We start from the raw sequence: 144,179 nt of genomic DNA, 5'->3' as shown, positions 1-144,179 counted from the left end.
TCCTTCTCATAACACAAGAACTAGAGGCCACCAAAATTAAAATAATAGGCAGCAGATTTAAAACAAACAAAAGGAAGTATTTCTTCACACAACACACAGTCAACCTGGGGCTTGCCTACATAGGGAAATTGACTGATGCAGCTATGTTCTAGGTCTGCAGGTCAAATTTCCAGTGTAGACAAGACCCCCCCCCCCCCCCCCCCGTCTAGATAGGGCCATAGAAGAGTAGCAGGTTCTACTCATACAGCATGGAAAGAACTATAGAAAGAAATTAAATAAGAGTTCACTGCAAGCAGGTTTTTAAAATAGCAAATAAAGAGTCTCCTTATTCTTAGATTAACAATATATATCATCCCCAAATGCAAAGGGGAAATATTTCTTTATAAACAATCAATAAGAAGATGGGAGGTTTCAAGGGTGCAGTAGGTTTGTAAATAAAAGGCTAGTTTAATGACTATAAGAAAAGCTTTCATCAGGGTTTTCATTGCTTTCATCCATTGTTCTTAGCGTTTGTTCTTAGCATATTACCAGCAATAATCACACTTTGAAAAAATGATGCAGGAGGGAGGGACCCTTTTTCCAACAAAGCAAACATGCCCTGACAAATATGAAGCTTTGCAAATTCATCTCTATTTCTAGAAAAGCCAGACACTCCTAGAGAGTATAGTTGCTTCTCCCAACATCCAGCTTTTCTAAATAGTTATGGCATAGGGACCCACATGAGTATTTGCATGTGTGTGTTAGCATGAGCAACTGAATAACTGGGCTAAATAAATAGTTGTCAAAACCACTCATATTTTGCAGACACACCTATAAAAAATTTACATGCATTCACTCTATTCTTTCAGTTATTCAATACTGCATTTAGCAAAAGGTTAGCGTGGGTGTGGTAAGTACTTTATAATCTTGCAGGGTGACCTAGTAACTTTGTTAAAAGGTACGTGTCTTCTCTCCCCCTCCCTTCCCTTTTCAATTACAATGGGTAAAAAAATACTTTATGTAGGTGATTACAATTTAAGTGGTCTCATGCATTTTAGAACTGTTTACCTGTGATTTAAAACCAGTATCTGTTGATCAAAGAGATAAGCTGTCTCCATTCTGTCTGGTGATTAGTACTTTCATAGGCCCTTCTCCACCTTCAGTTAATTTCTTTTAGTTTTACCTGAGTAAGAATGAATGGATGAATACAAGTTTGAAGTTTGCTATTATAAGTTGACATATTATTTTGCCTAGCTCTACATTATGTCTGATGTAATAGTTCTGCAGTTTAAGTTTTAACAGCTGTTGCAGAGAATTGCAATTGGATAATCACAACCACACAATTACTTTGAAGTTGCCATGTCACAATAAAATCTGCAATTTCTTGCTAATGCTGCACTTGGGGTTATTAACAGCCAGTTGGGGGAGAAGATTTTTGACATGTTCTCAAAAACTTGTTAGCTGTTCTGCTAACTTCATCTTGAGAATTGCAGAGCAGATAAATTAATACTGTATTCTTCTTAATGGAAGTTTCACATGTAAAAGAAACTGAAATAAAGTTTGGCCTGATTTCCTTTAGCATTTGTTTATAACATCAGAGCCGAAAGAATCTTACTGCTTGGCAGTCCATTTTCTGAATTAAGAAAAAAAAGTAGTGCAAATTTCATTCAGATTGTGACACTTTGATAACATTAATAATTGACCTGGTTGAATATTAAGGATAGAAGAGAGACTGTCCATTTACCAGCTCCATCACAGAGAAAAAGTCATCAGCTTTTTCTTTACTATCAAAATATTTTATACCTACTGAAGGGTAGTAAATGTTACACTTCACCCCACCCCTTGTCAGAAACTGCAATGATTAACTTGTTAGACAGAAAACTCTTGTATCCCAGCCTCTCTCTGGGATGATGGGACACATCAATGATTATAAATATTTACTTGAAAATAATGTCAGAGTTGGACTTAATTGAAATGCTAAGTCTTTGTTTGCTTCTCCTAGTTCAGTACAGCTGAAACAACAAAACCAGTTAGACAACTTTTTTTTGGTCAGGTATGTACTGAATTACTGGCAATAAGCTTCAGGGTTCTTGAAAAAGTTTTTTTACAGCCAGTTGATTTCTTCTTCCGAATCCTTACAGTGTGGTTTCATTTGACTATCTTCATTGCTTTTTTTATGGGATGTTTGTTGCTGGTTCAGATCATTACAGTATCCCATTTTGGAGCCAGACACAGGATTTAGTAAAAAAAAAAAAAAAAATTGCTGTAGCTTCCTTTTATCAAAACATCAATGGGCAACAATACAGGCTTTTTCATGATTAAAGTTATTATATATAGGCCATGTATACATGTGTGTGGGGGGGACTGGGTTTTGTTTTTGTTTGTTTACTAGAAAAGGTAAGGAATACTTGGAACATGAAGATAAAGGGAATTTCCTTCATGCTTAAGTTTTTCATATATGTTTGTCTGGAATACAATGCCTGATAACAAATTTCATGAGAGTTTTTCCTGAGTAGGAATTTCAAGATTAACCAATTCAGTCTAAGAGAGTTTATCTAGATTAGGGAAATTTGCTCTATCTATCTAATCTATCCAGGTACTTTTATGCCCCCCACTGCCATAGCATCTGAGGGTATACCTACAATACATTGGGAACGGTGGCAGCTGTAGCACTGTAATATAGACGTTTCCGACGTTGATGGAAAGGGTTTTTCTGTTGATACAAGTAATCAACCTACTCGAGGTGATAGCTAGGCTAAAGGAAGGAGGAGGAGTTTATGTAAGGTAAGTGCTGTTATCCCCCATTTTATATCTGGGAAACTGAGGCCCAGCTCCCCAAAGGTATTTAGGCACTTAAGTCCCACTGACAGACTAAGGGCCAGATTTTGAAAGGTATGCATAAAGACAAATAGACACCCAGTAAGATTTTCCAAACCATCTAGGTGCCTAACTCCTGTTGAGTCAATAGAAGTTAGGCATCTAGGTACTTTTGAAAATCCTATCTGCATCTTTATGCACTTTAAAAATCTGGCACTAAGTGACATGGCGAAGGTCACACAGGAAGTCTGTGGTGGAGCAGGCAATTGAACCCAGGTTTTTGAAGTCCCTGACTAAGGCCCTACCACTGGACCTTCCTTCTTCTCAGTCCTAGTGTGTTGATGTTATTATTGTATCACAGGGTATATTGCACTAATGGAAGCGGAGATTCTCTTGTAATCTCTTGACTCCAGCAGCTGAGTTTTTAAGTACACCAAATAAATACTACGAAATGCATCAAATATGGAAGACTCATGATACAATCATGAGAGTTGTCAACACTGCAAACTATTTACAATCCTGGTGCAGAAGGGGAAAAGTAGCATAGCATTGTCTACATCTGGTCATTTTCCAGGTGTAGACAAAGCCACAGAGGTCTGAAGATGATTTCTATATCATTTACACTGACTGAGAAACAGACAAAACTGGGACAATGTTCAGTCTTTTTTTTTTTTTTAAAAGCAGGCATTGTAAATTGCATACCATAAAGACAAAAATGGCTTTTGAAGGGCATATCAATTTCTGTTCTATAGACAATACCTCCTAAGAGTAAGTAGGAGTTGGTGTCAGAATTTTCCCACACAGGCCTCTTTTCACAAAGAAACAGAGGAGAAAAAATGCAATTTATCACTGTGTGTGTCAGAGAGTATGCGAAGATTCTCTTCTGTTTCATAAGAAAAATGTGGTGATGCATACCAGGATGTGGGTGACTCAAAGGTTAGTGCTAATATTATGCAAAATAAATGTGTGAGAGATGGGGAAACAGATCTACAGTAGAATGGTAACTGTATATACCCCATTAAAAACACACGAACCTACACAGGCAAAATATCTAGAATCCCATTAAAAAAACACACACAGAGCCAGACAAATGTGTATTTTTTTTTTCAATCTATGACTTAACATAACTTCTAATAAGAATTTTTCAAAGGCTATAAATAAGTGACATTTATAGTTCTCAATTGTGCTTCGTGAATTTGGTTGGTAAGATTGTTTAACAAAAGCACAAATGGACATTTACAGTGCTTCATAAGAGCCAGATTCGGCCACTCTTACTCAATTGAGTTGTGCCATTGATTTCAATGGGACTACTTATCCTGCAAGGTACAACTCAGCCTGAATAAAGGTGGCAGAATCTTGCTCGATAATATTGAATCATAATCTGGATCATTTAGGGACAGTTATTGCCACCACTCTGCACATAAAGTAGCATCTTCCTCCATATTGATCCTAATTGATTGCAAAATGACTCAGGGTATCAAAATCTAGCTGTTAGTTTGATTCTTTCAAAATTTATTTTTATTGTGGTAGCACTTAAAGGCCCCAACCAGGCCTAGAATTCCATTGTGCAGAGCCCTGAACAAACACCTACACAAACATATGTCCATGTTTTTACAAAGGTACTTAGATGCCTATAGATGCAGATTGATGCCTAGTGGAATTTTTAAAAGTGCCTAAGCAGGTTAGGTGTCTAACACCCAATGAAAGTTAGGCACCTACCCTGCTATGGTGCTTCTGAAAAATCCTCCTAGGCATCTGTCTGTTTCTTTAGCTATCTAAGTACCGTTGCAAATGTAAACGGCTCTATGGTCTGCCTTGAAGATCTTACAATTTTGTTAAAGTATTTTCTCACACTGGTAGAACTATTAGTGGCAGAACTCACAGCTACTTCATAGTGTGCTGTGACCAAAGCAAAAACAAAAATCAAACTTTCATAAGTCGGGTTTTCCCCATCTACAGAAGCTACTAGTCTGATGTGATTACTGTGTCATTACCTTGCATATTGGAAGAGTAGGACTCTGTGACTCAGAAAACAAAGGCAGAGTGGGTGAAAAGAGCCCATGACGTAATATACCAGCCTTCAGAGAGTGAGAAATTCCATCTCGATAAGTAATGGCAAATCCAAATATGTGCAAGTTCAACTTTTGCAATTCTGGGCTAGATTGTGCAATCTTTAATTTACACTAGTGTGCATTTACCTGATCACTTTGACATTGAGCTCAAGAGAGCTACCCCAGCATCAGGAATTCTTGCATAATCTAGTCCTGTCATATGTTTTCATTGTACAGGATACTCAAGATAGTGAATCTGCCACCCTTCCTCCCACTGACTGAAATTCACCCCTGTGAAGAGATAGCAAAAACTTACAGAATATTAAGTCTCACTTCTGGCCCTGTGTGCCCTGTGCTGGCCCATGGGTGCATTTCACCTACTATTGCTTTACTCACAAGTATTCCTATTGCTCGACTACTCAAGTAAGTAAAGTACAACTCTTGGGTGTTGGTTACCTGAGGCCAGGGCAGTAGAGTTTGAACTGATGACCAGAGTGGCTAGAACAGGCATTGTGGGATACTGCCGAATAATTCTGGAGGCCATTCACAGCGCATTGGGCGGCCACACTGGCGCCGCAGCGCTGCAGCGGCAGCGCTGCACTCGCTATTCCTCTTGGAGAGGTGGAGTACATGCAGCGCTGCAACCACGGAGATACAGCGCTGCAAATGCCTTGCCAGTGTGGACGGGGAGTGAGTTACAGCGCTGGGGGCGGCTTTACAGCGCTGCAACTCGCAAGTGTAGCCAAGGCCTAGGTGAGTAAAGTTAGCAGAACAATGACTAATCCTATTGAGCAGACAAAGGGTTCACAATCTAGCACCAAAGTACTGCATTTGAAATGAAACCATTAGAGAAGTGCCTTTTATTAGGAGACAAAGAATTATGAAGCTGTTGTTAATGATGCCTATGTTGGCTTCTTTAATGCTCTAATATTTATTAACAGCTAGGCAATTTTTGTTTGTTTGGGGGGGGGGTTGCCCATCTACTTTTTTGTTAAAGTTTATTGATAGGAGTTGCTCATGCAGTGCTGGCAATAGCAGGCAATGTTGCTTCCACTTTCATTAGATCAGCTTTATGCACCTCTTAGAAACACAGAATAGTTACACACAATGGTAGTGCTGCTTTTTATTAAATGTGCAGTGTTGGTGTGTGTTGGCTCAAATGGCCTTACAAGCAGCAGTGAAGGCAAGTGGGTAGGACACCATCCTCTAAATCTGGAGACCTGAGTTCTAGTTCCGCTATTGAGTTCAGTGGAATCATGGGCAATTGCTGTCACCTCTCTGCCTCAGTTTCCCCAAATGAGGATAATGATTCTTATTCACCTTTTTAAAGAGCTTTGCAGCTTTATGGATGAAGGATAACATTTTCTAAAGCTCTTAAGTGACTTAGGCTCCTAAGTCCCATTTTCAAAAGTGACTCAGGACCAGATTTGCAAAGATCTTTAGGCATGCAGATACATGCCTCCTGGGATTTTCAAAAGTATCTAAGCAGGTTTGCCACCTAATGACCATTGAAAGTCAATGAGACTTAGGTGCTTTTGTAAATCCTCCTAGCCACCTAAACACTTTTGAAAATCTGGTCCTTGATCCCATTGACTTTCAATGAGACTAAGGCCTTGTCTACACTACAAAATTAAGTTGACCTAAGTGAGTTCAATGTAAAGCCATGGCAGTAAATACTGCGGTGGCTCCTGTCCATGCTACACCCCCTATGTCAGTGGTGCGCATCCTCACTAGGTGCGCTTCCAACAACTTAACTGTGTAGGCATTGTAGGGCACTGACAGCTGGAGCCCTGCTGCCCCAGGGCTGACAGCCCAAGCTGTGAGCCCTGCGGGTGGCTGACAGATTGGACTGTTGGCCCCAGGGTGTGGGGTTCCAGCTGTGAGCCCCATGCAGGGCTGACAGCCAACAGGTGATATAAGAAACGCAGTGTCTACACAGACACGGTGTCGCCCTAACTATATCGATCTAAGCACCATGTGTCTCGCAGAGGTGGAGTTATTAGGCAACTTCCATCGTCAGGAGCAACATTGTAGTGTAGACACTTACAGAGCTAGGTCGACATAAGTTGCCTTACTTCAACCTAACTCTGTAATGTAGACCAAGACTCCTAAGTGCCTAAGATGCTTTCAAAAACTTAGAAACTAAGCCATTTAGGAGCTTTTGGAAATGTTACCTGAAAAATGCTAAGCATTATTCTGTACTAGCTTCCAAGGTATTCAGCAAGTATACAGGCCTGTGATATTGTCTCCTGAGCCTCAGTCTGAGGCAGTTCATCATCCTGTTAACAGAGGATATCATGCCTTATGGCGGGAGGAGAATGCGATGCATTCTGCTGTAGCGTAATATGATGAATGAGCAATAGAGTTATGGGAATCTGTTTGAAACCTGAAAAGTATATTTATTACCGATGCTCACTATTTACATTTGACAGATAGCATTTGCCTCCAACCTTCTGAGCCAGAAGTGGAACAGATGTTCGGGAAAGCAAGCTAATTTCCTGCCATTTGTGAACTGATTAGAAACTGAAACACTAGCATGCTGACACTTCTTTATTTTTGATCTTATTCATGTTTTGAAAGGAAAAGAAAGGACCACTCGGAGCTAAATTCAGATAGGAATGGGCTGCACATTCTTGTTTCCTGTTTTAACACAAAACCTTTCTGTCAAGGAAATAGAAAAGAGCAAGACTGATTCCCCACAACCTCTTGCAACTTGGAGTTGCAAACTGTTTGTAACTGGCACAGTGAATAAGGAGGAAGAGAGAGAGAACAGCTGGTATTCTCTCTCACACCCAGCTACTATAGCAATTGCTTTGTATGTAAATAAGGCGGCTTGGGCTGGCTTCAAATGCTGCTAGCAAGCAGGCAGCTGTGCTCTAAGAGTCACTGTCACAAACCCAAGGCACTGCCCCATAATGAGGAACAAGGAATAGGGAACCTTTCCAGTTTGGGTTTTCAAAAACGTTGTTACTGAGCTTCATTCATGACTGAAGCCAAACAATCTCTGTGTTGTAACAGTTCTCCAGAATAGGAATTTAGGGACAAATCCAAACCTGGTGTAAACGGGCTCAACTCCATTCAAAACTGCACCAATTCTCTAGCTCTAATTCCAGGGCAACTCCTTTGTTATAAACAATTTATGTACTATTATGAATCCCAGTGGGAGATCTCTGGGCATGTGTTATGAGTTTATATATTTCAGCCCTGAAAAGGCTTAGGATTTTCTATGTCTTGGGTCAGATGGAGGAGGTTACATAACAGCAATAGAAAACACTGTCTTTTCCCAATATCCAGAACCAAGCTTATTTTGTCTATCAGTCTGGGAAGCACTGGGCATATATTTGGAAGACCCCGATAGGTCATTGGGCTGGTCAATATTCAGTATCCTTTGCCCATATTGCATATCATAGTGAGATTCAGAGCTGGTAACTTATCAGTTTTTGATTTCTTAATGTATACTCTGGCCCTATAGGTTACCAAATGGAAGATACATATCTGATGAGCAGTAGGATATTCTGTTTAGTGAGGGCAGATGGTAATAACTAAAGAAATGTGAAGCCTTGCAGAGGTTATGATTAGGGCTATGGAAAAACTTTCACACTGAAACCCAGAGGAGTTAGGTAGAGGGGCGAGAAAAGAAGCAAAAGCTGATACATATCTTGCCAAACTTTAATAGGTTTTTACAAACCTGTCACTCCAGGTGAGTCTTCTTTACTGTAGCTAGAAAGTTTTTGTTTTGTTTTTCACTGAGTTTCCTGCTTTCATAACTGATGGTTGGACAAATCCTCATAAACCCGCATGCATACACAGAGCCTGACTTGTTTTGCCTTTACCATACTGAGTCGGAGGAACACACCCAAACTTACGAAACCTTGAGTGAAACTAACTCAAACGTTACCTCTCTCACAGTGTACAAACAACGAGGATGTTACACACAGAATGTTCTTTTCTCCACAGCTGGGGTAAACTTGTATAGCTCAGTTGAAGTCTACAAGACTTCACATGCTTAAAGTCAAAACAAGTGCTTTGTTGGATTCAAAGCAGCATGCTTGCCTCTTGGCAGGATTGAGCCCTGTGTCTTATAAAGATAAGCACATATCTAAGTATCTTTGTTCATTCAGGGCCTGAGTGAATGCAGCAGCATTTCTCCTTCATTCCCACGCCCCAATCAGCTCTAATAGTAGTCAGCATTTGGTAGATGCCCATATTAACTAAAATCCCTAGCCCACTCACTTTCTGCCCTAGACAGAAATCCCCTCCCAACTACCACAGCCCTGTTCCAATGAAACACATGGACTCTGCAGCCGGCCTGTGGAAGGCTACTTGGGTTTGGGGTTTTTGGACCAGGCTCAAGGAGCATTCCAAAAGAAAGGGGCCCTCACAAAGAATGCTTTAGCAGCAGCTCACTCTCCCTTATCCTTATGGGGTCTATTAACAATGTCAAGAGAACTTGGAGAGCAGCAACAAAAGTAACTAGCTTTCTGGAGGGATTTATTTCTAAGAAAAGGGTAAAAGAACTAAACTTGGTCAAGTGGTGACTAAGGGAGGAAATGATAATTGTCTACAAACAATTTAAGGTTGTAAGCAGCAAGGAGTGCGATGAATAGTATAGGCTAAGAATGAAATTGACCAAAGGGAAAATTAGGCTGAATAGCAATGAAATCTTCTAGACTGGAATATTTTGTTAACAGGGGGGAGAGGGATTGAATCATTTTAAAACCAGACTGGATGAGGAACTGGAGAATATACTATAAGGAGCAAGACCCAGCTACATCAAAGGCTGAATTTCAAGCTATGAACCATTGTGACAGCTGTGCTGCTCTGGGGAAATGTAGATGGTTAAACCCAGGATGAAGTATGTGAGAGCTGGGGACAAAGCATTCTTGATTACAGGGATCCAGCTACAAAATAATTTTCTGGAGCAGATAAGACATATTCAGGACTTGCCCATCATTAGGAAATGCTGTAAAATTTTCTTCCTCATCGAAAAAGCCTTTCTACTATAAGAATGACACTCACAGTGTTGACAACCCCATCAACCAAAGAAATTCCGCCAATCAAAAACCCTCTCCCAAGCAGAGTTTGGATCCCAAAAAAAGAAAGTACCAGAGACTCACTCAATAAAACCCACTTGGGACTTCACTGTTGCTACTGATTTTACATGGAAGGTACTCAGATCCTATGGTGAAGGGTGGCAGTTTAAAACCCTAGAATAGAGGAGGTTAAGCTAAATCAGAAAAAAAGGCACTCATCTGGGGATCTATTCTGCAATAGTTATTCTGGTCAATGTACCCTTGTAGACAAGCCCAGATAAAAATATATGGAACAATCTTGGAATAGTAGGGAAATAAACAATAGTTGACGATCTAATTGATGTTTTCTCTAATTTCTGATTTTTATAAACTCACATTTTAATAGCTAGTTCTAAGGACTTGTCTGTTAGAAAATCTAGTGTAAATTTAATTTACCCGAATTAAGCTAAACTGATTTAAGTGAAGCTTTAACAGGTTTAAGTGGATCTACATTAGGCAGTTGCACCAGCTTTACAAGATTGATTTAAAAATCGATTTAGTTACCCTAGTGGTTTAGTCGTCAGAACACTTTTAAACATGATCAACACATTTTACATTAGCTACCCTTTTTGTTTTAGGGCTTTGGATGTTTTAAAAACTATATTTTAGGGAATTTGTCTCTGTTTAAATGATGGACTGAATAGAAATAATTACTCAGACCTGAATCCATAAAAACTAAAACTGATTTTGCAACAATGGAAGTCCCCCATTTTTTGCCTAAAATAGCTACATCAGGAATAGAATTGGTGATTTCACAGGGGTAGAAAGGATATCCTCCCAGAATGAATGACAACTTGGAAATATGTAATAAGAATATACAGTGATCATTCTCATTGTCTTATTAAGTCAAAATCAGATTTTAAGTTTCTCAATGGAAATCAATGAAGTTACATGAGGGATTAATTTGACCCTTTTTAAAATGTATAAAAGCAATTTTTGTACATGTGTGTATAAAAGCTATTTTTGTACACAATGAAATTAATTTACACTGCTTTAGGAATATCTATTTAATCCATTGTGCTTTTCAATAAATGTTCTTTTGTGGTATTTATTTTAATTGAGCTTCATTAGAAATTTAAAATCAGAAAATATTTCTATTACAGCTGTGTAGAGGATAGCAGTTCTATTTTGAGAATCTAAAATTTGTCTTTGTTCCAAATCTGAAAATGTTGAAATATCTCCAAAATATCTCTTATTAGGGGACATGTAGCTTGGCATAGGATAAATGTTTACTTTTTTCACTCATCTGATCTTGCGGTATGTCTTTTTCCTTCCTGTACATTATTGACACAACTAATATTGAACCATGAAGCTAGGATTGTAGAAAGTTAATAATGCTAAAAGAAATTAATCCAACAGGATTAAAAGTTTTTGTTTGTTTGTTTCACCACTATGCTACTACAGCTTGAGATGTGTGCTGATTCCTACCAATATTCTCATTTCAGCTGAAAGGTCTGATTTTCATAGCTTAGGTATGTGGCACCTACATACATAATTGCACCTCTAATTTGTGTATGCACACAGATATGTCTTAATAGACATTTGGCATGTAGTTACCCAATCTGTGCAGGCAATCCTAGGAGCAGAGTCCCAGAGAGAAATGAAGAAAAGTTAACACCTCCAAAAGTGCCCCAATGTTTCCAGAATTTAAAGTTTTGGTTTAGGTTCTAAAATGGGCAAAGATTCATAGATGAGTGCTGGCCAACACAGTAAAATAGTGTTTTTAACTATACTTGTAGCGAGAACATACTGATATTAACTAGTTTGATATTGACCCCTTGATTTGCTTGTTTGCAACTGAGCCTGTTTTTATACACAACTATGTTCAGTGAACACAAAAGTTGCATGAATCCTAGTGTAAATAAATATTTTGGTAGAGCATTCACTACCAGAAGTGTTCTTGTGGCCATTCTGAAAATCCATTTTCATTATTTGCCTAATAGCTAATTTGCAGATGGAACCCTCCCCCCAATATCTCATTTGAGTCATCCAATCAGGAAACAGAAATAATATCATGTGACCAAACACATGACCGGAAAAATTAATTACAATGAATTCTCTTTTTGGCATGTTCATGAACAAGCCAGAGTATAAAATTTGTTTGCAGAAACCATTTGCTGAATAGTTTTGAATAACAAAACAAGAAACAAAAACAGACTTTAGGAACAGAAGAAAAGGCTAAATTGGATAAATCATTTACTGTGAATCAGTGAAATCTAAAAGTGGCTTATTATCTTATTCTATCAAGTTTTTATTTATCCAACAGATCCACCTATCCCAAATGTTTCCATTTATACAAATGGCAGTTCCAGGCACACCCCAGATGTGATGAAGTGAGCAACGATGAATAATTATTTGAATGAGAAGGGGGGGGGGGAAGGCTCTGAACTTTTCAAACCTCTTAGTTCAGATTCAGGTTAGTTCTCATTTTATGCAAACTAGTTTTCCTAAAGTTGATTTTCACTTACATTATCACCGCTGCCCACCTTCCTCCAAAAGATTATAAAACCTTACATGCTAGTATCCAAGTCTTTGCTTCCTAGAAGTGAAAACATCAACTTCCCTTTTGTGTAACTGTATGTGCTGTTACATACAAATTGTTAATGGCTTTTAGCTGTTTTAGCTGTAGTGACGGGACTAATCCCGCAGAAACTGGATCCAGATCCAAACGTCCCTAGCTTTAGCGGCTTCCAGAACTGGGAGATTTAATTTGGTTTCATCTCTATTTATCAAGCTTTGCAAAAAGGACTGTTGCACTTGGTGCTTCTTGTTAAAAGGGCCTGACCCTGCAAAGTACTAACCACTCTCAACTTGGATTTACTTCATTTAGAGTTGAAAGTATTTCCTGCAAGGAATCGTTCAGCACTATGCAGACTGTATCCTTAGTTGTACTCTAGAGTAACATGTTTTACTCTCGCAGAATTGTGTTGGCAAATCTAAAATGAGGGTAGAGTTCTCATAAGAACATAAGAAAGGCCGTACTGGGTCAGACCAAAGGTCCATCTAGCCCAGTATCTGTCTACCGACAGTGGCCAATGCCAGGTGCCCCAGAGGGAGTGAACCTAACAGGCAATGATCAAGTGATCTCTCTCCTGCCATCCATCTCCATCCTCTGACGAACAGAGGCTAGGGACACCATTCTTACCCATCCTGGCTAATAGCCATTTATGGACTTAGTTCTCAGAGCTAAGACAGTCTTATTCCAAGAACACAGGTATCGCTTAAAAAAAATCTGTACCAACAGGTTCAGAAGCATGGTACATGTGGGGAATAGTATTTTGCACTCTTCTCACAATGTTGCATCCATTGTGTGCAATAATAAAACCAGTACTCAGGCCCTGAGAGATAAGTTACACGCTTATTTGGTCTTTAGGCTTTGATACTATGTTAACAGCTGGGAAATCTTTATTAGGAGCAGAGTAGCACAGTGCATTCTGTTAAGCAGAGGCAGATCTGCAGTGGTATGTATGTGTGTTTCCAGTCTCAGTGAGTTGGAGTAGGCAAGTAGCCAAGTTTGTCCATATACATTGTGTATCTGAACACAATATAATTATTTACACTCTGCTTCAAGTTTTCATTCATTAAAGCGGGGCTATGGTCAGAGGAGCGATTATTTAAAATATGCTCAACATTTCTAGTCCCTTCTGTACCTCTGACTATTTTAGTGGCAACAGGTTATTATTTCTGCTGTCTTACAGCAGTAGATACATGGGATCTTTAGGGTGACGTAAAACAGACTAGAGCTGGTCAGCCAAGTTCATCCCTAGCATAGTGCATTCTGTTATGGCAGGGATGAATTTGGCCCTGTCTGATTAAAATGTGGCCTTACCTTGGCTATGACTAAAGTATTGATCTACTCTGTGAGTCATTAAAACCTCCCGTCACTTTGTCAGCGGGCATGTGTGTAAGCACAATCCAGAGGGCCAGTGCCTGTTTGGAAAGTGGATGCTTGGGTTAGTCTCTGACTGTTCTCTATACTCTCTAATCGATCAAGGCGAGGGCTCTCCTTTTTAGCATTGTCTGATGGGGGGGGGGGGGTTAATTCCTGCTAGCAGAGGCTATGTCTACCCTACAGCTTATGTCAGCATAATTTATGTCCCTCAGGCGGATGAATAAATCACCCACCTGAGCAACACTCCTGCTGATATAGCTATTGCCGCTTGCAGGGGCTGGAGTAGTTAAGCCGATGGGAGACCTCTCTCCTGTCAGCTTAGAGCAGCTACGTTAGAGAGCTGTGGCCTTAGACTTTGTTCAACACTCCCCATTCTCTGCCACCTCCTCCTTGCTGCGACCATGACCTATGTACACGAACTGCACTGGCAGAAGTGCTGCTTGAGTGGAAACGTGACAGGATTGCCCGAGCCGTTTACACTTTATTATCTATTATGATATGTGTGTCCATTAGGCAGTTAGCTACAGATACAGCTTTGGAGTCCAACCAAACTTCTCAAGGCTTAAAAATGAAATTATAAGCACAGAGGCCCAGCACCAGGTTTACTTTCTTTTTCTATTTCACATAAATCCCTGTTCACACCCTGATTACTCCACCCACCCCTGCCAGCCATGTGAGTAAAGATCGAGGGAGTGCTCTCATTTCTCTGGACAACAGGCCTGTATTGATACATCTATCAGTATCACCCTAGAGCCCCCAGCATACTGTATTCTACCAGATCAGTGCCAGCATCCTGAAATACTCACCAAACCAACAAAACTTTGAACTTGAACAGTGGATCCCACCTGTGGCGTTCAGCAATCATTCTGAGCCCAAAACACTCAGAAGAGATAATCCTTAATTTAGTGGTGACTGCCTCTGCATAATGGAACATGGGCTTCTGCAGCAGATACATCTGTCTCTGAAGCTAAAGTATGGTTCCCAATCCCACACAGCCCACCCAAGCTTTGAAACTGGATCCAGGACTTTGTCTCTCTCTGAAGTGACCTAACCAGAAGACTGCATCTGCACATCTGGAATTTTGGAGGGTGACATGAATAGGGGCCCAGACTCTTACAGATAGCTCTAAGACCCACCTTTATTTAGAAGTATAATAGTCATGCAAGTGCTTGTGCATTTGCCTTTCATGAGTAAGGGTTGACTGAGAAATGTTTGGGTTTATTATACATAAATAAGCTCCCCCTCCTTCTCAATTAAGTATTTGCATTACCATAGTGCCTAGGAGATTGTCATAGATCTGTACCCCATTGTGCTAGGTGCTGTCCAAACACAGAATAAAAAGACAGTCCCCCTCCCAAACAGCTTACAGTTGAAGTATGAAGATAAATATTTCTTTATGACAAAGGGATTCCACTGGTAAAAAAAAAACACATTTTATACACTGGTTGTCCCAGATGTGTTTTTTAAACCCAAATGCATTTGCAGAATAATATAGAAAACATTGGCATACTGAGGCACATTTGGCACTTCTTGCTTGAGCAGAGGCTGAGTATGCTCTGGGAAAGTATGGATGTCAGAGCGGGTAAAACACCTGTTTTCTGTCAAGACTACTGCTTTCACTGTTGCTACAACCCAGGGAACTACATGGATGGTAAATCATGGATCGTTAGCTTTCCTGGTGTAGACAAGGCCTTCTTTTCACTAGTAATTGAAGTACTGGCTAAGGTCTGATTGTTGTAACATGCAGGCAAACATGTACAATTGTGTTCCTAATTTACACATGCAGTCGCTACAATTGCACCTGGAAATTGGTTAGCCATGCATGCAAATAGCTAGTTATACATCTCACTAGCTATCTACACACTTACCTGATTTACACATGCAATCACAAATAACTGCAAACACAAACTGGTCATGCAATTGTGTGTACCTCTGACATGTAGTTCTGAAAAATCACACTGTGTAAGTCTTTGCTTAACTGCTTACAATCTTTAGAGTTGCCAACCCTATTCATTTTGCACCAAGCATGCATTAATAGTGTCAATTAGTTATAGCTAATAGAATTGCTTTCTCCTTTAGAAGCCATTGGTGGGTAGAAAAGTTTTTTCAGTAACAGATATTTCTCAGGTTTTATACAGAAGAATGTGAGTTGTTTTCCAGGAAGGATATGATAAGTGTATGTCGCAATTTTTCAAAGCAATGTGGTGAAGCACACAGGTAAGTAAATGAGCTCACTGCAGCTGAGTTTCCTGCTCACTGCAAACAGCAGTCGATCTCTCACCCCATCTCTTGTTTTGAGTGCAATCTTTTCCTATTTTTTATTATTAAAATGTTGTTTATTTAAACGTTACATATACACAAATGGACCAGCAAGACAAGAAGAGGGGGAGAAAAAAGTTAAACACAAACCTGTTTCCATGCAGCATAATATAGTATCACTAGTTCTTTAGACCCACTTTTTTGGGGGAGGGGGTAATGCAACAAGAGGAGCCAGGGGGTTGAAAAAGCTTAACTGGCTTTTTTGAAGGGGGGAAATAAAGACATTTTCCTTGTTTCATATAGTTCCAGTCATTTCTGTACTGCTCACTTTAGCTGAAGTCCCTTTTATGCATACACAAACTTTGAAATGAATATTGTAGTAATTTTGGAATGATTTCACAACTGTACAGATTGTGGAAGTGATGTTTAGAGAATGGGAGGGACAGCTGTCGTTCTCTTTTGTCCCCTTCTGTAGTGTCTTCCCCTGCCCCTCGTTGTCAATGTCACCATTTATCTGTCCACCCCTCTCCAACTTCGTAGGCCCTGGTTCAGAAAAGCCTTCCTATTCAGGGGAGCACTTGCTTAACTTTAAGTCAATGGGACTTAAGCACATGTTCAGAATTAAGCATGTGCTTAAGGGCTCACCTGAATATGCACATACTCAAGTGCTTTGCTGAACAGGGATCACTCTGAGGAGAAAATATACATATTTATCCAATATAAATACTATCCCCCTTCACACGAGGGAAGTGGCCACAGCCATCGACAAATACATGGTGCAGTGATTACCAGGGACAAGAGAGAGGTTGAACTGTACCTTCTACCAAAGGAAAGCAAATGACAAAGAGAAGGATAAATAGGAGTGGAGATATGCTACTGCTCCATATCATCCACAGTTCTTAGGATGTGCCACCATTTTGTTGTGGCTGTGGAAGTGTTCTTGTACAGAACCTGTGTGAAATAATACAGGGGCTAGGCTTGCTCGTCATGGAAATGTGTGAGGATCTGAATGCATTTGTGCAGCAGCCCCTCATCCGTCTCTCTCTGTGAGCAGAAGATTCTTAGAGAGAAACTAGAAAGCACAGAGTTTACCAAAATGGTGTCTTCCATTGTCTTCTCATGCAGTGATATCACAGACACATCTGATGCTGAGGAACCTGAAGCCACCTTCTCTCTCTTCTGCTGATCTAGATATAAATCTTTTATTTATTCTTCTTGGTTCGCCCACTTTCTGAGCCTGTTTCTACAAGAAAGAACCACCAGGAAAAGAGACTGCAGTGTTTAGTTTTAGTGACTCCAGCTCCTAAGAACCTAAATCCAACTGCCCTCTACTGGCCACTGGGGGAAGACATTTGGAATGATAGCGTGGGTGGGGGAAAGGCAGTAAGAACAAGAGGGAAGTGAAATTAAGCAACAGTAGAAGGAAACTGTGTTAATAAAATGGGCCTGGCCTGAAAACTGCTCAGATAGCAGGATGAACAACAAAGTCTGCCAACAATTAATAATGTACAGTACATGCTGAGTACTGTATTGCTGGTATGAACCCAATAACAAGCCAGGACCTTGAAACAACTTCTGTCTCGGGGAAAAATAGAATTGAAACCTGTTTTAAGTCATTATTTTTCCTGTCTCAGAAGACATTTAACACAGGAGCTTTGTGGCTTTGTTTTAATCATTTCTTTTTGGAAGAGAGAAAGAATTGGGATTGGGATTATTCAGTATTTAATGTCTGTATTTACAGCTAAGAAAAGCAGTTGTGCACAACAGTACCACAGGAAGACAGGCCTGGAAACAATGAGATCATGTGTACTTTAGAGAACTTAATCCATGAGACTCTAGAAAATGTGGGTTTGTGTGGATGAGAGTATGCATACACACATGCACTGACAAAAGCAGTTCATGGAAAATCTGCTTCAAAAAGACAGGTTTCTCTGGATAGTACAGTTTGCCCTAGCCCTGTTAGAACAGCAGATACCTTTGTGAGGTTTTATTGCTCAAAGTGGTGTCACTGCGCTGATGGTTTACTAAACTTGGGAGATCATCTATAATACTCCATAATATAAAGGTATGAGAACACACAGACTGTATAGAGTGCAATACCCTGCAGGGTCTTCACAACCTCAGTAAAAGTTAGAAACAAACTGTACTAATACTGCGGAACAACTCCAATAATTTACTGGGGCGAAAAGTAGAAAAAACGAGATGTATCAGTGGTGAAAATAATAATTTTTTTAAAATCTGGGGAAATTTTCTTAAGTTCTATAATAGATGGTGTTTTTTCTTCTGCTTTAGTTTAGAGACCATGTCTAAGGCTTAAGGCATTTATAGGGAGGCAAAGACATTGGGGAAGTTAGCAGTAAAGTGGGAGAACTTCAAATCATCATCTAATGACTAAGAATGGAGTTCAACTGCAGCATGAGGAAGCTACTCAGGAAAGTTGTAGTCTTGCCTTGGGGGGTGGGGGGGGAGGAAGATACTATGATCTCTGATACAACCTTTATGAAGCTGGATGGTATTGCAATTACTCACGTGAAAATAAGCAGGCAGACTGTACATCTCTGCAGTTGTCATTTCATCTTTCTGCTTTACCACTTGTAGTGACTCAGGCACAGAACTACATTTCTGACACGGGTTCCGGATAATTACCATGTTGTGATATTGCGGGAGCTGTATGTGAGGCCTGATTCCAATCTCACGTACACCTATTTTATGCAGCTGTAACGCCATTAATGTCAATTTAACTGAGATCAGAACCAATCCATACCTTCTAAATAATTATAACGTGTTTGAAAGAATAGCATCAAAACGTTGTGCAGAGTCAAAGATTCTTGAATTGTGTTTTGGCTAGTACTTATTACATGTATTTAGTCATTTATATTACAGTAGCACTCTAAGGCCTGGATCAAGGAACATGGCCCCATTATGCTAGGCACCTATACAAATATGTAGTTAAGAGACCATTCTTGCCCTAAAGAGTTTAAAATGTTGATCTGCTTTTTGACCCTAAAGAGACTGCCTCTTTCTGAATAAAATGTATGTTTCTATCTAGATTTCCCCCCGTCCATTCATCAAAAGGATTGTGGTTTTAATATAAACACACACAATAACATTATTTTCAATATCAGTGATGCTTTTATCAGCTCCATCTTTAATAATTTACTGCTGGGAGTAGTCAGCCCATATGGCTCTGCAGTTGTTTGTTTGCAGTCCATCTCTCTCCATCAGCACCTCCCTTTAACTACCAGCCTTGCCTGAGCAATGAGAGCTCACTTAGTGCTGAAATCCTTTATACAGAACACAACAATCCTAGACTTCAAATCATGTTCATTACTAAGCTCATGCCTAAGCCTCTCACACGCCGGATATTAAACCATAAACATCTCAAGATTAGTTTTAATATTGAAAAGCTGAATTTCTATAAAATGCAATAGGGGAAAAATTGAGATTGGAAAAAAAGCTATTTTGACTAAGCTGTGGCTAACTGGATGCATGTAACCAGAACACCCACTTCATTTGAATCATAACTTGGATGTGCCTGAAATATTGTTCCTGGGAGTCCATTGTTATCGGAACTGTCCTTTAGAAATAGGGCAGGATTACGATATATGCCAAGAGAGTCTGCTCAGGGCCGGCTCCAGGCACCAGCGAACGAAGCAGGTGCTTGGGGCGGCCAATGGGAAGGGGCGGCATGTCCGGGTCTTCGGCGGCAATTCGGCGGCGGGTCCCTCAGTCCCTCTCGGAGCGAAGGACCCACCACCGAATTGCCGCCAAGTTGAGCTGCCGCTGATCGCGGCTTTTTTTTTTTTTTTCCCTTCGCCGCTTGGGGCGACAAAAAAGCCTGAGCCAGCCCTGAGTCTGCTTATACATACAAAGATGAAACATGTATAGAAATCATTTTATATGTTCCTGGCAGGTCATTCTGAACAGCACCAAGGACTTGATTTGACATTGAACAGTGTTTCACTAAAGTAAATGGAGTTGAGAGATCATAGGATTAGGGTGCAAATTATGGACAAGGTCCTCATATCTGCTCTGGCCCCTTTGTGACAGGTAAAAGCCAGTGGAGTAATACAAGAACTCCCTAAAAACCTAACACCGGAGTGAGGAAGGATTTCCTGGTGCAGGTACTCTGGAGGACCCCATCACAAGCCTGGGCGTAGCGTTTATCAGGGCAATGGCTGCAGCCCATAGGGCAGGCCTGGGAAGCTGTTGTAATTAAGATAGAATCCCAGGACTGTCTAAATTATGCCAGGGGCTTCCTGAGCAGCCCAGGATTAGCAGGGCACAAGGATATCTTAAAGCTGCGTTAGTTGCCCCCTCTAGCTTGGCTGGGGGTTTTGCACTAAGAAATGCATTATGAAATCTCACCCCATGAATATAAACATGCTACAATCTGACTGGACCACAAATTCCCCTCTTTCAGTGGGTTCCAGAGGTTTTTTTTTTTTTTTATAAATCAGCCAACCAACCAACTCCCAAATCACAATGTTTTGACTTCAGTTAAAAGAAACTGTACTATTTCTATCACTTGCTTCAGTTATTTGCACTGAATGGAATAGTCTCATATTATCTAAATGGGGAAATCATTTTTGGAAGCAGATATTACCCTACCTTGCCAAATCTGATCTTTCATTGTAGCCCAGTAGAGAATTGTCTTGCTGGCTACACAGTAATATCTAAAGAACTGATTTAGAAGATCTGGAGTGGTCTGGTGTGTATGTTAATAATGAATTAATGCCATTGGTTACAAGAATTAATTTAAGGCTGTAAAGTGACTTTCAGAATTGTCTAAGAGATTTACGTCCCCAGTTCCCACAGACATTTAATGAGAGGTGGATGCTTAACTTCCTTAGGCACTCCTGAAAAATCCCACTCATTAATATTAGTTTATGTGCTTGTATTTCTCCCCCCAAACAAGTGAGCATGATGAGTGTAATGGGAGGAGCAAAACAACTGAAATTGTGGATCGGAAGGAAGCATCAATACACCAGCTCTGATAATATAGGGCTAGACTTTGATCTTAGTTACACCTGTATACATCTGGAATAACTCCATCAGAGCTATACTAGGTTAAAACGTCACTGGAATTACTGCAGTGTAATTAAGATAAAGATTGGGTCCATAGTGTATTTTTCCAAAACATACAGGACCCTATCCTGCATCCTGCTAATCTGGCAAAATGAGTGCTGAGCTGGGATTGGGTCCACAGTGGGTAAGATAGTTGCAAGTGACTATTGATTTTGGATATCCCAGTTCTTGGATGCTCAATTTAAGGAACTTTAAAGGTGCCTGATTTTCAAAGGGTGGGTGCTCAAGATTTTCTGAAAACTGGCTCCCTTTTAAGGTTCCTTAAATTAGGCACCCCAAAATTGACGCACCCAAAATCAGAGTCAGCTCGGAAAATCTTGGTAGATGTGTGCACGTAAAGAGACATCTGTGAACAAAAAAACTTAAGGAATATTGTATGCAAAACTTTAAGAACTATTTCTATCCTAGAATAGAGATATTTACAAGTAGTTCTGTCAGTGATCTGTTGTAATTGTAGTGGTGCTCATTTCCAAGCAGTTAAAAGCAACTACCCTGTGTAATTGACTAGGAATGGTAAATGCCAATGCTTGTCCTGCCTACAGTGGTTAAGATTTTTCCCCCCCTAAAGATGGAAAAACAAAGCAGAAATTTGATGGAAATGGAGTAAAGTGTATTCACTTCTTCCATTGGTAGCTGAAACAGATCCATAGTCTAAGCTAACACATCGCCCATTGCAGGAGACATGAGGATGAACACTTAATTCAGGCTAAAATAAAATAAACTCTCTTACCATATGGCACCTGGACAAAAGCATATGCTTTAAGTGCTTCAGTGTCCGTTTTATATCCCCTCACTTTGAGTCAGCCATAATGATTGTTACATGTCAGTGTCTGTGAAAGAATGAAGACTTTTGAATCCATTGAGACTTTCCTTAACCCCTTCCACACCACTCTGAATGACATGCTTCAAACAGACAGGCCCAGCATCTCTTTCTCAGACCCCTTTTGTCACTCCCTTTAAAGCCATTCGCATTAGGAATGCCATACATTTAAAAGGAAGTGTGCAGCATCTAATGTGTTTGTTGTTAAAGGAGAACCGCAGTGCTAATATAAACAATGAGGCAAGGGTGGAAATCTGTGCTAAAAGGCACCACTTTAAAAAAAAAAATAGATTGAAGAGAACATTCACCATCGAAAGCTCAACTTCCTCTTTAAAAAAAACGTTACCCCTTTGGAAATTCTCTGCCACTTTCTGACAAAGACAGAGAATTTATCGCTCTAACTTCAAAGATGTCAATATGTCCAATGCAACCCTGTGTGTTAATGCCGTCAGTGTGATGCCACAGAGTAGTTCTGGAATGTCTTTTGAGCATCAAACACAGGAATTTGCAGGGAGGAGCGATATGTGCTGTATGCGCTCGTGTATTCCTGAGTCAAGTTACGTTTTAGCATTGTTGTTTACCTTTAAATAAATATTGATTGAGATAAAAGTTATTCCAACATAAGAGCCTAAAATTAGGCTCCTAAATCCATATTTAGGCACCTAAATAAAAGTGGCCTGCTTTTCAGAGGCCACTTCTTTTGACTCTAAGGGGAACTGCAGGTGCTCAGCCCTTCTGAAAAATCAGCCCCCTCCCCCTTTTAGTGCCTAAGTACAGATTTAGGAGAGGCTAAGGCCTGGTGTACACTTGAAAGTTTTACTGGTATAATTGTTTCAGTGAGGGATGTGGTTTTTAGTTTAAAAACTTCTGTGTGTACGTCGTTATACCAGCATGAAAGTGCCTTATACTGCTATGGTTATTTCCTATTCCCCTACGAGAATAGTTTACTAATATGAAGCACCTCAATACTCACGTAACTGCATCCACATTAGCTGACAATAATGATACAGTTAAAGTGCTATAACTTTCTAGTTTAGATAAGGCCTAATTTTAGGCACCCAACTTTGAGCTATCAATATTGAGCTCAATTTCAAATCAGTCTGTAGAACTATGCCTGTATCTCTATCTCCATACCAGTGAACCGTCTCAGTGAAAGCTGCCATTGTACTGATATTTCACAGCAGGAGATTGTCTGATGATTTTAAAGCAGGACTTGAAGATTCCAGGTACAATTAAATGTAAAAGAAAGAAGGGACTTTCAAAATAGTCACCGGGGTCTGTTATTTCTGTAAAGTGCTAACACATGAGCACTTGGTTATCTGTGTTTGCATCCTATCCCTCAGCCTTAAATTGTATGCTAGGATGTCTGCAAAGAACCTTACATACCTTTGATGTTCAATGTCTTATGTTTTTTCTATGCCTACACAATGCCAATTTAAATTGAAAACCCTTTTAAGTCAGGGACCTTGTATTTTCGGTGTCTATTCAATCTCTAGCATATTTAGGTCAATAAATAAATACATAAAAAGAGTGAGTACATTTCTTCTAAGGCCTAAATTACCCAATTAAATCACTTTAAATCTTGCTCAGATAGATTTAACTTAGGGGTCTACTCTAGGGATTTGCACTGGTTTGCCTAGATCAATTTTAAACCTAGTTTAGTTAAACCGATGCAACTACCTAGTGTAGACAAGGTCTTTGTTCTGTTGTTTGTATGTGTGTAGTTAAATGCGGCTTAAGTACAGCTAGGGTCTTTTTGTTAGCTGGTGTATCCTGAGGAAATCATTTTGTTTGACTAGCTGTATTTAATCTAAGCTATCTATTCATTTACCTAGATATTTGCATGGTCCTCATCAGCAAAGCATCATATATTCATAGATGATTTGGTATCGCTTGCTGGGTGGTGGAAGCAAGTGCCTGTCTGCTTATAATCCGATATTCAGTAGAAATATTGTAGAATATACAGAAGTCTATTTGCTCACAGGGAAGTTATAGTCTCCTGCAGAAAGCCTGAGTGAAAGGGCTTTGGGAAGGGGAGAAGTAATGTAGGAATAGAGACAGGTTGCAGGACATCTGCACCAATAGGCTGCAGCTGCTAATATGGCTGCTGCACTGTAGTAATGATTATGGTCTGCTGCATGCCACCCACTACCTCCCACCCCCATAAACATATCCAGGTGTAGGTTGAGGCCAGCAGTCATGCAGGCCACTGACCCAGGAGCAGCGCCAAGGTTTTTGCCGCCCTAGGCGGGGGTCCTTCCGTGCTCCGGGTCTTCGGCGGCCATTCTGCGGCGGAGGGTCCTTCTGCGCTCCCGGTCTTCGGGGCACTTTGGTGGTGGGTCCCGGAGTGCGGAAGGACCCCCTGCCGCAGAATTGCCACCAAAGACCCAGAGTGCGGAAGGACCCCCCGCCGCAGAATTGCCGCCCCCCCAAATCCTGGTGCCCTAGGCGACCGCCTAGGTTGCCTAAATGGAAACGCCGGCCCTGCACTGACCTGCTGGCAAAATCCCCACCACTCCTCCAGACTGCTCTCAATACCATTCCTCATTCTCTTGGAGAGAGCTCCTGCAATGTCCCACCTACGTGAACACCCCTACTGCATGAGGTGCAGTAGAACCAGAGCAAGTCTGGTTTGAACTGGGCCTTCCAGAGCCAAGGTGAGGTGGGAGGATTTCACCTTCAGTGAGCAGACGTGTGTGTTTCTAGCTATCTTCCACACAGAGTTATGTAACTACAGCGGGTGGAGGCAGGTGATGTGGTAACCACACATTTTTTCCAACAGTGCAAATAGGTGTGTTTAAAAATTTGCTTCTGAGACAGGTTTCATTTTACATGCAAATTTTCCTATTTGCAATTCCTCTCTTCTTCCTTATTAGCCCAAATAAAGTTAATAGCCAAAACTGCAGAGAGAGAGAGGTTCCTATGAATTCCATGTCTGAACACAGCAGGACAGATGCTGATCTCATTACTGTGGTGTAAATCTGAAGTAACATAGGTGAAATCTTTGGGGTTTCTCTAGACTTACAGCAGTGTAACAAAGCAGAATTTGGCCGGGTGTGTCAACATTCAGAGGAGATGCCACAGATGTTACTCACTGCTATCTTATATTTTTACTCACCGTGTAGACTTCTGTATGGTCAAATGGACACAGATGGCCAAGCAACAGAGCATTATTGATGTGTCCAATGATCTAATCAACTATGTGTAGGAGTCAAGAGCATAGGATTTGGCCCCAGAGATATTGCCTGATAGTTAAAAGACTATTTAGTCTAAATAAGGTGCAGCATAAACCTATGGGCAACTATGGTTTCTAGGCAGCACAGGTATCATTACAGTATTTTAATTCTTTCTGTTCAGTATGCATTTCCAAAAGGAAGCTTCTGTATACTATTAGTGTGTCCTATGGACTGTCTGTTGGGGTTTCTTCAGCCAATGGCGTCCCCCCACTTGGTTCAGGATGTTAGGACAAGTCTGCCTCAGTTTCCCCTTTGTTGGCCGAATCTCCATTTAGACCCATGTCTGGTAGTACCTCACTATGACTCCAGCCAGATGTTTAATAGTCTACCCCCTCTCAGGGCAGTAAAGAGTCTTGTGGGTCAGGAGACCAGTAATGAAGGATCAGTAGTGTCTGGCTTTTTGGGGTTCAGATCCCTTTGTTCTTCAGGCTTTACTGCCCTGAGAGGGGAGAGACTAGGGTTGGTAGAGGAACCCATGGTTCCAGTCCAGGGATCCTGTGTGAAGCAGTTGGAATCAGTTTTCCCCCATCCCTTATTGCTTCCTACTATGTGTCTCTTGTAAGCTGTTTCCCATACTCACATTCTGTGATCCTCTTCTTTTGGAGGTCTAACTATCTGGGCAGCTTCCCACTTGTTCACTGATGAAGACCCCTGCTCTCAGTGGTTTCCTCAGCCTCTTTGGTAGCCATCTCTCCCTTCTGCCCTGCAGCCTTTTTATCTCTCCAGCTTTTGCAGGGCTACCAATCAGCCCCAGCTGAGGAGCTGTTAATCCTTTAATGTCTGTGACAGCATGGGCGTTGTGCACCCTATAACATAGATCCAAAGAAGGGCCAATTCATACAGTAACTTTGCGTTGCAAGCAGAACCCGTCATGTTAAGTAGCCAGCAGAGCTTTCCTTCTGGCACTCTCAAGACATAATTCCTCTTTTTTATAAGTGTCAGTTGTTTAGACTGGAAATACTATATCATCGATACAGACAGCATCATTCCACTACACGCAGGAATCATCCACCGTTAACGTCACTTAATTATGATTTTCTGTTTGTTCTTCATCTCAAGTTTGGACTGAGACCTATAACTAGTAGGGGCCAAATCATCAGCTGGTATAAATCGATGTGCTTCTGTTGAAGTCAGTGATGTTAACTTACACCAACTGATGATCTGGCCCTGTAGCTGGTTGGAAAAAATTGACAAAAATAAACTTTCTGTGAGAAAAAAATTAAATTAAATGTTGTGAGAATTTTGCAAATTCATCCCCTTGCCCCTATTTGTAATGACGAATTTATTAGGGTTAAAATTTCTTTACAAATTCTCTAAGTGCTTTAATTGGGGTGGAGCTACAATGTTCAGATCTAGATCTGAACTTGTCAAAGGTTTGGGGTTTGTTTATATCATTGTTCTGCTTCCTGCCCTGCTCTACTAAAGACACATGCAGCCAACAGAGTGCAATAATCAGAAAGTGCTTTTCTCTCCTTTCGGGAAATTCTGCATGTTAAAAAAAATTCCTGAGATAAGAGTGGGTAATCTCAAATACCTCCAGTGCTGCGCTACCTGTGCACAGTGCGGTGAGATAAGGAAGAAGTTTGGACTCTGTTCTTTACTGGTTTAAACACAAATGGTTAATGCTTCCTTTCAAGTAGCTTGGATTCTTTTTAATGGTTTACTAAACAACAAATTTAATAGGAAATGATTAAGTAAAACGAAGGAGTCTTGATAAGGGACTTATTCTCCAAGGCTTCTCATTGGTGTGGTTTTATTATTTTTTTAAACAAATAATGCATGCTTTATGCTGAGGGATTTACACACATCTTCAGCCTTAGTCAGGGCTGGTGCAGAATTTCCTGTTTTTGTGCTGTCAGAACTGCTAAACTGCTCAAACTGCCAGTAAAGACCTAGGGTGTTTATCCAGAAGAGGTGGAGTCTGTAGCCATTCCAGGCTCTTCACTGATATTCTCAAGTGCACATACGGAAGTTAGAGCAGTTCCACATGTAACCCCCTAAATGGGGCCAAATCCCTCTGTAGATGCTAGTAGCACTTTCTGCTTATCGCTTCACAAAGGATGTACTGTTTTTGTTGTATTAAACAATGGATTTTGTTGCGTAAATCAGCTGAAATGAATCTTGTGAACTCCTATAGGCACAACAGACAGCGGCTTAGCCATAAAAACCGGTGTTCTTACTCACATTGCAATTTGAAATTCAAATGCACACGCTGGCTGGTGCTTTGTTACCCACTTGCAGAGCTAGATTGGGATCTCAGATTTTAATCTGGCTCCTAATCTCTTAAAGCAAAGAAGCCATTGTACACAATGGGTAAGATTCTCCTCTGATAGGATTCGGCTCTGACTCACATAAGGATGTTTTTGATTAAGTGCAATGTAAGGCTATGTTTACACTAGCACTTTTGTTGGTAAAACTTTTGTCAGGCTAGGTCTACACTACAGCCAGGATCACGCTCTGAGATCGATCCACCGGCAGTCGATTTAGCAGGTCTAGTGAAGACCTGCCAAATCGACAGCAGATCGCACTCCAGTCGACCCCTGTACTCTACCCCTACGAGTAAAGTAAGTCAACGGGAGAGTTTCTCCCATCGACCCCCCTGCAGTGTAGGCCCCGTGGTAACTCAACCTAAGGTATGTCGACTCCAGCTACATTGTTCACGTACCTGGAGTTGCGTAGTGTAGGTCGACTTACCGCGGTAGTGTAGACATACAGGGCTGACCAACATAAGTTTCACTGACAGAAGCGCCAGTGTGAACAGTGCTATAGCTACCGCCACTCGTTGGGGGTGGTTTAATTATGCCGACTGGAGAGCTCTCTCCTGTTGGCAGAGTGGCTACATGGGAGATCCTACAGCTGCAGAGGTACAGCTATAAGGTCTGTAGTGTAGACATAGTCTTAAGTGAGACCAGAACCAGGCACTATGTGGTCACTAAGGGCTTGTCTACACTGGCACTTTACAGCACTGCAACTTTCTTGCTCAGGGGCGTGAAAAAACACCCCCCTGAGCCCTGCAAGTTTCAGCGCTGTAAAGCGCCAGTATAGACAGTGCTCCCAGCGCTGATAGCTACGCTCCTTGTGGAGGTGGTTTTTTTTATAGTGCTGGGAGAGCTCTCTTCCAGTGCTGGTGCTGCGACTACACAGCCATGTTCAAGCGCTTCTGCGGCAGCGCTTTAATGTTGCTAGTGAAGACATGCCCTAATATGAAAATGTTAAATATACAGTAAGGTGTAAATCTTCAGCAGAGCCACCACCTGTATAGGCACACACCATGAGCAATTCTACGTTTGCATACAGTTCAGTTTGGTTGTTTATTAAAGCTTCTTTTCCTATCAGATAAGAATGTTATAGGAATAATATCTATGCCACAATGCTTCCATAATTAATCTACTTTATTCAATCTACTGAATAGTTTTTATTTCTTTTTGATTTCACTTCAGTAGCATCCTGGACAACATGCATTTTTTAAAATATAAGCATCAACAGAACTTTATCTGGATCTCTAGTCACAAATAAGTCTTCCTCTTCTTGACCCACATGTAGGGAAAGCCAGAGAAAAAAATGTAATGCCAGTAGCATTAATAACTCAATCAGAGAAGGAACTTGCAGGAACGGCACTGAACTAGAACCCATTTAAACCAAGTTCAGTTCCAAGCTGCAGACTCCCTGAGGGACCCTAGGCAAGTCACTTAGGGTCAGATTTTCAAAAGCCCTCAGTCTGAATTTTGTTGTGCCTCAGTTTCCCATCCATAAAAGAGGGATAATGACACTTCCTTTTCCCCACCCTTTGCCTGTTTAAATTGTATAGCCCAGATCTACAAAAGTATTTTAATGGAAGTTAAGAGCCATTTGTGGATCTGGGCTTAAGCTCTTTGGCAAGGAACTCTTCTGTGTCTGTACAGTGCTTAGCACAATTGTTGATTTGTATTCCTGTAGCACTTACGAGCTCCAGTCATGGACCCGGACCCCATTGTGCTAGGTGCTGTACAAACACAGAGCAAAAAGATGCTTTCTGTCCCAAAGTCTTGTTGTCTATATATAAGGCAAAAGACAACCATTAGACACAGCCAGACAGATGGGGGAAAGAATTGGGCTCTGTTTTTGTACAGGTCTCTAGGCAATACTTAGTACAGAAATAAAACACTAAAATCAAATTCCATATTTTGGCTGTTTTTAAAATTCTGCTTCTATTTCTGCATAAAATCCACATCAGACTGTTTGACACTGGAAATTACATTGTTTTACTCGAGTTGTGCTACTGAGTCAGCTCAGGACAGTTCCAGGCTTGAAAATAGGGTGACCAAATGTCCCGATTTTATAGGGACAGTCCCGATTTTTGGGTCTTTTTCTTATATAGGTTCCTATTACCCCCCACCCCCTGTCCCAATTTTTCACATTTGCTGTCTGGTCACCCTACTTGAAAATATCAACTATTTGCCTCTTCTAGTTTAACAAAGTTGGGCACCTGGCCAGTTTCCAAAGAGAGAATTTGTTTGCAGGTTGAAAAATCTGCAGCATGAAACTTCACAAGAATCTAATTGTTTTTCTGCATTTCCAGTGCATAGCCTGGCTGAAAGAAAACTAATCCTGTAACGAGAGGAACACATGGCTGTGGAGCGCAAAACAACTTAACTGTTGAATGAGCTCTTTTATGGAGGGCAGTCCATAAATCACTGTCAGTTGGAGGGAGGCATTTCTTATGCGAATGGCAGCTATTTATTTAAACTCATTTCCTAGGAAGTTTACTTATTCCCGAGACAGCAGTTTTGGCTTTAAAATTTTATTTCTTTAAAAATTCTACTTTAAGATCACTGGATATTTTGCAATATTCTGATGTAATGTGGTTTGCTATTCAAAAGCTTAAATATAAAGATAGAGCTGATTCAGTAAAGTTCTTCATGTGATTTCTTGACAACTGGGGCTCAGTGCAGTATTTTGGTCTGGGAACCAAGAAACATTAGCAACCTTTCCCTTTGTCTTTGGCTGTGGCTTTAACAAAGCCCTGCCTCCCAAATAAGCTCTCAATCTTTACTTTATGTGAACATCTACCATCTAAAAAATATTTAAATTTAGTAACATGGCACTGGGATCGAGGAAGCTCAACTGAATGGTGGATTCGTCCCCTACGACCTTTTTTTCCTCTTAGCATGTCGTGCTGCTTTATGAGAAGGCTGACGCTGCTTCTTCAAAGCTTGTAATCTTCCTGTTATCAGAGAGGAATCAAATGAAAGGGGTAGTTCCTGTGTAACGGGCCTTGCCGAAACTAACCACTATTTTGTCAGTATTAGCCACTGAGTGGCATGAAGTCCTCTGCAATCGCTCTCGCCTTTTTTGAACTTCAAAAAGGTTGAGATGGAAATAAAATGTTTAGATTTGGTTGAAACAAAAATGTTCAATTTTTTTTTTTTACATTTTTGATTTGCGCCACCTCTCCCCCCCAAAAAAGATCTGAAATGATTTTTCCCCCCTAAAAATGCCAGTGAACCAAAAAAATCCATTATTCATACTGCTCTGTGTGGCAGTCACTTCCCTGATTCCATTGTAGAGATAAATTTCTCTTCTAAGGAAGGTCTGGCCTTCACACAGACTTTTTAGCATTATAACAAGTCAGCGTAGGGGAGTGACCTTTTGTTTTGTTTTGTTTTTTTGTAACTGAAATAGTTATTCTGGTACAACCTCTATTGTGGCTGCAGCTATACTGGTATCAACAGGCCTTGCACCAGTGTAACTATTAGGCTTATTGCTGGTTTCGTGCCACATTAAACTTTCCTATGTGAAGTGGAACAGTGAGAAAATGGGACGTTAACTTAAATCTGATCAACCTGGATATAACAGGACTGATTCTCCTGTCATTTACACCAGTGTAAATGAGAATTAACTCGTTGCAGTCAATGGAATAACATAGGTGTAAAACCAATAAGCTGTGGATCAGGCCCAAGATGCATATAGTGGTTTTCTACAATTACTCTTGATTTATATCACTATATATGACATCAGATTAAAGGCCCATTGTGGTTGGGAGAAAAACAGACAGTGCTGTAATTATTAAAAGACCAATGTAGCTTTCTGACGCTGGCGCTAGTTTTGGTCATCAGTTGCAAGACTATGGGTTTGAGAGGCCCACTGAAGCATTATTTTCTACCTACAAAAGATCCTAATGAGAAAGATAGATCTCTTCACCTCTTCTTTCATAATACTAATCAGGAATATAGTTCTGCAGATGCTACAGAATCCATCTGCCTACAATGATGATATCTGGAAAGGACTGAAGTTTGAAATCTGAATTCAGTTCTAATCGATTCTTGCACTGAGGGAGTATGACATATTTATTCCACAGCCAAGCATGGTGTGGATGTGTAATTTATCCTTGCTTCCATATCAATGATCAAAGAACAGGGACAACCTGAGTCCCTGTATAAGGATCTTCAGTTAAGGACTAAAGATTCAAATGATTAATTTTTTTAAAGGAAACACATTTGGTTGTATATTGATATATGTATGATTTAATAATCTATCATTCAGATGCTACTATGCATTAAAATGTCAGTCCCACAGTTCCCTGTTTGAGTTAGTATAAGGGTTTAATAAACCACAGAAATCTGAAATCATTTGTAAAATTTATTAACCCTGATTATTACAAGAGTTTAGTAAAGCAGGGAGAATTCTGGTCAGTCTTAGGGTTGCTTTTTATTAGGATTAATTACAGATATGAATGGAGATGAGTAACTGACAAAACAACTAAGGTTTTTATTTTTTCTAAATCTGAAAAACATTAACAACATAAGATTGTAGATACATCCTCTGAATTAGTATAGTGGAGATACTAGCGCCCCCTTGTGCTGTATGAATAGTTTAAGTATTTGTATTTGTTATTCTACCTCACCAAGTCAAGGAAGAAACTGTGCTTTAAATCATTTCAAGCCTTTGCTTTTTAGCCTTTTAATTTACATTAATAATATGCAGGCCAATCTGAAGCATAATCTTAAAACCACTGATTCTATTATACTGCAGACCTTGCTAATTACAGCATAATGACGAACTACATAAGGGTTGGTTGGTTGGTATTTACTTTTAAATATAAATTTTATCAAAATATGATTTTTGTCATGACTGCTTTAAAGCTCTGTAGCTGAGCATTCTTTGTTCACTGCTTTGCCACAAAGATTGCATTCCTTTCATCACATGCACTTACTCTGCTATTCATCTTTTTCACTGCCACTTGCTGACCTCACCTATACTTCCTCTCACCCCCATAGACTTAAAAATCATTCACATGACCTCCCTTTAATTATAATATTACAGATTGTTTCTCAATGACCTTTACAGTTACTTACTAACATCTAATGAACAAATTCTGTAAATGATACACCTCAAATGTACACAAACATTGCCTTTAGCCTTCAGCATGGCCCTCTTTTGATGACGGCCATATAAAGGAAAATAATGAGACATCTTTACTGCAAGGGAGCTCATAGAGAGTGGCTGATTCTTCAGCAGCCAAGCATATTCATTACTTGGATTTTCCAGCAGGTAGAATAGACACTGGATCTGTTTGCACTTCAGCATCAGACATCCGTTTCGGCCCCTGGGGAAGAATATATAGAAACGTAAAAATAATTGAACAATGCTGAAGAACAATTACATCTGCAATTATGTTTTAGTTCTTTGCAAACAGACATTTCCATTGATGTTACTTCTCTTCTCTCCTCAATTCTCCTCCTTTAATCAATTTTTAATACTACTGAGAGCTGGAGCCACATCTGCACACTCCCCACAATGGGAGTAAAATGGTGCAAGCCACAACTATACCTAAACATGGCTGTTGCTCATTCTCTCTGGTTATTGTTTTCAGAGAACTGCACTAACCAACCATGCTATGTTATTGTGGTTCCAGAATAGTTCTCAATAAAATATCATTGTCCAAACTGGTTACTGCACCCATACTAGAGCCCTTCAAATGGGCTTAGGAGTTCTGCTCCCAGTTTAAAGGAACATTAAATGCCTTTACATATATAGGTATTTGAAAATGTCATAATGATCTTGCATTTGTAATGCCCTGTCTACACTACAAACCCAACTGTTCTGGTAACCGTTCATGACACTCCTCTGTCCCGATTATAAGAAACATGGTTGAATTGCAACAGCTCTAGTCACAACACAGACATGGCTCTGTCTTACATTAGGTGAAATTTTCCAAGCAGTTAAAGCCATTTTGTAAACCCAGTTTTAGGTGATTTGGGGTGCCCTGACCCATTTTTAGTCATCTTGAAACCAGCACAATAAATAGAAATATGCAAACATCAGTTGAATAATTCTGAAGGACAGGCGTCTTAAACAGTCTAAATCCAAACCCATGTCTAAACTACACAGCTAAACCGTTTTAAAATTTAGTTTAGCTGAACCAGATTTAAAACCGGTTACAAGATTTCCTGCAGTAGACCAGTGCCATGTGTTAGCTAGGCTTACGCAGCCATACCTACCATTCTGTCTAACTGTGTGTATTTAGTACATTATTGGAAAATCTAGACCTCTATCACTCACAACTTCAGTAGTGGGTCTATTGCCTGGAGAGGACGTGCACACAGGGTGGCACCAATAATGCATGGAGAATTGCACTCTGGGACATACAGTTTCACAGAGAAGTGGGAGAAAGGAGGACTAGCCAAACTAGTCTCACAAGCATGATTAGGGAATCCTCCCCCTTGCTCGTGAAGCAACAGCAGATACTTTGACATTAATCCACGTGGCCATGTTAATGACCTGCTGGCTGCTGGCCATTTTATTTTTCTTGTTCTAAAAAATTGCATAACACCCCTCCACCCTTAAAAGTCACCACCACCACATCAGTTGGCCAAAGAGGGCACTGTTTTATCCTGTGCAATCTATGTTGACCCAGATGCAGGCAGGTGCGACTCCAGTGATTGGTAACTGAGTTGCACCCGCTTACACCAAAGTTGAATTTGAACCACTGTGTCTAGAACTAGATGGCTTCTAACTGGTTATGCCCTGCAGGCAGCACAAGCTGTCTTTTTAAATGCATTGATAGTGGTAGTTGACCATAATTATAAATCAACAACACAAGCTAGTCATTCCAAATTGAGTCAGTGAAAAGAGTCTGAACATCAATTAAAAGATTTCCCAATGTTAGATGATTAGCTTGAAGTCTGTCAACTGTAACTGTGTCTGTGCAATGCATGAGTACATTAACTTGAGAAATAAGATACTATTGTTTGCCCTGTTTCCTATAAATACTGCAGGCGGGAAGTGAACTCATTTTGACTGACTTAGCACACTTGCCAAATAGCATCATTTATTAATGTTCACCTATAGTGCATCCTGATCGCTGCGCCCATTTTCAAAGTGTCTTGCTAAATAAAACTGGAAGCTGGAAAGGACGCTGGCCTGTGATTCTTATTATCTAGAATTTTCAAGGCTCTTGTGTCTATGAAACAAAGTGTTGATACCTCTGTTTTAATAAGCAAGTTCCAGATCTGCCCTCAGATACATGGGCAGGCTTGGTTCCCATTGGTCCAAACTCTGCTCTCAGTTATTCCTGTACAACCCCTTTGAGGGCTAACCTGGAACACATTTAATTTGGATTGTATCTATTCTAAGTGCAGGACAGGAATGTAGTGATAGAACGGCAGTTCTGATTCAGAGCGCACTCAACAAAAGCATTGCCTCCATGCACACTGTACTGAAGATCCCGATTCAGATAGTTCCCGAGAATGTTTTCATGTGTGGAATACCCACAGTTTCCATTTATTTCATTTTGAGTTGTCCTATTTCTGAAAATCAGGCCATTAATCCCGAGCTTTAGTAAGTGTACATTTTCCTGATTCTCACTCTACCCTAAATTCCTTTGCATTTTATTACGTTGTGAATTCCTCTTTTGCTTATGTAACAGACACAGAATTGTGTAGCTTCTTTCAATGAAGTTCAGATAGTCAATGACCCTTGTTCTCTGACAGACCAATGCTATTGGTGCTGTAATTTTGTCTAATTTCCACTAGTAGCTAGGAACAGATGCCTGATCTCAACATTCTAATCTAGTGCATCCCTGCACATTCTGTTCCCTTTATACTACTCTGTGAGCTGAGGGGTGAAAACATTATCTACTATCCTTTTCCAGAAGAATCAATGGTTTCAGGGCAGAGTGTTTTTTAAAACAGCTGGCCAGAATTCAAGGGACAATCCAGTGGACTTTGCCCATGAAAATGCACAATGGAGTATGGAGACAAGTAAGGTCTAGAGAACCTCCATATCTGCTAAAATATCTTCTATCCCCATTTTATCAGTCCAGAGCTCAGCACTTTATCAGAGAAGCTGTTACCAGATTTCTGGACTGATACTTTGAATGGAGGATACTATGATCGGCTTATGTATAGTCTAATACTCTGAGTTTAACTATTACAATTTGTGGTGTGGACTTTGCCACTTATTTTGGTTTGGTCTCCTCAGAACTATCATTGTTGTATTGTAAAGTGTTGGTCTCTGGAAGGATTGAGGATTGACTTCCTTAGACATGGATAAAAAGTTGAGACATAAATGTATGAAGGAGTGGTAGTATGCTGTCAAATATTTCAATCTGGGGAACACTTCTGTTTTAAATGCTGAATATTCTTCCTGATTGGAGAGGTCAAAACATCCATCTCCTCTGTGCAGCAAGATCTGGTAGTGGATTGGGTTTCCCAGTTGAAGAGCTAGCCAACTGGCCAGATAAACTATAAATCTAAAACCTTTCCACTATATACATACATATAAAAAGGAGTTATTCTGCTTACGAAAGAGGAAAGATACCAGAGTATGTTAGGGCTTTGTTAATGCAACAGAAAATGATGCACTGCATGGCCAAATTCATATCAGGCATGAGAAATACAAAGCAGCAAAGAAAAATATCTCAGAGAATCTCTCTTTCTATTCTCCCTTCACTTTACTTGCTTGTAGCAATATCCACCTCTCTTTCTCTGCACACAATCTCATCTCTCTTGGTGCAAAAGCCTTCTCTGCTCTGTGTCTGAGACATCCTCCTGCCTCACTGACTCTTATATAAAAACATATTCTCTTGTTTGCCTCCTAATTTCTTTGCAATTATTCTAATGCTGTAGCTATTTAAGGCCGTGTCTACACTTACAAGCTTACAGCGGCACAACTGGACCAATACAGCTGGGCCATTGCAAGAGCGCTCATGTAGCCATGTTATGCCAATGGGAGAGAGCTCTCCCGTCAACATAATAAAACCGGCTCAACGAGAGGTGGTAGCTATGTTGGCGGGAGAGCGTCTCCCACTGACACAGTGCTGTGCACATGAGTGCTTATGCCAGCAAAATGTGTTGCTCAGGAAGGTGGGTTTTTTTACACTCATGAGCGACAAAAGTTTTGCTGACATAAGTGCTAGTGTAGACATGGCCTAGCTGTATGAAAAGTTTCTGGTGCAGCTTGTATGAATGACACAATACAAAATAAAGAACTATTGTCTACAAATACAGAACCCCTTTCTCACTCATTGACTTCACTGAGAATTTTGACTAAGAAAAGACATTGGTATTTGGCCCACAGTATTTAATTTCTGCAGAATTCAAACTAAGCAATTCTCCATTATCTCTAGAAACAATAGAGGTAGTAAATATTTGCCTGGTCAACTTGTAACCCATGCGAGGACGCCCTCTACTCAGTTCACATAAGAGGTTAACAAATCTACTACAGCTACCAGCTAAATCGTTTAGATCAAGCAATAGAAGCTCATGGTTTTACACCAGAAGATCCCAGGTTCCAACCCTGCTGTTGGCCAAAGTGGGATTGGTTACAAATATACATAATATGAGTCAAGTTTTCCAGACACATGAGTACACTGTATGCTTGTCAGTCATGTGGTGCATACACACATATTTATATACTTGTGCATATTGGGGACTTGCACACAGATTTGGGTGAGTGGGAAAGTACACACGCACTCAGGAGCACGTGTCTCATAACTGGGACCAGTTTGTACAAGATACAAACAGTAGGTATAAACAAGGTCCTGCTTCTCCCAGAGGGTGCTGAGCAACAGGATCTACCCTTGACTTCAGTGGGAGCTGCAGACAGTCCTTAATTTGTAATGAAAGAGGTACTGGGGCTCAAGCAATTTTTTACTTTAATAACTGATGCGGCAAGCACAGTGATGCTGGGGCTATGAACTGCCAAGCCTAGAGGTGTTGGGGCTCAACTCTGGCAAGCCCCAGCACAAATTAAGCACTGGCTGCAGATGAATGGACGTCAATGTAAATTATTAGTACTTAGCATCCCTGAACATCTGGGGTGAAATTCTGGCTCCACTGATTTCAATGGCAAAATACCCCCAGATTTTAAGAAGGCCAGGATTTCACTCAAGGCCTCTAAATGATACATATATGTTAAACAGGAAAAAAAAAATTGTAAGTGACTTCATTATTATGAAGAGATCATGCAGAAAGAGTTAAGTTTCTTTCCTTCTCCTTCCCCGGCCAATATACAATTTTTTTGTAATGCAAATAGCACAGTGTAGGATAGATCACAATTCTGTGAAATGAATGTAAATCAAACACTCCTTATGATGTGGAAAAACATCTGCCACAAAATGAGTCATATTGTTCTGAACAACAGCTTAACTTTATAACCTAATGTTCTAAAAGGGCTAGTTTTCAAATCAGTGTCAATTTAAATTCTGTTCTACTTGCTTTTTCCTCTTCTGGGCAGTGGTGGTTGGCTCTGTTTTATTTTCTTTCCTAGCCACCTTATGAGCAGAGCCAGGGGGAAAAAAAGTTTTAAATAACCTCTCACAACCAGATTCATTACAGCTAAGGTGGCCTCATCGTTTTGTGTTCTTCCCACCACTGGGTATTCTTGGTGATGTCCATTTGGGATGTAAAAAGATGTGGCTAGCCTTGGATGAGGGTTTGAAGTCAGGAGTGATCCCATTGCATGTTGTACTCAGTCTCTCTGTTGTGGTAGGGAGAGCGGAACAAGTTGTTTCCTGCCAATTGATTTTATGAAAAGCTACTAGAAAATGCTTGACTCCTCTGTTCCTGACATTGGTTGTTTAGAGAGAAGGCATCTTAACAGAGGCAAGTGGCTATCTGTGAACTAGCTTTTGCATTGCTCACCATGAGAGAGACAATGTCGGTGAGGTAATATCTTTTATTGGGCCAACTTCTGCTGCTGAAAGAGATGTTTTTGAGCTACAGAGAGCTCTTCTTCAGGTCTGGGAAATGTAATCAGAGTCTCCTAGCTAAATACAAGGTGGGACAGATTGTTAAGCATAAGGAGTTAATACATGTTGCAAAAGACTATTCACAATGAAGTGGGCAATGAACACCTCTGCAGTCATAGGACAAAGGAGGATTAGTAGATTGCAGATTGTTGTAATGAGACATAAAATCAGTGTCTCCGTTCATGACTTTTAATGTCTAGCAAAGTTATGAATTTTAGCTCCCACACTAAAGCTGCACAGGTGTGGTGCAGCTTTTCTTTGAGGATGAGAACTGAGAGGTCAGATATGGAGAGTGATGGTTTTGTAAAAAGCGTTTACCCGCAGGTGATAGGGTATTTCTGTCTTATCATTTTTTTCTGTGTCAGTTCATTTGAGAGCTTAGTGATTGTCTGGTTTTACCCACATTGTTGTTCTTCGGGGGACTTAATAAAAGATATTACCTCACCCACCTTGTCTCTCTCATATCCTGGGACCAACACAACTACAACCACCTTGCTCACCAAGGCCTCACTAGATGGGTGAGAGAAGGGAAGCAGAAGGAGCCATACCCATTGTATACCCCGAACAAGCACTAGACTCGTTGGCATCCCCCAAGCTCATGAGAGTTCAGATGTTCAGTCAACAACATTTTCCCAAAAAATCTAAATTTCAGGGGTGTGAAATGCCACAAAATAAAGTGGCAAAGAAAAATCCAAGCACGTGTTCCCAAGGTATGTTCCACCTGCTCTAATGTTGATTGGCAGCTGTGTTCCCATTTTCCCCTGCCTCTGGCTGAAAATGTGCCGCCGTAAGGCCCTGATCCTGCAAGCTGCTCCATGTAAGTGAACTCCAGTGCCACCCCATTGAAGTTAATAGCATGTACCAGTGCAGGGGTCTACTCACAAGAGGCAGCTTGCAGGGTCGTCATTTAAATCAGCAGAATAACGATTTAAAAGCAAAAGTTAATTTAACGTACTAAGCCCTTAAAAAAGCCTCCAAATGACTGTCTCTTCTCCATTTTCTTGAGGGGGGAGTCCTTCGCAGTGTCTCCTCCATTCTGGATTGAGTCGGTGGCTGTGGTTTGCTGTTCTCTGGAGTCTTGCTGATCTTGGGTTTCCTGTTTGCTCAGCTCTGTTGTAGACGTTTTGTCTTTTGAACTCTCCTTGCTCTTCTGGCCCACAGGTTCACTTTCCGTTGGCGCGACTGGCCTCTCTGTGGAGCCTGATGTCTAAAGCAGTTTCAAACAATGGTTATTTTTAGTGGAAAATATAAACATTTTGGCAGGAGGTTCATAAATATAGTAAAAATCAAAGGCCACCTCCAACATACAGAGCTTGGGCCTGATTCAGCAGCCTTTACTTAGGACAATAGCCCCAATGAGACTGAGATCACTTATGTGAGTAAAGACTGAGGATCAGACCCTTTCTGCATAGCCTTTATTTTTATATATTTCTACAGTGAAACTTCTTCAGCAGGCAGCGGCACGTGATTTAAAAAAAGAAAAGACCGTATATTTATAGATATAGAGAATTACATGCATGCTCTCACAGCTGCAAAGATATAACCGTCTCTGTATCCCAAGCTGCAAAGTCACCATAGAAGCTTGAAAGTGCAAGGGAAGGAGCGATAAAGACAGGTAGCAGGGCACATAAAGCAGAGGTAAAAATATCCCGTCTATAAAATTACAATACTCCACCAGGTGATTAACAAGCCATGATTTGGCCATGGAAGTCCAGTGCCATAGAAAATGCTGCATGGAATTGCAAAAGGAGACACTGTGAATTCCTTAAAACACAAACAACATTACAGAGCAGACAAATACAGTGAAGGTAAGAACTCAAATTGAGAAAACAAGTGGATAGGGTCAAAGTTCACAAATCAAGATTCAGATCTGAAGAACAAATAAAATAACATGATGATTCTGTCAGTTTCTGTGGTTGTAGATTACTGGTTACATTTGTGCTAAAACATTTGCTTGCAAATGGGAATTTCTTTTTGCATCATATAAGACTTGTCAAAACTATATTGACTTATTTATTCAGTTAAAAAGAATCATGGTAGTGGAGCCTACAAATTAGACATATTTAGGCCATCTGCAAATTTGGCCCTTGCAGCCTGAAGATGCTCCCATGGTTTAACAAATTGCAGTGTTGCCAACTCTTCTGATTTTATTGTGAGTCTCATAGTAGTGGTTGATTTTCTTAAAGCTCCATATCCTGGAATCATGTGATTACAGGAGAATATCAGCTTTCATTAAAAACAAAGTAAGTCTTTAGCTATCATGGTTACAGAGAAACTTCGAAGTATAAACTCTAAAGCAGGGGTAGGCAATCTATGGCACGCGTGCCGAAAGCGGCACGCGAGCTGATTTTCAGTGACACTCACACTGTCCGGGTCCTGGCCACCAGTCCGGGGGGCTCTGCATTTTAATTTAATTTTAAATGAAGCTTCTTAAACATTTTAAAAACCTTATTTACTTTGCATACAACAATAGTTTAGTTATATATTATAGACTTATAGAAAGAGACCTTCTAAAAACATTAAAGTGCATTACTGGCACGCGAAACCTTAAATTAGACTGAATAAATGAAGACTCGGCACACCACTTCTGAAAGGTTGCCGACCCCTGCTCTAAAGGCTCAAAAACCAGGAGACAAAGAAAAAGAATTCCAAATCTATTATTAAAAAAAACAACCCTCATGATTTTTAAGCTCATCACATAATTTTGGGGGCCTGATTTATGATTTTTGAATTCCTGGGGTTGGCAATACTACAACTGGCCAATTTCACATAAGTCCCTCTTTCCTTTTCATTATAGAATCATAGGGTTCGAAGGGACCACAAGGGTCATTTAGTCTAACTCCCTGCCAAGACTGCAGAATTTGTTGTGCCTAAACTATCCAAGACAGATGGCTATCCAGCTTTCTTTTGAAAACCTCCAGTGAAGGAGCATCGACAACCTCGTTAGGCAGTCCATTTCATTGTCCTACTGTTCTTACAGTTAGGAAGTCTTTTCTAAGATTTAATCTAAGGCTATGTCTACACTAGCATGTTTGTCAATAAAACTTTTGACGGTCAGGGATGTGGAAAAAAAGACACCCCGCCCCCCCGACCGAAATAACTTTCACCGACAAAAGTGCCTGTATGGACAGCGCTATGTCGGTGGGAGACGCTTTCCCACTGACATAGCTACCGTTGCTCATTGGGAGTGGTTTAATTAAGCCAACAGGAGAGCCCTCTCCTGCCAGCATAGAGTGGCTACATGGGACACCTTACAGCAGCACAGCTGCAGTGGTACAGCTATGCCGCTGTAAGGTCTGTAGTGTAGACAGAGCCTAAATCTGCTATGGTGTAGTTTGAACCCATTGCCTCTTGTCCTGCCCTCTGTGGCAAGAGAGAACTTTTCTCCATTTTTTAAGGCAGCCTTCCAAGTATTTGTCCTCCCTTAATCTCCAAACTAAACATACCCAGTTCCTTCAGCCTTTGCTCATATAGCTTGCAGTCCATCCCTTTGATCATCTTTGTTACTCGCCTCTGGATCTGTTCCAGTTTCTCTACATCCTTGCTATATATGTACTGCTCACACCAAAATCTTGCAGGTCAGAGAACCTTTGATTCTATATCCATGCCAATTCCCCTGCTGTTTAAGATTGAACAACTTAATTCCTTGACTAAGGCTACGTCTACACTACAGCCTATGTCAGCATAACTTATGTCACACAGGGGTGTAAAATCCCTCCCCCCCCCCCCAGCAACATAAGTTATAAAGACATAAGCGCTCATGTGCACAGCGCTATGTCACAACACAGCTTCTGCTGCTGGCGGAGGTGGTTTTATAATGCTGACGGGAGAGGTCTCTCCTGTCAGCACAGAGAGTCGAGTCTTCACCAGACGCACTGCAGCTGCACACCTGTATTGGTACCGCTGCGCTGCTGCGGTGCTGTACTTATAGACATGGCCTCAGTTATAATATTGTCTTTATTTTCAACTGTGAACCCTTGTTCCTTTTCTTTTGGGGAGGTAGTATGTCTATGTATTGCTTGCTTGTCTATTGATTTCTCAACCTTTATATAAAATCAAACCTATATCATTTCTCTGGAATTCCCTCATTCTGCTGTGGCACATAAGACGACCCATCAAATTTGGAGTTATAATCGGGTTTATAATGCAGTTTGAGCAACGGCATTATACACCATACTGAGGCCAGCTGTGTCTCTTAGGAAAAAAGAATATTCTTAAGGCAAACGCAGAGCTATTCAGCAACTGCCGGATTTATCTACACAGACACTGTATCTTGTAAATAATTGCATATGGGGTAAAAGAGCTGATTTTTATGTGTTCTGTGGGCACCCAAAACTTACAAATCGGGTTTCTGGGGGTGCAAGGAATGCAAGGAAAAGTGCTGCATAAAACCAAATTTAATTCTGTCTATCCTTATTCTGACTAATTTCAATGTCAAACAAGAAGCACTCATTTGCTCGCCTCCTGCTTTGTTTGACAAGCTACTTGTCCCTCTTATTTGCTATAGATTGCTTTTTGAAATGTCACTATTTAGTGGATTCGCAGACCTGCATGAACAACTAGAAATAATCAAAGTACAAAGATTCCTGCACTACAACATGGGATGTGTCTGAGGCCATGTCCACCCTACAGGTGTATAGTGGTATAATTGCTTCCATCATTGTAGGAATTCCACCTCCCTAAGTGATGGTAGATAAGTTAATAGAAGCATTTTTCCATCAACCGAGCTGCATCTACATCAGGATTAGGTCAGCATTGCTAGAACAGTCAATGGTGTGGATTTTTCCACGCACATGAGCACCACGGCTATGTTGACCTAAGTTTTAAGTGCAGACTAGGACTAAGTTCCAAGATGTGAGGACAGAGTCTAGCCCTGATAAACACCCTATGAAATCAATGGGATCATACAGGTTGTAAAGTTAGGGCAGATTCTGTCCTATCATGTTTATTCAATTGTGTGAGTTCCTGACAGTTATTGTAGTTTTTCAGGCCAAATCCAAACTGGCTTCAATGGGAGTGTTCTGATAAATGTAGCAAGCAGATTTTGGCCTTTGATGTTACTCAGAAAAAACACTTTAAACAATATCGGTAATATTTTTTTCAGACAAAGCAGAAAAAAATCAGATAATCTCTTTGAGGTGTTTCATATTAATCTTGAAAGGCAGGAAATTGACACATTTAATATTGATGGGAGTGACATCAGGAAATACAAACTGAAACCTATGAATAATGAACCATGTTAATGTTTCTCATTTTAAAGGTTGATCTGCATCTGACAAACTGCATTACCTCTTTTGGAGTTAATTTACTCCCACGGAAAAAAGTAATAAAAAAGATTAACAGGATAGTATTTTTCCTGTCATGTTTTACTAAGGCTTGATCCAAAGATTTTGAAGTCAGTAGAAAGCTTCCTGCTGACTTCATCGAGCTCTGGATCTGTCCCCTAATGCAGTTATTTCACATACAACATGTCAGTAATGAAGAGAGAAATGGAATCAGAGCATTCCAAGAAAAGCTACAAAAGATAAATTAAGGCAGTTGTTCGATACACTAGCATAACCAGTTAAAAACAGGCAAAACAATTAAAATAAAGTGAACAATGGACTGATTCTCCTCAGTGCAAGTGAGAGGAGAATCAGGCCCAATACATACATGTTTTTTCTAGAAATATGGTAGGTAATTGGTAGCAACTGACAATTTAAAAAAAAAAGGAAAAGAAAAAGAAAAAAGTATAGAATATGAGCCCAGGACGGTAGTCATCTGAGAAGCCTCATTGTAAGTAAAGAATTGTTAGCTTATAAGAGTAAGGATTTCAGAATCAGACCCTGTATCTTCTGTGATCTCTATAAGAGGATCATCAGCTAAGATTAGCTTAAACTATCAGCGGATGTTACACAACAGAAAAACACTTTCCTGATGATAAAAATGAGAATGAAGAAAGAAGGTCTGATAGGTCAATTTTCATCACAGCTTTAATTTTGCTACTGAGTTACAGAAAACCATAACAGTCCATACATGGCCAGATCCTTAGCTAGTGTCAGTTGATTTAGCTCCAGTGACTTAAATGGAGGTCTGCTGATTTACACCAGCTGAGGATCTGGCTCATAGTAAAGATCACAGCTTTTGAATTTCTACTAGAAAAGTCAGTGATTTTATAAAGAAATCTCGGCACAATAAGGAATACAAAGGGACACAATCGGGTAGTTTTGGCTCATGCTTTAGGTTTTGTTTAAAGAAAAACAAAACAAAGAAATGTTTTCCTGATTTTTGTTAAATTTCAGTGAAAGTTTTTACTTTAAATTTAACTCTTCTTCCATAGTGTTTGTTAGAAAATAAAATCTCTCCAATAGTGCATGTGATGCTCTAGAAAATAACCAACTCAAAAGATATCTGGTTAATTTCACTGTCCAAGGTGATTGAAGTGCAAAAGTAAACAAATAGCATAAAGGCTGTAAAGGAAAATAGATTATAAAAATTGGTTCATTTTACTAATTATTATGAAAATGAAAAACATGAATTTTTTTTTAACCTTCATTCATCCTTATTAAGCAACAATGAATGGAAGAAATTCCATGGACATGATACCATCTTTTTACAATCCGTGATTTTTTGTACTAAAAAGCCAATCAGATACATAAGTGGGAAATAAGCTACAGTGAAACCCATCACCAAGAGATGAATAAATCCAAACACTTACTTGGTGACTGGGGTCTGGCCCATTTACCTCTTCTGAACTGGTAGCCCCTCCATCATTTTTGACTGACTAAAATAACAAAGGAATATAGGTCTTCCACGCTTTAAGCATAGATTCAATATTAAATCAAAAGTCTAAAGGCTTAATTTAAGCACATCATTCCTAACAGCGTAAATGCAAAACAAAACCATCACATCTCAAACTGTCTGCAAACACTATTGAAATGGGTCCCCTTCCATGGCTGTATCACCAAGGTAAATTTTTGCATATGTATTTCAATGCAGCACTGTAGTCTTTTGGAAGGCAATTTTCCTGTTGAGGGCTGTACAATATGAACAGCGTCTCACTGGATTGATGATTGTGCAGTATGATGAGTGGGATGGATGGTGCTATCATCCCTGCCATCAAAGTTAACTAGGGACGTGATTCTGGCTTACAGCTCTGAGACAACTCGCCTTTATAGGATTATCCTCTTGAGAGGTTGTACTTATACTTTATTTCTACATATGTGCTTAAAGCTGCGGTTGACAATTAAAACCTGTTGAGATTTGCACATTTTCACCATTGCTCTACATTTCCCACCCCAAATTACGTATTTTGTTTTATGCCTTAACTCTCAAAGGAGCATGTGCATATAGGCAACAACCTTTCTTGGCCTCAGCTCTTCTTGGCCAGAATAATCAAAGTAGACCCTGAGGCTGTAGCACAGGCAATGTGTTCAAAGTAAACCTTGACTCTGAATTACATTTTAAAAGAATGATCCGATGTCCCCATATTTTTATATAATATATAATTAGTTTTATGGATGGATATGACAAAAGGATTAATTAAAATTTGGGTTAGGTTTTAGATTGGAATTAATACTTAAAAAAATTACTAGAACAATGTAAAAATACGTCAAAGTGTCTGATTGGGTTCTGTTTCCAATAATATAACATGGTATTCTGTTGCGATTTGTTTAGCCATGGAGTATTAAAGCATAAAGTGAACCCCAGTATTTCAAAGTTCCCAAGCTTGAATGTCATTTTTCATTGCATAAGTGCAATGAAAACAATGAAAGGATGTGACTTTTGCTCTAAAGATAGACTAAGCGGATTTGTGGTTTTCTGCAGCTTGTAGATTTATCACTTGCAATACAACATTATCAGCTCAATCCTGAGTGCAATCTCGTAGCAAAGATCTCTTTTTGGTGTATGATTCTTTTCTTTTCTCTCTAGCTGTTGAAAATCAATACTAAATAGGAGTTTGTTCAAAAGCTAAAGATTTTAAAGGGGTTTATTATGGGTAACCAAATTTGGGGAAGGCATTATTCTTTTAGGAACATGTCTTGGCTTGGTTGATCAATTACCTAGTTATATTAACGATGGTTGTTACCTGTGGAAAAAGTTGAAGAAATGAGAGAGAGGAAGCACTGTGTGATCTTTGTTACATTACAGGTTAGTACCCTAGTCTATGGTGTATGACAACTGTATAGCGATAAGATCAAGTTTGCATTTCTATTTCAGTGACTCTTATTCATATATGTTTAAGATGAATTTTAACAATAAGTAAGTTTACCAAAATAGGAGCCACTCTACTGCCTTTTATACATAGGAAAGAAGAATAACTTTAACAAACCTTCAGTAATCTCTCAGAATTCAAACTACTAATTATCAGTGAAGCATAGTTAACTATGGGCTAAATCAGTGGTGGGCAACCTGCAGCCCGCGGGCCCCACATGGCCCGTCAGGGTAATCTGCTGGCAGACTGCAAGACAGTTTGTCGACATTGACTATCCACAGGCACAGCCACCCGCAGCTCCCAGTGGCTGCGGTTAGCTGATCCTGGCCAATGGGAGCTGCGGGAAGCGGCGTGGGCTGTAGGCCGCAGGTTGCCCGCCAAAATCCTACAATCCTTACCCAGGGAAAATTCCTATTTGTTTCAATGGAAGTTTTACCTGAAGACTTCACCCTAAAGAACTGCTCTTTTCTTGTGTCCCACTTTAACCAATTTAGGGTTGCTATTGATGGGCTTTTGAAAGTGTTTCCATGACAAGGAAGGCGGGTCAACATGACAAGATAGCGGACAGGGTGGGGACAGGGAACAGCTTTGCTAAATACAGGCTACACTTTTGTGAGTAATGACTGTCAGAATTGGGTCAGTGTAAAATACCTATATCTGTACTTAAGAGGAAGTTGTTACTAAGGACTTGTCTACACTGGGAAATTGACTGGCATAGTTATTCTGGAGTAACTCCCCACATGAGCACTCCATTCTGAAACAAAATATGACTTTATTCCAGAATAATTACTTTGCTTCTGAAGCAGATTAATAATTCTGGAATAAAATCACTTTTCTATTTCAGAATAATGTCCACATGGGGGAGTTATTCCAGAATATCTAAATTATACCAGAACAGTTATAGCAGAATAGTTTTTCTGGAATGGGTAAGAACGTAAGAACATCATAACTGCCATACTGGGTCAGACCAAAGGTCTATCTAGCCCAGTACCCTGTCTTCCAACAGTGGTCAATGCCAGGTGCTCCAGAGGGAATGAACAGAACAGGTAATCATCAAGTGATCCATCCCCTGTCACCCATTCCCAGCTTCTAGCAAACAGAGGCTAGGGACACCTTCCCTGCCCATCCTGGCTAATAGTCATTGAGGTATGCCAGTCCATTTCCCCCACATAGACAAGAACTCAATCCCAGCTTTTCCATTGACCTCAGGTTTATAGCTCCACTCATTGTGGTCAGAGAAAGGAGAGAAATTTTATACTGTTCAAAAGTTTCCTCATAATATCTGCAGATATTCATGGCATATGATACATACTTGTTTTGATCAATTAAGCCTGAGTAGCGGGACAGGATTTTGCATCCATGCTTGATTACAGATGTGGCCTATAGTTCAAGCAAAATAATGCTGACATTCCTTTATGTTTAATATTGTTATAAGGGGTTGGAGTGAGTCAGTACTTGGTGATGCATCCTACCAGCCCTTCCCTAGTGACTCCAGTAGGTGTTGTTGTATTTACTCTACATAACAAGGTTTTAGGATTGGCTCTCTCTGAGTCACTCTGAAGGTTAAAATGTGTGAGTTAGTGTGGAATGATGGAACAGCTATAAGCATGGTTGAGAAGCACTTTTCGCTCAGAATATCACCAGATTGAATCATAACTGGGTTTCATGGTCTGTTACTGTCCAATGTTTAGTTCTCAGACATTTATATTTCACAAATTACATCTGTGTGATGTACAGGTATGGTGTACAGCTATGCCATGCTAAGAGTCCAAGACCATTATGATATCAGAGGTAACTCAACCGAACACCACCCTTTCTCTATAGCTAATTTGCATGCAACAATTTCATTGGTTGTATGAGGGAGACTGTACTGCTGGGGGCCCAATTGCCACTCATACAATCTAACATAAATCTGCCAGCACAACCCCTCTGAGGGACACACCATCACAACCAACCACACAGCAACACAATAACCCCAAACACGTATAGTCCTTCATGGCAGCACACACTTCTTATCCACCACCCACACAAATCCATACAACTCTCCCAGCACAATACAACACAATCAGCACACACAACCCCAAACATCATTCTGAAGGCTAGAATGTCTGTTGAGTCAGTGTGAAGCAATGGAAACAGCAACAAGCATGGCTGAACGCTCTTTTTGTTCAGAATATCATCAGGTTCAATCATCACTGCAGTCTTCTACTGTCCAGTTTTTAAGTTGCCAACTGTTTTCAGCTTTTTTATTACCTATGACATTATGAATTACTCCGAGTGACAGTATTTCATTAAAAAAAAACCCCACATATTTCTAGCCCTTACAGTTCTAAATGTCAAGAATGTTAGCCATACTGATGCTCATAATTTTAGCAGAAAAGCCCAACTACTATGGACTTGTAAGTGAGGGTTATGCTCTTGGCAAAACTTGGTTTGAGTAGAGTAGCACCACGTCCCCCTGTCCCCCACTCTGCCCCCTGACTGTTATTAGTACTCTTCTCACTCATGGTGAATTAAGGGAGAATGGATTCCTTGGGATTGGAATCATATGATTGCAGGGGAACCTGTCTTGGTCAAAAGCAGGACAGCAGATGGACCAGAGTTGTTCTGCCTATACTCTCTTGTATAAAAGAATAATCAAGAACTCAGGAATAGAAGAAAGACAAGACTTCATCCAGAGCAGGAACCTGACAGGAAGAGTCTAGTCTAGGAGAAAGAGGAACAGTTCACCCAGGTAGTCCAAAAAGTTTTGTTCTACTCAGGCCTTGGTTAGCTTTGATCAACCTCTGCCCTCACTATATTGGACAAACCTCTCCTCTCCTTGCTCAACTGAGGGGCCGTAAGAATATTTTCACTGTCTAATATCCTGTGGACCATAGATGACAGAACATGTGGTCCAGGGCATTTCTCAATAGGCACACAGGAAATAATAACTTGTTCCATTTCCTCTGTGGAAATCTAATCTATGAGTTATAAAAAAATAGGGACCTCCTTCTGTCATTGGTAATCAAAGGTAAACTATATAAATCTTCGTCAAATAGTCTAAGGCTCTAACTTCTCTCTTGTGTTTCACTAAGGAGAGAGCTCTTCTGCTCAACCAAAATGGTAGAAGCAACACTAAAACTGCTGTAGGCTCTGAACATCTCCAAACCAGATTTTTGCCTCCAATGAAAAAAGAACAAATTCCACCGTTCTTGCATATAACTGGTTCATTTTGAATAATCTTTGGATGGCCATTGGTTTTTGTCCTCACACTGCCAAATTGCTCCAGGCTCAGGACCCTCATTTGTGAAAAGTCCACCAGGGAAATTATTGTTATGGGAAGTGACTGCTACCTCCATGCTGATGGGGAGGCCCACACTGCCCAAAAGTGGATTGCAGAAACTGGAAAGGGGTCATGCCCATGGTGCATGGCATGTACTGATCCCTTGCAGTAGCTTCTCCCAACAGGTTTCATACAATCCTGGAAGTCTATGGTGACAATACTGACTGCCCGCTCCCTTGCTAAGAATCCTTCTCTGGGTGCAGGGGGATTAGTTGGCACTTGGTTGAATTCAGGATCTTTGATTTTTCTTTCAAAAGTAATAATTCTCCACAACTGCTCCCTTTTAATGGGGGAAGAGGAACTGGTAAATCGCTCCTCCATCTGGAACATACTTTACCGACAGAGGAAGGTGTTAGAATCCCTGTAAAGATTCCAATTATGGAATAACCCATCGTAGGTTAGTGCTTGGTTGGCTTGTATCTATCTAGGCCCATATAGAGCCCCCGTCACCATAATATCTGAATACCTTACAAACAATCCTTGCAGCACCCCACCAGTTGGGGATAATATTATCCCCATTTTACAGATAGGGAACCACGGCACAGAGAGATTAAGTGACTTGTCTAAAGTCACACAGGAAAACTGTGGCAGAGCCAGAAATGAACTTAGATATACTGAATCCTAGTCCATAGCCTTAAATAGAAGACCATCCTTCTCTTAAGCTTCAAGATTAACATCTCTTTTTGTTTTTTGGGGTAATATAATTGTGGATGTTCTCATTATCCATATAAATATATGCTCTGATTTTGAATCATGCTGAATGCTTGGCCCTGATGATATCTTGTAGCAGAGAGTTCTACTGGTAAATTATTCATTCATTTATATAATATATATAGAGAGAGTATTTCCTTTTGAATAATTCTTAATATTGCTGTTTTTCATTTTTATTGACAGCCCCCTTGTTCACCTACCTCAGAAAATAGAGGTGAAGGATCCCTTTACTTTTCTGACTCATCAGGTTAACCTGAAGGTGTCAAATGAAACACAACATAGACAAAATCTCGTATATTTGTAGCAATTGGGGAAGTGAGAGCCTTTTGGATCCCCTTCCACAAGCAAAGGGGAAAAAATAGAAACCCAGGTAATCAATTTAAAATTAAGACAGTTCCTACTTCAGGAACTTCAATAATTGTAATGATACATCTATTGCCTAAAGGAATATAACAACAGCAGCTAAGCTAGAGATAAACCAAACAAATAAAATGCTATTAAAAGTCCCAGCCAAGAAACTTGTGGCCATGCAACCATGAGGCCCTGCAACATTCCATTCCACATACAAACTCCCCTTGTAATAATCATTTAGGTATCAGAGGCCTTGAATAAATATTTGTTAAGATACTATCTTTTAAGGATTTATTGCCTGTTTTACCCTTGACGAGGGAACAGGAGATTTTCCTAAGGAAGTGTCAGATGAGTTGGTGGCCTGTATCGAGTGTGTAGCACATCTTGTACAGCCGAGAGTATTTCTTTTAGTCATTTTTCACAGCTCCAGTAGCCTCCTTGCCACAGTGTCACATGTTATGACTCTTCAGGTGTAGTATCAGGAAGCACATTTTGAAACAGGTTGGGTTTTCTCCTATTTTGTAGGTGAGAGTTTTATAAAACAGATCTAAACATGTACGTCATTGCTTTAGCTTTGGAGCTTTAGGTAGCAGGTGCTAAGGATTAAACTCATCACCCACCCGTAGGAGGCATATACTGTAGGCAGCGGTGAAAAGTTGAAAGGTACAATCCAAGCACTGTGGGCCTGATTGTTCAGTCAGACACCCCATCGTGTCCCTCCCAGGGAGACGTACAGATGAAATTGAATAGCTTTTGAGTGGAAATTACAGCTACTAGCACAGGTCCCCATAGTACCCAGCTATTCTGTGCAAAGAGATTCCCCACCACACACATCTCACATCTCTGTACAGTACCAAGCACAACTGGAGCACAGGAACTTCTCCCTCCATGTGATTCCCTGGAGTGGAAGATCATGCAAGGGGAGCAGGATGAGGTGGAGAGACATGAAGCTATAATTACCCAGCTCTAGACAACAGCTGGGGAATCCTAAGCACTTCCTACATATTTAAGCATGTGATTATTAGTCGAAAAATATTAGGAAAATTTGTTATTCATCATTTGTTACCCTTCTGCTTTTAAAAACTTTCATCCAGTTAGAGAGCAGAAAATAACACCATGCAACTTAGGTGACCAATCACACATCAAATAATATGCTTACTCAATATCTAGTATTCTAAGCAAGCAGATGGATAGTATCCAATAAAGTGAAAATCATTCAGTGAAATTATTTGGTACATACTTCAAGAACAACCAAGGAAATCAGGGTCTGTTTGGGAATGATTGGATACACCAAAATGGGCTAAATCAACAATAAACAGTTCAAAATGCTGTAGGTTCAGTTATGCAATTAGTACAATTCTATTTCCAGCATGGAGGGGATATTTGTCGTCTTCTTAGTTCCTTGTTTTTATTCCTTAACAATGAGGATAATATATCAGCTTCTTCCTCTTTTAAAGAAGCAGAAAACAAAGGAGCTGAGCCAAGACCAACTCCTTGCTCCGATTAGAGCAGTGTTACATCTAGTGCTTTTTAACAGTCTTGTTTGTTTTGCCATGGTGACTTAAGATGTGCGTGGAACAGAGCTTTATATTTAACCAGTGCTACTTTTTAAATTTTTCAGTAGGGGAGGTGTTTTGAAGTTATGGTCATCTCAGAATTGAAGCCTGATGCACATGGCTGCTGACTCATATGGCCTGCTTTTCTAACGAGTTAGGCAGGCATTCATTTACAAGCTTACATGATCAGTTGTGTGACACATTTTTATGTGCAATTACCAAATGTCCATATGCAAACGAAGATTTGGGGCTGGAGCTGGATTTAAAAAAAAAAAAAAAGCCCCAGTGTTAAGTGTCCAGTTCCCTTTGAAATTAAATGGCTGTTGGGTGCCTAACTCCTTTAGATACTTTAGAATATCTGAAACTAGATCCTAATTGTATTGCTAATCTGCATGATGTGCTGGATGCCTTCCATTCAGTCTACATGGGGAAGCAATTAAATCCCTCTTTGTTCAGTGAGTGACAGTGGAAACAGGGAGTTTGATTGGATTGCAGTACTGAATATGTCCTGGGTGTCAGAAAAGAAGCAGAAAGCTAGCACAAAAGCCAGGAGACAGCCAGAAAAGCACTTTTAGAATGGCCTTAGGAAGAAGCAGAGAGAGAGAGAGAGAGCGCACTTTGGTGCAGAGTGCTCACTGGAAAGAGGCTTGGAAGTGCAAGCTTGCTGTGTTCAGGGAAACAGGACTTTGTGTACATTCTTTGTACATAAACAAGACTGCACTTGAGAAATTCCTGACTCCATCATCAATTTCTCCTCCTAATGGAAACAACCCGCAAAGCCCCAAACATTGATTAACCACTCAGACCTAAGGGACAACAGTATGACAACTTGTTCTCTTTACTGTCCTTCATCTCCACTCCTCTCCATTTGTTTGTCTCAGCCACATGTTTCATCATGTCACAACCAAAATGGTGAGTTCTTTGGGGGCTAGGACTGTTTTTTTTTTAATTGCATGTCTGCACAGCTCCTAGCACAATGGGGCTCTGATCCTGTATTGGTACTTATAGCTGCTACTATAAACAATTCTTCCCAATCTTCAGATCTACCATCAGGAAGCTGGGGATCTCAGAAGTATAAGGATGCACAAACCAGCCTCTTTCTTCCAGGAATACCCAGTGCACAGAGGTCTAGGACCAGGAGATTGTGCAGAGTTGCTCTTTCAGCACTATGCCCCCTGGATATCCCTTATAAATCCTCAGGGAATTGGTTAAATCAGCTTTCTAGCTGCTTTCAGCAACTGGAGCAGACCCAAGAATGTACGTGTGCTGAAAAACATTTGTGAATTCACTCGTGGCAATGGTATTTTCAAATTAGACATGCAGTGGTCCAGCCAAATGCATACCTAACTTGTTAAAAGAATGTAGGGTGATCCAGATAATGGCTCGGATTCCAAAAAGTGTGCATCCACCTAACTTCGGCATACAGTTTCCACAATTATGCATGCACATATTTGAAAGCATGCCATTCTGACAGGCTGAGCCATTATATGGTGTCAGATAAAAGCTAAGTTTTATACAGCTATGACTCCATATCAGGTAACTACCTAACCAATAAAACAGCATCTGAACCACCTTGCCAAAACAAATAAAATGCTATTAAAAGTCCCAGACGTGATAGTGTTTTAATCAGAGCAGCAGGTTAGTTCTATACTAGGACTGTTTTCTTTTCTGCTTCTTTAGGATCATTTGAAGAAGTGACCTCAACTGCAGTGAATGAGTGTACAATTGCTGGTTAGATTACTACACTGTCATTTGCATGTGCATTCACCATGATAGTGGTTCGTGTCCATGGAAATAATAAGATACATGTCACTTATTACCTTCATCACTTCCTTGTATGTTGTTCCCATTTCTACCCACTTTGTCAGGAGTTGAGGGTTATATTTTGATTTTGTCTTTTTAGACTGGTGAAGTAAGGGGCTGTATCTAGGTAGCTAACCCCACTTGGGCTGACAGTGGGGTCAGACCTAAGCATAACCCTCTATCTCTGACCTAAAGAACTAGCTGCCTGATTCAAAGCCCACTGAAATTAGTTAAGACTCCCATTGACTTCAATGGGCTTTGGATCAGGCTCTATCTCTGCTACTTAGGAGCTGTTAGCTCTAGCAGATCCATAAATGTTTGTGGAGCAGCCACTAGAGGGAGATATGTAACACAAAATAAACATGGGTGACACTTACAGCACCTAGCACATTTTGGGCTCTACAGAAATATAAATAATGATATCTTATGTGCAGTAATAGTAATTTCACATGCAAAGTAGGCACACAAATGTTTTCATAGTATTACAAGAGCATTTACGTGCCTCTGGTCAGTTATAAAGATTGTCTCCATTATTTACATATGTAGCTTTCATTGCTGTACGCAAACAGAATTGTAAACTCATTATGAGAATTGTTTAAAAAGTTACCAGCCACAAGTTTTGAACAAGGCTCCCTCAGATCCTTTTGTTCAAAGACTCTGCTTACCAGTTTAAAAAACTTCCTCGGGTTTGTTTTGGGGTTTTTATTTTCTTCTCTTCTAAGTTTTACTTCTGCAGTTTCTGGGCTTTTAGTCTCATCTTTGTCAGGAGCCACTGCTTCTAAAGATGCCTCCACTTTCACATTGATTACAACCTCTGTGTCTTCTGGTGCAGTCTAGGGTTATTTTTGACAAATATTAAGAAGGCAGAAAATCATTCATCTGTCATACTCTTTAAATCAGTACTTTTTTTTAATGCTGTTATAATGTAACGATGATGTCCTGAGTTAGAAATGCAGGAATTCTATACAGAAAGAATGAACATCAGGTACAATTATTCTAGGAATTGCATTACATCCTTTAGGGCTAGGGTGACCAGATGTCCCGATTTTGGGGGCTTTTTCTTATATAGGCACCTATTACCCCTTCCCCCCACCCCGTCCCGATTTTTTACACTTGCTATCTGGTCACCCTATTTAGGGCTCCCAGTCAGGAAAGCACTGAAGCATGTGCTTAAGTCCATACCTATTCAAGAAAATGTTTAAATCAGTGGGATTTAAGCGCAAGCTTTGTTAGACATGTGTTTGAGAACTTTCCTGCAAAAAAAGTGCTTTCTTAAATTGGGGCCTTAGTTCCCAAGTACAATATTCACCTTTACTCACAATTTAAAACAAAAATTTAATCAACAAAGAATGTGAACACTTACAGTGGTATAAATCAGGAGTAATTTCACTATAGTCAGTTATACCTTTATAAAATGGGCATGAGTGAGAGGAGGATCAGGCCCAGGGGGTTTGTAAACAGAAATGGGAATAAGATTAAATAACTTGTGAAAACAATAGTGGGTCCGATTCTCCACTGGCTTTCACCTGGATTAGTCACTCACACCAGTACAAAGGAAATGTGGGGTGGATGAAAGACATCAGACTCAGAATTCTCAACTCAGTCATATCAGTAGTGCTGTCACACACACACACACACTTTGCATAGGTGTAAATAACTACATGAGATGCAAGGTAAAGGAGAATCAGATCCATTGTCTTACCAAGATCCTGATCCTATGGGATCTAGAACACCTCCTGAGTGTGCTCAATTCATGAAAGTTAACACGTGCTCAGCAATTTGCAAGAGGTACTCTGCATTTAGCAGGATTGGGGTCCAAACGAGCTCTAAAGTATTAATGAAAAATGGTGTCTATTCACTTGAATGCCTCATTCCACAGTCTACTCAGGGCCACACCTCTGGGAGCTTATCGTGTTCAAGTGAGCAATGCAGACTGCACAATACAGAGAACACAACCAGGAGGAACATAGGTGCCTCATCGATGTATGGATGCTTCAGATCCCACCTGGACATGGGGCTAAACGTGCATTTCCTTGGCTGACTGTTGTCTCTTATATAACTGCCCAGGTACATAGGTGCTGGAACTAGGGGTGCTCCTGCACGCCCTGGCTTGAAGTGGTTTCCATCATATCCAGGGTTTACAGTTTGGTTCAATGGCTCTCAGCATCCCCACTATAAAAAATTGTTACAATATCCCTGCCCAGGTAGACAATAAAAAAGACTTTCTCCTGTGCACTAAAGAAATGTTAATTAATTTGGAACTCACAGTCACCATATAGAGAACCATCTTCCTTTCTGTCTTAGAGACCAAGCTATTAGCATGGAAATAACCCAAATAATTTGACCTGAACCCAGCCTTTGCAGCATTTTACAGCCAATTGCAGAATGATGCATAACATCATAAACGCATCTTATTTTGCATTCAGCACCTTAAACACCGAACTAAAATGAAAGTAGTTACACTAGACATTGACATTTAGACATGACCTGCTGTTTACATTGCCAGCAAAGTGAATATAATTTAAAATATTGTACAAACCAACTGCTGTAAATGTGTCACATCAATTTATAGACATGTATGCAATATTTATGTACACTGTATAGAGTTACTTTTAATGTGTGTGCCTATATGATGACCTCCTCTTGGCTTACACACTGGGGATTGAATTGGAGACCTAAAAAGCATGAGCTGCTACAGTTTGAACTAAAGAACCACAGCTCTATAGCTATAGGCTGTAACACCTGCTATCCTTTGTGTCCTGGGCACAGAGGGAAGCTGTCACATGCACACGCAGGTGCCCATGGTATAAAGCACATCATTTGAATTTTTGAAAATGGGATTGGTGAAGTGCATGAATAATCTGCAGTAAATAATCCTGATTGTCTGGATATAATGCAACCTTTTGTGAGTGACATGCATGGAGACTGGTGGGGGGAAGGTTGCAGGGGAAGATATCTATTTCACCCCCCCCCCCATCTCAAAGGCTCTACAGCACAGCCCCCCCTTCCCCATGACTGTTACTTCAGCTGATGAATGACAAGTGGCTGTAGGCTCTCTGCACCGCGCATATGAAGGGCCCACAGGATCTCTGTAATTGTTTATCCCCATTGCCGACACTGCCCTTTCTTATTATTTTGTTATGATCATTTGGACCCATTAAGGGCTCAATTGCAGCTTTGCTACAAGCCCCCAAGAGCATAGTCACGCTGCCTCAGGACCAGGCACAGTCACACTGCCTCAGGACCAGGCACAGTCACAGTCTGGTTACTGGTTCTCCCCAAGCTCCAGGAGAAAGGTAATTTGAGCCAGCCCTGTACCTGCAGATAACTTCCCCTGCCACCCTTGCTCCACTATTCCAGAAAGCACACTCAAGGGGCAGAACCAAGGCCCTTCTAATCCTGCATGCTGCCATTGGTAATGTGTGTATTGACCTCCTTACTCCCCTGCTCAGCACATAGCCGTGGTCAAAACTGTGCCCTACGTATCTATTGGCCCAATTTTGCTATCCTGATTCACACTGCATAGCACCTTCCCACACAAGTAATCCCATTGACAGCACCCTCCAATGTAAGTATGACAGGTATATGAGGTCAGAGAAATTAGCCTCATATTTCCTAGCATGCATTGAAACAGATTGTGATATATTGCTAAACATGGGTTTGTCTGATCTATTCTTTTCCTGGGTATTTTTTTCTTTTTTCACTGGGATGAACGGTATTTTGACAGGAATCAAGATTAGATGTTCAGAATCGTAACTTTTTCCAGCTTTACATTTAATTGCAATGTTCCTCTTAAAGAAATTACTGTGTAAATCTAAAATAGGTTTAAAATTACTCTATGAACAGAATTTAAATGTATGAAAGTTAATGAAACAGTTAATCATTAGTAATAATTTTAATCTGTATTTCTATTTGATCTGCCTTATGAATACACATAATCAATTCACCATTTCTTTGCTAGAAGGAAATGGTTCATTGCACGAGCTGGAAGAGTGGCTTCTAGGAGCTCATCTTTCAAAGATTAGCATTTGGGATCCTATTACGGCTACTGCTGTTACAGCTGCAGCCCGAATGAGTTTTCTCTCAAGCGCTTTCTGTGCAGGGGGTTTAGTTTCTCTAGTGATAACAATTGCATCCTGGGAGGAAATGCCAAATACTGGAGGGAAGGAAGGAAGGAAGGAAGAAAGAAGTGCTGTCTGTTAGAAAATATTAAGAGATAATCAGCCATTCAGGGGGATTAATTTGTTGAATATTCCATGCCTCACACACTATAGTTACAGTAGTGAGGTACTTTTATTCATTGGTCACTAGACTCTACAATTTAAGAGTAGGAAATTTAGAGTCAGAAACCTTTAGGAAAGTTAAATAAAACTTGCAATTTAAAAATAATATCATACCTACTTTATAAATGCAATTACAGAGCCAGATTTTTTTTTAAATAGACATGTACAAAATGCACATCTAATTTGCAGTGATGACAACTGCATATGAAATCTCTCATTTTACCTGGGCAATGTTGCTAACACACATTTTAATTAGGCATCCCACAGTTTTCCTGAAGAAATTATAAGGTGCCTTGTCTGCAGTTCTTAGTCTGCTATTAGGAATGACATTTTTATAATAATTTGGTGATAATTATTATGAGGAAGGAATCCTGTACAATTGCATATGTGTGTGCACATACACTAGAGCCCCCTTTATAGTTTTCAGAGCTTTTGAAGTATTTCCATTAACTTGACCTGGAATACTTTCTTTGAGGTGAAGCTTTATGTACAGTTATCACATCAGGGTTTCTTTATACTTACAAATATACATCAAATCTAATTGTTTTTAAATGCTAGCTATGTGCTGGCTTTGGAACTCAGGCCAGAACTGTGAATTATTTTTCAAATGTAGATGTTATTATATAATGACCCCTTACTACCGCATTCATACTTTGCATTACATACATGTTGATCCACTACTCTCAGTCAGAACTTTATGTGCACTTTAGAGGTTGTACATTTGTGTGCCTAATTTGCACAACCCAGTACTGCAATTGTCAGAGCTTCTGTGCTAATTGATCATCATGGGTGAAATTTGTACCCTCCTGAAATCAATGAGAGTGTTCCCATTGCCTTCAACCGGGTCAGGATTTCACCCCCTGCATCTAACCAGTCACTGATAGATGAAATCCCTATAGCCATTTTGAGTGCTGTTACTAGATGTGTGTGTACATATTAGATGTACACTTGCATGTGTTTTTGTCATAGTATACCTATTTTCTAAAACCCCTCAGCCTGAGTCACAGGGTTTGTGTACGTTAGAGATTCATATCGGCATAGCTATGCCAGCATAGCTCTGTAGTGTAGATGCAGAAGAGGTTTTTCTGTTGGTGTAGGAACATCACCTCCCTGAATGAAGTTAGCTACATTGACAGAAGCTCTCTTCTGTCAACATAACTGTGCCTATGCTGTGGGTTATGGCTGCATAGCCTCACTGGTCAGGGGTGTGGTTTTTTCACACCCTGACTGACATAGCTATGCTGATATAACTTTCAAGTCTAGACCAAACTACACTCTCCCTCTCTATTTCCTATAGCATTGAATACTGTAGATACGCCGCTACAGCTTCCGAAGTACAGGCCTGGCCTGTTGTTTCAGCATGATGAATGAGACAGGAAAATGACTGCCTTCATCCTGTCACGACCTATTTTGTGTGTTATACTTACAAAAATGCATTTGAAAGTTACTTAGGAAATGTCACTCCTATAACGATAAAGAGAGATTCCAAACTGCTGCTGTGATTCTGTCAAGTTCCAGTTTTATTTCACCATCTTGGTTGACATACCGAAGCTTGGCTGTATTTAGTTTTTCCATGCAGGATGTTTCAATGGAATGCAAAAACTTTTAAACTTACACACTTATATACAAAGCAATAAAGGGTCAAATTGTTATTTTCATTGCAAAGTATGAATAATTGGGCTTTGTAGTAGGGACTTCATCCATGGGTGGGGAGAGGGCACTGGACATAGAAAACTTATCTTCTCGAAACCCTGCTAACTCTAGGGGGTTAATGCCCAATAACATATTCAATATTTAAACAGTTATATTCTTCATACCACTAAACCTCAAGAGGAAGTATGGGCCACTGGTTACTTGCCTGGGACTCTGGAGATCCTTCCATACTCTGCCACAGACCTCCTGTATGACCTTGGGCAAGTCACTTAGGCCCAGGAGGGATTCAGAGCTCAGGTTAAATGGTGAGTGGTGTATAAATTGCTGTCTAAGTTTTCTATTGAAAGAGGAACAGGGAACAATAGGAGGTTGAACTGCAATGGGAGTTAGGCACCTAAATATCTTTTGAGGATTTGAGTCTTAGGGCTTGTTGAAATGATGCATTAGTATAGGGGTTTTTTTTTTTAATGGAGATATCCTATCTCCTAGAACTGGAAGGGACCTTGAAAGGTCATCAAGTCCAGCCCCCTGCCTTCACTAGCAGGACCAAGTACTGATTTTGCCCCAGATCCCTAAGTGGCCCCCTCAAGGATTGAACTCACAACCCTGAGTTTAGGAGGCCAATGCTCAAACCACTGAGCTATCCCTCCCCCATTTGAGAAAAGGTTATCAACCTTTTTCTTTCTGAGGACCCCCCACCCCCCGCTATAAAACTCCACAGCATGCTATAAAAACTCCACAGTCCACCTGTGCCACAACGTTTATCTGCATGTAAAAGGCAGGGCCAGCATTAGGGGGTAGCAAGCAGGCAATTGCCTGGGGGCCCACGCCACAGGGGGTCCTGTGAAGCTAAGTTGCTCAGGTTTTGGCTTCAGCCCTGGGTGGCGGGGCTTCGGCTTTCTGCCCTGGGCCACATCAAGTCTAATGCTGGCCTTGCTTGGCGGATCCCCTGAAACCTGCTTGGGGGCCCCACAGTGGACCCCAGACCCCTGGTTGAGAACCACTGCATTAGTCCACACCAGCCAGGTTGTAAATTCTAGTGTACACAAGTGTGTGGCACACTGTCTGTGTGAACCCTGCTGGTTCACACTTAAAGTTCCCCAGTGCATATTGATGTATTGGGACTACATCAATGCTCACTAGGGAACTTTTAGTGCAAGCCAGCAGGGTCCACATGGACAGTTAGTATGCAACACACGGGTGTACAATGAAATTTACACCTCCACTAGTGCAGACTAACACACCATGTAGACGAGCCTCATGTCTCTGTTTCCCATCTGTAAAATGGGAATATTAGTACTTCCCTACCTCCCTGGGATATTGAGAGTCATTCAGACACAATGATAACGGGGGCCATGTAAGTACCTAAGATTAAGACAGAAAGGACATTGGTCTATGATCCCTGACTTTGGATATCCCAAATGGTGTCTTTTTATAGTTGCTCAACAGGTTGTAGAAAGAGGCTCTGAAATGTTGAATTGGATTGTAAGCAGGATTTAGAGTCCATTCACAGGGTGGTATTTTATCCCATATGAACTTTTATAACACAGTGCCGAGAAAGGTCAAAGTAGATTTCTTTTAGTAATGGACGACATGAACCTGTTGGGATTATTGTTCAACTGCGGCAAAGCAGCAATCCCACAAAACACAGTCAGAACATCCCCAGAAATCAGGAGTCATAAATGATTAGATTTTTCTTTTGTGGGAACTGCCAATGCTTTTGGCAGCATAGACGAGACACTACTCCATGCCCATCAGAAGGTCTTTCTTAATAAGATAGAACCATATTGTCTGGAGTAATGCAGGATGTGCTGCAAACTCTGATCTTCATTGAAATATTGCTCATAGGTAACATTTTCAGAAGCGCCCAAGTATCTTTCACTGGGACTTAGTCTACACTACAGAGTTTTGCTGACATAACCATGTTTGCTTGGAGTGTGAAAAAAAAATCATGCCTCCCAGTTGTTAGCCAATACATATAGCTTATATGCATCACCCCCAGACACACATTAATAGGTATTATGCACCTGGTATTAATATAGTATATATTAAATGAGAGTACTGGGAAGTCATGCTAAATTGTATTCTACTTACTTACTTATGCTAAAGAATACAGCCCACAATACATTTTAATAGTACAATTCAACTTTTGGCATAGGCAGATAGGAAACCTGTCAAAGTCAAGATACATAAATGTACTGTCCTGGTACAGGCTTGGGATGTGCCTCAACGCCCATTGGCACCAGGGGTGAACTGTCCAAAACAAAAGATAATGAAAGGACAGAACTGGTTATGGACTGGTTGGTTAGAACTCAGTGACGTATGGAAAGCTCTAACTTGTAAACACTATTTGGTATAAATACAAGTAGTTTTGGAGGCATATTTTGGGAGCAGACTTTCTGTGTGGGTGAACTGAACACCCTGCAAGAAACTACTTCCTGGAAGGATTGGTGACATACTAACTCTTTCCTGTACTGTACTGCTTTGTCCTTAGACAATAAATTGGCTGTTTGGTTACTTCATCTCTTGAATATTTTTAATATCAAACTGCAATAGTCAAGCAATTTGTTAAACTTTGAGTTATACAGTTGACATACTTATGCTGGCAAAATCTCCGGTGTAGATGCAACTATGCCAAGAGAAGAGGGTTTTTGTTGGCTTAGCTAACGTCGTTGGTAGGTAGTGTAGCTATGCAAGCTGAACTTCTGATGGCTAATGCTGCATCTCCACTAGGGGGCTATGCCAGCATAGCAATTCCAGCCAAGGCTGTGCAGTGCACACAAGCTGTTCAACTGTCACTATGATGGTTTTGAACGTTTTACCTGGTATGTTTTTAGGCCCTGGAACATTCTGAAGGGTCCTGAAGGGTTTATTAGGCTATTTTGTGAAACAATGAATGTTCATGGTGGTTGAAACCACAAGTAGCCTTTTCAAAGTGTACTTATAAAACAACAATTGAAAATGCTGGCTTCCTAAAGAGAGATTATCTTTAATTAGGCTGTCTCTCTAATGGATGTTCTTACATATAGTGCTGACTAAATTAGAAATCGGAGTTTGTGAAGAAGAGTCACAGCAGGATATGCAAACTTGGCATTATATGAAAGGAAACTTTAAAGGCACCACACAATTCCCATAAGGTAAGAGAGGCCAAGTTGTCTTACATTTTGCAGATTCCTGGAATCTGACAGCACATTACAGAATAGATATAACTCCTCTTAATTGTAGAGAGTGCTGTGCGCAGTCTTCCAAAGCCAAAACAACCCCTCCAAATTACAAGGGTTTTTTTTTGACATACTTTTAACTCTCTGCTTCTGATGGAAGGCCAGAAGAAATGTTCTTATTTACCATCCCAAAGATCTTGAGAGATGCTCTTGACAGCAGCTGAAGTTTAATGGGAAAAGCCTGACAAAGATGAATAGTCAATAAACTTTGAATGATTTTACATTAACTTAAGTTCTCCTCTAGGGTATGGGCCTGTCTTCCTCTTTACTCAACAAAGCAATAATAAAAATTCAAAATGACACTATGTTCTGTGATTAGTTTTATAAGGCGGAATCTACAATTTGTTTAATAATAAATTATAGGGAGAACAATTTTATCAACTTTATTTGTCTTGAATACACAGTGATACTCCTATAGCCATAAATTACATTGACTGAGCTTTCTGGATTTATAAGTCGAAATTCTGCTGTCAGTTACACTGGGGTAAATTGGAATTAATTTCACAAAAGTCAAGAGTCTCTTCTGATTTGCACCAATGTGACTGAGCTTAAATTCCTTAAAAAGAGAGAAAACAGACTTTGCAGAGAACAAGCCCAAACCTTGGAATAGTATTTCAAGGCAAATACCTTGTTTGAAGGAATAAAATGAAATCCACCCACTAGCCTCACTATTACAGAGCTACCATTGTATTTTTGTTATTTAAAATAATCATTTTCTCGGCCTCTGTTGTGTTTTATAACAGTATTTTACAGCTTTTTTGCTTCTTTGTTAGTTGGAAAATACTGTTCTACTTCCTATAAGATACTGTTCTCTGTTCCTTTTCCTATAAAAACTTAGTGAAAGTGGTAATGGTGGTATCTGTATAAGTTATTGTCTAAACTCTGAATTCTTCCTCTGACTTACAAGACTTTCAAGCCTTCCAACAATTCAGTAATTGATGTTGTACCAGTACCTAGGAGTTTTCAGCTCAGTGTTTTCTTTTATGTTAGTACTATACAAAATGCAGTGAAAGTTGAAAATGTAATTTATTTTTGGGCCTGATGTAATGAGTTGGCTATAAGGCTTTGTTTCATTTACTGAGCATCCTTTCTTAAGTTTAAAGTAAATCCTATACCGTGCCTTCTGTATTATTCTCACATGGCAGCTTCAGCTTGGTGCTCCCTATCTGAGTCTAATCTCCACCCTGCATAAGACTCTATTTTTCTTGGGCCATGCATTTGTTAGCTAACAAACCAAACTGTATTTTCTTGTAATGCATAAGTATTAATTAATGAGCTCATCTTTTGCAATTTTTTAATTAAAAAAAAATGCAGCTGGGTGTGATTTTGATCTCTGCTGCTTAAGAGGCACGTGGTAGAACTCATAGCTCAGTGGGAGAAGTAAAATGGCTTTTAGCTACTTTTGTGCCCTTCTGATTTTGGGTGGCCCCTGTGTAACTTAGAAAGGGTCTGTTTAAGTTACTGCAGCCTGTCCCTGCCTGCTTACGGGAAGTGGCACTGTCCAGAACCACTATAGTGCTATATGCTATGGCGCAGCTCTTGATACCCGTCCCATCTCTAGGATGCCCGCTACATTAGGACTTCCAAGGGGCTCCTCAGAAATCAGCCGTGCCTGTCTTCCCCAGTTATTACACAACGGAACTTCCCTTTTAAAGCCCCTTTATGTTGCTTTGGCCCCTTTAGTCAGGATAAAAGGACCAGAGTTCAGATGATACCCTCACCCTCTACTCCCGTGCAACTTTTCCAGTAGTACATTCTATAATGGAGGTTGACAAAGCACTTCAGGGACTTGATAAGGCCTGGGTAATACATTATAACCATCTTCTCCACCCAAATATTCGTTTTCCTTCTCTATGGCACTCACCCTTCAGGTACTGTTTGCTCTGCAAATCCCATGGTAATGACTCAGTGCTGAAGGTTGCTGTTTGGTACATGCTTATCATACCTGCTGGACAGCTGGGTTGCTGCCTATACTGTCAATAGATAAATCCTCCCTTCTCAGTAACAAAGGCAGGTCTTTTGCTGATACATCTATGACATCAAAACTGTAACAGCTTCAAATTGTGATTTTCCCCTCCAAAATGTATCCATTATTTGAGATAATTTACTGACCAATTTCCCTGAATCCTTCTTAGCCTGCAGCTGGTTTGTGATTATTCTATATTCAAAATGGCCATGTGGTATATTTCTATGCCTAGACACGTTCAAGTCCTGGAATCAGGTTTCCAGTGCAAATACTTGTGATTACAAATGCAAAATTTGCTTGTCCGTTAATATTCATCGTTTGCTTAAAAATTAGAAAGGCTACGTTGGCAAACATTCCAGCCATTTGTGAGAATATTCCTGGAAAGTGATCACAAAATGGGGCCAAACACAGCAGAAGTGAATTAATTTGGAAAGTTAAACAAGCATTCACAGATATTATTTTGCACTGTTTACCGAGCTCTAATTAAAGCATTAGCACTACAGTCTGTTGACAGTCATTTCATTAGTTCTATTTTGAAGTGAAAGCTCCTTCTAGAGACAAGCAAAGCAACTTGAGTTTCAGGCTATCCTATGAGGCTAATCATTTTGTGCAGTTATGCATTTCTTTGGCCTCAGCTGATTAGGTCACCAAGATTCCTGGTTAAAGGAAATATAATATCTTCCTCTATCAAGAAAACCTAAGGAAGTGATACAAATCTTTTGCTGGTAAGGGATAATCATTCAAACCAAACAGGTAATTTTATTTTTTTTTTAAAACAACTAAATATAAAGGGCCAAATTCTGTTCTCAACTACACCTGTTTATATCTCTTGTAACTCCATTGAATTCAATTCTCCCTGGTCAAATCAATGGAGTTATTATGGAGTTTGCACCAATGTAGGGTTCGGATTTGACCTACAGTACCCATTTCTCAAACAGAGAGAAGAGTGAGATTTCCAAAAGACAAAGGGCCTAATTTCCCACTGGTTTATACCCCTGTAAACAAGATAAACTTCAATGACTGTAAACCAGTGTATGTGGGAGAAGAACTGGGTCCAAAGATTATTTTAAATTAACAGAATATAGCATCAGAAACTCAGGTGGTGTAATTTATCATCGTTCCACTGGAATCAATGAAGAGTTAATTCAAACCAGCTGAGAACCTGGTTCATATTTTTAATTAGCCTAATTTTGATTGTGCCTGCCACGTATGAGATAAGATAAAATAATTCTTCCATGGCAATCAACCTTCCTTTGACAACGACTAGTTCATTAATGGAGACAAAAGATATATTTTCATGTATTTTTAAATCAGCTACATTACAATGAGAGAGAGCGAGGGAACATGAATTAACATGAACACCCCACAGGGAGTTGTAGACTGGTGCAATGCATTATTTCAACCATTAAAGCCAAGCCAGGAATTTTATTATGAAGTAATTACAATATGTCTTGTTTCCTACCGAGAAAACAAAACATTTAAAAATAACACCTGTTCAGCTAACAATGCAAATATTTTTCAACTTGTCTAAGAAAAGTCAAGAGACTTCTAAAGCTAGACAAACACTGGTTTGGATTAAATAAAAAGCAAGACAGGAATTTCAGACAAAATTCAAAACAGAATTTTTCTGAGCTTTGTAAAAGTTGGGCAATTTCCCCAATTTCTCTTATTTTTCATTGTTCCTTTATTTGGCTCCAGTTAGCTCATGATATTTCTATCCCATCTGGAAGCAGGAAAGCCCAGAAATCTCACAACAAATCTTGTTCTCATAAGACTTCCAGCCAAAGTTTGCAGAATCAGGAAGTTTGGATAGTTCAAAATTAGGCAGAGATGGACCCATGCAGCAAAATTTGGGTCCAGGTTTCAAAGACCTCAAAAGTTCACGGGTCTTTAGAGTCAGGCATTTGGTGAATAATAATAATATAAATAATATAATAATTAATGGAGATATCCCATCTCCTAGAACTGGAAGGGACCTTGAAAGGTCATCGAGTCCAGCCCCCTGCCTTCACTAGCAGGACCAAGTACTGATTTTGCCCCAGATCCCCAAGTGGCCCCCTCAAGGATTGAACTCACAACCCTGGGTTTAGCAGGCCAATGCTCAAACCACTGAGCTATCCCTCCCCCCTAATTAATTAATGGAGATATCCTATCTCCTAGAACTGGAAGGGACCTTGAAAGGTCATCGAGTCCAGCCCCCTGCCTTCACTAGCAGGACCAAGTACTGATTTTGTCCCAGATCCCTAAGTGGCCCCCCCAAGGATTGAACTCACAACCCTGGGTTTAGCAGGCCAATGCTCAAACCACTGAGCTATCCCTCCCCCCTAAAGGGGGAAGGCCCATCTATACTCAGAAAGTTCTGATAGTCACCCATATCTGCTGCAGCCTACGTTAGGTCTGCACAGAGATATGCAGAGCTCTCTCTAGTCCCTGTCCATTACTGGGGCAAATTTCCACTCTGATCACCCAACACCATTTGGATGGTGAGGAACATAATAAGTGGAGTGGGGATGGAGCCAGAGCACTGGTGAGACTCTTGTCTTGCAGTGATAGTATTTATTTTTGTTCCAAATTTTGAGGGCCACAAGGAACATTAGGTAGGATGGTCAAGCTCTTTTTGCGGGCTCAAAGATGTCCCACATGCCAGGAAGGATCTTGAGATGTCTTTATACCCCTTCAGTCTCCCTTCAGATTGACAGAGGTTAAAAAAAATAAAGAAACAAATGGAGGGAGTTGCCTGGGCCTGACATATTTGGGTGGGATTGTGGTGTGTGAGGGCAGCTGATATTCACACTGGATGGAACTCACCACCGTGCAGAAGGTCTCTGCACTACTTGAGTCCAATTGAAGCCCTCAGGAGAAGTCTTTAGTGGGACTCCCCTAGGTGCAGAGGCTTTGTGTTGGCCCTCAGTAGAGGGCAGAATCTCATTTATTAGTCCTAATGGAATTTTGGCCGATAAAATTTCAATGAGAGTTAATGTTCAGGGACAGATCTCCATTTCCCTTCTTTCCTCTTACACCGTAGACTAGGTTATTTATTTATTAAAAACTGACAACTTGGACTAAGTGAATTTCTGGTACAACTCCCATTGACATCAATGGATTTACAACATAATGGATTTGTCCCTTTGTCTTCAGCTGTTTCTCTTCTTATCCCATCTTGAGGCTCAGTATGCATCTCAGTTGAGCCAGACATATTCAGAAAGTGGATATGGTTTCCGTAACAATATGAAAGCTCTCAGATATCTCTTTCCCCACTTTACAGGCTTCCTTTCATTACAAATACCTGATTCACCCAATGCCATAGCAAAATAATAAACCCAGACAACTGCTTTAAACTGTCTTGGATGTGAAATGAAACAAGCAAATCATGCTTGCTTCATCTGTGAACTAGTAAGCACCATAAATATTCAGTGTCAGTGGCATACACAAACTATGTCTCCAATTCCTCTGTCCATCACAGAAATTATAGACAAAGAGGCTCATGGGCTTCATTTAATCAGTATCTATTTATTTGGAAGCATTTCATTTTTGGCATCTAAATCTGAATAGTAGCCCAGGAGGGCAGTTACTCACAATACAATGAATCAGTATAGTTTAGTGCAGTTCCTCTGGTAAATAAAATTAGAAAGGGCCCAGCTTTTTGTATATGTACCACAAAGAACCATAGAAACTGCAGCTTCATATTCATAATTCCTGCTAGTTTCTATCAAATATATTGTTTTAACTAAGGGCTGCCAAGCAGTCAATCTGAAACCACAAACTTATACGCAAGTTCATTCTTGTTTGAAACCCAGTAGAAGAAACAGACCCAGAGAGGGACAGATTTTCAGACAGTTAAATAAATCAAGTGACTCCTATAAAAAGAAATAGATTTCTATGGAAATTACTCTAAAAACCTATAGAATTTATTAAAGAATAATATAATCTCTAAAGGATTTTTAAACCAATCTATATCATTTAATAGAGATTTATATCACCTATTCATAGGGTTAGTTCAAAAATTCTATAGGAAGTTATTACTCTTTATTAAATCATATAGGACTTTTCCAGAAAAGTCATAACTACACACTAGTAAAGTAAATATATGTGCAAATAACCATCAATAGCCATTTGCACAGGCAACTGCACAAAGCACATGCACAATGGTGGTAACTGCACAGACATTCACACTTACCTACCTTGTTTAAAAATGTGACTCTGCTTAACTTCTTGGCTTAGGTTCCTTCATCAGGAATCCAGTTATATCATCTCCCAAAACTGGGGAGGTGGGGAGCAGAGGAAACAATTCTGAAATCTAGACATACCTTTTTCCAGAAGAGTTTGCTCAATGGTGTGGAAGGAGGTGCAGATCTCTCCTTAGTCATATCTTTGGGGGCTTCGGTAGTTGCTGCTGTTGCCTGCTGCTGAGTTGCAGGTTCAGAGGCTTTTGCATTCTGCTTTGTTGTCTGTGATTCTTGAGAGGGAGGGGCATTTTTTTCAGATTTTACATTGACGGAGGTGACAGGCTGTTGTTCAGCACCCTAGAGACATACACAAAAATCGTTACAGCGTCATTAAAACTTCGTAAAGGAAAACGGACTCAAAACACACTCAAGCATCACTCATGACAAGAGCTATGACCCAATAAACCATGATTACCCAAGAAATGTAACACGGTACAACACAACTTGTACAGCATCAGTCATACAAATTGCATTACCATACACTTCAGAGTTAAGTAATGCAGTGAACTCATGGCAAGGAAGATGTAAATGAAGTAGAAATCCATCCACTGCAAAGTCTGTTAACTGTTACATTCATACATTGGGTCAGACTGGATGTGGCAGTGACATTAATTAAAAAATGATGGCATCATATATGGATGACTATAAGTAAATCTACTCACTTGGGCATTAGTTGTCTGTTGGGCCTCTTTTGTGGACTAAAGGGAAACAAAACACAAAGGCAAGTTTGTTTTGAACAATACCATTCTTCACAGTTACACAGTTTAGGAATTGGTTGCATCTCTAATCATTTTCTTTTCAGTGCATATTTGTGTGTGTGGAAGTCCAGACTCCGGCTGCCATGTAAATTGAATTGGACTGCCCTGCTTCTACCTACCCTTTTTAAGAAACAAGGCAGCTGTAGTTTGAGCAGCTCCAGCAATAAACCTTTTGCTTGACCTACAGGAATTGCCCTTTAATAGAGAATGATACACACTACATCAGCTCTACCTTACTGGAGTAGAGCTGGCTACTAAAAGGTGTTGGGCTTTCATACTTAATTTATGGAAATCACCAAACTCAAACTCATCCACTAGTACACCAGTCACCTTTATTAGGTGCATTTTGTGTCCTTTTCCCACCCAATTATTTATATCTTTAGAAACAGTGGAGTTTCATGTCAGGTGCTTTGTGGCCAGTTCTGGTGCATTTATTTTCACAGACTTGTAATTTCAAGAAAAAAAAATCTCCAACTCATTTCCTAGTATAAGTCATAACAAATTAAAAAAAAAAGTAGACGTAGCTTTTCAAAGGCACACATTTGTGTGTGTGCGCCTGCATATGCGAGTATGCACATCCAACCCTCAATGCATGTGTACAAACCCTGGTTTATGTTTATAGTTGGGGACTGTTTGCAAAATGGTGTCTTTGAAAATCTGGGTCTTAATTTCTGGGATAAGAAATGTTGAGTGATAAATGCTATACTGCGGCCTATGTTTTGTAGCAAAATGCAGATAAGATATTGCAAATAGTGCTGCAATAATTGCTTAATCAGGCCTTTAAATGTAGCTGGATCTGATTATACTAGGTGCGGCTGATGTAGAGAATTGTCTAGGATGGATTTTGGGCTATATAAGGCCGTGTAATGTTTGTTTTTAATTTCTGTTTTGAGGCCTGGTTAATATTTGAGCTATGCCCATTACAAATGACAGTGCAAGTAGATTTTTGTTGCTGGTATGATTGTTTGAGCATCAGGTCTTATTGCAGAGTTTTGCAAAGCACTGTATGCCCTAATTCAGTACTGAAGGTAAATGTTCTGTACTCTTGAGACCTTTAGGGAGTAACATTTACTCAAGTTCAGAAGGTCTGCACACTCCTTTAAAGCACCTGCGTTTTGCGGTAAGGCTATGCAGGGGGAGAGGGAGACGGCAAAGAGAGAATGGTCACACAGTGGGGCATCTCTGCACTTTAAAGGCCATGGAGTGTGCCTGGAATATATCATCTCTGAATATGATCAACAGACAGAGCAGACCATTGGGGCTGCCTAGGGAAGAATCCATGAGGTCCACACTTATGTGGATCCAGGGGCTAGGAATTTCCAGTCTATAAACCGGTGTTGTGGCTACAGAGAGGCGGCACTGGTGGTTGGAGGTTGATTCCATTGCCCACACCCCTCCTCCCTACAGAGTTCCCTACCAGGGCCAATTTATAATTTTATGTAAAAAATCAGGTAAAACTCAATGGTCTTGGCTGGGATTTGCTTTTCAATTTGGGAGTTTGTTCACATAAAAAGTGTGATCTGTGGGGTTATTGCGACACTGGTAGCCTTGCAGCATGCAGTTTATGCAACCAGATCCAAACTTCACTGAACCAGTTATCATGACCCTTGAGCTGCTCACTCCAAATTATAGGGAAGCTTATATTAGGAAATTCTGGATTCTGTAAAAGGAAGAGAAGCAATAAACTAGAATATAGGCAAATGCTCTTCCTGCTTCTCTAATTCTAGGCACCCTGCCATGCTGTTGGGAGATTTCTTGAAAGAACAGGTGTGAGTGTTCTGCTGGAGACATGAACTTCCCCTTTTGTGGTTAGCTCCAATGGTCCAGAGTAATTTACAGAACTCCAGGGTGAATGCCAGAAGCTGACTTCAACTGTAGCTCCTGAAAGTTAATTAACTATTTCTCGCCACCCCAGATGGAATTTCATAAATCAATAAAGTTATATTTAAGCACAAAGCGATATACACTCAGGATCTGGATTTAGTGATGCACAGGGATTCAGCTGGGAGAATCCCATCAAAACTAACAAAATCCCAGGGTACCAGGCTTAACATGTTTCCAGTTACTGCTCACAAGCAACATTTGAAACTTGTTTTTAAATATGCTTATTTTGACTAGAAGTTAGTATTTTATAGAAGTGACAGCACTGAAAAACAATGGATTTTTTTAAAAAAACTCAACCATTGCTATCCTCTTTCAATTAGGATGGATACTTCAGGATTATTACTGAAGCTAACAAGACTATTAAATACAAAAAACTCCAAGTAGCCAAGTGTTCTCAAAATGCAGTGTTCACAGTTACATTTTATTAAACCAATTAGCCATCATTTTAAATACATTAGTTCTTTACCTAATTGCCTAAGAAGATGTGTCATGTTTAAATTACAGTTTGTCATGTCATAGGACCAGAAATTAAGACACGAGGCACTCCATTGTAAAGTTACTAATGTCAGTAATTTCAGATTTTGAAGCAAATCAACACAAAGGACTGACATTCCTGTGGTGGCACAAAAGGTAGTGTCCTGATTTGAGACCTCTGCCACAACTAACGGGGTAGTGTTTTAGCCTCAACTTTGAACTTTCTACCTTTTTCATTGGCGAGTGTCACAATTTGTAGTCCCAATATTATTTACACTTGTTTTATAGTGTGGTAATTTCTTATATATTTAAACACAAAACACCCACACACTTTGAAAAACACAATAAAAAAATCCCCACAGAAGGAGGACTGAGATTCAACATAAAAAGTATGCATTTATAAATACCTTTTAAAAACATATTAGCTAGTCATGTTTGACACTAGTGGGAGGTCTAGGGGGTAGACTGTGACCAGCTAACTTATTTTAAATGCATTAAATACTCTACACCAGGGGTCGGCAACGTTCGGCACGCGGCTCGCCAGGGTAAGCACTTCTCGCCGCCCCCATTGGCCCGGGACGGCGAACCGCGGCCAGTGGGGGCCGCGATCGGCCGAACCTGCCGCGTCAGCAGGTAAATAAAACTGGCCCGGCCCGCCAGGGTGCTTACCCTGGCGAGCCGCGTGCCGAACGTTGCCGACCCCTGCTCTACACTATTTAAAAATGTGTTAGTTAGAACATGTTAGATGTCATGTTTTCAAAACATGACCTATTTTCCTAGTCTAGATAGTGCCCAATAGTTTTAACTGCAGCGGAAAGACTGTCATCCCTTCCATGAGAATTAATGAACATTTCCAGTCTAGAAAAAAATGAAGGAACATGGAACTTTTAGTGAACAGTGGAGAATAAAATGTTCTTTTTAGTTTTGAAGAGCTTCCTCCCCACCTCTAACCCTAACATAGCTACTTATTATAAAAGCCCCCTACTCCCAAAACATTCCAAGTGGGTGTCTGAGTGGAATTTTTGCATGCAATTAATATTATTTTCCTCCCCTCAACTAAAGAGTCTCTGATTCTACATTCTTTGGGATATAATGCTACTGTTCTTTGCCTCCCAGCCACAGTGCATCACAACATAAATCTTGATCATCTTTGTTAAGACAAAAACTTTGATTAAGATCTAACATACTGAATACTAGGACTGGGTTGAAAATTCTCTGTCAACACTCCTTTTTCCTATGGAAAACTGGATTTTCAGCTACATGAAATTTTTTAATGGAAAGTGTCTGCTTTCCTCAAGGTTTCATTAGGAAAAACAAAAAAGATTTTCAACCAAAAACAAAATTCAGTTTTCAGCCAAAAATGTTTCAGTTTTACAATAAAAATTCAAGCATTTCAGAGGGAAAATATCCCATTTTCCAACCAGCTCTACTGAATGCATGTTTGGGTTTATAGGCCCCAGTTCAGCAAGGTATTTATGCACATGCCTTACTTAAGCATGTGAATAGACCAATTAAGTCAATGGGAATTTTTTCATTGTCTTCAGTGGAAGTTGGATTGGGCCCTTAGAGCTAGCATCCCATTGAAGGAGATCTTTTTTTTCAGAATTCATTGTTTGTCAGTGCCAATCTTCTATGTATTCTGGTTATGGTCATTGTAAATTTAGTTAGTGTTAATGACTTATTACAATAATAAAAGAACATAGGTTTTAGCGGATTAGAGGGATTCTTTCAGAATCCTGAATTCACAGATGGTATATGAGGGAAGTTTTTCCATGTTGCAAAACACTTTTTCCCCATAGGTTTTAGGTATATGCTCATGTAATTATTTTTCAAATTATTTAAGGGTTGACCAGATTCCGATCTCAGTTGCACCATATTAAATCCAATCATTTTAATACTTCACCCTGCGAGAAGAGCCATCTGTTACTGCTCAGGGTTCCACTTTTGCTAGAATCATATACAGACCTTATGCCTAAAGAGTTTGCTAAATGTTTTGTGTCCTAATTTGGGACTCTCTGACTTCTTTTTCTTGGCTCCTTTAGCTTGGGATTCTGCTGCTGTCTTCTGAGCAGGATGTCCACCATGGCCCTTTTCCACTTTGGATTCCTTTTGTGCAACAGCATTCATAGTCTATTACATACTCCATTTCCTTTAATGCATTATTAATTATACATAATTAACTATTAATTAATACATAATAAAACACTTACATGTGGTGTATTAAAGCCAAACATTTCATTTCATCCACCTGGACAATAACATGCCAAAAGAATGTTATATTTTTTGTTTAAGAGTTATCTCTCAGTTCCCATGGACTTTGTTTTAGGTGAACAGTAGCAAAATTTGACACTCATCACTTGGCAAACCTCCTCTTTCTGTTATTTCAGTGGAATTCAGGTGATTTGAACAGAGTTACAAATCAGAGACAAATTTGTATGTGAATGTTTAATCTGAGTCCAGTGGGCCAAAGTCTGAATTAATTTACACCAATTAAATCCAAGATTAATTTCACTCCAGATTAAACTAGTATAAATGAGATCCGAATTTGGCCCCAAATTCATCATTATGCTAAGGCCGCAATTCTACAAAGATTAAAGCATTTACGTAATTTTGAGCACATGAATAGTCCCTTTGAGTTCAGATGGATTATTCATGTGCTTAAAATTAAGTGGGTGTGTAAATCTTTGCAGGGTCAGGGTTTATCTTTATTATTTAGGATTTTTCTAATGATGTACTGCTGATTATATTAAAAAAGGTTTCTGAATAATATGTATAAATAATAAAGATGTATTAATCTTGCATTAATGCATTAATCTAAAATGCATGTGCAAAACATTCTGAGATATATGGAAATGTGTAAAACACTTATGCAAATGTCTACCAGCCATGTTGAAAAAAAATCAGAGAAATATTAGGAAGTGGGCAGGTACTAACGTTCTTAAATCAGGAAGTAAATGTTTTAAAGTCACCCCATTGTATATTCCCTTAAGACAGTGTTTCTCAAACTGGGGCCGCCGTTTGTGTAGGGAAAGCCCCTGGCGGACCGGGCCGGTTTGTTTACCTGCCCCGTCTGCAGGTCCAGCCGATCGCGGCTCCCACTGGTCGCGGTTTGCTGCTGCAGGCCAATGGGAGCTGCTGGAAGCCGCGGCCAGTACGTCCCTCGGCCCGCGCTGCTTCCAGCAGCTCCCATTGGCCTGGAGCAGCGAACCACGGCCAGTGGGAGTCGCGATTGGCCGGACCTGCCGACGGGGCAGGTAAACAAAATGGCCCGGCCCGCCAGGAGCTTTCCCTACACAAGTGGCGGCCCCAGTTTGAGAAACACTGCCTTAAGAGGACACTGCTTCTGGGAATGATCTTCCAATCTGAGCATGAATCAGGAGTATCCTACTCTCTGATACCAGAGCTAGAAGTATGGCTTCAAACAGCTGGAATTTCCAGAGCAAAACCACTTACATTGACTGTCTGAGGAAGGTTGGTCTGTTAAAATAGCTAACCTGTCTGGGAGTCTCTGAAAACCTCTTGAGTGGAGCTGCATAAAAGTTTTCATTTGGAATTCTTAGATGAAAAAAATGGCTTTTTTTCAAAGCTGAAAACTTTCTTCAGTATTTTGGATGTTGTTGAAATTTTCCTATTTTTAAAAAGGAAAACAAACCAACCCAAAATTTGTGATTTATTTCCAAGTTTTTAATCCCCCCACCCCAATCTTTCTAAGTGGCAAAATAGTAAGAGGTGATAGGGGAAGGGGAGAGGAAGAGAAAGAATGCGGGGGGGGGGGAAGGGAGGGAATCCTCTCAGTTTTTCAGGTTTTTTTCATTAAAAAAAATTATTGAATTTATTAATTAAAAATAGAGAATACCATGTTTTTGCAAACCATACATACAACTTTTTGGCCAATTCTATTCCTGAACCAAACTAACCTCATTAATGTAATAACATTAATGCCAATACTCTATAGAGTTCACAGGTAACACCAGTTAAGATTCCTCCTTTATCCACCTCTTAGAAAAATTCAGCCTTTTTATAAATGTATGAAAGTAAAGTGGTGTTCAATAAAAAGATGCAGTGTATTATACATGCTCTTTAAGATTATAGATTATAAAGCCAGAAGGGACCATTGTGATAATCTCATTTTAGGTGGGATGGTAGAATGTTTTATTTTATTTTATTTACATTTTATTTTTTTTATTGAATATATTTAATTAAATATATTTATTTAAATCTAAGTTTGTTTTATTTGCTATTTGCAAATGTCTTGGGCTTAATTCTGATCTCTTATCCCACTGTATCTCCATTTATCGCAAACAAGGTACTCCTGATTTATAAATGAATTAAAAATCAGGCCTAATACATTCAAAAATATGAATATGCCAGATTAGACCAATCAAATCCAAAATGTAAACTACCAACTGATCACAGGCTTTTGAACGCATTGACCAATCAGAGTTGACTGACTTATAGAAACCACAAGAACACTGAGTGGTCCAGGTCCCAAAGCAATAAATATTGTTTTGTCTACAGTGCCATCAATTAAATTAAAGACACTATTGTTCACTGGATCGTGCAGGATAATATGAAGTATTTTGCAGGAAGCTCTGAAGCCGACATAGAATTAGATGTCATCCTGACACCTAGATCTTCCCTTGCATGTAGTTGCCCCTAACTCTGTTGCATCCTATCTCTTGGATCTTTTATTATATGATAGTTGAGTTTGCTATTAAGATTAACTATGGCTAGTTCTTCTTTACCCTCTTCTGTTCTGCAGTGCTCTTGATATTCCCATCGCTCTACTAAAGGGTTGAACATAGTGGGACAAGTTCAGGAGTACTGCAAAGGGTTGAATAGGGTTGAATAGATGGTTCAGTTGAGGGCAGATTTGTTCCAGTCAAGTGGATAACTTTGGCCAATAACAACTTGTAAAAAAACAGCTAATCCTATGACAGTGTGATTCAACTCAACAGAAGAGGAAGGTGAGCAGGAACAGTCAACATGGATTCACCAAGGGCAAGTCATGCCTGACCAACCTGATTGCCTTCTATGATGAGATAACTGGTTCTGTGGATATGGGGAAAGTGGTGGACGTGATATACCTTGACTTTAGCAAAGCTTCTGATACGGTCTCCCACAATATTCTTGCCAGCAAGTTAAAAAAGTATGGATTGGATGAATGGACTATAAAGTGGATAGAAAACTGACTAGATCATCAGGCTCAATGGGTAGTGATCAATGGCTCTATGTCTAGTTGCAGCCAGTATCAACCGGAGTGCCCCAGGGGTCAGTCCTGGGGCCGGTTTTGTTCAACATCTTCATTAATGATCTGGATGATGGGATGGATTGCAGCCTCAGCAAGTTTGCAGATGACACTAAGATGAGGGGAGAGGTAGATACATTGGAGGGTAGGGATAGGGTCCAGAGTGACCTAGACAAATTGGAGGATTGGGCCAAAAGAAATCTGATGAGGCTCAACAAGGACAGGTGCAGCATCTTGCACTTAGGATGGAAGAATCCCAGGCACTGCTATACGCTGGGGACCGACTGGCTAAGCGGCAATTCTGCAGAAAAGGACCTGGGGATTACAATGGATGAGAAGCTGGATATGAGTCAACAGTGTGCCCTTGTTGCCAAGAAGGCTAACGGCATATTGGGCTGCATTAGTAGGAGCATTGCCAGCAGATCGAGGGAAGTGATTATTCCTCTCTATTCAGCACTGGTGAGGCCACATCTGGAGTATTGCGTCCAGTTTTGTGCCCCCCACTACAGAAAGGATGTGGACAAATTGGAGAGAGTCCAGCAGAGGGCAACAAAAATGATTGGGGGCTGGGACACATGACTAATGAGAAGAGGTTGAGGGAACTGGGATTATTTAGTCCGCAGCAGAGAACAGTGAGGGGGGATTTGATAGCAGCCTTCAACTACCTGAAAGGGGGTTCCAAAGAGGATGGAGCTAGGCTGTTCTCAGTGGTGGCAAATGACAGAACAAGAAGTGATGGCCTCAAGTTGCAGTGCGGGAGGTCTAACTTGGATATTAGGAAACACTATTTCACTAGGAGGGTGGTGAAGCACTGGAATGGGTTACCTAGGGAGGTGGTGGAATCTCCATCCTTAGAGATTTTTAAGGCCCGGCTTGACAAAGCCCTGGCTGGGATGATTTAGTTGCGGTTGGTCCTGCTTTGAGCAGAGGGTTGGACTAGATGACTTCCTGAGGTCTCTTCCATCTCTAATCTTCTATGATTCAAGTTACTTTGTCATCACTGTGCTGCCCACAGCTTGTGTCACTAAGATTTTGGGGGCATATCTCATGGTTCTTGTGCTGCAGTAAGAAGAGATGCTCTATGATTCCTTCCCAGTGAATTGTGGGAGAATCTGTTTGTCCTGGGGGGAATTGTGGGAAGACCCTGGTGGACTATCAGAACTCAAATGTGTCCTCACTGCAAAGTGGGTGGGTTACCAGTTCGAGATGAAGTGGAACCCGGACTCTAACCCTTAGCACCAGCTGTGCCAGCTAGCTTGGGTTGAAAGCACAACTGAAGTTGGGTGAGGACACGAGTGGAGTTAGGGGCAACATGCAGGTAAGAGTATGGGCTAACTCTGCAATGAAGACACATATTTAGATAGAACTTATTCTGTGGACAAAGTGGTTGCACTATAAAAACCGTTCCCTGTTGTATTCATGAAGAAAAGCCTGCTCCTCCTCCCACTGAAGTTGATGGTAAAACTCCCATTGATTTAACTAAGGGGAGGACCAAGTCCTAACTGGAATTAGGGTCAAATTTTAGTACTCCTGTTTGCTGACAGGGTTTTTAATATGATGAAAGTGGCAAAATTCCTGTTTTGAGCAAAATCATTGATTATGAATTCATCTCTATCAGAAATTCATTATTTGTTCCTCGCTCTTTTCCTACCAAACTGATTTTTAAATGGGAGGGGAAGGGGGGAATAAAATGTAGTGCAAAACAAAACAAACACACAAAATGTTATCTTCTTTTTATTTTATTTTTTTCTTGAATTGAGTGAAAATATGATTTCTCACCAGGAGTGAGGATTTATTTGTCTTGCCAATCTAAATGCTTAGTCGTGGTGTTAATTCTGGAAAAAAGATTATTGGAAGTAAAAATGTGTTCTTTGTAGAAAGCACTCCCAGCAATTTCTGTATATTGTGCACAAAGGCTGATTTGCATATCCTGCTGGAGGCACCCGGATATGTTTACTTTTACAGGTGTGTCAGCAAACCAAACCCAAACAGCATATTTGTTTCCAAACTTCAGTGTGCCTATATCTACAGTCATATGTTGCAGAAATATCAGGCTGGTTTTCACAAAGTCAGGCATGCAACTGTCTATGTAGGCTGGGATTTTAAGAGGCTCCTGAGACAGCTAGATATCCAAATCTCATTGAAATTCAATTGGATTTGGGTGCCTTACTTCTGTTGGCTCCTATGAAAATTTCATCCCTGGTAGTTAGGGGCAGTTGACAGAGTTGCATGGACAAGTTAGGTAATTGTGTGCATGACCTATTACATGTCCAAACTGTCAAAATTTGGCTGGTTGTTAAGAATTAAAGGGACATAAAGAATAGCAGGAAATTGGTATAAAAGAAGAAATACATTAACGGTTATTTTTTATTACTGAATATACAGAAGTCTGATGCTACTTTTGAAACTGTTTTATTCTCTTTATGCTATTTCTCTGAATGCACTTGATAAAATTTAATTAATAAAAATAATGTAGGAGGTTATTTAGTTATAGTCATATGAACTGATGACCAGGTTCACAGGGAATTCCTGTCTAATTCACACTGTCAACAGTTTTCCGGTAGGCTACTGTAACATTGCAATATTAAGCTACATTATATATTCGGATGGTCCAATTCTGCTGATGATGAAGCCATTATGATTTTTGACACTGACTTCAAAATGGGATCAAGAGCAGCCCTTCAAGGCATACTTGTTTCTATTAGAATGATTTGTGCTTTTAAAAACAGCTTCCAGAACATATGCAATTGTCACAAACTTTGGACAATGCCAGGTTTCAGATATGCACAATAATAAGACTACTACCATAATAATGCTTCACAGAGCTACAATAATAACGATTCCTGGAGCTCACACATTTGATGGGCCAATTTTTGCTCTGTTACACCAGTGTAAATCCAGAATAACTTCAGCGGCAAGACTCTAGATGTAACAGCATGTAGAAATTGGCACAACGGGCCATATCTTCAACTAGTATAAAGGAGTGCAACTCCAATAAAGTCTGTGCCTATGAAGATTATGCTGATTTTCATGAGCTGCTAGGCGGTGGGAAGGAAATGTCACTGTAGGAGAGACTGCAGTCTGCACGCTGCATTACATTAGAAGACTCTGGACATTCTTTCTACCCCATTTTAAAATCATCATGGAGAAACTGACTCTCACCTCCCCATGTCCTCAAATGCCTGAATAAATGAGAGAATTATACAGAGGTGGGGGGGGGGGCAGAATTTACCTCACAAATCAGGAGCAGGGTGCAGTTTTCAGCTACTTAGCAGGAATAGTACAGCCCCTCCAACTACAGCATGCGCCTAGTGTGGATGCTAGAGACACACAATGAAGGTGTCAGGTCTGGTCCCACTGAAATCACTGGAAGTCTTCCCACTGACTAAAATGGGAGTTAGATCATACCCCTTGTGGGTTTGTTCCCACCAATGGCATCTGGTTTAGACCCCAGCTCCAGCAAGAGCAGAATGTGTTGTCATCTTCCTATAGACCTGTTCCACAGCTGGCCACACCCTATACAGAATAGCTACAGTTCTGCTGTGCTGAAGGACTTCGGTGACCCTCTGTACAAACAGGTGAGAATGTCTCCCTGTATGCAAGGCCTCAAGAAAAATATCTATATTCACATTTAAATAATAGGAAGTGAAAACTGGCAGCTTTGCACATCTGTATAAGCAAAATCATAAAGAAATCCTGACCCGATAGTAGTTAATGGGAATTTTGCAATTGAATTCAGTGGGGCCAGAATTTCATCCAGAAACCCCAAACCCATCTAGTTTGAGAACCTAAATAACTTCCAATATAACAATATTACTATTTCAGCTCCAAACATCTAACACGGGAAGTGAATTAAGTAGTACATTCAGCACAGTATTTGAAACTGAATGGAAAAAATAGACTAGTCTATGGTCATCTTTCTTCTTTTGTATTTTATTTCTGAAAGGTTAGTGTTTGTTTCATTACAACAAACAGTAACCTCGTGTACAGAGGAAGGGAAGGCACAGGAGAAGAAAGTATAGCATTGAAGCCAATCTGAGCACACTGTAATGGTAATGAGAGAGAGAAAAACATCAAGCAAACTGCCTACCTTGTCCTCAGAGTCACTTTTGGCTTCTGATTTGCTTGGTGAAACCTTAAATATTTGAGAAAACAAAATACTGTGGATGAAATATGTCCAAATTCAGCTTCTTTTATTAGGAAGGATCTGAAATTTCATCAGTTAGAACCCAGCAGGCTTATCTATGACAATAAGGGAAAGAATACACATGCAACCTACAAATATCAAACTCTAATTTGCTTTCCAAATGGGAAAGACTTATTGCATATTAATATGAGATGAATTCATTTCCTGAATGTAATTTTCAGACAGTGTCTGGAAAGATAAAAAATAAAAAATACATTAGACAAACCTGCAGGTTCTATTATTCCCTAAAAGTGAACCCAATCATGACCTATGGCATTTGCAGTCCTTTTGCACTGCTAATTTAGTATTTTCATTACCCAGCTTCCTCTCTCATTAACAACTATTATTCTTCCTTGTACTTAATGGTTTTCCTGCCTCTTCCTTGACTTACATTTGTGCTGCCAGTAACTGATGATTGTTTTGTTTGTATATTTAGACATTTTCAAAGCAAGTTTTAACTCACAGAAAATATTTTTAACAGAACTGAATGACTTGGGTTCTAAAATAGTCTATAAGAGTAGAGGACGTTTTCCTAATCAGTACCATTAAGTAACTATTGCACAGTCTCTTTCTCTCCCTATCAATCTAAGCATTCTCTAAGGCATCAGTTCAGTTTTACAACATTAATCTTTGGTACCCGAGATAATGAGCATATTAGACATTCATAGATGCATATAGATTGGAATTTAATAAGCAGTCTTTGTTTTTAGGTGTTCCCTATAGAGCAAAACTGTAGGCAAAGACTTACCAGCGTTTTAAAGAAACTCATGACAGAATTATTGTTGTCTGTTGTGGCAAATGCCTTGGGGTTCTCTTGTTTTACTGCTGCCTCGTCAGTATTGACACCTGCTGAGTCTTGCTGCACGGCTTTTTGGTTGCAATCATCTATGTCCTAAAAAAGAAGCACAGTTTCTTCAGACCCAGCTTGTTTAATTTCCAGTGGAATGTAAAAGTAACACTTGTGATTTGCATCCTGTTGCTCTCAAGAGTCACAACCCCAATTCCAGCCATACTTATCCAGCCTACATATTCAGAACAATCGAGCATTTATACAAATCTTTTTGCCCCTCTCTTCTAATGTAGTAAGCATTTGCAGATGGCAAGAGGAACACTGTTCTGATTTACAGAATATAACACACATAGCAAGTAAAGTTGCATGCAGCATCCAAAACAACCCCCCTTTTCTATTAACATGGCTTAGCGCTTGTGAACGGTAACAAATGGCTGAGATTTTGGCCTTTGAAGCCGCAATGTCTGATTACAACATACAAAGAAAACTTCTGCTCCTCAATCTACTGCAATTTCCAGAAATAATTTTTATCTAGAAACCACAAACAATATTAAAAAAACCTCTCAAACCACCAGCAAACATCAACAATAACTCTAGCTTTTTAAGCCACTCTTTTTTTTTTTTAAGCTGTCTCTCATGTATGAGAGGCCAGATTTTCCAAACAGTACAATCAGGAGAGTTTTCCTATGCTCACACTCAGAATTGGGAATTTATTTTCAAAGAAGCTCACTTCCCATAAAGGCAGTGAATAAGGGCCAGATTTTCAGAAGTGCTTAGTAGCTGCCGTTAGCACATTTACAGTCTGATTTTCAAAAGAGCGCAATATCCACCATGTTAAGCTTTTCTGAAAATCTGGAACTCTTAGAAAATGTGGCCCTTAGACTGTCTTCATAATTTACAATTTTGGCACCACTGATGACTCATAAACTATCTAAAGAGCTGTGCAAAAAATTCACTTCCCCCTTCCCAAATATCTTTTACACGAATACCTAAAAGAAATAACATAAAAGCGTGAGTCCTCACACATCTTTAGGTCTTGATCTTGCAATGTCCTAAGTGCATCTTGAGAGGTACTGACCATTCCCATCTTCACTGAAATCTGTGGATGTTGAACACCTTGCAGGATTGGGCTCTGGGCTTTAGAGGCTCAGTTAGCAGACAATTCAAATGCAGTGGATCTCATTGTAACTAACAAACAACAGTGTGATTAGCAAAGTGCAAGCAGACCAGTTAGGGATCTGCTCCTAGTAGATAACTTTGTAATTGTTAGCACTAAAGAGGCTAATAGATCAGTTAATCACAAGTCTATGGATTTATACACATGAAAATGAGTGAATTCAATTTCAGTGTACAGTGTCTTACATATAAACGACTCTTTGAACAACGATTGGGCATATTCTTCTTTTCCCCCTTTATTAACACTCAGGTTCCCTTTCTCCGTTAATAATCTATTTTTTGGGCTTGCTCCTGAAAATCCTACTTATGTGAGCAGTCCTGTTGCAGTAAGTAGGACTGATCACATGAGTAAAGTTTGTAGGAGTTAGAGTTTGTGACCCCACAAACAATAAGCCAGGTTCCTTCCCCTGTTCTAGCCTCTCCATAGTGCTGTGATGGCATCGAGGGCCAGAATCTGGCCATAACTGGTCAGCTGAAAATTCCTGGCATGGGAGAGTGCTCAGCTTGTGTTTCTCTGCCCAGAACAATAACAAGTGATGATTCAAACTGCACTCTATCCTGAGAGGGGAACACATCACAGAGACGGGCTGTTTCCTCAACTTCTCCCCTTTTGGGCTGCCCATATCCACCTATCTTGAGGGAGCTGAGCTTTTTCCAGAGGCACAAGAAGCAACTTCACAGTGGGTGCATAGTTATCTCTCACTTCCCTGGGGCCTCCCCACACCTACTCCATGTGTTTAGGACAATTCTGCACCTTTCCATGCTGCAAAAGGGGAGAGGAGAAGATGGCCCAATTGTCTTCATTTCAAAATCCTACACGAAGAGCAGCAGGACGTAGAAGATCTATCAAGAACCCGAAAAAGAGCTCTGTGTAAGCTCAACAGCTTGTCTCTCTCACCAACAGAAGTTGGTTCAATAAAAGATATTACCTCACCTGCCTCGTATCTCTAACAGAAGATCACAGTGAGAAAGCAAAAGTCCCACCAGCTAGGTATGCAGGTGCACAGATGGGACTGCTGGATGGGGTATGCAAAAGAAGTGTTCATACAAGCTGAGGTTGGGTTGAGGTTCCACTGAAAATTGGGCCCCATATAATTTTAATCCAGATAGTTTTCTGTACTTTCCTTGTATCAAATGTCTCTGATTAAGGACTGAGAAATTCTCCTTCTTTCTAAATAGATCATAATTATATAGGTTTCAGAGTAGCAGCCGTGTTAGTCTGTATCCGCAAAAAGAATAGGAGTACTTGTGGCACCTTAGAGACTAACAAATTTATTTGAGCATAAGCTTTTGTGGGCTACGAAAGCTTATGCTCAAATCAATTTGTTAGTCTCTAGGGTGCCACAAGTACTCCTGTTCTTTTTGCATAATTATATAGTGGAAGTCAATGCAGCCATGCCTATTTACAGTAGATAAATATCTGGCCTTTGAACCCTCAGGTAATTACGTTAATCATCCCTTGAATTTATTTATTTATTTTTTTAAAACCACTTAACTATATAGCTTGTTTTGTCCTTTTTCTTTAATATGTCGCACATTTTAGTCTTTATATGTAGACACTAGGATCCTCACTCACCCCCAATGTATAAATTACCATGTTGCATTGACCGTTCATTTGCACAGTGGCATTTGCAAAGTAGGCATTTACTTCTATGCGTTTTTGCACATGCACAGTTTGGAAAATCTGGGTCCTAAGTTGTCCCTGTCTTAATGTCTGGTAGTTGGAAATCAGGTTACTTCATGAAAAAAGTCACATAGCTAGTTACATATTGACTTTGTGAATTGAACCTAGTCATACCAGTCTCTACTTTAATGATTTCAATAGCTTTGCCCTCCTGGAGCTATTAATACTGGGGGGAGGGATAGCTCAGTGGTTTGAGCATTGGCCTGCTAAGCCCAGGGTTGTGAGTTTAATCCTTGAGGTGGCCACTTAGGGATCCTGGGGCAAAATCAGTACTTGGTCCTGCTAGTGAAGGCAGGGGGCTGGACTCAATGACCTTTCAGGGTCCCTTCCAGTTCTATGAGATAGGTATATCTCCATATATTATTAATACATCAAAGACTGGGACAAATTGAAAAAAAAATAGGTTTCAATGAGACATGTTAGTTATGGTAAAATAGCAGGACTTAATGAAAAGTTCACTCAGCTACACAGCACCAGTCATCCATTTACTAAGCCACTAAGTTTTAGTCTCAAGACTATCCACTGATCAGTATATATGAACTGAACCACATAACTTACATTTTATGAGGCAGAAGTGCAAAAACAAGTGTCCCTCTTTCACCATTCAGGCAGAATTTCAAAAAGTGAACGTGTCAATTAATATTTAAGTTTTCTCCATGCACCCACTTTTCTTGGGGAAAACAAATTTTGAAATGTCAAAATTTCCTGTGGGATAGCAATTCCATTTCCCAATTAGCTCTGGTGGTTCTGGACATGAAATTATTTTCGTACCTTGGGCTTCTTGTTGTTCTAAGTTCTTGCTTGATGCTGATAGAGCGCAGAGATGAGATTTACATAGGATGTTTGATCCTGCACAATTGAAGTCAATGGCAGCATTACCATCAACAACAATGGATACAGGATTGAGTCTTTGCTGAGATGCACACTCTGCTTTTCTGCATGGGGGAATGGCATATGGGGAGACCATGGTGTTATCCACACTATAGAAAGGAGATGCTCAGTAGCCGCTCATTTGGAAATGGGTATTTCTGCTGGGAGCAAGCGTGCAGCCCGGGATGCACTATACCCTCCCAGGATGAGTAGCCTCCTCACCAAACTGAATAGCTGTCTTGCCTACTAGTGACACTATTAATGCACCACCCTCCACCTCCAGGCGGCTATAGCTCCTTTTCTCGCAAGCTCTAATTTACTGCGTGCAGTCCTTTGCTGTAAGGATGCCACCAGGCAGATGTTCCCATTGTCAGTTTGCTTTCTTGTAGCGCCATCAAACAAACTAGTCTGAGATGCAAAGAAAGAGATTTTGCAGTTCTTAAAAAAATCATCATCATCATCATCATCATCATCATCATCATCAAAGTTTTGCCATGAAAATACCAACACAGTACACTAGAAAGACCAGTAGCCAGGTCGGGGTCCAAAGTACAGCTCAGAGACCTGTTACTAACCCTGCCATTTCTTCTTGCTCTTCCTTTTTCATGGCAAACAGCACACCCCAATTGTTTTAAATGACTCCAGTTTGTCATGCTTGAAAGAATGACAACACATGCAAAGTCTGTTTATAGATCAGATAACCAATATGGAACCTGGAGCCTTTAAAGCTTGTGGGTTGTTTTCTGTTAAATGGGTTTGTGGGGTTTTCTTTAATTTTTGCTTACATCTCAGAAACAAAGCTTCATTATTAAACATCATAACAAAAATTAGAAACTCTCTTGCAAAAAAATTTCAATTTTTTTCTTGGAACTGTCAAACTTACAATTTTTTGACAATCCATATATTTTTTGTAAAAATAATTGGAAAAAAATCAAAAACTTTTTACAAATTTTGAACATTCAAAATTTTTCAACCAGCTCTAATTATAATCTACTAAACCATGGCAAGAGAAGAGATTTCATGCGGGAATGATGTATGCAGTATTGTACCGTAAGTGTAGTCCATTCCTGTATTCAGTTCACTGATATTCTGATTCAGCACTGTTTCAATGCATTGTTGACTTGGGGCCTAAGATCTTATCAGTTACTAGTTTTTTACCCTCTATTCCACACCCACCAGGGGTGCAGATATTACAATGAAAAAAGGAAAGAAACCAGCAGAAAGAGAAATATTTCTGTACCCTTTGGTGACATATTCACTAATGAACTAAATAAACTAAAATTGAAGTGCATTTTTAAATGCATTAGGACATACTGCCCTTTTCACTCCCTCAACAAAGTTTACCTCCTCTCCAGGCTGTAAATATTGGCATTTTGAGGAGGTACTTTAGTGTCTAGATAACTATAGTGATGAGTGCAGTACAGTGCAGACAAATGCATCTGAACTCATATTGATTCGTTTACTTATACTTAGATCAAGCTGCCTGCCCCAGGGTGAGAACAGGAGCTCACTAGCCATCGGTGGAACCTGCTTCCCCCTGTGCTACAATCCTGCTTGATGGTACAGGAGCATTGGGGGCCCAGCCCCATCTCCTCCCTGCCACTCCCATGGGTAGCGAGCACCTCCCCTGTGAGTAGGGAGGAAGGGGTTTTTGCACAGGGACTGAATTCAGCCTTTTCTCTAGATGTACTACATAAGTTGGGGCGTAAGGAGGGTATGGAAGGAAGGTTCCTTGTGCCCTTGTACCTCCACTTCTCATGGAGCAGGCCACTGTTATTTTCTCAGGGGGGAGGATGTTTAGCATGAAGGCTGCTATATAGAGCTGTGCTTGAGTCCTAAAAAAAGAAGCCCTGATGTCACCACTGTGAGTCGAGGTGCTCACTGGCAGCAAAAGGGGGAAGGGGGGGTTCTATACTCCTGCCAGGACCCTTCAGCCTGTGCAGCAGTACAGGCCTCCCCTCACCCTGGGGGGAAGAAGGGGGTGCCTGTGGCGCTGACCATAGGGAAGGCAGGGATAGGGCACAATGAAGGCGTGCCCAAGCCTCCCCCTTGGCCGGCTCTGAGTGTAGACCCAGTAGCTGCCACCTCCCTTCCTGGCCATGCCTTGGCCTCCCCTCCTAGCCCGCAGTGCCAGAACGCCAGCAGGGGCTCCCCATTGGGTGAGGATACAGGCAACAGATCCCTCACTGCAGAGCCACCCCACACTGCTGGCTTGGGCATGCCCGTGATGAGAAGCCATGGCTTCTGGGTCGCTGCTTAGAGCTGGCAGTGGGAGGAGGGCCTAGCTCCCCATCCCCCTTTTTTGTGCCTCCTGGCCTCCTTCATTTTGCTCCCCCCTTCATTGCACCCTGTCAGAAATACCAGAACACAATTCCGGAACATTCCAGCATCGTTCAAGTGCTGATACAGGGGCTGTCCACACCTCTTGCACAGCACTGAGGGACAAGATGAGAAAGGGACACCCATGCAAATCCGATCACCAGAAATCTCTGAGTAGTAGGGTAGGCTCTAGACTTGGGAGATCAGGGTTTGTTTCTCAGTTCTGCTATAGGCTTCCTGTATAATCCTGACAAATCACACAGGGCCAGATTTACAAAGGTATTTAGGCACCTAAAAATGCAGATAGGTGCCTAGCTGGAGACACAAAAGCACCTTTGGAGATTAGGCACCTAACTCCCATTGGAAGTCATTAGGAGTTAGGCATCTATCTGCACCTAAATACCTTTGTAAATCTGGGCTTTAATCTCTCTGAGCATAATTCCTCATCTGTAAAGTGGGGATGACATTAATAGTACACTTCTCCAACCCTTTGTCTGCCTTGTCTATTTAGATGGAGCTCTTCAGAGCAGGGGCGGGCTGTCTGCACACAGACACGCATGTGCGCGCGCACACACACACACACTCACTCTCTCTCTCTCTCTCTCTCTCTCGCTCTCAATAGTTACAGTGCCCAGCACAAGGGGACCCTGATCTTGGTAGTGGCCTCTGTGTTATTTCAATACAAATAACAACTTATAATAATACAGTATATTTTCTTGAAACTGCAGTATGGATTTACCAGAGGCAGAGAAAACAGTGACACAAGAAGTAGTAATAGCCATTAGGAGATGATGTTCCCACTTTCTTTGAGGCACAAAATTGAAAAAAAAAAAAGTTGCCAATGTATCTTTAATAGTTGGTATCTCTGAAATACCTTGAGAGAAAGGACTAGCTGGAGTTATAATGGCACACAGGAGGTTTCTATCAACCTGCCATTAGGCTTTTTTATCAGTCTCCACTTTTTCAAAGAAATATTCCTTTGGGTCATGTTTCTGAGATTTTCTTCCTCTGTATCATAGAATTTTAAAAGAACTATTTATATATGATTTACAAAGGAACATATATTTGTATGGGCAAGTGGTGGGCTGGGGGAGGAGGGTTTAGGAATTCTGAGCATGTGAAATCATGAACGCAATTAAAAAACTTTACTAGAGGGCTTCTTTGGCACTGTGAAGTGTGCACAGAGTGGGGTACATTCTTAGACCTGTATGCAAGGAGTTAAGTACACAGGTTTCATTAGCAATAACAGCATTTTACCTGCTTAAATCTCCAGCCACCATTTTGCAAATCTACCACAGAAAGATATTCATCACAATGGCTCAGAACGTTTTAACAGGCTATTTAGAAGTTTCTTGCAAGGACCTGACACAATAGTTTGTACAGCTGCCAATTACAGACCAAAGCCTTTCCAAGAACAGTATGTTCCCTGCAAAACGCATGCAGTCTGTGCCAGTTTCAGTGGCCATTCTTCCAAGGATGCCATGTATAGTGGTACTGGACACGTGATAAAAGCTAGCTCTACTTCAGATGTGAAAGGGACAGTAAAGTGTGAGGCACCAGACCAAAAAAACAGGATGCAGAATATACATTACTAAGCAAAACTAGCCTCAGCAGAGTGCTTGAAACTGGTGACATCAGCAAAAGAACTTCAGTGAGAATTGTTTAGTGACTTTAACCTGAGTTTCTCTCTCTCTGTCTCTCTCACACACACTCAAATAGAAATGAAAGAGAGAGACACACACAAACACAAACACACACAAAACCAAACACAGGACTGTCTAGCGACCATCATTGGTCAACTAGGAGTAGGTGTTCTACGTTCCTACAGCCGTCCCAACGCATCTCATTGCTGACCTGAAACACTCTCCTACGAGAGCCAGACTACACAGTGTAGAGAGAGGTGGAGGACGTAAAGAGCCTGAGGCATCATGCTACCCAGAGCCACCTCAAAACCCAACATGCCACAAAGCACAACTAAATCCGCTATCACCCTTTCTTCCCCCCAATAGACACACACATGTTGCATAATTAAGCTCATATTTTCATATGCGGCAACCAAATTGCATCAGCAAAATAGGTGCACATAGGAGCAAACAATCAAATTGCACTCACAAGATACACCTTTTTCTCTGGACAGTGGGCAGTTTCACATACAGTTACCTTTTTTGCACTATAATCACCCTTTTTGTACGAAGAGCTCCCCTAAACTATTAGCCTCCATCAGCATTCAAGCTGCAAACTCAGACCCAAACCTGGGTCTTGATATGGGGCTTTAATTGTGGCCCAGCACTACCTTCAACAGGAATTTTGCTGGAGTAAGGAATGCAGCATCAGGCCTTTACAGGAGGCGATAATAAATATAGAACCTCACATTCTACAGCCATATTTAAATACCCACAAAAACTTCTGCATCAGCGCATTCCATAATGTGCTCAGCAAAGACAAATGCTAATGAAAAAAACCTCTGGAAATAACATAGGAGGAAAGTCAGCATTAGGAGCTAAATGTTCCTGGGTAAATGCATTTCTGTAAGGAGCCAAGCTTTTGAGTAATTAAGGGCTTATACTATAATCTTAGTTCAGTCATTAGGAAAACATATCAAAAGAATGTATTCCTGCCAACACTTTTGTTGTATGAATCCTGGCTCAGTGAAACATTTCAAGCAAATAATTTATCTTTTCTTTGGCTTAAATAGTAAATTCTTCATCAATTCATGAATCCTGTCCTTGTTTTAATTATGCTGTGATGTGAATGTAGTTTTGTAGACCACGAAAATAAAGACTGGTTTGTCAAACACTGAATGCTTGTGCAACTCCTAAACTAAAACTGTGGAGTCTATCCTTTGCTTACCAGCAATGTTATTGGTTATTTGTTGGTGCTTAACCTCAGTGATGCTTTGACTTGAACAGGCTCTTATAGAGGCTACAAATCACAATCCACCAAAAACGATAATGGCCAACAGCAATAACTTGAGTTTCTTTTTAATGGTGTAACATTGTGCAGACACAATCAAGTTAAATTAACAGCTGTTTGGGAGATTTTTGGTGTAATTATAAATCTTAATCCTTCTGCCATCATACATGCAAAGTAACCAGTTTTACAGGAAACATAGTATGTATGTATTTGAAGACAGAGGCCAGGTCTTAGTTTAATCAGGTGGAATTAAAGCAAAGCTCAGCAACTCAAGAATAATTATAAATTTGACAGCATTTTTATCACCTCTTTTCATCTGGCTATAAAATGTTCATTCCTGGCTCATCATAAAAGGTCTCAGGCTCCCCCACCTCCTGCCTTTTTGTGTTCTGTCCCTCAAATATACAAAGAAATGCCAGGAAATTCAAGGCTAAGGCTGAAGTTTCACTATCACATTGAGTACCAATTGAGGCCCTTACCCTACAAGCACCTATACACATTTGTGACTTCACTGGGACCATTCACATGCTTAAAGTTAAGAGTATTTGCAGACTCAGGGAGTTAGTCCACAAGCAGTTTCACTGAATTCCAAAGGCATTATATGCAAACTAAGGCCCGAATCCTGCAAATACTTATGCATGTGCTTAACTTTACTACTCCAACTAGTCCCATTCATTTCACTTGCATTGGTCTTTACAGGATTGGGGTCGAAGGTAGTATTCAACATGAGTAAGGGTAGCAGATGTCCAAGTATCCAAGCTAGAGCTGTGGAATAGAAGAAACATTTCTAACGTGTAATTGTTTGAGTTGGAAAAATTTACTTTGATTTGATCGTGTTTGTGATACATTGATGTTTGCTTTTAACAAACGCTCGCATGCTTGAGGTTTACACATGTGAGAATTTGTTCACAAGAAGCAAATGTTTAACTCAAATTCCTAGTGAAAAGCTACTTTTGTTTATGTATTGCAGTGTACAATGTATGCTTCACGTTTCACTGCTTGCACCAACCAACACAGCATGAACTGTACACTGCACATTTTATAATCAAATATGCAATTTGAAATGTGTGCTTTGTGGTTGCTTAAGTCTTAACATAAAAAAAGAGAATCATAGGCCAACTATAAGTGTCTGCCAGTCAGAGACGGGTGTGATTCCCTACAACATTTTTATACCAGCAAAAAGCCCTACTGTAGATGCAGTTATACCAGCAATGTTGTTTTGCTGATATAGCTTATTTTGTTTGGGGAACAGGCATAAGCTATAGCTCTAAAAACATTCTTTATTTCTGGTATAAGTTGTGTCTTCTCTCAGGGGTTTTGCCTATGAGCAAACCATTCCTAGTAAAGTGAAATGACATAGGCCTGGTCTAAAGAAAGTCACAAACAAAGCAAGAATTGTGAATTTTATACTAAACTGTAAAGGTAACAATTCTAATCAGCTATAGGCCAAGACTTAATCTTGAAGAAATTTGTAAATATTTTTGAATACTGGCAGAGTCTTTCCCTGGATAATTTGCAAACTGAAAGAAAAGGCAATATGTACTGAACACATTATTCATTGTGGATTATTCATTCAGCTCTGCTTTAAACAGTGAGTGATTTTAGATTCCATGAGTCCAAGTCAGAACACAAATACACAAGTGTGCATAGGCACTATATCCCATATGTTATACATTAGCTGTCTGAGATACCCAGTGATGTGCACCATTTTTGAAGGACAGGCACAAAAACACATTTGTTATCAATAAGCTTCTATTCTTTCAAACTCTTATCTTAAAACAAACTGGCAAACCTTAAAAAAAAAAAAAAAGATAAATAGATTTATTCTAGGGCTGAGATCCTCCAGAACGGAGATCGCAACCCTTGGGGGGGGGGGGGGGGGAAGAGAGATGGGGGGGAATGAATTTCAGAGTAGAAAAAGAAAGACTTATTTTAGAAACAATACTGCAATAATATATTCAGAAGGCAAACAGATCTCATTCAGAGATATGGTCAGTGCTGCTCAAGGCAGCAGTTAGTGATGTTCCACCATTAGTGTAATTAGAAGACTTATGCTAGAGCCATCAAAATAATAATTGCTCTTAAAATTGCCTTTTCCTCCATAGATTCTGATAAACAGCTGTCCAGTTTTTATAATGTCTTTTTTCCCCAGAGGTCATAAAAATATTTGAGCTAGATTCTCAGCTGATGCAAATTAGCACATTGAAGCTAACAGTGGAGTTACACCACTTCACACCTGTTGAGGGGCTGGCCCTTTGAGCAACATAGCCATGCTTGAAGTGCCATGATATGCAAAATCAACCTCTAGTAATTTTGATGGTGTAAAAATTTACAGATGAAGCCTGAACTCATCCCTTAGAAAAAGTTTGGGCTGGATGCTCAGCTGTTGTAAAGTAGCATTACTGTGTTGAAGTCAATGAAGCTATGTTGATTTGCCCCATTAAGTTTAAGAACCTATTAATAATCATTTAAAACCAGAAAGAACTCTGATTACATTTCCTCCTACATTCCACTAATTCTACTTCAGAGTGCTGACAGCCCTTCATAAATAAAAAATACAATAAAATTAATAATAAACCACTGCACGTTCTCCTTGCTACTACCCGCTATTCTACAGGAAGAGTAAAAAAAGCCATCACATTTGAGACAAAGTATAAAGCAACTCAACAGTAGCGTCAGAACAATTGCTATAGATACAAAACAATTGCTTATCTCAAATGCTGAGATCTTATCTATAAAGCGCACACAAGAGAGTCAAAGTCTATTTCCAGCTCTGCTACTGTCTAGCATATGACCTTGGGCAAGTCGCTTAACTTCTTAATGCTTCATTTTCCCTGTCTCTAAAATTCATTCCTATCCATTCTAAAGAATTATCATTCTTTGGATGAAGAGCACTATATATACAAAATGCAAAGAGTTACTACGGTATTCTAGTCTTCACTAAAGGTTGTGACCTAGTATGTATGATATGCAATAAGTAGTTAGTGCATAAAATGAGTGAGTTAGTATTTTATAAGCTTCATGTGAAATATGCCTAAAGAATTTCCTAAAACCATTCAATATCACACACTGAGCTCCTAAAGCATGAAAGTCACTTGTGCTCCAAGTACATTTTTTACACTTGCAGCCAGCTGGTGTTCATCATCTAGACTAATGAAGCATGAATATAGCTATCTTGCCCAAGTCTTTGGTAAAAATACAAATGAACTTAAACTGTAGATCAAACATCACCAATTTTGTCATGAAACAGATGCCACAGCTTGTATTAGTCTTCCAGAGATTGTTAGATTTCTCTGATAAGTGGGGGAGTCACACTACAAAGCAAGAATATTTGCTGCCTGATTCACACAACCATCAGAACATGATGCTGTCCTGCACCATTAATAATCCTAAGAGATTTCATTAAGGAAGAAATTGATATTCGCATTCAAACACTTGCCTTCCCCTGTGGGACATTGTTTGGTGTGCTCTGTAATCCAGCAGCCTCTTCTGCTGTGATGCCTGCGTCAGGAATGTCCGCAATCTGGCTTTCCTCTTGGGTTTCAACTTGTGTCTTACTCTTTTCTTTCTCCTTCCCCTTTTCCAGTTTGAAGAGTCTGTCAAAGAAAGTTACTTGTTTTGTCTTTGATGAGGCTGCGTCCTCTGTCTCAGGTGATGCTAATGCTATTAGTTCAGTGTCACTAAGTTCTGCTGCAGAAGGGGCCTGGCTTAGGTTTTTATCGGACCCTTCCTCCAGCACAGCTGTTGCAGGACTATCTACTTTCTCACTTGATGCTTTGTTCACTTCAGGCATCTCTGAACTGACATCAAGCTTAGCTGATCCAACTGATGAGTCTGTAGCTTGCTCTTCAGTACGTCCTGGTACAGGCCGTGAAAAAGAAAAGACAAAACGAGATTTTGCAGCTGGCATCGGTTTCTTGGCCTCAGTCCCAAGATTTTTTCCATTTGCATCAGAAGTGGAGCTTATCTCTGTTGTCTTCTGGGAAGAAACGGCCACATTATTCTGTTCAACACTTGTCCTTGCATCCACTGCAAATAGAAACATAAAACAGCAATTATCCAACAAAGCAGGGACGTTATCCTACTAATCGTGGTGGTCTAGAGCTTTAATAAACTCATTCTAAAATGCAATGCCTGCGTGAAGACAATATATACTGCAATGTGTTAAGTAAATGTGGTGTTCTCTGGTACAAAATGTGAGCTTCTGCTTAGCTTTGAGGCCTGAATCTCTGAGTCTTTGATGTTCTCTGTTCTCACTGAAGTCAGTGGGAGTTGTGGTGCTCAGCACCAGCCCAGGATCAAGCCCATTATATCTTTTCTCAGACTAATACCCTAACTAGAAAAATACTAACAAGGGGAGGAAGTAGAAAGTATTTCTATCTTCATTTTACAGATGGGAAACTGAGGTACAGTGAGATGGGAGAGGAAGGATGGCCCAGTGATTAGGGCACTAGCCTAGAACATGGAAGACCCAACTTCAGTGCCTTATTCTGCCACCGACTTCCCATGTAATCCCTTGGGCAAGTCACTTAGCCTCTCTGCCAGTTGGGCACCCTCTACATTTTGCTTTATTTTGTCATCTAATATTTATATCGTGGCTGCGCCCAAAGATCCCACTCAGAACAGGATCCCGTTGTGTTAGGCGCTATGCAAACATGCATTGCTGTAAAATTTGCTAAAATGCCCATTTTAACAGAGAAACATTAAAAAAATTTCAAATGTTGAAAGTCCAATTTCAAATGTCAAATTTTAAAAATTTCACTTAAAATGGGCCCATTTTTGCTTTGAAATGGGCTCATTCTTGGGGAAAGCACCCATTTTTTTTAGCCAAAACCCCATGCAAAATGACCAGTTTTTCAGTAAAACGGACTGTTGTCTACTTGGCAATGAACTGTGAAAAAAAATCCTCAAATTTCACCTTGTTTAGCATTTTGCCTTTAAGTTTTTGTACACTTCAAATGAAATGCTTGAAAGGCAACAGTACTAGCGGGTATCACCTAAGAAGCAGCGGCATAAAGAAGCAGTTCACATTCAGTGACATGGCTGAGATGATGGCTTAGTTCAGCGAATGTCAATTTGAACATCACAGCGATGCTGCCTAGAATATTTCATGTTGATCCTTTTCCGTTGCGCAGTAAGGACATCATAGTCCTTGAAGATCAACAGGATGGCTCTGCTGAGATTTTTCTTGATAGTGCACAAGAGAAATCCTATCTACAGCAGCATGCACAGTGTAGCTAAGATGAATATATTATTATTTATATTGTGGTAGTGCTTAGGAGCTCAGTCATGGATTGATACCCCATTGTGCTAGGTGATGTACAGATACAGAATAAAGAGAGAACAACGAGGAGTCCTTGTGGTACCTTAGAGACTAACAAATGTATTCGGGCATAAGCTTTCGTGGCTAAAACCTACTTCATCAGATGCATGGAGTGGAAAATACAGTAGTAGGTATATTTATACATAGTATATGAAAAGATGGGAGTTGCCTTACTAGGTGGGGGGTCAGTCTAATGAGACAATTTAATTATCAGTAGAATTCCAAGGGAGGAAAAATCACTTTTGTAGTGATAATGAGGCTGGCCCATTTCAAACAGTTGACAAGAAGAGAGGGTTCCTAGGTCCATACACAACAAATAAATCAAATTTACACTCTGGTCATAAAGTTAACTCTTTGGGTAATTACTTTAGACTCGAGACACTGCTGTCTCCATTCCACTACTGCCTACCAACTAGCAGCAGGTGGGAACCTTCTATAAACTGGAGTGACAAGAAAAACACAGAGCTTTAGGAGTCAGCTGATATGCCAGGGTGAATGTAAATTGAATTTGCTGAAAGGCTTGCCAGCAGGGAAGGAAACAGCCGATGAAAACGGAGGGCTGTGACAATGAGATTCATCACCAAGGTGAGGTTCTTACCATATGCCAGAAGGGCCGGTTCATTTAGTTTCTCTACTTTTACCACTTTCATTCTGGTATTTTCTTCTTCCTTCCTCGTGTGGGTGTGAGTGTGGGTGGGTGTGTTTCAATATCTTGTGTTTTATAGTTTGTCAATAAACAGATTTTTTCCTTTTCCAGCTCTGTACTTTAAAGGGTAAATTGTCTCACATTTTAGGCACTCCCTATTACTGCTTATGTAAGAAAATAACTTATTCTGGCAACAATTTTGTTAGCCTTTAATAAAACAATATTATCTAATTGCTTCTGCAATATTGAGTGTGCATCTGTTTGAGCACTGGTGCATGCAAAGAGAAGTTTGCATACAATTATTCAATAGCTACTCCCCTGATCAATTAAGGTCTACTAACTATTGATATCTCTCTCTAAGCATACCGGGCCAGATTGTTAAAGGTATTTAGGTGCCTAAAGATGCAGCTAGGCACCTACTGAGATTTTTAAAGGTGCCTGGTGTAGTTCCTGAACTTCCTCAGGAGTTTTGCCTGAGAAGGGACTGCAGTATCTGGCTTTCACTTAGTAATTTAGAGAAAGAAAACTTGAGAAGGAATTTCAGGAACTCAGATAGGGATGTGGAAGACAACCCAGAAAAAAAGAACAAAAAGGTAAATGGACATTATCTTTCTTTAAGTTAATAACAAGGACAGGAAAAGAAGCTTATATCATAAAAGATGCTGTGTTTCTGTTATGTGTCATAGACAAGCACTTTTTAGGGGGGGAAATATTTTAGTACACAAAATAGGAAGACAGTCTTGTTAAATGCTCATTTTTTAAAACACAGCTTGTGAAGCAAAGAAAGTACTTATGTCTCTAATTACCATGGAAGGAATGAAAGGCCTGGAAAGTATCATGCACTTTGTATTAAATTTGTATTAAATTCTGCTCATTCACCAGTTGCACTGGGTGAGCTTGGAGTTTTTCATGTCTTGAAGGGAAGGTTGAGAATAGCCACATATACCACTCCTACAGCCATCCAATCAACATTAAAAATCTAGTTTAAATCCATAAATACAAAGACATTCCGAACTGAATCTTCTACTCTTTAATAGCCCCCGGTCATTTGGGTCATCTGGGACCAGACTAGCAAATGATCACAAATGAGTTTTATTTGACAAGTGACTATGAATTTATAGTAGTTAATTTTGGTAAACAGACTAGATGAATTGCCAACTAAAGCAAGTACATGACTAGTGCTGGTTGAATTTTTGATGGAATAGTTTCCATCACAAATTGCAGTTTTGTTGAAATCAAGATGGTTTGGGGGAATCTGTTGATTTCAACAAAATATTCACAATGAAAAGTCTAACAGTTGAATTTCAACTTTCTTGTTTAGTTTCAATAATGTCAAAATGTTTCATTTTTACTTTATCATTTTGATTATTTTTGTTTCAACTTGTATATTATATTAAAATATTAAATATAACATCATATTTTAAAAATAATGTTTTAATATCAAAGTCTAAATAAGATGACTAAATGTTATCAAAATGAAACACTGCAATGGTTTCAAATAAAAAAAAAGAATTTTTTTCTATTGGAAATTTCCAGAATTTGGCTTTTTGTTCTGATTCTGAATGAATGTTTTATAAATGTCTTAATTTTCCAAAGAATGGAAATTTTGGTTTCCAACTAGCTCTACAGGACATGATAGCCATAAAAATGATCTGAGAACCCATGAAAGGTTTCATAGTCAATGATCAGCAATGCATGCTAATCAGGACATGTAAACTCCTCAGAAGAGGGAGTTTGTCTTATCATCAAAACACTTTCAGGTGCTGTATTACAATGAGTGCAGTAAAGCTATATTATGCTGGTTACTAACATCAATGGAATAATCATTGTTTCCAAGAAGCAACTGTCAAATAAACTGTATTTACACATAGGAATAGATGAACAGGAAAGCAGCATTACCATCCACGCCCAGCATGACTCACAGAAGACCTGCTTTCTTACTATGTCCACATACAGACTAAGGGTTTTTTTGTTTGCTTTTGTTTTGTTTTTTTAAAGGGTCCTTAACCTAGCACTTTACTTTGCAATTAAGTGTGAAGTTAGGATGCAAAATTGACTGTGGGAACAAATCCAATTAATTACCTCATTTCTGAGTGTAATCAGGTAGCGGAATGTATAAATACTAACATTTACCCTCACATTTCAATGCACATTTGCATTTTGCAGATGCAAAAATATGGTCACAAAATTAGAGAGCATCTTCACAAATGTAGCCTGAAGTTTCCATTTTCACTGAATCCTCTTTGTGACTGTCTTAGCTAACTAAGGCTGATCCATTTCCCAGTAAATTCAAAGGGAATTGAATTGGATACCAAGTAGCACAATAGTTCCCTTTCAGCATCTCCCAGCAGTTCTCTTCTCTCTCAAATGCCATTCGCATTCAAGCCCTCCATTCTTGGTCTCTCAAGGTGCATTTGCTAGCATCCTATTTCTCTAGCATCTATGGTCCCAGGACAATGATAATACCTAGCTCTTATATAACACTTTTTATCAGTAGTTCTCAAAGTGCTTTACAAAGGAGGTCAGTATCATTATCCCTATTTCACAGATGAGAAAACAGACACAGAGAGGGGAAGTGACTTCCCTAAGGTCACTCAGTAGGCCAGTAGAAGAGCTGGAAATAGAACCCGGTCTCCCCAACCCCAGTCCAGTGCTCCAAGTACACTTATTCTCTTCAGGACACTCCCTCTGAGTAAAGACATTCCTTATCACTGAGTGGCTGAATCAGTATAAAATGATCTACAGCACTGGACATAGTGACACATGTTTATTGCATTTCACCCTACAACATATCTTGTACTATTTGCAAGTACTTAACAAAAGAACCTAATGCCATAAGAGATTTGCAGGTTTTTTTTGTTACTCTTAAAAAACCCCAGTTCAGCAAGGCATTTAAGCATGTGCCGAACTTGAAGCACACACCTAACTTTAAGCATACAAGTAGTTCCATTTAAATCAAGGTCAACGGGACTTAGGTAATTTTCAAACTTTTACCCTAGGTCCTGAACAACTCAGAGTGACTAAAGTCTAACCTTGTTATTGAGAACACTGAAAGAGAAGCTAGCACTTCTATGCTGGTGTTAGTCTTCAAAGCACTTTAACAATGGCTTAACTAATAAATACATAATACACAATAAAAATAAGGAACAAAAAGAGTAATAATACTATTTTGTATTTCCATAACCCTTTTCATCCAAAAATCACTCCACATTTTGCAATAGTGGGCCAGTATTATTTCCATTTTACAGAATAAGAAACCAAAGAACATTAAGAAAACAACAACAACAACAACAAAGTCACATAGTGCATCAGTGGGAAAGCCAGGAACAGACTCAAGGTCTCTGATCATAGTGTTGTGTTCTTTAAGCACATGCATGTTATAGTGTATTATAAAGATAGGGCCAGATTCTCACCTGGTGTATATTGGCATAGCTCTATTGACTTAAGGGGCTACCTTTTTAAACCAGTTGAGGATCTGGTCCGTGATCTCAGTTCTTAGCAACACTGCCCACCCAGACTGGAGTTTAAAAAAAAAAAAAAAAAGAAATAAAAACCAGTCGTTCTCTTCTGATTTTATTTCATCTATTTTTTTTTTTTTTAGAACACACACACTTTTTAAGTTCTGATGTATCATTTCTGTGATCGACCAAGCCAGGTATGACTCAGATCACACCTGCCAGATAAAAGCTTAAAAAATAGCAGTGTGATCAGAACTGCTCCCTTTCAGGAAGGGGCTCCATTAGGGACTTGGTAGAATAGAATCCTGGCCCCAGTGTTTTTCTGTCTGCTGCAGATGGAATTACAGGAAAATGAATTATCTCCTATTGAAGGCAGGGGAGGGAGAAGAGGAGGGGGGAGAAGTACAGAAGAAAATAGCTTCGGGTTGTTTTTATTTTTTGAGATGAATGGAAAATACGTGACAGGAAATCACAGGAGTGGTCACTAAAAAAGTCTACATTACACAAGACTAAATAAAATGTGATACAGCATAATTTAGTGGCCTGGTCTGAAACACTTGAGACAACCTATGACCACAGGAGGGGGACAGTTCAGTGCTTCATATCCTCGAGCAGCAGATGAACTACATTTTCTGTGCAGAGAGCGTTCAGATACAACTGTTAGATCTTAAGCAATATTTTCAGAAGCACCTACATGAGTTAGGAACCTAACTCTCATTGACTTTCATGAAAATTAGGCGCCTAAGTGCTTGTCACGTTTGAAAATAGGATTTAGGCACGTTTTCTGCTCTACATGGACATTAAATCTGGGCTTGGACTATATTTTTGCAACTCCTGTAACGAATCACATAAGAACATAAGAACGGCCGTACCGGGTCAGACCAAAGGTCCATCTAGCCCAGTATCCTGTCTACCGACAGTGGCCAATGCCAGGTGCCCCAGAGGGAGTGGACCAACAGGCAATGATCAAGTGATCTCTCTCCTGCCATCCATCTCCATCCTCTCACAAACAGAGGCTAGGGACACCATTCCTTACCCATCCTGGCTAATAGCCATTAATGGACTTAACCACCATGAATTTATCCAGTTCTCTTTTAAACGCTGTTATAGTCCTAGCCTTCACAACCTCCTCAGATAAGGAGTTCCACAAGTTGACTGTGCGCTGCGTGAAGAACAACTTCCTTGTATTTGTTTTAAACCTGCTGCCTATTAATTTCATTTGGTGACCCCTAGTTCTTGTATTATGGGAATAAGTAAATAACTTTTCCTTATCCACTTTCTCCACATCACTCATGATTTTATATACCTCTATCATATCCCCCCTTAGTCTCCTCTTTTCCAAGCTGAAGGGTCCTAGCCTCTTTAATCTCTCCTCATATGGGACCCGTTCCAAACCCCTAATCATTTTAGTTGCCCTTTTCTGAACCTTTTCTAGTGCCAGTATAACTTTTTTTAGATGAGGAGACCACATCTGTACACAGTATTCGAGATGTGGGGGTGCCATCGATTTATATAAGGGCAATAATATATTCTCAGTCTTATTCTCTATCCCCATTTTAATGATCCCTAACATAATGTTTGCTTTTTTGACCGCCTCTGCACACTGCGCGGACATCTTCAGAGAACTATCCACGATGACTCCAAGATCTCTTTCCTGACTTGTTGTAGCTAAATTAGCCCCCATCATATTGTATGTATAGTTGGGGTTATTTTTTCAAATGTGCATTACTTTACATTTATCCACATTAAATTTCATTTGCCATTTTGTTGCCCAATCACTTAGTTTTGTGAGATCTTTTTGAAGTTCATCACAGTCTGCTTTGGTCTTAACTAGCATGAGCAGTTTAGTATCATCTGCAAACTTTGCCACCTCACTGTTTACCCCTTTCTCCAGATCATTTATAAATAAGTTGAATAGGATTGGTCCCAGGACTGACCCTTGGGGAACACCACTAGTTACCCCTCTCCATTCTGAGAATTTACCATTAATTCCTACCCTTTGTTCCCGGTCTTTTAACCAGTTCTCAATCCATGAAAGGACCTTCCCTTTTATCCCATGACAACTTAATTTACGTAAGAGCCTTTGGTGAGGGACCTTCTCAAAGGGTTTCTGGAAATCTAAGTACACTATGTCCACTGGATCCCCCTTGTCCACGTGTTTGTTGACCCCTTCAAAGAACTCTAATAGATTAGTAAGACACGATTTCCCTTTACAGAAACCATGTTGACTATCACTCAACAGTTTATGTTTTTCTATGTGTCTTACAATTTTATTCTTAACTATTGTTTCGACTAATTTGCCCGGTACCGACGTTAGACTTACCGGTCTTTAATTGCCAGGATCACCTCTAGAGCCCTTTTTAAATATTGGCGTTACATTAGCTAACTTCCAGTCATTGGGTACAGAAGCCGATTTAAAGGACAGGTTACAAACCTTAGTTAATAGTTCCGCAACTTCACATTTGAGTTCTTTCAGAACTCTTGGATGAATGCCATCTGGTCCCGGTGACTTGTTAATGTTAAGTTTATCAATTAATTCCAAAACCTCCTCTAGTGACACTTCAATCTGTGACAGTTCCTCAGATTTGTCACCTACAAAAGCCGGCTCAGGTTTGGGAATCTCCCTAACATCCTCAGCCGTGAAGACTGAAGCAAAGAATCCATTTAGTTTCTCCGCAATGACTTTATCGTCTTTAAGCACTCCTTTTGTATCTCGATCATCAAGGGGCCCCACTGGTTGTTTAGCAGGCTTCCTGCTTCTGATATACTTAAAAAACATTTTGTTATTACCTTTGGAGTTTTTGGCTAGCCGTTCTTCAAACTCCTCTTTGGCTTTTCTTATTACATTCTTGCACTTAATTTGGCAGCGTTTATGCTCCTTTCTGTTTGCCTCACTAGGATTTGACTTCCACTTTTTAAAGGAAGTCTTTTTATCTCTCACTGCTTCTTTTACATGGTTGTTAAGCCACGGTGGCTCTTTTTTAGTTCTTTTACTGTGTTTCTTAATTTGGGGTATACATTGAAGTTGGGCCTCTATTATGGTGTCTTTAAAAAGCGCCCATGCAGCTTGCAGGGATTTCACTTTAGTCACTGTACTTTTTAACTTTTGTTTAACTAACCCCCTCATTTTTGCATAGCTCCCCCTTTTGAAATTAAATGCCACAGTGTTGGGCTGTTGAGATGTTCTTCCCACCACAGGGATGTTGAATGCTATTGTATTATGGTCACTATTTCCAAGCGGTCCTGTTATAGTTACCTCTTGGACCAGCTCCTGCGCTCCACTCAGGACTAAATCTAGAGTTGCCTCTCCCCTTGTGGGTTCCCGTACCAGCTGCTCCATGAAGCAGTCATTTAAAGTATCGAGAAATTTTATCTCTGCATTTCGTCCTGAAGTGAAATGTTCCCAGTCAATATGGGGATAATTGAAATCCCCCACTATTATTGGGTTCTTAATTTTGATAGCCTCTCTAATTTCCCTTAGCATTTCATCATCACTATCACTGTCCTGGTCAGGTGGTCTATCATAGATCCCTAATGTTATATTCTTATTAGAGCATGAAATTTCTATCCATAGAGATTCTACGGAACATGTGGAATCACTTAAGATTTTTACTTCATTTGATTCTACATTTTCTTTCACATATAGTGCCACTCCCCCCCCCGCATGAACTGTTCTGTCCTTCCGATATATTTTGTACCCTGGAATGATTGTGTCCCATTGATTGCTCTCAGTCCACCAGGTTTCTGTGATGCCTATTATATCAATATCCTCCTGTATCATGAGGCACTCTAGTTCACCCATCTTATTATTTAGACTTCTAGCATTTGTGTACAAGCACTACTCTCCCCTAAGAGAAGTCTCTGTCCGATTCACATGCTCCTCTGCAGCAGTCGGCTTTTCCCCCATCACAGTTCTTGCACAGTCCCATGAAGTAATGTGGCTGCAGAACCCAGGGAAGGAAGAAATGTTAAGGGACAGGCTCCGCAGTCTTCACATTGAGTAGCACTAAGGGCTTGTCTACACTGGCAGCGCTTTAACGTGGCTTGTGTAGTCACAGCAGAGCGCTGGGAGAGAGCTTTCCCAGTGCTCTAAAAAAAACACCTCCATGAGAGGCATAGCTACCAGCACTGGGAGCACGGCTCCCAGCGTCGGTGCACTGTTTACACTGGTGCTTTACAGCGCTGCAACTTGCTGCGCTCAGGGGGGTGTTTTTTCACACCCCTGAGCGAGAAAGTTGTAGTGCTGTAAATTGCCAGTGTAGACAAGCCCTCAGTGTAGCATATACACATTCATATGAATACTTAGGGCATGGCTACACTTGCAGATGTAGAGCGCTGGGAGTTAAACCAGCCTTCAGAGACCGCAGCAGGGAAAACGCTGCCGAGTGTTTACACTCTCAGCTGGAAGCGCACTGGTGTGGCCACATTAGCAGCTCTTGCAACGCCACAAAGAGCAGTGCATTGTGGTAGCTATCCCAGCATGCAAGTGGCTGCAACGTGCTTTTCAAATGCGGGGGGTGGGGTGGAGTGTGACAGGGAGTATGTTGAGTGTATGTGGAGGGAGAGAGAGTGGGTTTTGGGGGGGGCTGAGAGTGTGTCAGCATGCTGACTTGTAAGTTCAGACAGCAGCAGACCTCCCCCTCTTCTCCCCGCCTCTCTCTCACTCACTCAAAGCAAGCAGCATTCCTTTGTCCCGGAGCAGATAAGCAGCTAGCTGTCAGAAATGAAACTTTGAAAGGGCATATCCGCATTCCTACAGCATTCCTACAGCGAGTTCAAAACAATGACAAGAGTGGCCAGTTGACTTAAGGGGATTATGGGTCGTTTCTGGAGGTCAATCAGAGCTCAGTAATGCAACACCCCGTTCACACTGGCACCGCGGTGCTCCAGCAGGGGCACAGCAAACGTTATTCCACTCGCCGAGGTGGAGTACCAGCAGCGCTGTAGCCGTGGAGTCAGAGCATTCTATGTGCCTTGCCAGTGTGGACGGGTAGTGAGCTAGTGTGCCCAGGACTCCTTTATTGCGCTGTAACTCGCAAGTGTAGCCAAGCCCTTATTTGGCAACATGAGTAAGAGTTACTGAATCTGGCCCTAAAATAATGTAAGTAGACCCCATCATAAGCAGACAAAAACTGAAGACAACATATGGGATTTTTGACAAATCTCTATTTTCAGCAGCAATGCTGAAGGTGTCTCTTGAACAGGCAAAAGATAAGGCTGGCTGTTGAGCAAGCCACTGCACGATAAGTTAAGGCCAGAGAACTCCATATGAAGTAACTTTTTAGAGGGTTTTTTTTAATGGTGTATCTGATGGAGTGTCTACGCACAAGCCCTGGAGGGGTTAAGCTGGCTAACTTGGCTAGTTAACTGCCCAGGCTGCACCTGGAGGAGGAGCAGGGATTAATGACATGAGATGGATGTTCAGATGGATGGGAGTAGGAGGGGCCTGTATAAAGCCCAATAGCTGAAAGCAGCAGCTGGGTGTGAGGCTAGGCTGACTTGACTCCATTCCACTCCCTGGGAGAAAGCAGGTGTGTCTGGGGCTATAGAGGCAAGTAGCCTACAGTCTCTTCCTAGGAGGACAGAGTTGGACTAGCAAACCCCAAGAGGAGGGAGAATTGGAAAGTCTCATGGGAAAAGTAGCAAGGTATAGGATAGGGCAGAGCTTGGCTGTGGATCAGAAGGCCCTGAGGTAGAACATGGAATAGAGGGCAGGCCTGGGTTCCCCTATTAGCTACTGGGGAAGGGCACATACCAGGCAGTGGAGAGTGGACTGCTTGCCTGGGACAGTTTGCCCTGAGAGATGTTGATACCTTGGAAGGGGAAAACATGCTTGGTGACCTGGCTGGAGGACCAAGTCATGAAGAAGTCTCTCCAGCCATCTCTGCAACTCTGGGGCTCCTGCTAGAGGAGGGCACAACAACTGAAAGGAATTAACCCCCACAGCTTCTAGGAAAAGGCACCCTAGTGCTGAGTGGACCCTGTGACAATTATCCTTTGTAGGGAGTGTTTTAAAGCAAAACTGAATGTTTACATGTCCTTTGCCAGGAAAGGTTCATTCAGATTCAACTGGTGGAAGTAAGAGCTGTTCATAGTACTCCATTGAAGAATCAGTCACTAAAGTTTCCCTTACATACTCCACTTTGTGAGTTTTATAACTCAGTCATAAACAATAGTAATCGTCTGGAAAAATAAATTGTTATACAAGTTCTCTGACTGGAAACACATGTTGGATTAACACAGTGTATCTGAGACCAGAATCTTGGTCAAATCTTAACCTAAGGCCCACTGTCTGCTTTTAATTTGGCCCCTTTTTGTTAGTGGAGTGTAAGGCATTCTCTGTCTATTTCTCACTCCCATACTTGCCTCTCCCACTTCCCATCTCTCAAGCTACCGACTTTAGATCCCTCTTTAACACTCCCCTCCACACACACTTTTTTTTTTTAACCTTAAATCACTCATCTCTGCTCTGGTGAGCTATATGTGCCCTCATGACTGACATTTATCTGTGGCATCTGTCTAGTCTAAAACCCAGTCTTGCAAACACTTATTCTAGTGAGACATCCCTATTTGCACAATTTGTCTATTGACTTCACTATGACTACTCGCATCACTAGTACCCGTAAGAGGTGACCTCTTCAGCACAGAGACCTCGTCTTTCTACATGGCCTGAAGAAGAGCTCTGGGTAGCTCGAAAGCTTATCTTCCTCACCAACAGAAGTTAGTCCAATAAGAGATATTACCTCACTCACCTTGTCTCTCTTACTTGGTTGCAAAACATACCAGTGATGGTAGGATAATAAGTTCATTGTTTCAGATATTGCAACTTGCCTACAATTCAAAAACATCCTTATGTTCTTAAACTAAATTTTGCATGTCAGCCTAAAATGTGGTTTGAGTATTTAGTTCAAAATGTCTTGGAGTTTTTGTGTGTGGCTATTCTGGATACAAGCACATGACAAACAACTTAGACATTTTGTTTAGAAATGTAATTACAGCACTGCAGTTGCATTATCTTGTTCCTAGGAGTCCACTGAAAATCAGAGAGAGAACAGAGTTTAATGGCCAGAGTGATGAGGCCATTATTGACTCCAGAAAACATTCTACATTTTACAAGTCCATCAGTGTTGACTAGCATGATGGACTGTAATAGCCTTGAATGAGTCACTGCAGTGTTTCTGGTGAATAATACACATTTTAAAGGATTCTAAATATGTAGTCATACAAGAAGGATTTTTTTCTATTTTAAATTTTCACCTTTTCATTTAATTTTCAGTATATCTAATCGGTGTGTGTGAATTTCTTTTCACAGATATTTAAAATGTCCTTGTTATTGTATTAAAATTGCTATACATTTAAGGGTCCCCCACTGCTGTATGTATTTACATATGCAGAGTTGTTGGTCCCAAGATATTAGAGAGACAAGGTGGGTGAAGTAATATCTTTTACTGGACCAATTTCTGTTGTGAGAGACAAGCTTCCATAGACCCGCAGAAGAGCTCTGTGTAAGCTTGAAAACTTGTCTCTCTCACCAACAGAAATTGGTCCAATAAAAGATATTACCTCACCCACTTTGTATGTATTTACATGGCACAACCCAATGGTTTGCAAAGAGAAGTTATGATCTGACTAAAAGATCATCTATTTTCAAAGGCATTAGAGCCTCACTTATGAGCACAGTAAATTTGTTTTCTCCCTTTTTAAACTAATATTCTTTAAAGAATTTCAGAGGGGTAGCCGTGTTAGTCTGTTTCAGCAAAAACAACGAGAAGTCTTGTGGCACCTTAAATTTATTAGTCTTTACGGTGCCACAAGACTCCTTGTTTTTTCTTTAAAGAATGAAATTCCCATTCAGAAATCTATGTTATAGGGCAAAGTTTCAAACTGGTGGTGGCTGGATGACTTTGCTCCATGACTGTTACTTACTTTAGAATTATCTAGCCAAATCAACACTTGCTTCTTTACAATGTACACCTGAGAGTTTTATTTAATTTTCTTGTTTTCATAAGTTAACAAATGAGCTGCTTTCATCCTCCCCCACCCCAAACACCGTGCTCTTTACAGACCATATGCAACCAGCACTTTTGATATGTAACCGTTTTTGGGTTGCATTGTTGTAACTATTTGACCGCTCAGCAGCAGCATTTTACAGGACAAGCAGAGAAGAATGCCATTTGTTATAGTTACCAAGCTAATTGCACTTCTGACCCCCTCCTGGTCTCTTTGAATGTACCCCCTCAGGTGTCGGGCCTTGAGCAGTTACTTCTTGGATGGGGGAAGGGAGGGAAGAATTGTATGTTTCTCCTAATCTCATACCAGTCCTTGGGTGGCAGTGGCCTGTATATCAACTGTGGTTACCTCAGCAGATCTGAATTAGGTTCAGTACCTGCAGTTCTGTTCTCTCCAGTAGCAAGGACAGTCACAAGGCAGCCTTCTTAAAACAAAGTATTTGGAACAAAAGCATTTCAGAGATTTTAAAACACTGAACCGACCATCTTCCTGGTAAATCTAAGCTTCCCATAGACTGCCCCCGCCCCAAGCCCCTGAGACTGCTTGGATCTGGGTTGCATAATCTGTTCCTTTAAGTCACTAACCAGTTCCCTCAGTCTGCATAAGGGAGAGGTCTTTAAAGCTGCTCAGTCTTTTGATCACCCCACCCAGGAGTCAAATCACTTAATTGTTTAGTGTCTCTTTGTTCTCTAGGCTCCTAGACTTGGAAAACAGCTGTGTAACTTTGGGCTGAAGCCTGGATCTAGGCCACTGACCTGCAATTTCCCCTGAAACGTTTGTTGGGAGGTTGCTTATTGAGCGCCATTGTGTTACTTTCCTTTTGTTTTTCCAACAGTCCCCTGTTAAACTAGATCAATATGTTCATGCAGAAAAGCTTTACAATCCAATATAACTGTACTGTAACTTTACCTCTGCCTCCAGCTACCGGAGCAGTATACCTAGGGAGGCAGCCACCGATCCGCCCACACTGATGAGTAGCAGATGGCAATGGAGCCTTCCAAATAATGTTATTCCCTTTGGTTGTATCACAGGAGTAGTTTAACTATCTGGATTACTTTTGTTATATTAGCAGATGGGTGTGTGAAGTCTACCTATTTACCAAATATACTGTTAAATACAAACAACTCTCACATGGTAAGGGTGGTGTTGGAAAGCACAGTAAGAAATTAACAAGATAAAGATTTGGACCTGGTAGAGATGATGCATAACTGTTGGCGGGGGCACAACTGAAAAGTTCTGGTGGTATGCAGCGGGGTAAACAGGCTATTTAAGATTTATTACAGCTAAACAGTATGGAATTGAGGCTCTGCACCATAATGCAGCTGAACATTCTCTTACTGTTCCAGAAAAACGTTCAGGCCAGATATTTCTATTGGCTGTAACGTACTGGTAGTTTTCACTTACTAATACAGTTCTAGATAAGACTGGAAACAACATTTAATAGCTGATATGTGTAATGTCCCAGGCAGGAGAAACACTAGTAACATTCACTCTGCTGTATCTGTATCAGATGTGAATTGAAACACTAAGGCTACCAACCAGTGCTTTCTCAGCACGTAGCAGGATGCTTGACAAGGCTTCAAAAATAACAGGTGGGAAGAGAAATTAAACAGTTTCCAAAAGGAAAGCAAAGAGACATTTAAAAGCTGTGGTTGGCAGCATGGAACAACTGTGCCTGAGCACTTGTGGACAAATTTTCAAAACAGCTCAGGGCCAAATTTTCAAACGTTCTGCACCCAGAACTGGGGCCAAACTTTCAAACAAGATCAGCTCTCATTTAGGCATCTAAATAAGGGCCAGCTTATGACAGTGCTCAGCACCCATAAGGTGCCATTGTGATCTTTACAGACAGATTTTCAGAAGAGTGCAGCACCCAGCACACCCCCTTCCTCCCCCCGTGCTGAGCTCTTTTGAAAATCTGTCCCCTGTTGTTGGTGCTGAGCACTCTTGAAAATTGTGGCCTTACTCATCTTTATTTAGGAGTCAAAGGGTCTGATCCTTCATCTGTTGACATTGATGGAAAGCTCTCATTACCTTGAGTGAAACTGACCCTAAATGGCTTTTCTTTGAGAAAATGCACGTTACCACCACCCACGCATTACTGGGTTCTTTTCAGGCTGATATTCACAAAGCTGCCTAAGGATTCTGGATGTCCAATTCCTATTAGAATTAATGGGAACTGGATATCTGGATCATCAAGGCAGCTCTGAAAAATCCCTGCCTTAAACCACACCGTACTTCTATTTTTTCTAACGCATCAGACATTTAGGCTACTACCTTGCAATGGTCTCTAGATAGATCCCTGACATCAGTGGGGCTCTATGTCAGTTCAGGGGTCCATCTAGATGAGATTCATTGCAGGATTTGGGCCTTCGGGGACAATTAGGAGTATATGGTCACTATTTCATTTCTCATTTGTTTTCTCTGTGTCTCATAGATATACACTAAAGATGTATTAGAGACACATGATGAAATGCAAAACTACTTGCACATCAAGAGTTACGTATTTCCTCTGGTAATTGATTCTATGGAGCAAAAATGGGGCAGTAAAATCAGTCTTGTTTCTAAGTGAAAATGGGCCCTTTTCTTTGAGTGATTAATTTGAAAATTAAAACTAAAGAATATAGACAGGTCAGGGGGCTGGGTTACATGATGTTTGTCTTCAGTTAAATAAGTCTTGATCTTGCAGTATAGATGGGATTGAGCATGTGTGTAACCATATTCCTAAACTGAAAATCTAAGAAAAAGCATGTTTTTGGTACTAAAAGTTTAATTGCAAGTTTAATGAAATTTGGGGGGGGGGGGAGAGGAGGGATGTAAAACTGACATAAAACATCAATAAGGCTCAGAGCAAAAGGTTTATATTAGGTTATTTTTTAAAAAATCACAAAGTTTGGAGGCATATTATGTACATTCATCATACATTAACTCACCAAGAATCAAAAAGAAAAAAAAATGGGAAATCATGAAATTCAAAATCATGGAGCATTCTTCCCTTGCTCTGGAAAAATAACCTCTGATTATAAGTACAATTCCCTGTTTCATAAATTTCACCAGGCCTTTGGCTGATACCTTAACTAACTGCCTGCCAGCTCACCACATGGACATATTTGGAGAAAAGCTGCAGGTTGGTAACAATGGGAGGTGTGTGTATGTGAGAGAGAGAGATCCATAAACAAAGTCGAGACGGGATCTAACTTTCTTAGCAAAAGAGAGGTGTACGTATGCAATTTTGAAAACAGTCCATGCATGTATCAGTAACTAATCAAAGCTCCATTTTTCCCTTCCTGGCAATAACTCACATAAGGGAGAGGAAACCAGTCAAGTTTCTGACATTCTTGCATGGGGGATTTGAACCTCTGTGGAGTAAGGTAGGAGTTCCACTGACTTAATCTGAAGGCTTCAGGGAACATGTAGGAGACAAGGTCATACAGGCAGATGGCTCTTTGCTTTTGCTCTACTGTTGAGCCCTATGGACAGGAGTCTCTGTGGACTGGTCATGAAGGTATATGGGTAGCACACACTGATCAGTGGGTTCCCTCCCCATCCCCCAACACACACATGTGCATCTCTCTCTCTCTCGCTCTCTCTTTTTTCTGACAGTATAGTGTGGAAAACAGGAAGGAAAAGGCAGCTATATCTGAGCTGAACCAAGTCAAATAGTGTTAATCATTCAAATATTGAGCTAACACCCACAATTTATACATGATATTGACATATGTTCTATGTACAAAAAGACAGGGCTCCACCTATGTACTATAGTTATACACAAAATAGTAAACTCATATCCAGGGCAGACTATTACAGTCAAACAGGTCAGGGGGCTGAATTACATTATGATAGTCCCCAGACACAGATAAAATGATTTAGTTGGTGTTGGTCCTGCTTTGAGCAGGGGATTGGACTAGATGACCTCCTGAGGTCTCTTCCAACCCTAATATTCTATGATTCTATGAAAACAGGCTTTGGTCTTGCAGTGTAGATGTGACTGAATCCTTGGTTAACCATATTTCCAAACCATGCTACAGTCCTGATTGTCACAGATATAGTTATGCTGTGTTGTTGTAACTGTGTCGGTCCCAGGATATTAGAGAAACAAAGTGGGTGAGGTAATATCTTTTATTGGACCAACTCAAAATATATTACCCCCACATGGTCTCTCACATACGTAGCTATGTAAATTATGATTTCACTTCTGTGTACTGTACCTTTAAATTTCTAGACGTCTAATGAAAGCAGCTGCCATTTTATGTTTTGTTCAGGAGCAGCCTATTACATAGGAAAGACACAAACTGTGTTCTCCTGGAGAATTTACTTTATTTAATAACTAAGTGTATGGGTGATCTCTGTAAATAAAAAACACTGTTAAAGTGCCAGTCAGTGGCACAATTCAGGATCATGGTTAGGTGACCTCTACATGGCAAAATAGATCCATGTCTTAATCAGGTCTGGGGGACAGTCATGTTATTACTACTTTCCCCAACACATTCTGTGTCTGTACTGTAGATAGCATCAAAAACAATCAATTTACTAGTTTACTGGCCTTTTACCCACTAACATCTCCTGTGTTAAGGGTGATAGGACTTGTAAACATCTTGCCTCAACTTATTGCTTGTACTAATATACAAATGTAAAAGAAAGGAGGTTCTAATAGTTTTTTCTCCCCACAAATAACTAATGATTTTTCTAGTCAAAACAATATCCCAAGAGTAGCCAAGAACATAATCAGGAATCAGAAAATTAGTCATGAATGTTTAGTAGGACATGAGCATATGCAACATTCTTACCATGACACTTACTAAAATTGTTATAGATCAAGCCAGAGACATAGATTAATAAAAATGCATATTGGATGTGTTTTCTGTCTGGAACACAAAAGTCAGGGCTCTAGAAGCTCACCTCCAAGCCTGAGTTTGCACATTCCCACCCCCTGTATTTTAGAATAAGCAAAGTGATTTTTTTGCAATCGGTGTGCTGATTTTTCTCCAATTAAGTAAAATTTGTATTAACTTTTGGAGCCCTGACTTTTGTTTTCCAGACAGAAAACTCATCCAACATGCGAGACTGTACTTGATTTTAGCCAAAAGTTGAGAGGAGATGATAAAAGGGAATGTTTACATGTTTTTTATTGAAATCCCTAAGGAACATTCATTTGGTTTCTAAACCTTCCTCTCATTTAACACCACTTTATTTTGGGACCTTGTAATAGGGTGCTGGCCAGGAGGTCCTGAGCCAGGCCCCTGTTAGCCCAGCTCCAATTAAGAAGCATTAATTGGGGCTGGCTGAGTATGCCACACCTAACTGCCAGAAGGGAAGCACCTGTGGGCCTTATTAGCCAGGGGCTATATAGGGCTGCAGGAAGGAAGGGGGAGTGGAGAAAAGAAAGGGAGGAGTGAAGTGACGTGAAGTGGAGCCAAGCCGAGCCGAGCCAAAGGCTGTGTATCCCTGTTGGCTGGAGAAGCTATCTGTCCCCCAGGTTGCTGGTTTGGTGCAGACTGTAAAGAGAAGGTGGTGGGAACTGACACCGAAAATAAAAAGCATTGGTGATTGCACTCATAAGAGGTCTCTGGCTGATTTGTTGTGAGGGCAAGCGTAGGCCTTGTTACAAACCTAAATCATTTATATATACTAATAACCTCATGTTTTGGTAGCTGTGCAATATCATGCACCTTGTCCTCCCTTACATCCCAGTCTTGTTAGCAATCTAGAAATATGTCTTAAATCCTGAAACTCTAACAATGTGGGTGGATGTTGGTAGACCAGAATATAGTCACTCTGAGCAGATTAAGGTCCAGATCACTGGAGCTAGATTGATTTATACTAGCTGAAGATCTGGCATGAAACTCCCCCCCCCCCCCCCCCCGATCTGATTTCTTTGCCCTGATCTTACATACACTCTTAATGAAGATCAAAATAATCAACCTGTATAACTCATTAGCAAACAAGTCAATATTGTCACAGGTCTGCAATATTTTTTCAGCTCATTTCACTGGCCTCCATCCTCTATCAATATCAGGTGCATCCTAACTTTCAAGGTTTTCCATGATTCTGCCACACCTATGTTGACACTACCATTAGAGTTCATCTGGCAATTTTAGAATAAACTTTTAAATTCAAGGCATTTTATTGGCATAGTTTTTATTTATAAAAAAAATTTGGCTCATCATACATTTACGGTCATTGTAACATACATATAAAGATGTATTAGATGTATGTTACAATGACTGTAAATGTATGATGAGCCAATTCTTGAGCAACCCTGAGCAACTTCAACCTCCACTGAAGAATACTTTTGGCAAAGGGGCACAGGGACACAGAATAGGCAAACATTTTATTTCCTGTAGGTCTGATTCTATTAGAAATGGTGGGATAGGAGCACTTTAAACACTCTAATGTGTTTCCCCATTCTTCCAACCCAGCTGGGGTGGGGGTGTCTACCCCACACAAAGCTTGAGTAGGAAAAAAGGGCCAATTAACCCCATGATAGGCTGCACCTGGAGGAGAGTCAGGACTGATAAGGCCTAATGGCTGATGAAGCTGAGCTGGGCTAAGTACAAAGAGGAAGTTGGTAGTTGTAGGAGACTGTAGGGAGGAACTCTGGAGAGAAGGGGAGTTGGAAAGAGAAGAGGAGGAGTCCTAGGGAATGTCGAATGCAGATTCTCTAGCCACAGGGAGTAGAGAAAGCTCCAATAGTAGCCCAAGGGGGAGAGGGGCTGAAGAAAGATAGGACGGAGCCTAGGGAAAGAGCAACAGGGTTTGAGATTTCATACATTGTAGTTGCTAGACATAGGGTCCCTGAGATGGAACCTGGAGTAAAGGATAGGCCCAGTTCCCCTACCAGCCACTGGGGAAGTGGCACAGTCTAGGCAGTAGAGTAGAAGACTGCCGGTTGTCCAGTGGGACATTGAGACCTTGGAAGGGGAGAACTATAGTGACCTGGCAAGAGGGCCAAGCCATGAAGTGGGAGCAATGTAGTCTGGAAAGTGAGAGAGAGAGACACCACATGGCAAGCAACCAAAGGAGAGGGCATCAGATTTGTCGAGAGCTAGTCCCCAGATAGGTCCCTAGGAGACACTCCAGCAGTGAGTAGTAAACCTCCTGACACTATCTACCATCTATTCTGTTGCTTGCAGGAAGCTTTTGCTCCCATCAACATGTTACATGTTCTCCTCCGTTCCATTTGGTGACACATCTTCCCATCATGTACCCACAATCTCAGAGCATCTCTAAGGGGTGGATTCATCCCTTCACTGGCATGGGTGCAAGCACTGGGACAGAGAAAAGGCAGTTTGGGCCTCTCTTCCGGAGCTTGCAAGGGTTGGTGGAGCCTTCGGGGCTGCCCTCACTTGTACCCCATGCTGCAATGGCTCTTATGGAGCTATACAGGGGCACAAAATACTTGGGAAGTAAGCTGTCCCAGCCATTTCCTTCCTTGTTTGCCCCACCTACACCAACTCCAGTCCATCCTCAGTCCACCCCCGAACACCCCCCGCACCTTGGGCTCAGGCAGAGACATAGAGTGTCCCTGTGCCAGGTCTTCACACCTGAGCTTAACCCCTTTGTGCCAGCCTGGGACAATGATTAATCAGGTCCTAAATATTCAGTCTACTGTATAGCTCTTTATAGTTCAGGTGGAATTTGCAGCTGCAAACACCTAATCTGATTAAACAAACAGCGTAACGAGAGTATTTGAATTAGCTGCTCTCTTTGCTATCTAATCTTTGTGAAAGGCCTAAGCTTTGAAAACCACAAGCGCTGATTCACAAGTCTGAGCTGACACATGAGTTAATCTTTTCATCTGACACTCAACATTGCTTCTTATTGCTTCAGCTTTAACCTTGTATCTTCCTAGCTGCTAGCAAAAGCAGAGTGGATGTGACAGTCTTCCCTTTCCAGTACATACCTTTATCGTTTTCAGAAGAAACAGTCTGTACAACCTGAATTGTGACAGGTCCATTTTTAGCACCGGTAGGAGGTTCAGACACAACCTGAAACATCAAATAATATATTGTTCAGTTCCATGCCTTAGAATAAACATTTGCATTAATTTGCACACACCAGTGTAGCAGAAGATACCTGGTAATGATTTTTAAAGTGTTTAAGTGACTTGGAAGCCTAAGTCCCATTTTCAAATTGACTTAGAACCTTAGAAACTGAGTGGAGCAATGCTTAAATATCTTTAGAAATCTGGGTTTTCATGCCTAAGGCCCAGATCTTAAGGCATTTAGGCACCTAAATCAATGGAATTTATTGCTTTGTTGTTCCCATCAAAGGGGACAGGAGTGAAATTCTCAATGAAGTCAATAGGGGTTTCCCCATTGACATCAATGGGGACAAGATTGCACTTCAAGATTCTGGTGTCCATGCATCATAGAATCATAGAATATCAGGGTTGGGAGAGACCTCAGGAGGTCATCTAGTCCTGCTCAAAGCAGGACCAATTCCCAACTAAATCATCCCAGCCAGGGCTTTGTCAAGCCGGGCCTTAAAAACCTCCAAGGAAGGAGACTCCACCACCTCCCTAGGTAACGCATTCCAGTGCTTCACCACCCTCCTAGTGAAATAGTGTTTCCTAATATCCAACCTAGACCTCCCCCACTGCAACTTGAGACCATTGCTCCTTGTTCTGTCATCTGCCACCACTGAGAACAGCCGAGCTCCATCCTCTTTGGAACCCCCCCTCAGGTAGTTGAAAGCAGCTATCAAATCCACCCTCATTCTTCTCTTCTGGAGACTAAACAATCCCAGTTCCCTCAGCCTCTCCTCATAAGTCATGTGCTCCAGACCCCTAATCATTTTTGTTGCCCTCTGCTGGACTCTTTCCAATTTTTCCACATCCTTCTTGTAGTGTGGGGCTCAAAACTGGACACAGTACTCCAGATGAGGCCTCACCAATGTCGAATAAAGGGGAATGATCACGTTCCTCGATCTGCTGGCAATGCCCCTACTTATACAGCCCAAAATGCCATTAGCCTTCTTGGCAACAAGAGCACACTGTTGACTCATATCCAGCTTCTCGTCCACTGTGACCCCTAGGTCCTTTTCTGCAGAACTGCTACCTAGCCATTCGGTCCCTAGTCTGTAGCAGTGCATGGGATTCTTCCGTCCTAAGTGCAGGACTCTGCACTTCTCCTTGTTGAACCTCATCAGGGTTTTTTTGGCCCAATCCTCTAATTTGTCTAGGTCCCTCTGTATCCGATCCCTACCCTCTAGTGTATCTACCATGCCTCCCAGTTTAGTGTCATCTGCAAACTTGCTGAGAGTGCAGTCCACACCATCCTCCAGATCATTAATAAAGATATTAAACAAAACCGGCCCCAGGACCAACCCTTGGGGCACTCCGCTTGAAACCGGTTGCCAACTAGACATGGAGCCATTGATCACTACCCGTTGAGCCCGACGATCTAGCCAGCTTTCTATCCACCTTACAGTCCATTCATCCAGCCCATACTTCTTTAACTTGGCAGCAAGAATACTGTGGGAGACCGTATCAAAAGCTTTGCTAAAGTCCTTTCCTCCCACACTATACACATGAGAATAGGGAATCCAGAATCCAGCCCTTAATATAGAAAGGTTGTATACAATAAGGGTGGAATTTTCAAAAGCAGAAAAGGGAGTTAGGCACCCAAATTCTTGTCCATTCTTATTAAGGTAACAGTAGCCAAGGAACGTTAGATTTCTCGGTTACCTGATAATTCTCTGTTGTACACACATTATCTTGGTCTTCAGCTTCTTCTTGAACAGTCAAATTATTTCCCATATTTGCTGTGCTATGGAGAAAAACAGTTTATTAATACAAAGTTGATGCATGCCTGTGAAGGAATCTATCAAATTAAGAGAAGGCAACTGACCACAGGTTTTTACAGGCACCTTAGAATTCCCGGAAAGTCCCATCTGCTTTGCTTCTTTTTAAAGAAAGTTGCTTCTTTATTACATCACTGTCTCTTTGATGCTACAGGCCTCATTATTTGGATACAGCCGCCCCTACTGACAACTGCTCACCAAAAAAGGGGGAGATTCACATACATTTCTGGCTTCTTCACAAAGTTTAGTTGCAGCTGACACATGGGTTGCTTGTTAAGACTATATGAACTCTTAAGATATGTGAAACAAGAGCACAGAGCGTGTGTCTGCTAGCTGGAAAGAAGGCGTAGGGCATGCAGGGAATTGCTCACTATTAAGACAAAAGGCAAAACACCATGAGAACACTAGTACTGAAACAACCAGGGGATGGGAGAAATTATCCCAGCAGCTTTCACACAAAGGGCAATTAAAAGGGGAAAAAAGCATGCATCTAGGCATTTTGAAAATCTGGCTCTTGTCAGAGGAATGGTGTGTGCAGTATGGCAAATCCTACAGGAGATGTTCTTCCCCCATTCCTCCCGGACAGCCTCACATGCCTTGCCAATGTCATATAGAGGGTATAAAGGCACCAGATGGTGTCAAGGAGAGAATTCCCCTGGCACAAGAGCAGTGTAGACCCACTTGCAGCTCCAAATGTTGGGGTCATGTCCAGGTGGGGTATTTTAGTTAGGTAATAAGTTTAATTCATTAAGGACCTGATCCAACACCTATAGAAGTCAATGAAGAGACTCCTATTGACTTCACTGGGCTTTAGGTCAGGCCTTAGATGACTGGGTTAGGCATAGGCAATAAGTTTGAGTTAATCAGCAAGGTCTCTCTTTGACTGTGTTATATCATCTGAACTTTCCAGGTCTTTAGACTGTAAGCTATTCATTGTGCTTAGCACAATGGGCCCAAAACAAAACCCACTGAAATCAATAGAAAGGTTCCTATTGCCTTTCATGGGCTTGGGGTCAGGGCCTATATGCTGTCCAAGCTAAATAAACAAAAAGAAAAGAGCCTGGACCAGACCTTAAAACAGGAAACTCTGGAGTATTTTAGGATTGTTCAGTTCTACAGTCATTGGCCAATTTAGTAGTTCATTCCACTTCATCTATTAAATGATGGTATCTGAGTGCCGCACAGAAATAAACAAAGCAATCTTAGGCCCAAATTGTCAGACATGGCAGGCAGTTCCATGTTTCCCTCTTTGAAAATGTGGGATCCAGTTTATTATTTTAGTTAAGCAATAAGGACCAAATTTTGCTCTCACTTACCCCCACATGACCCTGGTCATGTTGCACAGATATACCTCTGAAGAGAGATTTTTCTAGGTGTTTTAATTAGACCATCATTAAATATTCAAGAGGGAGGAAATCCAGGGGTTGTTAAACCTTGTTGGTCAGACTTTGGTTCTGCAAAACTTGTTCAGAAAAAGGTCTCCCTGTAGCTGAAGCCACCAAGGTTGGAGGTTCAAATAATTGGTTATAGTTAGGTCCCAAATTCTGCTTAGAGGGGCCAAAACCAGGGATAGTTTTGCTAAACCTCATCAAGTAGGGTTTTTTCCCCCAGGGATAGTTCAGAACTGGTTCCTTTTGTATGCAAACTCCCAAATTTGGTGAGATTATGGCTGAGCCTCTCTTTCGCATCCTTGGTTACTGTGCTCTGTTAAAGGCCTGATACTGGACTGAAGTGAACATTGAAATAATCCCATTGATTTCAGTCCATAAACAGAGCTGATATATTGACTCCAATAAGAGTACCTGTGTGAGTACAGATTGTAGCACTGAGCCCTGACTTCAGACTGCAGAGAAGTTTTACAAGAGGTTTATCTTTTCAGCTGATATTTCAACTATACATCAGAACTTTTGATTTATTGTGGAAAACAGCCAACATTTCCCCATGGATGTATAATGGCCCCTTGTCCTTGTTGGGTAGTTCTGTTGCCTAGCAACAAAGTAGCATGCTATCTGGAGATAAAAAGGGTTTCAAATCCTACTGCTTAATCTCAGTGGGGAAATTCAGGGTCTAGTTGAATCTGAAGAATTTATTTCTGTTATCCATGCACAATGTTACCAGGCTTACCTGCTCACACATGCAGACTATACAATTTACACAGTGTATTTGCAATATTTGCAAACGATGTGTGTCACTTCCCTCGTATGTGTTAGGTGTAACATACGTGCGTTTGAAAGAAAAAGAACACAGTATCTAGTTATTTTCACAAGAGTCTGGGGTCTGACTGTAATCTCACTTGCACCAGTTTGATATCAGTACAACTCTAATGATTTCAATTGCATCTGAGTGGTATATTACTGAGATCAGAATCTGGTCTCAGAACTTTACGTTCGTACATAGAATTACATTTATAAATTTGATTGAAAAAATATAATTCCAGCTGAAATAAAACATCTTTTGTTATTAATCATGTATATTACTTTAGTGCCTCAGGGCCAACCCAAAATGGGGCCCCGTTGTGACAGGCACTGTACAGAGTAGCAGGCAATCAAAATAACATTCACACTGAAATTCAAGAAATCCTCAGAGCTGCCTATCTCATAGAAACCCAAAAGAGGTAAAAGCTCATTTGAAAGCTGCTTTTGATAAAAGTCTGGGATTAACTTGTTACCTCATTGGGTTGGATGATGTTGAAAATACTCACACAAAAAGCCAGAGAAAATTCCATCATGTGAGTGTTTGTGATATTATCCATTCAGACTTATCTCAGGTCACAGCAATTGGTCATTATTATGCATTACTAACGGCTGCTCTACAGTCTAAGCGGAAATGTGGTTACTGAAAAAAATTAAGTAATGAGTCTCTTGCAATTACTATCTGGGTACAAAATGACATTGCCCGGAGTCAAGTCATGTCTCTGATTCTCCAATATTGCTTTAAAAAAACCCCAACAAAACATACATGTTGCTGATATTCAAGAAAAAGCGATATTCAAGCGAAAGGTCACTGCCACCTCTAGACAAACCTAAGCATCAGTAGAAATGATTATATTAACAACACATATACATATAACTATGCTAAACCAGCATCACTTACATTTGCCACAACAGTCTGGTACAGACTTGTGGTTGCCTCTCTCCTGTAATCCTGCCATTATGTTTAGATATCACTGTAGCAAAGATTGGTATGACAGATTTTCAGCACCCACATTTGGAGCCAGATTTTCAAAAGAGCTCAGTTCTTATTTAGGCACTTAAATGAAATGGCCAAGTTGTTTTGTTTTTTCCTCAGAAGTGCTCAGCATCCAGCAGCTCCCATTTTTAGGACTTTTGTTCATCATAGCAAACCTACTTCTCCAGCTTCGAAGCCTTTGCAAGCATACATACTGCCCACTGACTTCACTCTAGATTGCCAAACAGCAGCATACAACTAGGTTGCCAGCCCCAGAAGATGCTACAGCCCCAAGATGCATGCTGTCAAACTCAAGGTTTCACAAAGAGCTGCTGTATTTTTTCAAATATCCAAATATTTCCATCACCTAGCAGGGTAGGTTGCCTCCAGGAGGTTGGTTAGGTCTATTATCGAAATAGTTAAGTCAGCTATGCAATTCAAATCAAATCTGAATTTCTCCAAGTGCAAGGCGACTAGGATCAGGGCCCCATTTAGGGACCATTTCTCTTCTCCTAAGCTATTTCCCAAGGAAAGCACTTGTTTGGCAGGAGCTTTTTGCACACATCTAGTCAGAATGGATAACATCTTCCCAGGAGGCTATTTCAGCTCAGATGACAGAAGCAGAACTCAGTTTAAGGCAGACCCTCTCATTTTTAAGGCTGGTTAGCAAAAGAGCTGAAGCCCAGCTCCATTAACAAAATGTGAGTGCATAATATGCGCACAAGTAATTGGTGCAAACCGTGACTGACTGCCGACTTGGCTGGTTAGAGGTCAAGCGGCCATTTGTGCATGCAAATAAGTTATTTGCACATGCAATTTCAGTAAATGCACAAATCAGGCATGAAAATGCACACACTAGTTTACATGTGCCTATGAGGGAAAACCTCACAATGGCAATTAGGAGCATTATGAATCCCTACTTCCCTCAGGACAGGCTGAGTACCATGTAATAAGCAGTTGGGCCAGTCTGCTATTGCAGCACATTACCTACAAGCACAGTACAATCCCATATAACGACATTAAGGTGGAACCCCCTCTTTCTCCAGGCCAGCGGTGTGGTGATTTGCTGGGTGGAGGATGTGTACATGGCTGCATTCTTTGCTATATTTGTTCTCCGGACTTTACTCTCCAAGGCTGTCATGCCAGCAACTTTCAGCACCAGCAAACTTACTTAGACCAGTGTTTTTGAACTTGGGTTGCCTAAAGTTAGGCTCCAGAATCCATTTAGACACCTACATAAAAAGCTCATCTAAATGCATGCCTTTCAAAGGTGCTGAGAAGCTGCACTTCACATTGATTTAAGTGAATTGAAAGTGCTCAGTACCATTCAGGGACTTTAAGCAGAGTATAGGCGATGTTTTGGTGCTGAATTAACTGAATGCCTGAACCCTCAGATGTACTTTACTTTAAATTCTATGATCATCTGCAAGTTTTCTTGTAAGCAGAATCTGATCTTGTCAGTCGCTGTCTGAGAGCCGTTCTCTAACTATGGACACTTTTTCCCTCAGAGCTCCCAGTTGGGTTCTCCTCATGTCTTCAACCAGATTTCACATTTTAGTAGTGCATCACTTTTTATTTATTATATATTATATATTATAGTTATTTCTACTGTGGTAGCACCTAAGACCCCCAGCCATGGACCAGGACCACATTGTGCTAGGTGCTGTACAAATACAGAACAAAAAGATGGTCCCTGCCCCAAAGAGCTCGCAGCTTTCAGATACAGGCATGCAGGCAAAGCATGATTCCACATGAGATTTGCTAGCAAACTTCTCCCAGACCTAGGTTGTTGTGGGGGGTGAGTATTGATTTTTTGTAGAGACACACCATCATGGAAATCAAGTTGTAAAATAAAGTCCTTGCCATGGGGTGAAGGGAGTATAAAGGTAAATTTGCCATCAGCCTGGAGGTTTCTTTTAAGAGGATACAGATTTTTATATCAAGTTGCAACTGTAACCTGCAGGAGGATCAATCAAACCGGGAGAATAGGAATGTAGTCTAACTGGATTTAAAAGGAACGCACGCTATTAACATCCAAGTCAGACACAACCCACAAACAGTTCCTCTTCTGAACTGTTTTTCACCTCTTCTACTGGGAATAGGGAAAAGAAATCCCAAAAGAAATATGTGGGGGTTTTTTTAACCATAGCATTTTCCACAAGGGAGAAATTCAGTCCTTGTGTGGCTCTCTATGTAAGGGTGAATGTCATCCTCCCTTCCCCCACCATCCAAAAATCATAGGTTTGGTTCTGCTGTGTGTATATGTGGTTTTGCAGAGTAAAGATTGAGAAAGTAATAAATAAAAAGTGATCTCTTGCCCGTGCTGTGTGAAACCAGTCTGAAACTGACCCTTTAAATGCCATTTATTGATCAATCTAAGATTATTACAGCAAGCTGCGTCATATAGCATTCCATAATACAGGAAAGTACACAGTGAGCTCAGGCATTCAGTTAATTCAGCAGTGAAGCGGCCCATATGCTTTGCTTAAAATCTCTTTACAATCAATCAGGCTCAGTTCTCTTTTTTAACTATGTTCTGTGCCTAAGGAACAGTGAGTTTTGCTGCTGATCTGAGCCATATGCAACCAAGGAAGGACTAGGGTTGGGGCAGGGCCTTCAGAAAACCCCCTTCCTACCTTCACAGAAGTCATCCAGCTCTCAGTCACCCTTTGCAGAAGATAGCTGGGACAGGAGTTGGGTTCTGAGGGGGGAAGGGAAACAGGACTCTTGAACTTCAGCTAAGGAAGGAGAGTTTAATCCACCTTACATGGAACGGAAGGGACGGGACGGGACAAGGGAGGAGTTAAATTACTCACTCTGAACAAACAAGAACCACCCTAGAACAATTCAAACAGCAACAAAGCTGTGGTCACCCATTCAGAAAGTGCAAAATTAAAGTCCTTAAGGTTTCACATTCAATCTTTGCAAGACAGGAGTGCATTGCAAGACATGCATTAATCAAACGAGAAGGGTAAACTATAGATAAGACTGGCATTTACAGTCACACCTCAGGCTCTCATGGGAAATCTTACCAGGGAAATGACAGTTCAATAAGTACCAAGAAGGGTTTAATAGTCCCATGCAATTTGGTAAGAATCTCTCTTGGAAAGTCTGTTTCCTTTTGTCTTTCTGTCAATTTGCACTAAGCATCAGGTAGAAAATGCTAATGCACAGCAAAAAACAAAAACAAAAAAACCCTACACCAGCCACGTTGAAGAATAAACAAGCCAACACACAGCTTTGCAGCTGCATACTTGGCAGAAGTTCACGTGAGAACAGACAGATCTAGGCTGAATCGTGGGGTAGAAATGGTACACTATGAAAACAACAGCACAGCCCAAGATACAGGAGAAATCATAGCAGTGTAAGTTACCTTGTACAGGTTCTTGCCAAAGAGTCCCACGACCACTGAGCCAACCTGGAGCTGTTCAGGTGGAGGTACTGCAGTCCCTTAGCAAACAGCTGCCAGCAGTGGCTTGTTGTGCCTTTAGTAATCTGCTGTCAGAATGCTCACCAACACTAGGTGCAAATATACAGAGGGGTGGAGTGCGCTACTCCACCAGCCCTGTCAAACTATTTTCTGTTCCTGGACTTTAGGGACACTCAAACCTGTTCAGTTACATCCATTTGCTTCATTTTTCCCCCTGCTGAGTTCTTACACTGGGCTGTCCCAGCAACAATAAATTCTCTCTCCTCCTGGGAATAACAACTGTTTGCTGAACACTGTTTAAAAAAGCACAATGCTCCCTCACATTGGCAAAATAGGCCAAGTGAAAATTATTCACTGCTTTTCTGTTCAGGGTAGATGAGATGGATCTTAAATTTCCGTCTGGAAAGTGCAATCATATTTAGCAATTTAATTGTGAAATATTAACTATTTAATCCTTATGATGCTCTTAGGTAGGTATTCCTATTTCATATATAGACTTTGGGACAGGGGCTGTCTTTTTGTTCTGGGTTTGTACAGGGCTGAGCGCAATGGGGTACTGGAGCATGACTGAGGCTCTGTGGTGCTCCCACAAAATAAGTATTTCCTGTTTTACAGATGGGGAAAGTGGAACACACAGGAGTGAAAAGATTCACACAAGGACACACAGCAAGACAGTTTCAGAGCTGGGATTAGAACTCAGAGGTTTCAGTTTCTCAGCCCCACACACAGAGTATTAGACCATGTCGCTTCACTTAAGCAACAGTGTAAAACCAGGAGCTTCATGCTTCTTCAAGCCGTGGTGGTGTGACATACAATGTGAAAATTATCTTAAGTTATTACTGGAGTGTCATGTGGGAGGGTTCCGGGAGGTTCTCTCTCACACTCCCTCTGCAGCTCTGTCAGGATAGCACAGATAACCTATCAGTTTCAAGTGTTCAACTCTATTAATCAGCTTGCTTCTAGTACTGCAGTGTCTGTGCAATACCTGATCTCAGAACTCAGCTAAATTAGAAAGCTAATGCATGCCATACATTTCTTTCCACATCCCATCTTGCTCATTTCCCTTTTATTATTATTCTTGATACAGGAAGAGACCCCTGGTTTAACTGCTATGGTATCCTGTCCCCAAGAGTGTCAATGCCAGAGGCTTCATCCACCAGAAAACCACACAAGTAAAAATCCCGCATAACTGTGTAATATACCATTGGCCCAGGTCTATGGGAGTGGATAGGAACACATCCTGATCCCTGCTGGCAGGGGCGGCTCTATGTATTTTGCCTCCCCAAGCATGGCAGTCTGGGAGCCTTTGGCGGCATGCCTGCGGGAGGTCTGCCGGTCCCGCGGCTTTGGCGTACCCGCTGCCGAATTGCTGCCGAAGCCGTGGGACCGGCAGACCTCCCGCAGGCATGCTGCCGAAGGCTCCCTGACTGCCGCCCCCACAGCGACCAGCAGGCCGCCCCCCGCGGCTTGCCGCCCCAGGCACGCGCTTGATGCTCTGGTGCCTGGAGCCGCCCCTGCCTGCTGGTGATCAACCCATACCATGAAGCATGTGGATTATCATTTCACCACAGCTAATGTCACTTCAGGTGCTGTTTTTGTTAAAAAACAACATTTTTTTTAGCTTTTTATAACCTTGGTAGGCTATTTGCCCAAATAACACTGTACAGTTTGGGCTTACAACCCCACAGAGAGCAAAATTTGATTGTTGTGGCCACAACCAACTGTCAAAAGAAAGGTTTTCACTGGATAGCAATTTGGAAACTGCTTATGCAGAAGTGAATGGTAAATTGAATGCAAAGTTTCAGTATAAACCAACTGCCAAATTCTAGTTACATCCATTAGAACCTGTCAGTCTCTGTTTGCTTCACTCTGTTTGGTCTCCATTGGCTTTAGTGGGATGACCATTAGCCCCAGAAACCGGGCTACTTATGAAACCTAGCTAGGAAGCTTGAACCCCCCAGAGGCCCTGGGGTTTTTTCGCCTTCCTCTGCAGCGTGGGGCACGGGTCACTTGCTGGAAGATTCTCTGCACCTTGAAGTCTTTAAACCATGATTTGAGGACTTCAGTGGCTCAGACATAGGTTTACAGGAGTGGGTGGGTGAGATTCTGTGGCCTGCATTGTGCAGGAGGTCAGACTAGATGATCATAATGGTCCCTTCTGACCTTAAAGTCTATGATTCTAATTGAAAATTTTCAATTAGCATGTGCTGTATGGCTCTCTGTACTTGCCCTATATTATCAAAGAGCCACTAGGTATAACTTAACATTTATTAAGTTGGGCAGGAAGCGTATTGTCCATTCTGGGAGAAATGCCACAAGTTGGAGTTGTTTTCCCTGTTCTGAAACAGAATGAAGACAAACATTTTGAAATTTCCCATAAAACAATTCTGGGGAAAAAACTGAAATGTTTTCTTCCAATAAAATTAAAATGCTTTGCTCCACTTGGACATGTGTCATTTTTATAATACAAATTTTTTAAACAAAAAAAAGCTGTTTTGAAATGAAAAACAAAACTTCTGTTCCAAAAATGTTGAAACTGAATGTTTTGACATTAAAACACTTCATGATTTTTTTTCTAAAATGGGGAGAAACACACATCAAAATTGACATTTCCACAAAGTGTTTTGCTTTTGACAAATTGGCAGTGTGATGGAAAAATGTTGTCAGAAAATTTCTGAGCAACAGTAACATTTATTCCCTGATTTAAAATCTAGGACAGGGGTGGGCAAACCTTTTGGCCCAAGGGCCACATCTGGGTATGGAAATTGTATGGCGGGCCATGAATGCTCACAAAATTGGGGGTTGGGGTGGAGGAGGGGGTGAGGGCTCCGGCTGGGGGTGCGGGCTCTGGGGTGGGGCCAGAAATGAGGTGTTCAGGGTGCGGGAGGGTGCTCCGGGCTGGGACCGAGGGGTTTGGAGGGTGGGAGGGAGATCAGGGCTGGGGCAGGGGGTTGGGGCATGGGCAGGTGTCAGGGGTGCAGGCTCTAGGTGGCGCTTACCTCAAGCAGCTCCCAGTAGCAATGGCATGTCCCCCCTCTGGTTCTTGCGCAGAGGCGCAGCCAGGCGGTTCTGCGCACTGCCCTGTCCACAGGCACCGCCCCTGCAGCTCCCATTGGCCATGGTTCCCAGCCAATGGGAGCTGCGGGGGCAGCGCTTGGGGCGGGGGCAGAATCTGGAGCCCCCTGGTTGCCCCTACACATAGGAGCTGGAGTGGGGACATGCCACTGCTTCCGGGAGCTGCATGGAGTAGGGCAAGCTCCTGACCCCCCTCCCTGGCTGGAGCACCGGAGTGGGGCAAGCCCCAGACCCTGCTCCCCAGCGGGAGCTTGAGGGCCGAATTAAAACGTCTGGAGGGCCGGATGCAGCCCCCAGGCCATAGTTTGCCCACGCCTGATCTAGGATCTTACCTTGCAATCATTTTCTTAGTTTTTAAGTCTACTTTTTACTCTATCTTTACTCTATCTTGACTCAGGCAAGTCTCAGTTAATAGATTGTCTGAGTAAGCACTGAGGTGAAGCAGAGCAAGGACCCCGGATTTCCACACCACAGTCCTTTTCAGAATTCACTATATGTTATCCAAAAAATAATGTTGACTGTCATCTGCATCATCATGTATAGCACACAGACAAAACCAGTCCCTGTCTCTCTGTCAATAAGCAGGACATTCTTGGTATTCAGTCTCTAACCCACGGTATTTACACTATAGGCTGTTTGCTTTCTTTTATTTACCAAAGGATTTTCTTTTCACCATTACTTACCCAGGCATTTTTCCTCACTGTGTCACTGGACTTGGTTTGATCTGGGTGGAACTCGTTTAACATTTTAATCTAAATGCTTGTTGATTTTCTGCTTCTCTGCAGACATCAGTGGCATGAGGCAGCGGTTAAATCTGCTTCCCTTATCAAACTAATCCCAATTCCTCCCACCTTGGAAGTGAAAGACGGAGTTTGGATCTCTCTCAGATTCCCAGCATGTTCACAAACAGGCTGATCCTACATAGAGTGACCAGATGTCCCGATTTTATAGGGACAGTCCCGGTATTCAGGGCTCTTTCTTATATAGGCATCTATTACCCCCCACCCCCGTCCCAATTTTTCACACTTGCTATCTGGTCACCCTAATCCCAGGGCCGCCCAGAGGATTCAGGGGGCCTGGGGCAAAGCAATTTCGGGGGCCTGTTCCATAATCATGGGGTCGGGGGGTGCCCGGCTCAGAGGGGCTGGGCTCAGAGCTGGGGGTTAGGGCTGTGGGGGTAATGGGGTTGGGGGGTACCCGGCTCAGAGGGGCTGGGCTCAGAGCTGGGGGTCAGGGCTGTGGGGGGATGGGGCCAGGGGGGTGCCCGGCTCAGAGGGGCTAGGCTCGGAGCTGGGGGTCTGGGCTGTGGGGGGGATGGGGTCGGGGGGGTGCCCAGCTCAGAGGGGCTGGGCTCAGAGCTGGGGGTCAGGGCTGTGGGGGGATGGGGTCGGGGGGTGTCCGGCTCAGATTGGCTGGGCTCGGAGCTGGGGGTCAAGGCTGTGAGGGATGAGCTCGGGAGGGTGCCCGGCCCCGGCCCCTTACCATGCCGCTTACCCCCTCTCCCGGAGCCTCAGCGCGCCACGTCCAGGAGCGGCCCCGGACAGCGCTGCAGCGGCATGGTGTCTCCAGCGGGGCCTGAGTTCCCGCCGCTCGGCCGCAGCTCGCAGCCCCGCCCCCTTACCAGCTGAGACGCCAGAGGATGGAGGAAGACAGAGGCGGGGGGGAGTCTCCGACATACTCGTGGGGGCCCCTGCGAGGCCCGGGACCTGGGGCAAATTGCCCCACTTGCTCCCCCCCCCCCCCGGGTGGTGCTGCCTAATCCTACAAGGTGCTCAGGGCCCTGAGCTCCCATGGAGCTTAATAGGAGTCTGAAGTCAAAGCCCCACACTCCCTTTATAACTCATTTTCTCTTACCTGATTTGGTAAGAAGTATTTGTGACAGCAAAAAATAACCCGTTATAGTCCTATATACACAGAAGTCAATGAAGTTACGCCAGGGATGAATCTACCTTGGTGAGGGCCCAGATTCACTTCTTGTAAATTCAAAGCAACCTTTATGAAGTTAGTGGAATTCCCACTGGCATAATTGAGAGCAAAATCTACTCTTATTCCTGTTAAAAGGGTTTTATTTTTCACAGACATCTCTTAATGTACAATTACCCACTGCCAGACCATAGCTGCTTCTGAGAAATATTTCAGTTCCGCTTTTATTGTCCCTTTTATATCCAATTCAAAGATATTCTAAATATTCATACACTGAAAGAGATAGGAGCTGACATCCAGTACAGACCAATGGCCTGTCTAGTCTAGTATCCTGGTTTTGATAGTGGTTCCTGCACAATGCTCCTAATTATGCAGTTATTTACCTTCAGTAGAGGGTCTGGGAGGAGGGAGATGGGTGTCAGGGAGAATTCCTCCTCGAGGAAAGGAAACTGTGTGCTGTCCTGGCAGAATGGCTTCAATTATCTCCCAGCAATCAAAAATGCTGCATTTTCTATCAGGAATTTTTAATGAGACTGTCACTATTGAAATCTTGTCTAGAAGGTGCTTCCCAGAGCAGCTCAAACTTGTGCATCTGACAGCTTCATAAACCTTCCTGTTAAATTATAAAGGGGTGCTGGACCATTAATTAACTAGCTAGTCATTTTCATTTATTCATGGCCAAAATTTATGGCGGCAGAAACCAAATGTTTACAACTGAAGAGAGGTTTAAAAAGTTAGTCCATTTGTGCACCCATTTTGTTCCCTGCATTATCTGTGATTCTGTAACAGGGCTGGCCCATTGATTTGGTATGGGGGTAGAGATTGTTAACAGGCTATTCTATTTAAAGCTGATTGAATGAACAGGAGTAAGTAGGTAACAATACATACATACCAACACTAGAGGGAGCTAAGTAAGGAATCCAGGGGAGAATGGTGGAGAAAAACAAGGTGGAGCTGTGATTCAGTTTCATCCTTATTGACTAATTGCTTATTTCAACCATAGTGCAACACAGGCTATAAATTGTCCTTCCCCCTTCAGTCCAATTGGCAGAGGGATAGACTGGGGTCATGAGCGTCTCACCTCCTCCCCTTCTGTCAGTAGGGCTAAGATTGAGTTAACCCTTGTGTTTTCCAACCTGCATAGGGACCCCAAAGGAGAGGATCCTGTGGTGCTGAAAGCCTTCCATCTTCTCTAAGCAAAGTCACTGACCATGAAGGGAGAGAAGAATCAACATTTGTTGGTCCCTTGATAGGTCTCTAAGTTTATTGTGGCATGACTCATGAGTTCAGCTATGAAGTCTGAGTCAACTCCCTACTGATGCTTGTTTAATTCACAATTACTAATGGGCATTACAAAATAAAAAGATTTCCACAATGAAAAATTCCAGGTTCACTGCGTTCAAGTGCATTATCACCCAAGATGCCTGAATGGGGCAATCTGTAGGCATTTCTGACACCTTTTAGGTGCATCTCGAGAAAACCAGTTAAAATTCACAGAACTCCTCAAGAGTAACTTAACTGGGATGAATCTGATATAGTTACAAATAGTCTGGCAAGAGGACAATAATTCTGTTTCACAAAAAGTTGAAGTTACAAAATTTGTACTCTTTCCTATTGGAATGAAACCAAACCCCTTTGGAATTTTTCCACAAGAAGATATGAAAAAGACAGCCCCAGAATAATTAATAGCCCTGTGGTTAGAGCACTCAACTTGAATCTGGATCCCCCACATCCCATGTCAGTGACCTAGCCACAGGGATATGGAGCAAGTCTCTCTGGACCAATGAATATTTAATTATTTATACAGAAAATGTCTCTCTAACCCAGTGCTTAGAGCACATACCGGGGATGTGGGAGAGCCAGGTTTAAGTTGAATGTCCTAGTCACTGGGCTATTGACTATTCTGGGCGTGGATCACTCTCTTAAACCAGGAATTCTCTCCTGGACGTGAGAAACCTTTCCCCTGAAAGTTTATTCAGACAATATTCCCAAGAAAAGTTTTGGTCTTTCAATTAAAAAATCATCAAAAAATTCTTGAGCAGCTTTAGTTATATATTAGGTGATTCCAGTGTCACTATCTACAAGTATTTGAAGGGAGCATAGGGGTGAATAAGGAGGCAACACTAGTGATAATGGGCTAAAGCTAGTGGAACTCACTCCTATGTAGTCTTTCTACCCCACATTTAACACCAAGGTATTTGAATGTTTCTGTGAGACTTTTCCCTACTAAAGGCATTAGGATTTGGCCCCATAGGATTAAGAAAGCTAGGAAATTTTATACTGAATATCGGGGGGGGAAAACACTTTCACCTTGAGGGCTGTTGCCTGGTCTTGCAATAGAAGTGGTAGAGGCGCCATCCTTGCTAACATTTACATCTAAACTTGATAAAGCCCTACAAATTATATTGTAAGAAACAATGGCCTGTCTTTTTCCCAGCTGTAACATTGTTGCTAGGAGAGTGAGACTGGGAACTCCCAGGGTCAGACAATTTTGTCAGTTGAACATATGTCCTTTACTTAGTACTTAACCCACCCTGGGATAGTTTTCTAGATAGCCAAATGAAATGCAATGGTTAAAGTTGCTATAGCTTTTATGCTTAGTGATCCCTGATGATAACCCGAGGAATTTCAGCTTTCAGCAACCAGTTGATTTTTTTTTTAATAGACACCATAATAATTGTTAATGATGTATTTTATTGAGACACTGCCATTTAAATAGGTAATGAAAAGCAGAGAATAATTGCTTCAGCACAGGAAGCTCTAGGAAACCAGAATCATCTGTAATTATTGCCATACTGCCACTATTTCTCTGTGGGAACCGAGAGCCAAACTCTGTTTAGATCTCTCTGATCTAAGTAACTTCACTGACCTCAAGGAAGTCTTTTCAGGTTTACTTTGGGGTAAGAGCAGAATTTGGCCTAGCTATTTCAGTTGAAACATGGCTGAAAATAAAAAGCATTTGCTAATGTTCTTTAACAGACAGTTTGGAGTGTGATGTTACAATTTCATATCATAGTTCATCGTCTCTGCTGTTAAATGGGAAATAGGTTGTTTTCCTCTTCCTCCCCAGGAGAAAAAGTTTTTTTTCTGTCTTTAAAAGAGCGTTACAAAATATAAACCAGCTATTTCTTCATGTGGGAGCTTCCAGAACAGATAAAAGGTTACTGTGTCAGAACCGAAACAGGGAGTCATTGTATGTACAGTTGTTTAGTGGGTGGAACGGGCATTTGTAACCACAATCATTCTCCTGTATGAGCATTTTATGTTCCCACCAAATATGCACTGACGATAACAGTACAATGTTAAACATTTCACTTCATTAATACAGCTTCTGCAAAGCCCAAATAATTATTTTCACCAGCTGTCAGTGCTTTTGAAGCTTTATGACCACAGCGTTCTCTTTGATATCTTCCATCATCCCCCTCAGAATGACACACGAAAGACCCGATTTCTGAAAAAATGGCTTACTCATGTCTAGGCTGCAGTATATCAATCTGCACTTTGCTGAGAAACTAGCTTTTTGGCAAATCGTTCCTATTGAGCAATTCAGCAGCAATATTAACAAGAAGGGTGGGTAATTATAAAGATCATGACTGTGTTGGTGTGCATGGATCATAGGCACGCGAGCTAAAGAAACACTGAGAAAAGACCAGGTCTGTGAAGTTTAGGATGTGCAAGTACAGTATGGGATGTACAAGAATGTAGGAGTATGGTGTCATTGGAGCAGCATTACTTTCTCAACTCCTCAACTTGGGTCTTCTCTCTACAAGCAGATCACACCTAAGAGAGTTCTGTGCATACAGGCACCACAAGACTATCAGCATCAAGGTCCTGACTTCTAAGCTGGGCTTTTCTACCAACTCTTTGCATGGCTTTCGGCAAGTCAGTTTGTTTCCCCTTCTGTAAAATTATTCCCATTTTACACAAAGGGATAATACTTACCTGCCTCTGAGAGATCTAGTGATGAATGGTTCATGCTTACAAAAGGCTTTGAAAATCTCCAGGAAAGCAGTGTGCACAAACTGTCACAGAATACTTTGCAGAGTGAGCTAATTCAGTCAAATTATACTATAGTTATTTAATTTATGGATCTCTCTTCTACTAGAGTGGAGAACTGTCACTGAAGGCGAAGGATGCTGGAACCACTTTTTCCCTTCAAATATTGGTGTAGTAAATTAAAGATATTTCACTTTAGGGATAGCTCAGTGGTTTGAGCATTGGCCTGCTAAATTCAGGGTTGTGAGTTCAATCCTTGAGGGGGCCACTTAGGAATCTGGGGCAAAATCAGTACTTGGTCCTGCTAGTGAAGGCAGGGGGCTGGACTCAATGACCTTTTGAGGTCCCTTCCAGTTCTAGGAGATAGGATATCTCCATATATTATATTATTATAATGAAAAGTACAAGACAGTATACACAAAAAAGACAACTGTAGCTGTAGTGCACTGGCCAGATGAAAGCTTTATTACTGACTACTTGAATATTTTTTCAGTTAATGGAGACAAAGTGCTTTATCAGCATGAAGGTAACTTTTTGCTACTATTGTTAGGATTTGGGATTTTAGTTTGTCTATTTCTAACACCCCTTTGAAGTCAATGGAACTATGCTGAATTGTTCCAGCTGAGGATTTGGCCCAACTTTTAGACATAATCATAAATAGTGAGTTGGGAGGAATAAGGGAGGACTTACAACTGGGACGAGAAAGTTTTCTGTTAAAGTCTGCCCAATTCCAGAAACTGTTGCTTTCACATCCCAAGGGACATGACACAAGTACTGTATAAAATCCAGGATATATGTAGGTTTCAGAGTAGCAGCCGTGTTAGTCTGTATCCGCAAAAATAACAGGAGTACTTGTGGCACCTTAGAGACTAACAAATTTATTAGAGCATAAGCTTTCGTGGGCTACAACCCACTTCTTCGGAAGTGGGTTGTAGCCCACGAAAGCTTATGCTCTAATAAATTTGTTAGTCTCTAAGGTGCCACAAGTACTCCTGTTATTTTTGAGGATATATGTAGCTGACTGGGCGTACTCTACCCTTTTGCAGTTTGAAATGCATCATAGATATCTTTTTATTTAGTTTTTTTCCCCTCTGACATTTTCTAATAAAAAAAAATCAGTTAAAAAGGGGAAAAAACTTGCCAATGTACAAAAGTGACATAAAAAGGAACCATAATATTCTCACATTAATCCAAGATTATATTGCAATTAATGAGCAAAAGGGCATGCCTGATGGCTATAGCTCACTATAAATTCACCAATATTTGACATAAATGTCATTTTTGTAGGGGATATGATTGCTTTTTAATATACATTTTATGAATGAGTTTAGTATTTAAGGCTGTGAGGTAATAGCATTGGCTACTATTACTCTACCTGCCAGTAGGGACAGTATTGGCACAGACTTCACACATACAGCTCTGACACTTACAGCTTAGCTCTAACCTACCAGTGCAGCAATTCTGCTGTGTCCTACAGTATGCAGAGCTGTGCTCAATGGTGCACTGGTAATTTTGCAATGTGGGCCAATTTCCAGTAGGGGCAGAGATGAAAAAAGCTACCAAGCTGATTTTCATTTGCAGGGCCGGCTCCAGGCACCAGCCTACCAGGCATGTGCTTGGGGCGGCACCTGGAGGAGGGCGGCGCTCAGGCCCGAGAGCGGGGCCGCGACTGGGCTCGCCGCCCTCCCCCCGGCGCTCCTGCTGCCGGGGAGAGCGGAGCCGCGGCGGGCTCGCCGCCCTCCTCCCAGCACTCCGGCCGGTCGGGGAGAGCGGGGCCCGCGGCGGGCTCGCCGCCCTCCCCCCTCCCCGGCGCTCCTGCCGCCGGGGAGAGCGGAGCCGCGGCCGGGCTCGGCGCCCTCCCCTGCCGCGCTCCCCGCGGGGGGGGGGGCGGGAGGGGAGGGCGGCGGGAGGCTTTTTTGCCTGGGGCTGCAAAAAAGCCAGAGCCGGCCCTGTTCATTTGTGACCTAAACTGACAGTTGAACTAGAGCTTTGCAAAGCTAGCAGAAACAAAAACAGTCTCCTGGCCTACAAATTTAGCTTTTAAATGAAATTCAGTGACTTTTTGCACTGAGGTGATGAGTCAAGTGTCAAATGTTGTGCTTTGAAGCTGAATCTCTGTCCTTCAGCTTAGCAGTAGTTGTTTGAATTCAAATGCTGATTGAATCTCAATATAGTCCAAGGGAGACCTGCAGCTGGATTTGATGCTGCAGTGCTATTCACTGGATCTTTTCTAATGCAGCACAGCAAGTTGTATTTTCTGAAAACGAAGAACCTCATAGCTTTTCTCTTTCCTTCATTTTACCTGGATTGTCTGAACCTTAGCTTCTCTGTACTTACTGGGTTACTGTGCCACAAACAAGCAGTTGAGGTTTCTGTTTTGGACAGGAGCTAATTTAATTTTTCATTTTACACACTATCATTTTGGCAACCTGTCTGGAGGAGCCAGAACTTTTCATGTATGACATTGAAGCCTGAGTGAAATGGCATTACCTTGGATTCCATATGTTTGGGCCTGTTTCTTGTGGTGATTGTGTTGAAACAGCAACATTGAAAGTAAGAAAGCTCCACAACCCAAGAGGCTCCTTAGATCCCACCTACTACCCTCTACTATTATATCCTGGATACTTATACTTAAACTAGCACAGGAAGAGCCTCCAGTCCCATTTCCTTTTAGGATAGATAGCATTAAGGGTGATAACTTCTCACCTGAAAAGCCTTTTCTTTATTGATTCCACAGACAACAAAACTACTTTCCACTCCCACAAAACCAACTGGATACACCCATGAGTCAGAGCTGAAGTAAAGAGAAATTTTGATCAAGCCCCACCCATGGGCTGGTGATATGCCTCAGAGATTCAAGCCCAGATTCCCAAAGGTATTTAGGTGCCTATCTGTCTCTCTGGGCCCTTATGTCCACCATTTAGGCACCACTAACATTTTCAGAACTAGCACTCAGGTGCCATGTAACCCTGTAGGCACCCAAGTCCCTTAAGTTCCTACATTTCTGTTTATAGGTATGTGCATAGCCACCTAAGCGCTGACACCACCCTCAGCTAACAAGCAACTCAGAGCTCTAGCTCACACCAAAGTGTGGGAGGCTCTCTAGTGGTATTCTCAGCCTAGATGTGGGAAAGCTATCTTACCAGCTGAGCATGATCCAGTGGGCATGCTCCAAACATGCCTAGAACCGGATACTTGTCAGACCCCACCGCAGGAGGGTTGGATGCAGGCCACAACACCTGCACAAAAGACAGCCCGGGGCCCAGAGAAACATAGCAAGGGTGAGAGAGTATTGAGTGTGGAGACAGGGTATATGTATGTAGCAGCTGGGCCAGTGCCTGCCAGCACAGGTAGATAGACATGAACTAGGTCTGCTTGAGCTAGCACCCTCAAAATAGCAGTGTAGCCGTGGCAACGTGGGTAGCGGCTCAGGTAGGGTGACCAGATGTCCCGATTTATAGGGACAGTAACTATCTAAGTACAAACCCTCCCAACCCACAGGGTACATATTCGGGTGGCTAGTGTGAGCCAATGCGGCTACAATACTTTGGGGAATGGGCACCTCAACAGCTCACCTAGATTAGGTGACTAATTCCAGGGGGTTGCAGCTAAGGAGCCTCAGTAGGGGGTGGCTATCTCTGGCCTGTCAGCTGGGCGCACCAGGGTCAGCAACTTAGGCACCTAACCCCTCCCCTCAGCTTTTCACTCCTGGCTAGCTTAGGTTGCTGCCATCTAAGGATCTCTTTCTTACGCACCTAACTCTCCCCATGCACTCTATGGGGAGCCTGGGCATCTAGCTTAGGGCTGAGGATTCCACTAGGAGGCAGACAACACTGAGCAGAGCAACACCAAACTATCTTTGAGGATCTGGGCCCCAGTCATTGTTTCCCTCACCACCTACCCCAATAATGTGCTGCCCGTACTGTAACATGGGCCTCCTGCAACACCGCCCTCCACTGAAGACATGGATGCTGGAGAGTGAGTTTTCCCATTTCAACAAAGCCATTTGTATGACAGTGGCACCTACAGAAATTGTTCAGTACTCCCTCTCATTGTGCAAGGCACTGTACATGCATACAGTAAGAGACTATCTGCCTGCCAAGAACAATATAAATAGAGAAAGGTGGGAGAAAGGAGCACTGTTATCTGCTACAGAGGAAACGAGGGCCAGATTTTTAAAGATATGTAGGCACCTAGAGATGCAGATAAATGCCTAGTGAGATTTTCAAAAGCACCTAGGCATGCACAGGTGCCTAAATACCTTTAAAAATCTAGCTGAGAGATTAAGAGCAAATTCTCTCCTACCCCAGAGCTTTGCTTGTTGTAGTATAACTCCCAGACCCTGAGGTCCAGCCCCACCACTGACATGCATCTCAATGCTATATATTTCCCGAGGAGTTCAACTCTGAAGACATACAGCTACGGAAATCCAGCTGATTGTGACTGCTTAGCCAGAGCCCAGGAGAGGTGCTGTCAGTGAAACCTGGGTCCCAAACCAGCTAGGTAATCAACACCTTGAATAGCACATAGAAGTGAATGTGGATTGAGTAAAGAGCAGAGAACATGGGAGTTATAGGCTCACATTAGCCTTAGGTGCAATCTGTCCTCAGGAATGCCCCAAACTGAGTGCATTATAGATGTACAGACTGGAGGTAGAAAAGCACATTATACAGCTGACCTCAGTTATGGCTTGGATTGAAAGCGTTCTGTAGATGCCCCCAAATATTTTAGTACTGAGTGAATTAAAACCCCAGCAATTATATTAGGTGTAACTGAAGCATTGACACACCCCAAATTATAGCAAAATACTTTTGTAACATAGTCACAGCTGCTTCCTTCTAGACACACCTTGGCTGCATTGGACTGAAAATGAGATGCATTATTACAGTCACTTAACGGTTACAAGCGTGAAACAGGGTTTTAAATACACCTCTACCCCGATATAACGCTGTTCTCGGGAGCCAAAAAATCTTACCATGTTATAGGTGAAACTGCGTTATATCGAACTTGCTTTGATCCGCTGGAGTGCGCAGCCTCCTCTCCCCCCAGAGCGCTGCTTTATCGCGTTATATCTGAATTCGTGTTATATTGGGTCGCGTTATATCGGGGTAGAGGTGTATTCTAATGAAATCCACACAAATCCAGGCTCCCTTGGCAATAGACACTCCCAGTAATAGGAAGTGGCTTGAATACCTGGGCCAGCAAACACCATTTATTCCATAAAAAGCTAATGAATCAGCAAGTTTATGCTTAGGAGAGCACATCCCTCTACCCACTGTGAGCATGTATATCAATCTGAGCTTAAATGCTTGTATCAGCAAATTGAGGATAGGCAAAGATTTAACTGCTTAGAAACAATAATATTGTTTACTAGCATTTTTAAAAGAAAAAAAAAGTTTCTTTGTATCTTTATAACTACTTGTTCAGAGGAAGATGAGTTTTCACAATTATCATTTTCTGAATGTAATGAGGCATGTTTTGCACCCCCACTCTTAAATTAAACTTCTCACCCCACAGATTCACAGCTTGGGTAAAATCCTATCCCCACAGGGTTCAGTGGGGCCAGGATTTTTACCTCTTGTTTATGGGATGGCCTCAGTGATATAGTGATACACTCTTACTCCAGCAAACTTCAATACAAGATTAGGGATGGCCATTCTAAAATACCAGCCACATTTCAGTCAGCATGGTCTGGAGGAAAACTGAGGACAATGGCCCCATGGTACAAAAACTTATGCCTGTGTTTTAACATTAGAGAGTATTCCCACTGAAGTCAATGAGACTACTCCCATGCATAAATGTGTGTTGGGTTGGGACTACTGTTGGAAATGAGGAGTTTGAATGCTAACCTACCTCTGCCACCGATTTACTGTGTGGCCTTGAAAATGTCATCTAACTTCTCTACCTCAGTAGAGAAGTAAATCACACCTAACTATTCTAACATGGTGTGGTTTAATCTTATTACCGCTATTAACATCTTGTTTGATGCACTCAGAGTCCTGTTATAAGCTCTTTGAGGCAGGAAATGCCTCTTCTCATGTGTGTACAGAACCCAGCACAGTGGGTCATCATTGCTATGGGGACCTCTGGTAGTAATACTACCTGATTTACCCAGTTAGACTTAAATGTCCCAGTAATGGGGCTTCCACCACTTCACCCAAAGTTCACGCTAACACAGTGGATTTCAACCTGTGACCCACAGACTCCTGGGGGTCCACAGACTTTCTAAGATTTCCAAAGCGGTCTGCACCGCCATTTGAAAAATATTAGGGGTTCGCAAATGAAAAAAGGTTGCCCTAACAAATAGGCAAGAAAAAATACATTCTCTACTGCTAGGAAGATTCTAGCTTCTAGAAAAGAACACATTAGCTACCAAACTCCCAAGAACACCTACCTTGTTAAGGTATTAGGTAGCTCAGTTAAGCTGGACCCAACTCCATTTCACTAAATACTCTGTACATTAGCAATGCCTCCATTTAGGACCAGCAATAATGCAAATGTTATCTTTCTCCCTGCCAACCAGGCGAATATATCCTGTCAAACCTAGGTATGTCATGTTTTATATTGACAGAACGTCTATGGTCATATTGTTACTTTGGGCTCCCCTGTCTGTCACATCCACCTGTCTTTTGTTTTATACTTAGATTATAAACTCTTTGGAGCAAAGACAGTGTTTTGGTTCTGTTTGTACAGTGACTAGCACAATGGGTCCTGTCCATTTAGGTGCTAGTTCATTACAAATAATGAACAGCATTTTTAAAAGAGATTTGAGGAGCACCTTCGTTATTAAATGGTGAAAATACACAAATTAGGTTTCTATAACTAAAGCCATTGGTGGGCCTGTAGACAAAGGTTAGCTAACTCTACAGGTTTTATTTGGAAGGCCTATAATCAAAAGTTATATCTGGGTCTTCCCAGGCTGCACCTTTGTAGTATTTTTAAGTAAGTCCCAAATGAATAAGACCCTGAAAAAAATGAGTGAGTTAAACAAGACGTTTAAGCCTTACCAGTTAAGAAGTGAAAATGGGGACTGAAGCACCCCAATGGAAATGTTCTTCTTTAATATGATTGCAAGAGAAGGGAGATGGGGAGGCAAAGGAGATTCTGGCAAGCAGATTATTGTTCTGTGTCGTACCTTGTGTGAACCATGAGAGCGTTCAGAATGATTGTCACTATTCAACCAGTCAGTAGATGGCAGTGCTGAATCATTAATCTTATGTGCACTGGTGGCCTAGTAAGAATTTCTGAACCAAAAATAGTGTTGCAGAGACAGGCCTGAACTAAAACCCTGGATTTGAACACCCTGACACTTGGGAAGGCTGGTGTCTGAACGCAGATTCAGATTTGAATTTCAGTGCTGCCCCGATCTGTATAATGGGCTGTATCTAATCCACTGATCCACAACACCCCTGAACTTTGGAGTTCAGAATTCAAACCCCCTGATATGTGTCTGAATTTGGGATCTTAGGTTCCTCTCTACTTCTTTGGAAAGTCAGATATATCCCCTAGATCTAGAATATGCACAACATGCCTCAGGCGGTAGGCATGCCCTCAGATCCAGTGAATAGGGCATTGGAATGGGAGACTATCAGGAACCCTGCATTCTTTTCACAACTCTGCCAGACTCACTATGGGACCTTGGGCAACACTCAGCATCTCAGTTTCCCCATCTATGAATAGAGACAATCCTTCCACGTGCATTTAAGCAAGCTACTCTCCATTTTTGAAAATGTCACCCCCAACTAGGTTAATGATTGTGTGTGCATAGCCCCCACTCTCTCCCACAAGCCTCAGGCACACAAGCTCAAGACAGAGTGCTGTTTGGACAGAATAGTATGACATCTACACTCTGTGTGTAGACACATATAACCTTGGTGGTTTCTGCTCATACTTGTGGCTGGACCCATGCCCTACAACACAGATGCTAAACAAACATTCTGAGGGAGGAAGGGACATCCTGTATATTACTACAAGGGCTGTTCTGCCAGAAATACCATTTTTGTGATAACAGTTTCCCATACCTCTTGCATTGGTTTGTACTTGCAGTAAATGTACTAATAAATCAACAGAGGCCTTTCATTTGGCAGCCCCTTTATGAACTGTCACTTATGAGGATTCTGCAAACGGAACAGGGAAAATGTGCACCTCATTAGCTACAAAATCAATGGGTCAGATGGCTGGAAGGAGAAAGCTTTCTCTTAGCTTTAAAGTGTATGACTCTGGCCAAGTCAATTATTATACTTTCTGCTCCTAGCCTCCATAGGTAACTGGCCATAGTAATGTGTGAGGCTTCATAGCTAATATAATAGAAGTACTTGTGGCACCTTAGAGACTAACAAATTTATTTGAGCATAAGCATCTGAAGAAGTGGGCCGTAGCCCACGAAAGCTTATGCTTAAATAAATTTGTTAGTCTCTAAGGTGCCACAAGTACTCCTGTTCTTTTTGCGGATACAGACTAACACGGCTGCTACTCTGAAACCGTTCAGAGCTAATGTTTGTGAAGTGCTTTGAGTTCTTGGATTAAAGAAGTTAAGAGCTGTGGTTTAGGTGTATTTCACTATCAGTTTGTTTTCTCAGCACCGCACCTTTACATTTCTAAGGAGTCTGCCAATTTTCAGGGGCAGCTGCTATTTTGTGGGCTGAAGCGGCGTGTTTACAAAGGAGATGCACGTACCATGCTCTCACTGAGACTACTCCCCCCGCCCTTTATTTTGTTGTTTTCCTTAATGCACAAACAAACAAAGTATTTCAGACTGAAAACATTTGCCCTTTGTTTATGGAAAAGCATAGCAAGTCCAAAGTAGTAGTATTGTTAAGGAAACTGAACTTTGTGGCAGAAGACAGAATGACTGGCTAAGCAGCAGTTCTGCAGAAAAGGACCTGGGGATTACAGTGGATGAGAAGCTGGATATGAGTCAGCAGTGTGCCCTTGTTGCCAAGAAGGCCAACAGCATATTGGGCTGTATTAGTAGGAGCATTGCCAGCAGATCGAGGGAAGTGATTATTCCTCTCTATTTGGCACTGGTGAGGCCACACCTAGAGTATTGTGTCCAGTTTTGGTCCCCTCACTACAGAAGGGATGTGGACAAATTGGAGAGAGTCCAGTGGAGGGCAATGAAAATGATTAGGGAGCTGGGGCACATGACTTATGAGGAGAGGCTGAGGGAACTGGGGTTATGCAGAAGAGAAGAGCGAGGGGGGATTTGATAGCAGCCTTCAACTACCTGAAGGAGGGTTCCAAATAGGATGGAGCTCGGCTGTTCTCAGTGGTGGCAGATGACAGAACAAGAAGCAATGGTCTCAAGTTG

At 41.1% G+C, this 144,179-nt stretch overlaps 1 protein-coding gene across 1 annotated transcript; it reads right to left on the bottom strand.

Moving 5' to 3' along the window:
* Positions 1-32,724: 32,724 nt before the first annotated feature.
* BCAS1 (brain enriched myelin associated protein 1) lies at positions 32,725-119,233 on the bottom strand. Its single transcript, XM_065414883.1, has 12 exons — positions 119,162-119,233; positions 117,377-117,461; positions 95,476-96,065; positions 83,033-83,176; positions 82,189-82,233; positions 74,816-74,956; positions 70,397-70,432; positions 69,816-70,031; positions 55,051-55,218; positions 45,143-45,208; positions 39,401-39,652; positions 32,725-32,799 (listed from the first exon to the last, which is right to left on the bottom strand). The coding sequence occupies exons 1-12, from the start codon at positions 119,231-119,233 to the stop codon at positions 32,725-32,727; spliced, it is 1,890 nt and encodes a 629-aa protein (XP_065270955.1).
* Positions 119,234-144,179: the final 24,946 nt, after the last annotated feature.

The sequence above is a fragment of the Emys orbicularis genome, chromosome 12 (genome assembly GCF_028017835.1).
Source record: "Emys orbicularis isolate rEmyOrb1 chromosome 12, rEmyOrb1.hap1, whole genome shotgun sequence".
Lineage (NCBI taxonomy): Eukaryota > Metazoa > Chordata > Testudines > Emydidae > Emys > Emys orbicularis.
Note: the sequence above shows the minus strand (reverse complement) of the source record. Positions and strands in the feature narration are given on the sequence as shown.

What these genes read in the sequence shown, in the direction of transcription:
- BCAS1 (XM_065414883.1), bottom strand. Translation starts at nt 119,233, where the DNA reads ATGGGAAATAATTTGACTGTTCAAGAAGAAGCTGAAGACCAAGATAAT. An exon ending in ACAATGTCCCACAGGGGAAG is followed by an intron (nt 83,177 to 95,475) that starts GCAAGTGTTTGA and finishes CTTCTTTTTTAG; the next exon opens with GACATAGATGATTGCAACCA. An exon ending in TGAGTTTCTTTAAAACGCTG is followed by an intron (nt 82,234 to 83,032) that starts GTAAGTCTTTGC and finishes CAAATATTTAAG; the next exon opens with GTTTCACCAAGCAAATCAGA.